This window comes from Coregonus lavaretus, assembly GCF_964263955.1.
Source record: "Coregonus lavaretus genome assembly, chromosome: 24".
NCBI classification, from domain to species: domain Eukaryota; kingdom Metazoa; phylum Chordata; class Actinopteri; order Salmoniformes; family Salmonidae; genus Coregonus; species Coregonus lavaretus.
Window position 1 is genome coordinate 4,208,065 of NC_140011.1, and position 144,179 is coordinate 4,352,243.

Here is a 144,179-nt window from a genome sequence, read left to right on the forward strand (position 1 = left end):
AAGATGAGAGAGGCCTGTAATATTCATCATAGGTACACGTCAACTATGACAGACAAATTGAGGAAAAAAAATCCAGAAAATCACATTGTAGGATTTTTAATGAATTTATTTGCAAATTATGGTGGAAAATAAGTATTTGGTCACCTATAAACAAGCAAGATTTCTGGCTCTCACAGACCTGTAACTTCTTCTTTAAGAGGCTCCTCTGTCCTCCACTCGTTACCTGTATTAATGGCACCTGTTTGAACTCGTTATCAATATAAAAGACACCTGTCCACAACCTCAAACAGTCACACTCCAAACTCCACTATGGCCAAGACCAAAGAGCTGTCAAAGGACACCAGAAACAAAATTGTAGACCTGCACCAGGCTGGGAAGACTGAATCTGCAATAGGTAAGCAGCTTGGTTTGAAGAAATCAACTGTGGGAGCAATTATTAGGAAATGGAAGACATACAAGACCACTGATAATCTCCCTCGATCTGGGGCTCCACGCAAGATCTCACCCCGTGGGATCAAAATGATCACAAGAATGGTGAGCAAAAATCCCAGAACCACACGGGGGGACCTAGTGAATGACCTGCAGAGAGCTGGGACCAAATTAACAAAGCCTACCATCAGTAACACACTACGCCGCCAGGGACTCAAATCCTGTAGTGCCAGACGTGTCCCCCTGCTTAAGCCAGTACATGTCCAGGCCCGTCTGAAGTTTGCTAGAGTGCATTTGGATGATCCAGAAGAGGATTGGGAGAATGTCATATGGTCAGATGAAACCAAAATATAACTTTTTGGTAAAAACTCAACTCGTCGTGTTTGGAGGACAAAGAATGCTGAGTTGCATCCAAAGAACACCATACCTACTGTGAAGCATGGGGGTGGAAACATCATGCTTTGGGGCTGTTTTTCTGCAAAGGGACCAGGACGACTGATCCGTGTAAAGGAAAGAATGAATGGGGCCATGTATCGTGAGATTTTGAGTGAAAACCTCCTTCCATCAGCAAGGGCATTGAAGATGAAACGTGGCTGGGTCTTTCAGCATGACAATGATCCCAAACACACCGCCCGGGCAACGAAGGAGTGGCTTCGTAAGAAGCATTTCAAGGTCCTGGAGTGGCCTAGCCAGTCTCCAGATCTCAACCCCATAGAAAATCTTTGGAGGGAGTTGAAAGTCTGTGTTGCCCAGCGACAGCCCCAAAACATCACTGCTCTAGAGGAGATCTGCATGGAGGAATGGGTCAAAATACCAGCAACAGTGTGTGAAAACCTTGTGAAGACTTACAGAAAACGTTTGACCTGTGTCATTGCCAACAAAGGGTATATAACAAAGTATTGAGAAACTTTTGTTATTGACCAAATACTTATTTTCCACCATAATTTGCAAATAAATTCATTAAAAATCCTACAATGTGATTTTCTGGAATTTCTTTCCTCATTTTGTCTGTCATAGTTGACGTGTACCTATGATGAAAATTACAGGCCTCTCTCATCTTTTTAAGTGGGAGAACTTGCACAATTGGTGGCTGACTAAATACTTTTTTTCCCCACTGTATACACTACCAGTCAAACGTTTGGACAACTACTCATTCAAGGTTTTTATTTTATTTTTACATTGTAGAATAATAGTGAAGACATCAAAACTATGAAATAACACATATAGAATCATGTAGTAACCAAAAATGTGTTAAACAAATCAAAATATATTTTATATTTGGGTTTCTTCAAATAGCTACCCTTTGCCTTGATGAAAGCTTTGCACACTCTTGGAATTCTCTCAACCAGCTTCATGAGGTAGTCACCTGGAATGAATTTCAGTTAACAGGTGTGCCTTCTTAAAAGTTAATTTGTGGAATTTCTTTCCTTCTTAATGTGTTTGAGCCAATCAGCTGTGTTGTGACAAGGTATGGGGGAGTATACAGAAGATAGCCCTATTTGGTAAAAGACCAAGTCCATATTATGGCAAGAACAGCTCAAATAAGCAAAGAGAAACGACAGTCCATCATTACTTTAAGACATGAAGGTCAGTCAATATGGAACATTTCAAGAACTTTGAAAGTTTCTTCAAGTGCAGTCGCAATTATGAAACTGGCACTCATGAGGACCGCCACAGGAAAGGAAGACCCAGAGTTACCTCTGCTGCAGAGGATAAGTTCATAAGAGTTGCCAGCCTCAGAAATAGTAGCCCAAATAAATGCTTCACAGAGTTCAAGTAACAGACACATCTCAACATCAACTGTTCAGAGGGGACTGTATGATTCAGGCCTTCATGGTCAAATTGCTGCAAAGAAACCACTACTAAAGGACACAAATAATAAGAAGAGACCTGCTTGGGCCAAGAAACACGAGCAATGGACATTAGTCCAAATTTGAGATTTTTGGTTCCAACCGCCGTGTCTTTGAGAGACGCTGTGTGGGTGAACGGATGATCTCTCCATGTGTAGTTCCCACCGTAAAGCATGGAGAAGGAGGTGTTATGGTGTGGGGGTGCTTTGCTGGTGACACTGTCTGTGATTTTATTTAGAATTCACCAGCATGGCTACCACAGCATTCTGCAGCAATACACCATCCCATCTAGTTTGGGCTTAGTGGGACTATCATTTGTTTTTCAACAGGACAATGACCCAACACACCTCCAGGCTGTGTAAGGGCTCTTTGACCAAGAAGGAGAGTGATGAAGTGCTGAATCAGATGACCTGGCCTCCACAATCCCCCGACCTCAACCCAATTGGGATGGGTTGGGATGAGTCGGACCGCAGAGTGAAAGAAAAGCAGCCAACAAGTGCTCAGCATATGTGGGAAGCATTCCAGGTGAAGCTGGTTGAGAGACTGCCAAGAGTGTGCAAAGCAGTCATCAAGGCAAAGGGTAGCTATTTGAAGAATCTCAAATATAAAATAAATGTTTATTTGTTTAACAGTTTTTGGTTACTACATCATTCCATATGTGTTATTTCATAGTTTTGATGTCTTCTCTATTATTCTACAATGCAGAAAATAGTAAAAATAAAGAACAACCCTTAAATGAGTAGGTGTGTCCAAACTTTTGACTGGTACTGTAGGTATGGGTAAAGTGACTATGCATAGATAATAAACAGCTAGTAGCAGCAGTGCAAAAAATGGGGGGGTGGGTGGGGTCAATGCAAATAGTCCCGGTAGCCATTTGATTAATTGTTCAGCAGTCTTATGGCTTGGGGGTAGAAGCTGTATTGTGGAGTTGAGAAACCCAGGACAGGGTTAGGGTAGACTAGGCCTACAACAAACTAGGCTACTTGCATGCAAGCAAGACTAGAAGCATACCTGATTTAAACTTCCACCTCCAGAAAAACACCCCTTTTCAGGCTACTTCTGTAAATAAGACTAGAAGCATACCTGATTTAAACTTCCACCTCCAGAAAAACACCCCTTTTCAAGCTACTTCTGTAAATGAATTTTTACTGAGATTTAGATAACCTTCTATTATACGTGCAAAAAGGAATAAATCACCACTTTAACACAACACTTAAAGCACCCATTTTCATTTTTACACTGTTTAATTTTCTGCATATCTGAACAACTTATTTGTGTCCAGACTCCAAATAAAATACTAAACAGTGAAAATTATCGAATGCAGTAGGCTACACTAAAAGCACAGTCCCTAAAATAAAAACAATAACCTACCTTCCAAAAGCAAAACAGTTTTTAAATCAAAAGGAATGTTGTTTTTCTTGGCAAAGATATACACCGAGCGACAGGGCTGTGAGAAAAGGTCTAAATACATTTCTAAAGCCATCTTTAATGCAAAGCAAAGGAGAAAACAGTCCTCACGGTCGCGTTTTCCAAACCCCGACTGACTTCTAGAATTTATTAACTATATACCACGCCCCTTGGAGCGTGAGGAGAATGCCCCACACCTCTCACTGGAACTCGCGTGCAAGCCCACTTTCCAGAACGCATAGAAACGTATAGTGATAAAAATTGCGTAATTCAAATCTGGTATTGGAATAAGAATCAAGAGATCTTCAATCCAAGCTAAATTTATTATATGCAAAATGTATGTATGATAAGTATGAAGGTTCGTATACGGGCTCACTGAAATACCTCGCAAGGCACTCAGATAACTAATCCATTGTTACAGGTTCTTCTTCAAATACTCTGACAGTTTTGAGTTCCCGCTCTCTACTGGCCAATCAGAGTAGAGACTGAGCGTGGTTTAGACTTACTCAACCTATCCGTTGGCGCATCCCTGTTGCCAGGCATACATTTTTATCATAACAACCTGTGGAGTCAGCACCCAAAAGACACCACTGTACTGTGAGTTCATAAGTTCAAGGACGGTTCACAGACAACAGTTCACAGACAACAAAGAGGCAGTGTTCGTATCTGTAAGAAATACAAGTCTTTCCTGTCTTTCCCCCTAACGTTCCTTACATGAATCACAGCCTGTTATGTGAAACAATTTATATCAGTATAGTACAAACCTATGCTTATCATTAATGCATTCCTTCTAAGCCATTCATCACACACAGATCCAATCATGAGAAAACAGAACCCCACAATAGTGTGTGACTAGAATTGGGTAACAATGCAAATAGTCCCGGTAGCCATTTGATTAATTGTTCAGCAGTCTTATGGCTTGGGGGTAGAAGCTGTATTGTGGAGTTGAGAAACCCAGGACAGGGTTAGGGTAGACTAGGCCTACAACAAACTAGGCTACTTGCATGCAAGCAAGACTAGAAGCATACCTGATTTAAACTTCCACCTCCAGAAAAACACCCCTTTTCAAGCTACTTCTGTAAATGAATTTTTACTGAGATTTAGATAACCTTCTATTATACGTGCAAAAAGGAATAAATCACCACTTTAACACAACACTTAAAGCACCCATTTTCATTTTTACACTGTTTAATTTTCTGCATATCTGAACAACTTATTTGTGTCCAGACTCCAAATAAAATACTAAACAGTGAAAATTATCGAATGCAGTAGGCTACACTAAAAGCACAGTCCCTAAAATAAAAACAATAACCTACCTTCCAAAAGCAAAACAGTTTTTAAATCAAAAGGAATGTTGTTTTTCTTGGCAAAGATATACACCGAGCGACAGGGCTGTGAGAAAAGGTCTAAATACATTTCTAAAGCCATCTTTAATGCAAAGCAAAGGAGAAAACAGTCCTCACGGTCGCGTTTTCCAAACCCCGACTGACTTCTAGAATTTATTAACTATATACCACGCCCCTTGGAGCGTGAGGAGAATGCCCCACACCTCTCACTGGAACTCGCGTGCAAGCCCACTTTCCAGAACGCATAGAAACGTATAGTGATAAAAATTGCGTAATTCAAATCTGGTATTGGAATAAGAATCAAGAGATCTTCAATCCAAGCTAAATTTATTATATGCAAAATGTATGTATGATAAGTATGAAGGTTCGTATACGGGCTCACTGAAATACCTCGCAAGGCACTCAGATAACTAATCCATTGTTACAGGTTCTTCTTCAAATACTCTGACAGTTTTGAGTTCCCGCTCTCTACTGGCCAATCAGAGTAGAGACTGAGCGTGGTTTAGACTTACTCAACCTATCCGTTGGCGCATCCCTGTTGCCAGGCATACATTTTTATCATAACAACCTGTGGAGTCAGCACCCAAAAGACACCACTGTACTGTGAGTTCATAAGTTCAAGGACGGTTCACAGACAACAGTTCACAGACAACAAAGAGGCAGTGTTCGTATCTGTAAGAAATACAAGTCTTTCCTGTCTTTCCCCCTAACGTTCCTTACATGAATCACAGCCTGTTATGTGAAACAATTTATATCAGTATAGTACAAACCTATGCTTATCATTAATGCATTCCTTCTAAGCCATTCATCACACACAGATCCAATCATGAGAAAACAGAACCCCACAATAGTGTGTGACTAGAATTGGGTAACAATGCAAATAGTCCCGGTAGCCATTTGATTAATTGTTCAGCAGTCTTATGGCTTGGGGGTAGAAGCTGTATTGTGGAGTTGAGAAACCCAGGACAGGGTTAGGGTAGACTAGGCCTACAACAAACTAGGCTACTTGCATGCAAGCAAGACTAGAAGCATACCTGATTTAAACTTCCACCTCCAGAAAAACACCCCTTTTCAGGCTACTTCTGTAAATAAGACTAGAAGCATACCTGATTTAAACTTCCACCTCCAGAAAAACTCCCCTTTTCAAGCTACTTCTGTAAATGAATTTTTACTGAGATTTAGATAACCTTCTATTATACGTGCAAAAAGGAATAAATCACCACTTTAACACAACACTTAAAGCACCCATTTTCATTTTTACACTGTTTAATTTTCTGCATATCTGAACAACTTATTTGTGTCCAGACTCCAAATAAAATACTAAACAGTGAAAATTATCGAATGCAGTAGGCTACACTAAAAGCACAGTCCCTAAAATAAAAACAATAACCTACCTTCCAAAAGCGAAACCGTTTTTAAATCAAAAGGAATGTTGTTTTTCTTGGCAAATATATACACCGAGCGACAGGGCTGTGAGAAAAGGTCTAAATACATTTCTAAAGCCATCTTTAATGCAAAGCAAAGGAGAAAACAGTCCTCACGGTCGCGTTTCCCAAACCCCGACTGACTTCTAGAATTTATTAACTATATACCACGCCCCTTGGAGCGTGAGGAGAATGCCCCACACCTCTCACTGGAACTCGCGTGCAAGCCCACTTTCCAGAACGCATAGAAACGTATAGTGTGTGACTAGAATTGGGTAACAATGCACACAGGAAAGGGGTTGAGTGTGTTAGAGTATGTGCGTGTATGTTTATCCCACATCTGTTGCAAGGGGTAAGGATGTTAGGGAGAATATAGGATGAACCACAATAATTGTTTTCTAAAATAATAATTGCTTGTCAAAAATGTAATGTAATACAATGGCAATCCGGGTTATAGGTTAAAATCCTACGCATGAACTGCCGACTTTATTACGCATATTAATGGATAATCATGGAAAATAAGATATGCAAGATATTTGAATGGATATATATTTTTAAATAGCTATATGTATGTATGTATGTATGTATGTATGTATGTATGTATGTATGTATGTATATATATATATATATATATATATATATATATATACATACATACATACATACATATAGCTATTTAAAAATATATATCCATTCAAATATCTTGCATATCTTATTTTCCATGATTATCCATTAATATGCGTAATAAAGTCGGCAGTTCATGCGTAGGATTTTAACCGTAACAAAAGCATTGACCGGTTTTGTGTGCAGTAAGTGCTTTTTGTTGGAGTAGCTGTTAATGGCCACTCGACTACAAGCATTTTGTGTTGCTTTTCTGAACAAGTGTTTTCTCCTAGCTTCACATTACAGTTACCTTAAATGGAAGCATACCATTTTTGCTGGAAGAATAAGTGCTTCTCTTTGGGGTAGCCTTAACTGTGTTTTGCCACTAGGCTCTGCTCTTGAGTGCCAAGAACGACCACATAAGCTGCTTTTATGTGTTGTGTGCTTTGTTTGTACCTAATCACACACTTATTTTTCATATCAACAATTAGCTGACCATGTGGAATACGACTCATCAACCTTGAGCACCTCAGTCGTAAGCTGCATATATATATTTATATATTGAGGTGAGAGCATTGGAAATGCTTTTGGCGGTTGACCTGCCAACTCAAGCAGGCCAACGCAAGCAATTCATCAAGACTCTATTATTATGGTGGGAGATTATAATACCATTTTAAATAGCTCAATGGACTGTAAAGGAAGGCACTTAACCCTAATTGCTCATGTAAGTCGCTCTGGATAAGAGAGTCTGCTAAATGACAAAAAAAAATGTGTTTTGGGTCATTGTCATGCTGGAATACCAATCCACGACCGATTTTCAATGCCCTGGCTGAGGGAAGGAGGTTCTCACCCAAGATTTGACGGTACATGGCCCCGTCCATCGTCCCTTTGATGCGGTGAAGTTGTCCTGTCCCCTTAGCAGAAAAACACCCCCAAAGCATAATGTTTCCACCTCCATGTTTGATGGTGGGGATGGTGTTCTTGGGATTATAGGCAGCATTCCTCCTCCTCCAAACACGGCGAGTTGAGTTGATGCCACAGAGCTCAATTTTGGTCTCATCTGACCACAACACTTTCACCCAGTTCTCCTCTGAATCATTCAGATGTTCATTGGCAAACTTCAGACGGGCATGTATATGTGCTTTCTTGAGCAGGGGGACCTTGCGGGCGCTGCAGGATTTCAGTCCTTCATGGCATAGTGTGTTACCAATGGTCCCAGCTGCCTTGAGATCATTGACAAAATCCTCCCATGTAGTTCTGGGCTGATTCCTCACCGTTCTCATGATCATTGCAACTCCACGAGGTGAGATCTTGCATGGAGCCCCAGGCCGAAGGAGATTGACAGTTCTTTTTTGTTTCTTCCATTTGCGAATAATCGCACCAACTGTTGTCACCTTCTCACCAAGCTGCTTGGCGATGGTCTTGTAGCCCATTCCAGCCTTGTGTAGGTCTACAATCTTGTCCCTGACATCCATGGAGAGCTCTTTGGTCTTGGCCATGGTGGAGAGTTTGGAATCTGATTGATTGATTGCTTCTGTGGACAGGTGTCTTTTATACAGGTAACATTTTACATTACATTACATTTTAGTCATTTAGCAGACGCTCTTATCCAGAGCGACTTACAGTTAGTGAGTGCATACATTATTTTTTTCATACTGGCCACCCGTGGGAATCAAACCCACAACCCTGGCATTGCAAACGCCATGCTCTACCAACTGAGCTACATCCCTGCCGGCCATTCCCTCCCCTACCCTGGATGACGCTGGGCCAATTGTGTGCCGCCCCATGGGTAGCTCAGGTAATAAACTGAGATTAGGAGCACTCCCTTTAAGAGTGTACTCCTAATCTCAGCTTGTTACCTGTATAAAAGACAGCTGGGAGCCAGAAATCTTTCTGATTGAGAGGGGGTCAAATACTTATTTCCCTCATTAAAATGCAAATCAATTTATAAAATCTTTCTGGATTTATTTGTTGTTATTCTGTCTCTCACTGTTCAAATAAACCTACCATTATAATTATAGACTGATCATTTCTTTGTCAGTGGGCAAACGCAAAAAATCAGTGGGGGATCAAATACTTTTTTCCCTCACTGTACATTACTCTTACTGAATTTCCACATGGGCGAGGATATTGGAAATTTAATCAAAGCCTATTGGAAGATAACTTGTTTTTAACTAGGACAGAGGAATTTATAACTGATTTTCTTCCGACATAACATAGGTACAGCAAATGTCCTTATTGTATGGGACACCTTTAAATGTGCCTTTAGAGGCCATGCAATTCAGTACTCATCTCGAAATCAAAAGCAATTTAGGTCAAAAGAGTCCACACTAACAAAGGAAATAGAAGGTCTAACAGAACAGATAAATAGCAATAAAAACTGTAACATAGAGGCTCAGAATAAATTAGAGGAAAAACAAAAAGAAATGGAGAAACTTATTCAAGAAAGATCAAGTGTAATATATTATACAAATAAAGCAAACTGGATGGAATATGGGGAAAAATGCACCAAATTATTTTTAAATCTTCAACATAGGAATGCTACCAAAAAGAATTTACTGAAACTGGTTACAAATGACGGAGTCACCCATGATTCACCAAATGATATTTTGAAGGAGGAAACAAAGTACTTTAAGCTTATGTTTTCGTTTCAGTCGCCTCCATCTCCTCTAACTGAAGCAAATTGTAGAGATTTTTTTTCTATTGATAATGTAAAATTAACAGCCATACAGAAAGACTCATGTGAAGGTGAAATTACAGAGGAGGAACTTCTGGATGCAATTAAAGACTTTAAGTCCGGGAAAACTCCAGGGTTGGATGGCATACCAGTCGAGGTACAGTGGGGAAAAAAGGTATTTAGTCAGCCACCAATTGTGCAAGTTCTCCCACTTAAAAAGATGAGAGAGGCCTGTAATTTTCATCATAGGTACACGTCAACTATGACAGACAAAATGAGAAAAGAAAATCCAGAAAATCACATTGTAGGATTTTTAATGAATTTATTTGCAAATTATGGTGGAAAATAAGTATTTGGTCAATAACAAAAGTTTCTCAATACTTTGTTATATACCCTTTGTTGGCAATGACACAGGTCAAACGTTTTCTGTAAGTCTTCACAAGGTTTTCACACACTGTTGCTGGTATTTTGGCCCATTCCTCCATGCAGATCTCCTCTAGAGCAGTGATGTTTTGGGGCTGTCGCTGGGCAACACGGACTTTCAACTCCCTCCAAAGATTTTCTATGGGGTTGAGATCTGGAGACTGGCTAGGCCACTCCAGGACCTTGAAATGCTTCTTACGAAGCCACTCCTTCGTTGCCCGGGCGGTGTGTTTGGGATCATTGTCATGCTGAAAGACCCAGCCACGTTTCATCTTCAATGCCCTTGCTGATGGAAGGAGGTTTTCACTCAAAATCTCACGATACATGGCCCCATTCATTCTTTCCTTTACACGGATCAGTCGTCCTGGTCCCTTTGCAGAAAAACAGCCCCAAAGCATGATGTTTCCACCCCCATGCTTCACAGTAGGTATGGTGTTCTTTGGATGCAACTCAGCATTCTTTGTCCTCCAAACACGACGAGTTGAGTTTTTACCAAAAAGTTATATTTTGGTTTCATCTGACCATATGACATTCTCCCAATCCTCTTCTGGATCATCCAAATGCACTCTAGCAAACTTCAGACGGGCCTGGACATGTACTGGCTTAAGCAGGGGGACACGTCTGGCACTGCAGGATCTGAGTCCCTGGCGGCGTAGTGTGTTACTGATGGTAGGCTTTGTTACTTTGGTCCCAGCTCTCTGCAGGTCATTCACTAGGTCCCCCCGTGTGATTCTGGGATTTTTGCTCACCGTTCTTGTGATCATTTTGACCCCACGGGGTGAGATCTTGCGTGAAATGTTGTATCTAAATAAATCAAATCACAATACTTTAAATGAACTTACTTCTCAAAGAATAAACTAAACATAGTAAATGTAGTAAATTTACTAAACATGTATTCAATGTCTTAACAGATAAAAATAAATCCAATACAACCTGAAATCATCAGCATGGTAATGATGAAACGAGCAAAGACTGAATATTTCCCCAAAAATATGCATTTAATCTTTTTATGAAGCTACAACATTTACATGAGATAAATGTGAACACTATGGGGATGTTGACCTTCGGATGTTTAAAGGGACAACTACAGAATTATTTACATGAGCCAAGTGATAACTGAGCAATAGATTTCAACCAATCAAAGTTTAAAAGATAAATTAACAAAATTATAATAATAATAAAAATTAAAAAATCAAACACTGTTCAGAACTATTGCCTTTTTGAGTGAACTTTGGAGATGGCGGTCCTGTGAAAGTCCTTCGTCCAAAGCTTGTTGAATGCATGTACTGAAACAATCAGAAAACACAATTAGGATACCCAAAAACAAAATTAGGATACTGAAAACACTTTATTTTGGCATCTTAAAAAGTAGAAATTGAGATATGCCTAATATGGCAATTCATATTATTTTCGCCAAATTGGGTCATTTCGACAACCCAGCGCTGGGTCAATATTGGACAAACTCAGCATTTGATTAATTTGTGCTTCTAACCCAGCGCCTTGGGTTGAGCACTTGACCCAGGTGCTGGGTAAATTAGACTACAGTGAGGGAAAAAAGTATTTGATCCCCTGCTGATTTTGTAAGTTTGCCAACTGACAAAGAAATGATCAGTCTATAATTTTAATGGTAGGTTTATTTGAACAAAAATGTTATAAATTGATTTGCATTTTAATGAGGTAAATAAGTATTTGACCCTCTCTCAATCAAGAAAGTTTTCTGGCTCCCAGGTGTCTTTTATACAGGTAACGAGCTGTGATTAGGAGCACACTCTTAAAGGGAGTGCTCCTAATCTCAGCTTGTTACCTGTATAAAAGACACCTGTCCACAGAAGCAATCAATCAATCAGATTCCAAACTCTCCACCATGGCCAAGACCAAAGAGTTCTCCAAGGATGTCAGGGACAAGATTGTAGACCTACACAAGAATGGAATGGGCTACAAGACCATCGTTGGTGCGATTATTCGCAAATGGAAGAAACACAAAATAACTGTCAATCTCCCTCGGCCTGGGGCTCCATGCAAGATCTCACCACGTGGAGTTGCAATGATCATGAGAACGGTGAGGAATCAGCCCAGAACTACACGGGAGGATATTGTCAATGATCTCACGGCAGCTGAGACCATAGTAACCAAGAAAACAATTGGTAACACACTACGCCGTGAAGGACTGAAATCCTGCAGCGCCCGCAAGGTCCCCCTGCTCAAGAAAGCACATATACAGGGCCGTCTGAAGTTTGCCAGTGAACATCTGAATGATTCAGAGGAGAACTGGGTGAAAGTGTTGTGGTCAGATGAGACCAAAATCGAGCTCTTTGGCATCAACTCAACTCGCCGTGTTTGGAGGAGGAGGAATGCTGCCTATGACCCCAAGAACACCAGCCCACCGTCAAACATGGAGGTGGAAACATTATGCTGTGGGGGTGTTTTTCTGCTAAGGGGACAGGACAACTTCACCGCATCAAAGGGACGATGGACGGGGCCATGTACCGTCAAATCTTGGGTGAGAACCTGCTTCCCTCAGCCAGGGCATTGAAAATGGGTCGTGGATGGGTATTCCAGCATGACAATGACCCAAAACACACAGCCATGGCAACAAAGGAGTTGCTCAAGAAGAAGCACATTAAGGTCCTGGAGGGGCCTAGCCAGTCTCCAGACCTTAATCCCATAGAAAATCTGTGGAGGGAGCTGAAGGTTCGTGTTGCCAAACTTCAGCCTCAAAACCTTAATGACTTGGAGAAGATCTGCAAAGAGGAGTGGGAGAAAATCCCTCCTGAGATGTGTGCAAACCTGGTGGCCAACTACAAGAAACGTCTGACCTCTGTGATTGCCAAAAAGGGTTTTGCCACCAAGTATTAAGTCATGTTTTGCAGAGGGGTCAAATACTTATTTCCCTCATTAAAGTGCAAATCAATGTATAACATTTTTGACATGCGTTTTTCTGGATTTTGTTGTTGTTATTGTCTCTCACTGTTCAAATAAACCTACCATTAAAATTATAGACTGATCATGTCTTTGTCAGTGGGCAAACGTACAAAATCAGCAGGGGATCAAATACTTTTTTTCCTTACTGTATAGGAAGTAGCGGTCTATAGGCATTTCTGAATTGTCTATGTGAGGCTAGAACCGTTGAAGATACATATGGTGCATAGATGCACATGGAGGGGTGTGGGTGTGAATACCTAAGTATAGTTATATAGGGAAAATAATGAATACCCCAACCAGTTCTGAGAGAGAGAGAGAGAGAGAGAGAGAGAGAGAGAGAGAGAGAGAGAGAGAGAGAGAGAGAGAGAGAGAGAGAGAGAGAGAGAGAGAGAGAGAGAGAGAGAGAGAGAGAGAGAGAGAGAGAGAGAGAGAGAGAGAGAGAGAGAGAGAGAGAGAGAGAGAGAGAGAGAGAGAGAGAGAGAGAGAGAGAGAGAGAGAGAGAGAGAGAGAGAGAGAGAGAGAGAGAGAGAGAAGAGAGAGAGAGAGAGAGAGAGAGAGAGAGAGAGAGAGAGAGAGAGAGAGAGAGAGAGAGAGAGAGAGAGAGAGAGAGAGAGAGAGAGAGAGATGGGTAAAGGCCTGTAACAATGTTAATTGATGCCCCCGGACACTGAGATATCCTTGAGAACATGATATGTATGTGTACCTCTCGGCCTGCTGCGATGTGGACATGAATAACTAAGAATTTATAACGTTATATAGGGATTCTGTATGGAGACATGAAATAAGAGAGTATTATTCCCGAATGTGCTGTTAAATTGAACAACTAGTGTACAGTGGGGGAAAAAAGTATTTAGTCAGCCACCAATTGTGCAAGTTCTCCCACTTAGAAAGATGAGAGAGGACGGTAATTTTCATCATAGGTACACGTCAACTATGACAGACAAATTGAGAAAAAATAATCCAGAAAATCACATTGTAGGATTTTTAATGAATTTATTTGCAAATTATGGTGGAAAATAAGTATTTGGTCACCTACAAACAAGCAAGATTTCTGGCTCTCACAGACCTGTAACTTCTTCTTTAAGAGGCTCCTCTGTCCTCCACTCGTTACCTGTATTAATGGCACCTGTTTGAACTTGTTATCAGTATAAAAGACACCTGTCCACAACCTCAAACAGTCACACTCCAAACTCCACTATGGCCAAGACCAAAGAGCTGTCAAAGGACACCAGAAACAAAATTGTAGACCTGCACCAGGCTGGGAAGACTGAATCTGCAATAGGTAAGCAGCTTGGTTTGAAGAAATCAACTGTGGGAGCAATTATTAGGAAATGGAAGACATACAAGACCACTGATAATCTCCCTCGATCTGGGGCTCCACGCAAGATCTCACCCCGTGGGGTCAAAATGATCACAAGAACGGTGAGCAAAAATCCCAGAACCACACGGGGGGACCTAGTGAATGACCTGCAGAGAGCTGGGACCAAAGTAACAAAGCCTACCATCAGTAACACACTACGCCGCCAGGGACTCAAATCCTGCAGTGCCAGACGTGTTCCCCTACTTAAACCAGTACATGTCCAGGCCCATCTGAAGTTTGCTAGAGTGCATTTGGATGATCCAGAAGAGGATTGGGAGAATGTCATATGGTCAGATTAAACCAAAATAGAACTTTTTGGTAAAAACTCAACTCGTCGTGTTTGGAGGACAAAGAATGCTGAGTTGCATCCAAAGAACACCATACCTACTGTGAAGCATGGGGGTGGAAACATCATGCTTTGGGGCTGTTTTTCTGCAAAGGGACCAGGATGATCCGTGTAAAGGAAAGAATTAATGGGGCCATGTATAGTGAGATTTTGAGTGAAAACCTCCTTCCATCAGCAAGGGCATTGAAGATTAAACGTGGCTGGGTCTTTCAGTATGACAATGATCCCAAACACACCGCCCGGGCAACAAAGGAGTGGCTTCGTAAGAAGCATTTCAAGGTCCTGGAGTGGCCTAGCCAGTCTCCAGATCTCAACCCCATAGAAAATCTTTGGAGGGAGTTGAAAGTCCGTGTTGCCCAGCGACAGCCCCAAAACATCACTGCTCTAGAGGAGATCTGCATGGAGGAATGGGCCAAAATTCCAGCAACAGTGTGTGAAAACCTTGTGAAGACTTACAGAAAACGTTTGACCTGTGTCATTGCCAACAAAGGGTATATAACAAAGTATTGAGAAACTTTTGTTATTGACCAAATACTTATTTTCCACCATAATCTGCAAATAAATTCATAAAAAATCCTACAATGTGATTTTCTGGAATTTCTTTTCTCATTTTGTCTGTCATAGTTGACGTGTACCTATGATGAAAATTACAGGCATCTCTCATCTTTTTAAGTGGGAGAACTTGCACAATTGGTGGCTGACTAAATACTTTTTTCCCCCACTGTAAATATCTAAACCCCTGTATGAATAGAACACTAGTCTAAAGGAGGAATTTGTGATGTAACACAAATGTATAATGGGTTACTAGAGATAAAGTAACATAATATTGAGTATAATTAGTTATTATGATGATCTGATGAAGTAACAATAGAAACATTATTATAATATACAACTTGCACACCCACACGTTGACGTATGTAAGTGGTGTACAAAGTATTCTGAGATAACTTCAGTGGTCCCTTTATGGATCATTTGAGGTATGATAAGGTTAAAGCATTGTATGGGACTTGACTTACCCCTAACCAATAAAACTATAAATAGAACCAATGAATGTTGAACATGATTTTCTGTTAACTAAACTTAAGGCTACAATTTATTGTACTCCTGATGGAGTTTTCGTTGATATCCCAAACGATGGGATATTAAACCAATGAGTAAGCAGGCAAATTGACACTGCCTCCCAGTCTATTTTGTCTCAGGTGCCAGAAACCTTATGTATAGAACATTCCAATGACGGTGGCCGTGACCGGGAGACCCATGGGGCGGCGCACAATTGGTCCAGTGTCATCCAGGGTAGGGGAGGGAATGGCCGGCAGGGATGTAGCTCAGTTGGTAGAGCATGGCGTTTGCAACGCCAGGGTTGGGGGTTCGATTCCCACGGGGGGCCAGTATGAAAAATAAATAAAATAATGTATGCACTCACTAACTGTAAGTCACTCTGGATAAGAGCGTCTGCTAAATGACTAAAATATAAATGTAAATGAATTGACCGATGTATTTGATAAATTTGGCACATTACATATGAATCTTAAAATAATATACATTTAATAAGTGTGAAGCAGAAAGTGAATATCCAACAGAAATATGAAATAAATATATAGAGTAACATTGTTAGGGTAGACTAAAATGAAAACAATGCCTTCCAATATGGAGAAAGTTATCATGTTTGTGTTGTTTAGTTTTAAACCTTGCAATAGGGAGAAAAGTAGAATGTTGTTTGAGAGTGATCCGTGTGTATTAGAAGACTAGTGAAAGTAACAAAGTGAATGGTAATTGGCTTTCAGATAACATTCTGATAATGCAATATCTTAGTAACTTGAAGAAGATTGAGCATTGGGACTGATATTAAATTAGAGGTCGCTCACCCTTCAAGGCCTGGTCCACTTCAAAGCCTGGTCCACTGCTCTCGTGTTTAAGTCATCTAATGTTTGTGATTTAAGATAAGCTTCCTGTGGAACAATAGATAGCCGCCAGTACACACTTGTTGTTTGGCTGTTTGAGGATTTGGTTATTGGTTGTTTTGATGTATCTTTGTTTGTGTTCCAGCCTGTCCTCCTACCTAGGTCCAGGAGAAGGGAAAAGCAGTTCTGCCCATGGGTGTACATTCACACGTAGATAACCCACTGTTTTACACACTAGGTTAGCCGGGCGGGTGTCACCCCTGTATTTGTGGTAACAGGTAGGAAAGCGGGTTAGGGCTTAGAGTGTGTTAGGAAGGATTAGGTGTGTAGAAGAGGAGGGACCTTTTGTTTATTTTCATTACTTGGACCCCGTTCCCAAACATTCCCTTCTCTTACCTTCCCTGGTTTGTTTGATTGGTCTTTGTTTTATTACTTTATGGGTGTTGTATATGTTGTTCAGTACCTTACTAAACATCCCCAGAGGGCTAACATTGAGTTCTGGTTGTTGTGTCTGGTTATTTTAGTTAGTTACACCTCACATTTCTTCCCCATCCATCTAGTTTACATTGTGTGCGTAGGCACGGGCATTTACGTCTCCTCCTCAGACAAACTACACCCGAAGGGAGAACGTAACAATTGGCCTCAAAATCAACATTTTGCAATAGCCATCTCAGTCTCTGGACTTGAAACCCATTGAAAACCTGTGGTTTGAATTGACGCAGACGAAGGATATCAAGGATCTGGAAGGATTCTGTATAGAGGATAGGCCAAGATCCCTCCCAATGTGTTCTCCAACTCATACAACTTTTTAGAAAAAGTCTCTGTGCCGTTATCCTCGCAAGGTGAGGTATTGGAAGGTATTGAAAACAGGGGTGTCAATTTTGACCCCTACCTTTGAGAGAAAAGTATTACTTGTTAAACAAAATCTATTTCTCTGAGCAATTGTTTTGGTATAAAATAGAATTTCCCTTTTTTTTTGTTGCATAAAATATAGCTCAGTATTTGTATTATTTATTTTACAGTCATTTTTGCACATCTTTATCAAGGGTGTCAAAAATGTCAGACCCCACTGTATTCCAAGGGAGGGTTGTCAATAGTTGGATGGTGTGAGGTCAGATACTTGGTGCATGCTGTATGTTACAATATGATGGTATTGAATTCTTGAATTAATGTTTCGTAAAAATCTGAGGTCAGCATTTTATCAACCAATCTTCACATTTGATGTTAGCTTTTGGAGACCAAGTGTACCACGGCATCACTCGACTACCTTGTCCTCAGATCCTCAAAAGGTTCTACAGCTGCACCATCGAGAGCATCCTGACTGGTTGCATCACTGCCTGGTATGGCAACTGCTCGGCCTCCGAACGCAAGGCACTACAGAGGGTAGTGCGTACGGCCCAGTACGTCACTGGGTCCAAGCTTCCTGCCATCCAGGACCTCTATACAGTGAGGGAAAAAAGTATTTGATCCCCTGCTGATTTTGTACGTTTGCCAACTGACAAAGAAATGATCAGTCTATAATTTTAATGGTAGGTTTATTTGAACCGTGAGATACAGAATAACAACAAAAATATCCAGAAAAACGCATGTTTAAATGTTATAAATTAATTTGCATTTTAATGAGGGAAATAAGTATTTGACCCCCTCTCAATCAGAAAGATTTCTGGCTCCCAGGTGTCTTTTATATAGGTAACGAGCTGAGATTAGGAGCACACTCTTAAAGGGAGTGCTCCTAATCTCAGCTTGTTACCTGTATAAAAGACACCTGTCCACAGAAGCAATCAATCAATCAGATTCCAAACTCTCCACCATGGCCAAGACCAAAGAGCTCTCCAAGAATGTCAGGGACAAGATTGTAGACCTACACAAGGCTGGAATGGGCTACAAGACCATCGCCAAGCAGCTTGGTGAGAAGGTGACAACAGTTGGTGTGATTATTCGCAAATGGAAGAAACACAAAATAACTGTCAATCTCCCTCGGCCTGGGGCTCCATGCAAGATCTCACCTCGTGGAGTTGCAATGATCATGAAAACGGTGAGGAATCAGCCCAGAACTACACGGGAGGATCTTGTCAATGATCTCAAGGCAGCTGGGACCATAGTCACCAAGAAAACAATTGGTAACACACTACGCCGTGAAGGACTGAAATCCTGCAGCGCCCGCAAGGTCCCCCTGCTCAAGAAAGCAAATATACATGCCCATCTGAAGTTTGCCAATGAACATCTGAATGATTCAGAGGGGAACTGGGTGAAAGTGTTGTGGTCAGATGAGACCAAAATGGAGCTCTTTGGCATCAACTCAACTCGCCATGTTTGGAGGAGGAGGAATGCTGCCTATGACCACAAGAACACCATCGCCACCGTCAAACATGGAGGTGAAAACATAATGCTTTGGGGGTGTTTTTCTGCTAAGGGGACAGGACAACTTCACCACATCAAAGGGACGATGGACGGGGCCATGTACCGTCAAATCTTGGGTGAGAACCTCCTTCCCTCAGCCAGGGCATTGAAAATGGGTCGTGGATGGGTATTCCAGCATGACAATGACCCAAAACACACGGCCAAGGCAACAAAGGAGTGGCTCAAGAAGAAGCACATTAAGGTCCTGGAGTGGCCTAGCCAGTCTCCAGACCTTAATCCCGTAGAAAATCTGTGGAGGGAGCTGAAGGTTAGAGTTGCCAAACGTCAGCCTCGAAACCTTAATGACTTGGAGAAGATCTGCAAAGAGGAGTGGGAGAAAATCCCTCCTGAAATGTGTGCAAACCTGGTGGCCAACTACAAGAAACATCTGACCTCTGTGATTGCCAACAAGGGTTTTGCCACCAAGTACTAAGTCATGTTTTGCAGAGGGGTCAAATACTTATTTCCCTCATTAAAATGCAAATCAATTTATAACATTTTTGACATGCGTTTTTCAGGATTTTGTTGTTGTTATTCTGTCTCTCACTGTTCAAATAAACCTACCATTAAAATTATAGACTGATAATTTATTTGTCAGTGGGCAAACGTACAAAATCAGCAGGGGATCAAATACTTTTTTCCCTCACTGTACCAGGCAGTGTCAGAGGAAGGCCCTAAAAATGGTCAAAGACTCCAGCCACCCTAGTCATAGACTGTTCTCTCTGCTACCACACGGCAAGCGGTACCGGAGTGCCAAGTCTAGGTCCAAGAGGTTTCTAAACAGCTTCTACCCCCAAGCCATATAACTCCTGAACATCTAATCAAATGGCTACCCAGACTATTTGCATTGCGCCCCTCTTTTACGCTGCTGCTACTCTCTCATCTATGCATAGTCACTTTAATAACGCTACCTACATGTACATATTACCTTAATTACCTCGACTAACCGGTGCCCCCGCAATTTGGCCTCGCTATTGCTATTTCTACTGCTGCTCTTTAATTATTTGTTACCTTTATTTCGTATTATTTTATATTGTATTTTTTTGTGTGATTTTGTTTTTGGTATTCTTTCTTAAAACTGCATTGTTGGTTAAGGGCTTGTAAGTAAGCATTTCACTGTAAGGTCTACATCTGTTGTATTCGGCGCATGTGACAAATAACATTTGATTTGATTTGAAATCATGTGCAAATGCTAGGCTAAAGATTTCTTTCATGGCAACTAAATGTTCAGAAATTAGATACAAGCTTTCCTAAATGTGTCAAATCTAAATATATGACACTAAGACTTTATGGTTGAGGACATTGTATCCATATACCGTACATGACAGACACAAAGTTCAAATCATGTTTACATTTTTCAAATCCACCTTCAGATTTTCCTTGAGATTCCAAAAACCCTAACAGTATAGTCCTTCCTGGTTCGTTTCTCATCATTCGGGTTCTTTGTGGGTTATATATGTAAAGAATGGGGTACCAAGCCTAGATTTACAGACTAAATCATAGGAGTGTTTATAATCATATATCATAAAAACAGCCAGACATAAACAAAGATGGGACAGATGGCAACAAAAAACAAAAAGTCCTTCCCCATGTCACAGGATCTAGGAAGACTTCTACTGGGGTCATTGTCATGGCTACACTCCTCCACGGTTACGCTCTCGATCAGTGTGGGATAGAGAGGCCTCCACAGACATGGCAACTTCACTGCTTAATAACTGGCCACAGATCAGTGCTGTTGGGATAAAACTATCGACCGTCCACACCTCATGGCATCATCCATTTTACATTTCTGCATCAGAAATCGCTGAGAGAACTGAGGATTCTGAGAACGAACATGATGGGCGTAATGGAGCTTTTTGACGAAGTTGGAAACTAAGCTTATACAACGGAGGGCCTCTCACTAGACCCAATATAACAGACTAAGGTGGGAAAAATACAATAAGAACCAGTTTTGTTTCCTATTTTTCAGAGGCAAACATCTCCCTGGTGTTTTGATCCTTATTATAACACACACACACGCACATACGTCCTTCCCCACACACATGCACACTCTCATTACACACACAAACCCAAACGAGGACGCACACCAAAAAGCAAAACAAACCAATAAGAGAAAACAAATACATTATACAAATTATGCTTATCATTGGCAACACAAATAACATACGCGCACGCACACACACACCAACGCCGTGCACCACATCTCACTTCCTAATAGTGTCGCATAACAAGGTTCTGTCCAGAAAGCCTGGCTGAGAGGCAAAGAACAGTTGCTCTGCTCTACAGTAAATCGATGCACACAATTAACCCTTGTGATGAGAAGAGTGAAGAAGGTTTCCTATGAAGTTTAGCCTTTTTGTTCGTCTAGCGGTGCTGCTCCCCTGACATCATCCTCTGTTGGCCATTGTCTACCTCGTCGTTTCCATGGGGTCTTCTTTGAAGTTCTCACACTGCTCCATCACCTTCCTGAAACAGAGAGAGGGAGGCTTCAGCATTTTCATTTCATTCACCAGGGTTGGACTCAATTCCATTAGAATTCAAGTCAATACATAAATTAGGGGCGATTATGGCAGTCCTCAAATTATGAACAAAATTTCAACTCATTGCTTGAAATGAAAGTAAATGCAATGTAAGAGACCCTAAATTGATCAACAACATCTCAGTAAAGAGGAGTTGAAAAGGTTGGATGGGTTAATAGGTGAGCTCATACCGCGCCATGTCCTTGGTCTCTTCACGTGATGTCTGGAGCTCCAGCACCTTCTCCAGGAGAACAATCCCTCCTTCTTTTATCAGCAGAGGGCAGTACTTACTCGCTGAGGAGAGGAAGAAAATAAGTGAGAAATACATTTTACTCGAAAGCAGACATATTTCCCTGATGAGTGACAAAGTGTGGGCACTGGGCTGTATTCTCTTAAAATGAATACTCCAAAAGTGAATCCACTTATTAATAATATAACAATATTAAGAAATAACTGACCCCAGGCCAGAGGTCTCTCAAATTGATACAGTGAGGCAAAGACTGATCCCACCGCTGACACCAATAAGCAAGTTTACCTGGCAACTTGCTTACTTGGTGTCAGAAGTGGGATCCGTCTTTCTATCAATACTCACGGTAGACCGACACAAGGTTGAAGAGCGCCCACGTGGCCCAGTGCTGACTGACTGTGGCGATACTCTGGGGCAGCAGGCGCAAGATGGGTTCAAAGGATCTGAACAGAAAAAACGGAGGGAGAAAGCCAGGTAAGTGTTAATTCAGAAAAATAATTCAGAAAAGTGAAATGCACTCACACATCTTGTAGTTGGAATCAGGGTGACATTTGTAACCTTAACAGCAGCGGCTTGCCTATACGGCCATTTTTTGAGCTTGTGATCAAAAAAGTTATTGTATTAAAAATACATACAGTACCTTCAGAAGGTATTCATACCCCTTGACTTATTCCAAATTTTCTTGTGTTACAGCCTAAAATCAAAATTGATTAAATATAATTTGTTCCTCACCCATCTACACACAATACCCCATAATGACAAAGTGAAAACATGTTTTTATACATTTTGAAAAATTATAGAAAATGAAATACAGAAATATTTGACATAAGTATTCACACCCCTGAGTCAACACTTTGTAGAAGCACCTTTGGCAGCGATTACAGCTGTGAGTCTTTCTGGCTAAGTCTAATGGCATCAGCATGCTTCAGTTTGGCTGGCGCCTAGCCGAACGAGTGTGCTCGTGTACTTCCTTAAAAGATATTCGCTTGAAAAACAAGAAAATGCGGCAATAGTACCGTTTGTCCATTTTGAAATGCTGTAGCCAGTATACACTTCCTCAAAATAGTCAGAATTAATCTAAGATAACTCAAGAAATCTGTCAAATGTTAACGTTTTGCCGAGCTCTTTGTCACACAATTTGATATCTAACTAAGATGTTTGGTGCAGTATTTCTCAATGAAAACATTTGCATGAAAACGAGTCGTCTCTCGTTGAATGACAGACTACTGAAAAATCCCTACTGTGGACCAATCACCGAAGCTGGGAAGCATGCGGACGCCTTTAGAGCTTTCCACACCTGGATTGTGCAACATTTGGCCATTATTATTTTCAAAATGATCAAGCTCTGTCAAATTGATTGTTGATCATTGCTAGAGAACCATTTTAAAGTCTTGCCATAGATTTTCAAGCAGATTTAAGTCAAAACTGTAACTCGGCCAGTCAAGAACATTCACGGTCTCTTGGTAAGCAACTCCAGTTTAGATTTGGCCTTTTAGATTATTGTCCTGCTGAAAGGTGAATTGATCTCCCAATGTCTGGTGGAAAGCACACTGAACCAGGTTTTCCTCTAGGATTTTGCCTGTGCTTAGCTCCATTCTGTATCTTGAAAAACTCCCCAGTCCTTAACGATAACATGCATACCCATAACATGATGCAGCCACCACTATGCTTAAAAACATGGAGAGTGGTACTCAGTAATGTGTTGTATTGGATTTGCCACGTTGTACTCAGGACAAAAAGTTAATTCCCTGAGAGGTTTCCTTCCTTTCCGGCAAGTGAGTTAGGAAGGACACCTGTATCTTTGTAGTGACTGGGTGTATTGATACACCATCCAAAGTGTAATTAATAAATTCACCATACTCAAAGGGATATTGAATGTCTGCTTCTACCAATACTGTAGGTGCCCTACTTTGCAAGGTATTGGAAAACCTCCCTGGTCTTTGTGGTTTCATCTGTGTTTGAAATTCACTGCTTGACTGAGGGACCTTACAGATAATTGTACAGTGCATTCGGAAAATATTCAAACCCCTTGACTTTTTCCACATTTTGTTACGTTACAGCCTTATTCTAAAATTGATAAAATACATATTTTTTCTCATCAATCTACACAAAATATCCCATAATGACAAAGTGAAAACAGGTTTTTAGTTTTCTTTGTGGAAAGTATAAAAAATATAAAAAACCTTATTTACATAAGTATTCAGACCCTTTGCTATGAGACTCGAAATTGAGCTCAGGTGCATCCTGTTTCCATTGATCATCCTTGAGAAGTTTCTACAACTTGATCGGAGTCCACCTGTGGTAAATTCAATTGATTGGACATGATTTGGTAAGGCACACAACTGTCTATATAAGGTCCCACAGTTGACAGTGCATGTCAGAGCAAAAACCAAGCCATGAGGTCAAAGGAATTGTCCGTAGAGCTCCGAGACAGGATTGTGTCAAGGCACAGATCTGGGGAAGGGTACCAAAAAATTTCTGCAGCATTGAAGGTCCCCAAGAACACAGTGGCCTCCATCATTCTTAAATGGAAGAAGTTTGGAACCACCAAGACTCTTCCTAGAGATGGCCGCCCGGCCAAACTGAGCAATCGGGGGAGAAAGGCCTTAGTCAGGGAGGTGACCAAGAACCCAATGGTCACTCCAGAGTTCCTCTGTGGAGATGGGAGAATCTTCCAGAAGGACAACCATCTCTGCAGTACTCCACCAATCAGGCCTTTATGGTAAAGTAGCCAAACGGAAGCCCCTCCTCAGTAAAAGGCACATGACAGCCCGCTTGGAGTTTGCCAAAAGGCACCTAAAGACTCTCAGACCATGAGAAACAAGATTCTCTGGTCTGATGAAGCCAAGATTGAACTCTTTGGCCTGAATGCCAAGCGTCACGTCAGAAGGAAACCTGGCACCATCCCTACGGTGAAGCATGGTGGTGGCAGAATCATGCTGTGGGGATGTTTTTCAGTTTTACATTTTTAATAAATGTGCTAAAATTTATAACAACCTGTTTTGCTTTGTCATTATGTAGTATTGTGTGTAGATTGATGAGGAAAATATTTTATTTAATCCATTTTAGAATAAGGCTGTAACGTAACAAAATGTGGAAAAAGTCAAGGTGTCTGAATACTTTACGAATGCACTGTATGTGTGGGGTACAGAGATGATGCAGTCATTCAAAAATAATGTTAATTATTATTGCACACAGAGTGAGTCCATGCAGCTAATTATGTGACTTCTTAAGCAAATTGTTACTCCTGAACTTATTTAGCCTTGCCATATCAAAGGGGTTGAATACTTAGTGACTCAAGACATTTCAGCTTTTAATTTGTAATTCATTTGTAACATTCTCTAAAAACATAATTCCACTTTGGCATTATGTGGTATTGTGTGTAGGCCAGTGACAACAAATCTATATTTAATCCATTAAAAATTCAGGCTGTAACACAACAAAATGTGGAAAAGGTCAATGGGTGTGAATACTTTCGGAAGGCACTGTACATATTCTATAATTAATGGATTATGTTTTAAATGTTCATAAAAGTGTGGTAAATGTGTACATTTTTCTTTTTCAAAAATATTCAAGATTCTCTGGTCTGATGAAACCAAGATTTAACTCTTTGGCCTGACTGCCAAGCATCACGTCTGGAGGAAACCTGGCACCATCCCTACGGTGAAGCATGGTGGTGGCAGCATCATGCTGTGGGGATGTTTTTCAGCGGCAGGGACTGGCAGACTAGTCAGGATTGAGGGAAAGATGATCGGAGCAAAGTACAGAGAGATCCTTAATGAAAAGCTGCTCCGGAGAGCTCAGGGCCTCAGACTGGGGCTAAGGTTCAACTTCCAACAGGACAACTACCCTAAGTACACAGCCAAGACAATGCAGGAGTGGATTCGGGACAAGTCTCTGAATGTCCTGGAGTGGCCCAGCCAGAGCCCGGACTTGAACCCGGTCAAACATCTCTGGAGAGACCTGAAAATAGCTGTGCAGTGACGCTCCCCATCCAACCTGACAGAGCTTGAAAGGATCTGCAGAGAAGAATGGGAGAAACAAGGGGTCTGAATACTTTTTGAATGCACTGTATAGATAGGTGTGTGCCTTTCCAAATCATGTCCAATCAAATGCATTTACCACAGGTGGACTTCAATCAAGTTGTAGAAACATCTCAAGGATGATCAATGGAAACAGGATGCACCTGAACTAAATTTCGAGTCTCATAGCAAAGGGTGGAAAAAGTGAAGTGGTCTGAATACTTTCCGAATGCACTGTACTACTCTGCCCCTCAGTGACTGCCAGCTCCGCCTCCGTGGGGCGCATAGGTCATGCAAACATTGCTTCCATTGTTTTGCCAGCTATTTGCTATGAGGGGAAACTGCCCCAATGAAATCGCAGGATATCATAGCAGAAATTATTACAGGACAAAGTAAATGGACTGTCCGGGGGCGCTCAAATGTGTGTCCGTTCAGTCAGAACTTCTGGGTCTGCGCTAGTCTCTTCCTCCCAATGAGTCTCTTGCGCTAGACGACTTACTTCCGCACGTGAGACTAGATCTGCTTTATCAGGTACAGATCACGCTAAAGCAAAAAGCAAATTGTAAGTAACTTGTAAATAAATAAACCGATCAACTACATCCAACAAGAGTCCAAGGACAGAGGGATACACTAGCTAGAACCTGGTATGACAAAAAGCATAGCCAATTTTATTGTGTCCCCCTGATGTTGTTTATAAGGTTCTACTGTAGGTGACAGGGCGACATGTTGTGTGGACTAAAACAGCATAAAACCGGGTTATCACAAAGCATGATCAAATGAATTAGCCAGCTAAAGAAACATTGAGAAATAGTTTGGTTGATTTATTGGTCAAATTAAACAGTTAGCGATCTACCTTTGATAAGCAGCTAGCTAGACTTTCTAAACTAATATCTGACTAACTCGGAAATGTGAAGTTATTTCAGAATGAAAGTTAACTGGCTAGCGCATCATGCTTTGTGACATTATGTTAGCTAGCGATCCTGGTGCATTCGTTCTTTCGTGAGCTGGCTGCTCGTTGTAAATAGTATAATCTAATCTGTTCAAAACTGTGGCAGCATGTGCAGCAGTGGTCATTCGGTTTTTGACATGCAAAAGTGAAATAGGTGTATTTATGCTGTTGTTCAAATGCAAAGATCGCTTTATATATCTTCCCAAATAAACTACCGGTAGCTCGAAAACTTGGCATCACATTTCTGTCATGCTTTGTTGACAACTCCAACCACCTTGGTTATTCAGCCATTCAGCGGCCGCCGCTGCGTCTCAAGAGACCCATCTCTATTGAGCTCTCTGTTTACCTGTAGTTGATATTCCGGCGGGAGGTGACGTCCCAGCTCTGGATAGCGTCCATCATCTTGTCCATGACCGTGTCCCTCAGTGGCTCTTCCATGGCCCACGCCTCTGGCCCATCAAACATGATGTGGGACAGCACCCCGCACGCGTTATAGGACACCTCGATCCCATCCGCCTTGCTGTCCAGCAGGTTACTGTCACCAGAGAAGAGTCACAGTAGCAAAGCAGAATCCAGCTTTATATCTCCAGGTTAGTGTCCATAGTATTGCAATCTCTATTGCAAGTGGAACCTGGGGCTGTATGCATCAAGCGTCTCAGATTAGAAGTGCTGATCTAGGATCAGGTGCCCCCTGTCCATGTAATCTTATTCACTGTGATCCAAAAGGCAAAACTGATCCTAAATCAGCACTCCTACTCTGAGATGCTTGATAAATAAGGCCCCTGGTCCAAGATAGCAGCAAGGTCAGACCGCATTTAACCATTTAATATAGACAAAGGACCTTCTCTTACCTGAAGACAGAGATGAACTGTGGGGTGAGGAGTTGTGGTCGCAGAGCCCTCACTTCTGCCACATTACCCAGCAGCCCCAGCATGTTACGGTGGAGCTCCTGCTTGTCTGGAAACTCCTGAGAGCCAGTGGAGGACAAAGAGGATAGACAAAAGCAACACACAGGATGATGAGACCGAGAATCTTCAGTGGAAAATACTGTTTGAGGGGCAAAACCTAGTATTCCCTGACAGAACAGAACCCTTCAGGTGTAGAAAGAGAGAGATGAGAGATTGAGTTTATGCTGTGGATTTAAACAAATCCCTGAGGTGTGCTAACCTTCAGGCAGTCCAGGAAGAGGCTCATGCCCTTGCAGTTAAGGAACATCTGACAGTTGTCTGGCGTCTCGTCAGTGATGTTCCACAGGGCACTCCAGGAGAACTCCATCACCTGGTCACACTGTAGAAAGAGCAAAAAAATGTGGTTGCATTTGTTTTGATCCAAAGTGACCTCTAGGTAGTCTGCCAGGCAATGCCATTCCAAACAATATACTTGAATTGGCTTAACACGCAATGTTTCCTTAACGGTTGCTATGACTCATCACAATCCAAATGTGATGTGGTCCAATCCAGTTTTACAGGTTCTGCGAGGTCATTTCAGACTTGTAGAATGGTAGGGATGTACAAAAACTAGATTTTTGATTCACAAGAAATAATCCAAATGAGACTCACCATCCTGTCCTGTAGCTTTTTCTGGATCAGATTCAACATTGTCTGAAAAAAAAAATGTGAGCATGAAAATCATATGTGACAACTTCACGAAGCATCAATGACCTACTGTGGACTGTCTGTGAGAGAGAGAATCTATGAATCTGTGTATAAGTATATGGATATATCAGTCTTCCCTACCTTGACGAAGCCCATCTTGCCAACAGCTTCCTTGTGGTGGTTGTCCACCTGGCAGACCAGGGCGTTGCAGAGGTGCACGGCGATGCGTTGGATGGACTCGTCCTGCCGGGCCGGCTCCAGGATCTTCAGCAGCAGCAGGTTGACCCGGCCGTATTGGAACTCCAGCTCCTCAGGGATGCTGAAGTTACACAGCGTCAGGCAGCAGTTCCTCTGGACCTGGGGAGGAGGGTGGGAAAGGGGGAGCTGAGTTGAGGGATATGGTGGACACTCCTTCAGCCCTAGTTTATACTAATCCATTCCTTTAAAATTTGTGAAGGGAATTAACTTCGCTTTAACTTGAGAAGGGACGAGACTACTAGGGTGACATGTTGGTTGGCGTGATGGGTCAGTTGACCCCTCCAGACCGGGTTCAGATACTATTTCAAATATCTCAATTTCACATACATTCGAAGTAATTATTCAGATATATTTTATTTGAAAAGACAAGCAGTTGAATGTTTGATCCCGCTTTAAATGACGTTCAGCTTATAAAGGCTTCATAAAGCCTTTATAATGCCTTCGTAAGCACTACATAAATGTGTAACAAAGCATCTAAAACCGTATGTCATGCTTCATAACTGTGACATAATCACCAATGTCAAATGTGACATAACCCACTATGCCGAATATGATAAACATGTTCTTCTAAATGATGGCAAATGCTCAAAATGTTAGTCACATTACACATAATCTTGTTCCCAGACACTTCCGCCCAAATGCGCGGAAGGTCTGGTGAACCTAAGCATCAAACTTGGCCTTCATTAGTTAGGGTTAGGTTTAAAATCAAATTTTAAGAAAATAAATTGTGGAAATGGGCAGGGTTTAGCAAATACTTTCCTCAGTAAGGTCACTCCTATAGAATTCTATGGTCACTCCCACTAAGGCCAACTTGGAATGGTTGATATCCCAGGCTTATATGTGCTGTCTTTAACACAAATCACCCACTCCCCCACTGAAAGATCAGCCACATAATGTTGGCACCATTGTAACAGGTTGTAATCAAGCCCTTGTCGCCAGCATGGGAACAGAAGAGGATTGAATACCTGGTGCGGTAATCTCAGGTTGGACTACTCCAAATCATCTTGGCTTTGGCGTGCACACACACACACACACACACACACACGCACACACACACACATGCGCACACACACATGCGCACACACATGCGCTTTGCAGGTCCATCAACTCTTTGAAATACCTCACACCCTACAGTAACCTGTGGATCATGAGAGAACCTTCATAAAATCAGCAGAACGTTAACAACCTATTTATTGGCACTTTTATGCAGTATCCTGTAATACTTAGTTTGAAGTGAGACACATTCAGTCATTCATTACACATCCATAAAGACTTTATATTGCATGACGCTGTACTTAATTTAAAGTCAGACCCCTTTGGTCATTTATAACACATACACTACCGTTCAAAAGTTTGGGGTCACTTAGAAATGTCCTTGTTTTCCATGAAAACATACATGAAATGAGTTTGAATAGGAAATATAGCAAAATGAATAGGAAATGTAGTCATTGACAAGGTTAGAAATAATGATTTTTAATTGAAATAATAATTGAATCCTCCATTTGCAGCATTTACAGCCTTGCAGACCTTTGGCATTCTAGTTGTCAATTTATTGAGGTAATCTAAAGAGATTTCACCCCATGCTTCCTGAAGCACCTCCCACAAGTTGGATTGGCTTGATGGGCACTTCTTACGTACCATACGGTCAAGCTGCTCCCACAACAGCTCAATAGGGTTGAGATCCGGTGACTGTGCTGGCCACTCCATTATAGACAGAATACCAGCTGACTGCTTCTTCCCTAAATAGTTATTGCATAGTTTGGAGCTGTGCTTTGGGTCAGGAGGAAATTGGCTCCAATCAAGCGCCGTCCACAGGGTATGGCATGGCGTTGCAAAATGGAGTGATAGCCTTCCTTCTTCAAGATCCCTTTTACCCTGTACAAATCTCCCACTTTACCACCACCAAAGCACCCCCAGACCATCACATTGCCTCCACCATGCTTGACAGATGGCATCAAGCAATCCTCCAGCATCTTTTCATTTGGTCTGCGTCTCACAAATGTTCTTCTTTGTGATCCGAACACCTCAAACTTCGATTTGTCTGTCCATAATACTTTTTTCCAATCTTCCTCTGTCCTGTGTCTGTGTTCTTTTGCCCATCTTAATATTTTATTTTTATTGGCCAGTCTGAGATATGGATTTTTCTTTGCAACTCTGCCTAGAAGGTCAGCATCCTGGAGTCACCTCTTCACTGTTGACGTTGAGACTGGTGTTTTGCGGGTACTATTTAATGAAGCTGCCAGTTGAGGACCTGTGAGGCGTCTGTTTCTCAAACTAGAATCGAATGTATTTGTCCTCTTGCTCAGTTGTGCACCGGGGCCTCCCACTCCTCTTTCTATTCTGGTTAGAGCCAGTTTGCGCTGTTCTGTGAAGGGAGTACTACACAGCGTTGTCAAAGACTTCTGTTTCTTGGCAATTTCTCGCATAGAATAGCCTTCATTTCTCAGAACAAGAATAGACTGACGAGTTTCAGAAGAAAGTTATTTGTTTCTGGCCATTTTGAGCCTGTAATCGAACCCACAATTGCTGATGCTCCAGATACTCAACTAGTCTCAAGAAGGCCAATTTTATTGATTCTTTAATCAGCACAACAGTTTTCAGCTGTGCTAACATAATTGCAAAATGATTTTCTAATGATCAATTAACCTTTTAAAATGATAAACTTCGATTAGCAAACACAACGTGCCATTGGAACACAGGACTGTACACCTATGTAGATATTCCATTACAAATCAGCCTTTCCAGCTACAATAGCCATTTCCAACATTAACAATGTCTACACTGTATGTCTGATCAATTTGGTGTTATTTTAATGGACAAAAAAAACAAGGACATTTTGGTCATTCATAGCACCTACATAAAGGCTTAATGATGTAAACACAAATGTATTCACATTTAGGGAACTATCACTAACAGCTAAAACAAATAAACATTAAAGACATGTTTAAACCATACATTTCCTTTTATTTGTAAAATGGTTTAACAATACAAATACATTAAGTTTCAAAAAGTCCAGCAATGCAATTACATTGAACATTACACAGGACTGTAAATAGCGTAGCTTGTCTCTGAGCTGGCGGATGAATGGTTCTTGCCTCTCTTCCGGCTGGAGGTACTGCATGTTGGTTCAAACCTTAAAGTAACAACAAAGAAAGTTAGCAGGTCTGTTAGGAAATGCCTTTGTAACAACATCTGGATAAGGGCATTTCTGTGCTGAGCCAGAAACTCTAAATGGGAAAATGGGAAACAGCATTCAAGGTATTATTACATTCCTCTTTCATTTACAAATCTCATGACGTGACTATGAGACATAGCTGTATCTAGGGGGATTTGTATTTAGCTGAGCCTACTAGCTAGCTAGCAATTGCTGTAAAGTCACCGAAATTATTTGAAATAACGATTGGGGTAGCTACAGTATGTAATCTAACTCAACACTTAACTACTACAAACTAATTGAAATTACAATAAATAAAGGTTCACTTACTTGTTTTTCGCTGATTTGCGAACTCGTCACATGATCAGAGTCTCGTCAGCAACACTAAAAAATAACTTCTGGGTCATGGAATTATGGAAATGTTTCAAATAAAAGTCACCCACGTAATAGTAGAAAGTGTCAACCATATTTGTTCATATTTAAGTGAAATTTTCATTAAATGTGGGTTTTAAAACACGTTCCAAGGTCAAATAAATGTCCCCAAAGCGAATCACTGTATATGGAATACATATTGGCTTAGAGCAAGAACTATTCTGGGTGCAGAAGTAAAAGTATTGTAGGGAAAACTCAGTAGGGTCTGTAGAATGTATACAGTGCCTTCGGAAACTATTCAGACCTCTTGACTTTTTCCACATTTTGTTATGTTACAGCCTTATTCTAAAATGGATTAAATAAAAAAATGTCCTCAGCAATCTACACACAATACCTCATAACGACAAAGCGAAAACAGGTTTTTAGACATTTTTGCAAATGCATTAAACACCTTATTTACATAAGTATTCAGCCCCTTTGCTATGAGACTCGAAATTGAGCTCAGGTGCATCCTGTTTCCATTGATCATCCTTGAGATGTTTCTACAACTTGATTGGAGTCCACCTGTGGTAAATTCAATTGATTGTACATGATTTGGAAAGGCGCACACCTGTCTATATAAGGTCCCACAATTGACAGTGCAAGGAATTGCGCGTAGAGCTCAGAGACAGGATTGTGTCGAGGCACAGATCTGGGGAAGAGTAACAAAAAATGTCTGACGCATTTAAGGTCCCCAAGAACACAGTGGCCTCCATCATTCTTAAATGGAAGAAGTTTGGAACCACCAAGATTCTTCCTAGAGATGGCCGCCCGGCCGAACTGAGCAGTCGGGGGAGAAGGGCCTTGGTCAGGGAGGTGACCAAGAACCTGATGGTCACTCTGACAGAGCTCCAGAGTTCCTCTGTGGAGATGGGAAAACCATCCAGAAGGACAACCATCTCTGCAGCATTCCACCAATCAGGACTTTACGGTAGAGTGGCCAGACGGTAGCCACTCCTCAGTAAAAGGCACATGACAGCTCGCTGGGAGTTTGCCAAAAGGCACCTAAAGGACTCTCAGACCATGAGAAACAAGATTCTCTGGTCTGATGAAACCAAGATTGAACTCTTTGGCCTGAATGCCAAGCGTCACATCTGGAGGAAACCTGGCACCATCCCTACGGTGAAGCATGGTGGTGGCAATATCATGCTGTGGGGATGTTTTTCAGTGGCAGGGACTGGCAGACTAGTCAGGATCGAGGCAAAGATGAATGGAGCAAAGTACAGAGCGATCCTTGAAGAAAAGCTGCTCCAGAGCGCTCAGGACCTCAGACTGGGTTAAAGGTTCACCTTCCAACAGGACAACGACCCGAAGCACACAGCCAAGACAAGGGACAAGTCTCTGAATGTCCTTGAGTGGCCCAGCCAGAGCCCAGACTTGAACCCGATCTAACATCTCTGGAGAGACCTGAAAATAGCTGTGCAGCATCGATCCCCATCCAACCTGACAGAGCATGAGAGGATCTGCAGAGAAGAATGGGAGAAACTCCCCAAATACAGGTGTGCCAAGCTTGTAGCGGCATACCCAAGTAGACTCATTGCTGTAATCGCTGCCAAAGGTGCTTCAACAAAGAACTCAGTTTTCTTTTTTAAATTCTAAAAACCTGTTTTTGCTTTGTCATTATGGGGTATTGTTAGTAGATTGATGAGGAAAATAAACAATTTAATACATTTTAGAATAAGGCTGTAACATAACACAATCTGGAAAAAGTCAAGGGGTCTGAATACACTGTACATTCCAAATGTGGTGTCTTTTGGCCCTATGGTTCATAAGTTAAGAGATATACCAGGGGTACATTTAATTTGTTCAGTATGATGAAAGACACCTACATACGAAGTTTCAAGTGTCTAGGTCAAACAGGTGATGGATATGAGGGTTTAAGTGAGACTGCTTATAACCGCGCCACCTATAGGCCTAAGTGCCATTATTTTTGACGAAGTTACTCATGGCCTCTAGTTTCTTTTCCAATTACTATTATTTATTTTAAATCTCTGCTTGAGTTATTTGACCATGTAAAAAAAAAAGAGAATAACAGGTTTTGTCAGATACAATTTGGCAGATTATTTGGTTTTTACAAATAACCATTCAAATACTCAAATAAAAGTACTTGTTTGGGCTGTGTATAAAAAAAAAAATACTCAAATACACAGAAAAAGCATTTAAAATAACAGATACTCAAATACACATGTATTTGAACCCAGGTCCGGACCCCTCCCTGTGACCTTACCGTGACCTCCTGGTACTGCTCCATGCCGTTGAGCACCACCTGGATGACCTGCCGGCGCAGCCGCACACTCTGGTCGCTGCGGTACTCTGTGTTGGTCAGGTAGAAGAGGGCCGCGCTGCCCGTCACCTGAATGCTCTTGTCGTACTTGTGGCACTTCAGTGCAGCGATCACCAGCTGGTTGATCATGACAAGACAGAAGGGTTATAGCACGGGGGGGGTTTTGGAATAAAGAACGCAATCCCTTAAGGTGCTGAATAGAAATACAGGTAACTGAGAACGATAAAAGAAAGCCACACACTCCATTCTTCTTTGTAGTTCACTGCAAAATAATAAAAGAGTGCGCAACTTTCATTTATAAAGCAGAAGACCACAGAGGTGTGATAAGTAAACAAATGTCCAGGCTCTTACGCTTTCTAAAGCATTAAAGAAGCATTTCTTTGATGAGAAATGCTGAGACACCCTACTTTAATTTAAACCAAAAAGGTCCCTAACCTGCAGTGCCCGAAGTAGCTCGCTGCAGTGCTGTATCCTGGCGATATCAAACAGCTGGTTAATGGCTCGGTGGGCCAGCTCCGGGCGGAACTCTGTGTAGGCCTCTATGGCATTCAGGACCTGGTCTTCATTCTTAGAGCCTGTGACCTGAACACAGACATGATAGACAGATGATGTATTAAAAGGGGCAATCAGCAAATGCTACATCCATTTTTTGGACTGAAAATTAGATATACACCGATTGGTTCTTGAAGAATATAACTTATGCATGCCTCATGAGCTTAGTTCAACTGTCCTACCCCATCAGAACCCAAAATATAAACATGGTTAAAACTATAAGTATTTTTCCTGAAGAAAATGTGGTGTGCATGCTAGCTTGTGAGGGATCGATTGATTGATAGGATAGCCTGAACATGTGAAAGTTTGTTTGGTGCCATAGCTTAAACGGTTCCAGACTTACTGTTGGTGGGTTATTTTATGCAAATGTATATAGTTATAGTTGATACAAGTTTAAGAATTTGAAGTTATGATAGCCTGAACATGAGAAAGTTGGTTTGGTGTCTCTAGCTTGAACAGTTCAAGAGTTACTGTTGATTTTGCTACACCCGCAATAACATCTGCTAAATACACTACATGACCAAATGTATGTGGACATCTGCTCATCGAACATCTCATTCCAAAATCATGGGCATTAATATGGAGTTGGTCCCCCCTTTGCTGCTATAACAGCCTCCACTCTTCTGGGAAAGCTGTCCACTAGATGTTCAAACATTGCTGCGGGGACTTGTATCCATTCATCCACAAGAGCATTAGTGAGGTCGGGCACTGATGTTGGGCGATTAGGCCTGGCTCGCAGTGGGCGTTCCAATTCATCCCAAAGGTGTTCGATGGGGTTGAGGTCAGGGCTCTGTGCAGGCCAGTCAAGTTCTCCACACCGATCTCGACAAACCATTTCTGTATGAACCTCGCTTTGTGCATTGGCATTGTGCAAAGTGATCATAGGCTTGTGTGCGGTTGCTTGGCCATGGAAACCCATTTCATGACGCTCCTAACTAACAGTTCTTGTGCTGACTTTGCTTCCAGAGGCAGTTTGGAACTCGGTAGTGAGTGTTGCAACCGAGGACAGACGATTTTTATGCGCTATGCGTTTCAGCACTCGCCGATTCCGTTCTGTGAGCTTGTGTGGCCTACCACTTCGTGGCTGAGCTGTTGTTGCTCCTAGACGTTCCACTTCACAATAACAGCACTTACAGTTGACCGGGGCAGCTCTAGTAGGGCAGAAATTTGACGAACTAACTTGTTGGTAAGGTGGCATCTTATGACGGTGCCACGTTGAAAGTCACTGAGCTCTTCAGTAAGGCCCTTCTACTGCCAATGTTTGTCTATGGAGATTGCATGGCGGTGTGCTCGATTTTATACACCTGTCAGCAACGTGTGTAGCTAAATTAGCCAAATCCTCTAATATGAAGGGGTGTCCACATACTTTTGTATATAGTGTATATGAAAACACCCTCAAATAAAAGGTGATATTCTGTACATTACACAATCATTGTGTTTTGAGACTTTCTAGTTTGACAGTGTAGCTGCCTGCTCCATAGACATATATACTATACCTATTTCAGAAACACTTCAAATTGAGTCTGTGTTTGGTGTAGGCTTACCTTGGTGTGGCATTGTGATAACTGTGTAAATCTCTCTCGGACAAGGTGACTTTTATCAATATATTCGGCTCTATTTACTCTTTGATTCGAAAATGCTAATTAGCATCAAAGTAGACATCATGCAAAACTACAAATCCCTGCAAGCTCCTGCACATCATCTCTAGCTGACACCTTTGCTAACAGGTATTGTGTCAATTTAAAACTTGCACAAGACAGTTCACAGAATTGTCCATTTAAAGAAATGTAGCCAATTTATTCATTACTACATTTAGCTAACATTAGATAGTTAATCCAGAGATTCTTACCTTTGCCTCGATTCGGCAGTCTCATCCATATCATTATGGCATTTGTAGTTCTTTATGATAGCCACATTAGCAGCTAATTAGCATTTCAATTTTGGGGGGTAAATACAGGTGAATATATTGCTAAAAGTCACCTTGTCCTAGAGCGATTTACACAGTTATCAAAACGTCACACCTACACGAAACACAGCCCTTATTTTAAGTGTTTCTACAATCCCTTATTGGAAAAATGAATGGTGAAAAACAATTGGAACCATTTTCCTGTTTGACTGCTAGGTTTTATGGGTATTATGACTCATTCTGTGGTACTCTATAGGGCCAAATTTGAAAGTTTAGCTTCACTATCCAAATACATACGGAGGCGAGTGTACATACATACATACATACATGGTTTCCATATTTTACCATTCCATTCCAGCCATTATTATGAGCCGTCCTCCCCTCAACAGCCTCCTGTGATCATACAAACATACATATACACCAGGGTGATATTCATTAGCGCACACCGTAGCAAAGCGTTTTGCAATGGAAAGCGAAAACAAATGTTTCTTATTGGGCAATCTTAGGTAGTCGCTTCCTGTTTCAGTCAGTTGTCTTCCGTTTGATGCCGATTGAATACCACCCTGGTGTAGCCAGGTTTTTGGTCCAACCCTCTAACATTTGTTCCAGCCCTGTAGTAACACGGCTAATTTGGCTAATCATGGCCCTGAACGAAGACCTTGATTAGAAAAATATTTGAATTAGGGGTGTTAGTGATGGGCTGGAGCAAAAACCTGCGCACCCAGAAGTACTCCAGGACCTGAGTTGGAGAACCCTGGTCTAACTTTACCTTGTACGCAGGAATATGCGTCACATTACAAAGGGTGGTGTTGTAGAGCCCCAGAAACTGCAGAGGCCTCTTTAGCTCCTGGAAAGGGTAGATGCTGCTCTTGCAGGGCTCGATACTAAAAGAGAGAAAGAAGACATGAGTCCGGCATACTTCCATAACATGGAAAACGTACACTTATTTTTAGAAAGAGAGAGATTACATCAACCAGTCCTACTATTTACATGACAAAGGATGATGCTGAAATCCACATGAACATGGAGCATACATAGTCTTCATAAGCACTATATAGATGCTTTGCGAGTCATCTATAAGCTTATGTCATAGAAGCAGCTCACCTTGGACGTCCCATGGCCTCCTCGAAGTGTGGGACTGTGCAGTTGTCCAGCATGATGTGACCCGAGATGTCCAGCGACACCAGGTTGACTAGGCCCTGCACAATGGCGGTCAGGATCTTACGGGTCATCTTGAACTTAGAGCTGCGCTCTCGGGAGATATCCAGGTGCCTGGTGAACATAGAAAGAAGAAAGTCTACTGCACAAAGCGTGATGTTTGCTTGATTTTGAGAATTCAATTTGAGAAGCTGAGAGTTCAAGATAATAAATTCATCATCAAGATGAACAGTTCTTGACGATTCATTATTGCTCAAAACCGTACATCTATAATTTTCACCAAGCCATGATCTAGGATTTAAAACAAACAACGACACACACAGTATCCTGCAGCATATCTTGAACTCTCAACTTCTCAACTTGAACTCTCTAAATCAAGCAAATTCTGATGGTTATTCCAGAACCAAGGTGCCCGAAAAATAAACAGTTTTGAGGCAGGTATCAAGATTAAACCCTTGCCCTCACCCCTGCCAGCTCACCTGAGGTGTCCCAGCTCCACCATCGTGTTGATGAGCTCCTCTGAGAGGTCCACGTTGTAGAGCACTAGCGAGGCCAGCCTCCCCTTCCACTGGGCCAGGAAGGCAGCCTTGGGCAGCGGCACCCCGGACAGGTCTAGGGAGGTGAGGGCCGGCAGGGGCTTGAGCAGAGCCTCGGCGTCCACCTCCTCGGGCAGACCCCCGAGGTTGAGCAGCCGCAGCCGGTTGAAGCCCTGGAAGCTGAAGTCTGTGTCCGGTGCCTGTCTGGAGGCCGGCCGCTCTTCCTCGTCGCATGCCAGTGGGGCGCCACCCTTGCGATAGAAGATGCGGCTGCAGCCGAACAGGCTGAGGGAGACCAGGGTCTGGCGGAATCTGGTTAAAGTCCTGAGGGTGTGCGCTGATAGGTTGTTGCAGTAGGTGAGGTGGAGCTCTATCAAGTCCTGGTTGGGGCGAAGAGTGGCAGTGATAGTTCAAAACAAACGTTGAATGTCACGGTTTCATTGTTTAGACTATGTTTCCTGAATTGGTCATGTAGAAAGGCAACATGAATCTGTTTGGTAACACTTTACCTAAAGCCTGCAGGTATAATGCTTTATACGGTGCATTCGGAAAGTATTCAGACCACTTGACTTTTTCCACATTTTGTTACATTACAGCCTTATTCTAAAATATACACACAATACCCCATCCATAATGACAAAGCAAAAACAGACCCTTTACTATGAGACACGAAATTTAGCTCAGGTGCATCCAATTTCCATTGATCATCCTTGAGATGTTTCTACAACTTGATTGGAGTCCACCTGTGGTAAATTCAATTGACTGGACATGATTTGGAAAGGCACACACCTGTCTATATAAAGGTCCCACAGTTGACAGTGCATCTCAGAGCAAAAACCACACCATGAGGTCGAAGGAATTATGCGTAGAGCTCAAAGACAGGATTGTGTCGAGGCACAGATCTGGGGAAGGGTACCAAAAAATGTCTGTAGCACTGAAGGTCCCCAAGAACACAGTGGCCTCCATCATTCTTAAATGGAAGAAGTTTGGAACCACCAAGACTCTTCCTAGAGCTGGCTGCCCGGCCAAACTGAGAAATCAGGGGAGAAGGGCCTTGGTCAGGGAGGTGACCAAGAACCCAATGGTCACTCTGACAGTGCTCCAGAGTTCCTCTGTGGAGATGGGAAAACCTTCCAGAAGGACAACCATCTCTGCAGCATTCCACCAATCAGGCCTTTACGGTAGAGTGGCCAGACGGAAGCCACTAGAGTGGCCAGACGGAAGCCACTCCTCAGTAAAAGGCACATGACAGCTCACTGGGAGTTTGCCAAAAGGCACCTAAAGGACTCTCAGAACACGAGAAACAAGATTCTCTGGTCTGATGAAACCAAGATTGAACTCTTTGGCCTGAATGCCAAGCGTCACGTCTGGAAGAAACCTGGCACCATCCATTTTTAAAAGGGGTAGGGACTGGGAGACTAGTCAGGATCGAATATTTATGTAAATATGATATTTCCGTTTTTATTTTTGCAAACATTTCTAAAAACCTGTTTTGGCTTTGTCATTATGGAGTATTGTGTGTAGATTGATGAGGGAGAAAAAAAACAATTTAATCAATTTTAGAATAAGGCTGTAACGTAACAAAATGTGGAAAAAGTAAAGGGGTCTGAACACTTTCCGAATGCACTGTAACTTATAAGTATTTACGTGCCTTCATAATGCTTTATTATAAGGTGTATAATATATTATGCTTATGTATCAAAATGTCAACTGATTCAAAATGACTGTGTAGTCAGGATCATTAATATGAGATAATAAAAAGATAAGGGAGGTCATGCATGCTCATGACAAGTCTTATAATACATTATAACTGCATCATACCTTCACACAGCTTCAACACTGGTGAAGGGCCAATTGACCTTTTATGAGTACCTGTGAGTGTTAGCGTGTGCGAGTGAGAGAGTGACACACAGCTTTTAACCTAGGCAGTGTGTGTGTGTGTGTGTGTGTGTGTACCTTTTTAAAATGGTTGTGAGTGAATAGCCTATATATGGCTCTTACATATGGCCTAACCTCACTTGATCCCTCTCGAAGATCAGAAAGGCCCAGATTGGTTTAATTATACAGGGGCAATTTGATTGGTTTAATTATATGGGGGCAATTTTATTGGTTTAAATATATGGGGGCAATTTGAAAATGGGCTTACATATGACCCTTTTGAGTTGCGTTATGTTATGCATTTCCCTTCCGCTGGTGGGGTGTACTGTACAAGACTAAATCCTTTGGTATCAATGATCAAGTCTAGCCTTACAGTACCAGGTGAACTAACAAAGGGGTTTGTGAACCGAGACCTTCCAGCCTTGCCCCTGCTCATCCCCTCATAGTTGTGTTAATGTCAACAGCAGTGGAAACACTACTACATTAGCCTGTTAACACCTGTAGCTGAACTTCCCAATAAAGACAAGAGTGGGAAAAAGAGACAGGATTCACCCTAACTGAAGGGGTTCCAGGATGAATTCCAGCAACATTGTTTTAGAGACTGATGGTCCGGGTCTGTTAGTGCTCCAGTCCTCCATGTCATAATTAGCAACAGAGGACTTGGAAAGCATGTTATGTCCCATAGAAGTGCAGCAAAGTACCCTACTTTATGTTTCTGTAACTCCCCTGAATGTCTGTCAATCCAGGAATACCTCTGTCGACCCAGCAGCTAGTGGTTCTCAACAAGTGCTATTAGCTCTATTGTGAATTCCACAAATATGGAGACTCCCTCGGTTTTCAAATCACGTAGAGGGCTTGGGCTGTTGCATGTAAACGTGCGAAGCCTGATGTCAAAGATGGACCTTCTTGTTGTCTGGGTGCATGATATGAGCCCTGATATTCTGGTTCTCACAGAGACCTGGCTCAAGGGTTCGATCATGGATAAGGACATTGAAATAGCTGATTTCAACATATTTTGGTGTGATAGATTGAAAAGGAGGCAGGGGTGGCTGTATGTGTGAAACTGACTCGTGGCATCATGATCTATAAGTGTCACTATCCCTCAAATGTTTGAGTGTTTGGTTATAGGTTATACGCATTTGTTTGTAGCGGGGATTTCCCAACCCCTGCTGCAATGTTTCAGGCAATTGAGAAATGGATGTACTTGCTCAATTAAGAAAGTGATCCGTCTAAATTTGGGAAAACAGTTAATGCACTGAAGCGTGGAAATTCCTCTCCTTTCCTGACTAAGCAAGTTGGGTCAGACTCTGGCATCTTTATCGAGAAAAATGAGATGGGTGATGCTTTAAGTCAGCATTTTATCTCTGCAGGCTTTTTATTTGAAAGAAATGGTGGTTTAATTGACCCTGGTCAGTCAGTCGACTGCTCTTCCCTCTCCCAGCTTCCAGTTGGCTTGTTGGAAGATCAGTCAACTTCTAGCGAAACTTTGTTTTCATTTCAACAACTTTCTACTTGTGATGTGCTAGATGCCTTGCTTAAGATTGAGGTAAAAAAAAAAAATCCACTGGGCTGATTTGCTTGATCCTTTCTTGCTGCAGCTTTCTACTCCCCTGATTGCAGAGTCATTGGCATATTTTTTTATCTGACGATTACCTCGGGTACTATCCCCAGGGTTTGAAAGGCGTCCCATGTCCTCCCTCTCCACAAAGGTGGTGACCCCTCCGACCTAAATAATTATCGCCCTACCTGCCTAGCAACATATTTTGAATCATTAATCAATTGTCAGCTTAGATCCTTCCTAGCTACGAGACGTGTTGTAAGTGTTCACCAGTCTGGTTTCAGGCCGGGTCATAGCACCATCTTTGTTCCAACCTCGGTGTTAAATTATGTGGTAAAGAGTAAGGATAGGCGTTAGCCCTGTGCTGCCCTGTTCATTGACTTATCAAAAGCTTTTGATACTGTTGACCACTCTATTGATTCAAAGATTGTCTGCAATCAGTATGGATCAGAAATTCTTGACAGACAGGACACAATGCGTTTTTGTGGTGGTGTTAAGTCAGGTGTCCGAAAGGGACCGATTTTCGGTCCTGTACATTTGTATGTTTATATAAACAATATTGGTCTATCTGCACACCTTTTCTGTTTTTACATACACCTGTACGCAGATGAAACTGTTGTGTATGCTATTGCCGCCGTTGTTGACCAGGCTCTTTTGGAGCTTCAAATCTGCCTACATTGCTTTGCAGAAAGCCTTTGTTGAATGAAATTGGTACTTAATGCCGGTAAATCCAAGTATATGTTATTCTCCAAATCACATAAAAATGTATCTGATTTATGCCTTCACTGATTGTGTCCCCCGCTAATAAATATCTGGGCATCTGGATTAACAAAAAGCTATCCTTTCAAAAATAATGTTGATGAGTTAGTCAAGAAATTAATTGAAATTGAATTGAAATGGGCTTATTTTATAGGAATAGGTCATGCCTTTCATTAAATAGCAGAATACTAAATCATGCAGTCAACATTCATACCGGTTATAGACTATGGGGATACTGTCTATAGGAATGCAGCTGCCACTGTATTGAAGCCATTGAACGCAGTCTATAATAGCACTCTACGCTTTATTATGGGCGATAGGTACAGTACACATTTTTTTGCATTTTACATTTTACGTCATTTAGCAGACGCTCTTATCCAGAGCGACTTACAGTTAGTGAGTGCATACATATTTGTATTTATTTTTCATACTGGCCCCCCGCAGGAATCAAACCCACAACCCTGGCGTTGCAAACGCCATGCTCTACCAACATCCCTGCCGGCCATTCCCTCCCCTACCCTGGACGACGCTGGGCCAATTGTGCGCCGCCCCATGGGTCTCCCGGCCACAGCCGGCTACGACAGAGCCTGGATTCGAACCAGGATCTCTAGTGGCGCAGCTAGCACTGCGATGCAGTGCCTTAGACCACTGCGCCACTCGGGAGACAACACATCACTGCATTCAGAAAGTAGGCTGGCCCTATTGTTGTTTATAAAGCAATCCTGCATAAACTTCAGCCATACCTTACTTAATTGTTAACATATAGATATACGAAAAGTCATAGTCAATCGATCAATAATATAATAATACTTTTTGCAAAAAAATGTATTTTCAATTTACAATCTGTAGAAACAATGAGAATAGAAAGGTTCAGAACTTTTGTGAAACATCACAGTACAGTTGAAAAATATATGGCAAATAGAAATCCAATATGGATGGTGTTAAGAGATAGATGGGAGGGGTTGAATGGAGCTGTAGGTTGGGACTAATAACAACAAGACAACTCATGTAAAACGAACTGCGTCCATAATACGTTTATAGGTTATAGATAAATAACTTTTGTGAAAGTGCACAGTTTGAAAGATATGGCATATAGAAGCAAACCGGATGGACATCATGGAAATTTTTGGAGAGGTTGAGGGTAGAGGAAGTTCAGGAGTAAAAACAAACAAAATATAACTATTGTAAAATTGACTGTGTCCATAATGTATATAGTATGTATAAGCTGGAAGTAGAGGCCTAAGCGCTGTTGTTCACTAGTTTACTCCAATTAGGGGAGGGGAGGTAGGATTAGAAAGTAATAAAGGAAAATATATTTTTTTAAAGGATATGTGTATGTGTGTGTGTGTGTGTGTGTGTGTGTGTGTGTGTGTGTGTGTGTGTGTGTGTATATATATATATATATATATATATATATATATATATATATATATATATATACATACATACATACATACATACATACATACATACATACATACATACATACATACATACATACATACATACATACATACATATACATACATACATATATATATATTTTTGCAATTATGTTAGCACAGCTGAAAACTGTTGTGCTGATTAAAGAAGCAATAAAACGGGCCTTCTTGAGACTAGTTGAGTATCTGGAGCATCAGCAATTGTGGGTTCGATTACAAGCTCAAAATGGCCAGAAACAAATAACTTTCTTCTGAATCTTGTCAGTCTATTCTTGTTCTGAGAAATGAAGGCTATTCCATGCGAGACATTGCCAAGAAACTGAAGATCTCATACAACGCTGTGTACTACTCCCTTCAAAGAACAGCGCAAACTGGCTCTAACCAGAATAGAAAGAGGAGTGGGAGGCCCCGGTGTACAACTGAGAACTGAGAAAGAAAAAGCCATATCTCAGACAGCCCATCTTAATCTTTTATTTTTATTGGCCAGTCTGAGATAAGGCTTTTTCTTTGCAACTCTGTCTAGAAGGTCAGCATCCCGGAGTCGCCTCTTACATTTTACATTTTAGTCATTTAGCAGACGCTCTTATCCAGAGCGACTTACAGTTAGTGAATAAAAAAAAAAAATTATACTGGCCCCCCGTGGGAATCGAACCCACAACCCTGCCGTTGCAAACGCCATGCTCTATCAACTGAGCTACATCCCTGCCGGCCATTCCCTCCCCTACCCTGGACGACGCTGGGCCAATTGTGCGCCGCCCCATGGGTCTCCCGGTCGCGGCCGGCTGCGACAGAGCCTGGATTCGAACCAGGATCTCTAGTGGCACAGTTAGCACTGCGATGCAGTGCCTTAGACCACTGTGCCACTCTTCACTGTTGACGTTGAGACTGGTGTTTTGCGGGTACTATTTAATGAAGCTGCCAGTTGAGGACCTGTGAGGCCTCTGTTTCTCAAACTAGACACTCTAATGTATTTGTCCTCTTGCAACACAACTGATTGGCTCAAACGCATTAAGAAGGAAAGAAATTCCACAAATTGACTTTTAAGAAGGCACACCTGTTAATTGAAATGCATTCCAGGTGACTACCTCATGAAGCTGGTTGAGAGAATGTTTAACGCTTTTTCGGTTACTACATGATTCCATATGTGTTATTTCATAGTTTTGATGTCTTCACTATTATTCTACAATGTAAAAAATAGTAAAAAATAAAGAAAAACCCTTGAATGAGTACGTGTCCAAACTTTTGACTGGTAGTGTATATATTTGCCAAAAAAAAAAAATATATATATATATATATATATATATATATACACACACATATAGGGGATTGGAAGTGATGCAGACAATTTTTGACTACAGTTACAATAATATCTGCAATATTAAAGTTGATCTACCCCTTTTTAAAAATATTATAGACGTACGAGATACCAGACCCGGTCTCAGGGATGGCTAACTGGAGATCCCTTCGATCTCCACTGAGAATGTGGTCGAGCGAGCAAAGGATGGGTCTCGTGAGTACACAGGCAGCGGGGGCGGGCAAATTCAACTTGAGTGGCAAGTGTAACTTTAAGCTAGCAGAATATCATTGCTGCACGCAAAATATAAATTTGAGAGCAGAGATTTTTGTTTTGCAGAGATACATGTCAAGACTCAGAAGTTACTGCGCTCTCAAATTGTTGCTCTCACAACTGCAATATTTTACTATCATTTCATTACAGGTTAACATTCTAGCCAATGAACATGGTTGTCACTAGTTAACACAACACAAAGTCATAATTCTTTGTATTTATTATGGATCCCCATTAGCTGCTGCCAAGGGAGCAGCTACACTTCCTGGGGTCCGGCAGAATTCAGGCAGTTATACAATTTTTTTTAAACATTACAATACATTCATTACAGAATTCACAACACACTAACTGTGTGCCCTCAGGCCCATACTCCACTACCACATATCTACAACACAAGATCCATGTGTACGTGTGGATAGTGCGTATGTTATCGTGTGTGTATGCATGCGTCTGTGCCTATGTTTGTGTTGCTTCACAGTCCCAGCTGTTCCATAAGGTGTATTTTTATCTGTTTTTTTAAATCTGATTCTACTGCTTGCATCAGTTACCTGATGTGGAATAGAGTTCCATGTAGTCAAGGCTCTATGTAGTGCTGTGCACCTCCCATAGTCTGTTCTGGACTTCGGGACTGTGAAGAGACCTCTGTGGGGTATGCATGGGTGTCTGAGCTGTGTGCTAGTCATTTAAAACAGACAGCTCGGTGCTTTCAACATGTCAATACCTCTCACAAATACAAGTAGTGATGAAGTCAATCTCTCTTCTACTTTGAGCCAGGAGAGATTGATATGCATATTATTAATGTTTGCTCTCTTGTGTACATCCAAGGGCCAGCCGTGCTGCCCTGTTCTGAGCCAATTGCAATTTTCCTAAGTCCCTCTTTGTGGCACCTGACCACACGACTGAACAATAGTCCAGATGCGACAAAACTAGAGCCTGTAGGACCTGCCTTGTTGATAGTGCTGTTAAGAAGGTAGAGAAGCGCCTCATTATAGACAGACTTCTCCCCATCCTAGCTACTGTTGTATCAATATGTTTTGACCATGACAGTTTACAATCCAGGGTTACTCCAAGCAGTTTAGTCACCTCAACTTGCTCAATTTTCACATTATTTATTACAAGATTTAGTTGAGGTTTTGGGTATAGTGAATGATTTCCCCCAAATACAATGCTTTTAGTTTTAGAAATATTTAGGACTAACTTATTCCTTGCCACCCATTCTGAAACTAATTGCAGCTCTTTGTTAAGTGTTGCAATAATTTCAGTTGCTGTAGTAGCTGACGTGTATAGTGCTGAGTCATCCGCACACATAGACACACTGGCTTTACTCAAAGTCAGTGGCATGTCGTTAGTAAAGATTGAAAAAACTAAGGGGCCTAGACAGCTGCCCAGGGGAATTCCTGATTCTACCTGGATAATGTTGGAGAGGCTTCCATTAAAGAACACCCTCTGTGTTCTGTTAGAAAGGTAACTCCGTATCCACAATATAGCAGGGGGTGTAAAGCCATAACACATACGTATTTCCAGCAGCCGACTATGATCGATAATGTCAAAAGCTGCACTGAAGTCTAACAAAACAGACCCCCAATCTTTTTATCATCAATTTCTCAGCCAATCATCAGTCATTTGTGTAAGTGCTGTGCTTGTTGAATGTCCTTCCCAATAAGCGTGCTGAAAGTCTGTTGTCAGTTTCTTTGCTGTAAAATAGCATTGTATCTGGTCAAACACCATTTTTTTCTAAACTTTATTAAGGGTTGGTAACAGGCTGATTGATCAGCTATTTGAGCCAGTAAAGGGGGCTTTACTATTCTTAGGTAGCGGAATGAATTTGCTTCCCTCCAGGCCTGAGGGCACACACGTTCTAGTAGGATTAAATTGGAGATATGGCAAATAGCAGTGGCAATATCGTCCGCTATTATCCTCAGTAATTTTCCATCCAAGTTGTCAGACCCCGGTGGCTTGTCACTGTTGATAGACAATAATAATAATATAATAATAATAATAATAATAATAATAATAATACTTTTTTCACCTCTTCCACACTCACTTTACAGAATTCGTCTTTAATAATTTGGTCAGATATACAGTACCAGTCAACAGTTTGGACACACCTACTCATTCAAGGGTTTTTCTTTATTTTTACTATTTTCTACTATGTAGAATAATATTATAGACATCAAAACTATGAAATAACACATATGGAATCATATAGTAACCAAAAAGTGTTAAACAAATCAAAATATATTTAAGATTCTTCAAAGTAGCAACCCTTTGCCTTGACAGCTTTGCACACTCTTGGCATTCTCTCAACCAGCTTCATGAGGAATGCTTTTCCAAAAGTCTTGAATGAGTTCCCACATATGCTGAGCACTTGGCTGATTTTCCTTCACTCTGCGGTCCCACTCATCCCAAACCATCTCAATTGGGTTCAGGTCGGGTGATTGTGGAGGCCAGGTCATCTGATGCAGCACTCCATCACTCTCCTTCTTGGTCAAATAGCCCTTACACAGCCTGTGTGTTTTGGGTCATTGTCCTGTTGAAAAACAAATTATAGTCCTACTAAGCGCAAACCAGATGGGATGGCATATCGCTGCAGAATGCATTGGTAGCCATGCTGGTTAAGTGTGCCTTGAATTCTAAATAAATCACTGACAGTCTCACCAGCAAAGCACACCCACACCTCCTCCTCCATGCTTCATGGTGGGAACCACACATGCGGAGATAATCCGTTCACCTACTCTGCGTCTCACAAAGACACAGCGGTTGGAACCAAAAACCTCACATTTGAACTCATCAGACCAAAAGGACAGATTTCCACTGGTCTAATCTCCATTGCTCGTGTTTCTTGGCCCAAGCAAGTCTCATCTTATTATTGGTGTCCTTTAGTAGTGGTTTCTTTGCAGCAATTTGCCCATGAAGGCCTAATTCACGCAGTCTCCTCTGAACAGTTGACATTGAGATGTGTCTGTTACTTGAACTCTGTGAAACATTTATTTGGGCTGCAATTTCTGAGGCTGGTAACTCTAATGAACTTATCCTCTGCAGCAGAGGTAACTCTGGGTCTTCCTTTCCTGTGGCGGTCCTCATGAGAGCCAGTTTCATCACAGCACTTGATGGTTTTTGCGACTGCACTTGAAGAAACTTTCAAAGTTCTTGAAATGCTCCGTATTGACTGACATTCATGTCTTAAAGTAATGATGGACTGTCATTTCTCTTTGTTTATTTGAGCTGTTCTTGCCATAATATGGACTTGTACTTTTACCAAATAGGGCTATCCTCTGTATCCCACCCCTACCTTGTCACAACACAACTCATTGGCTCAAACGTATTAAGGAAAGAAATTCCACAAATTTACTTTTAACAAGGCAACCTGTTAATTGAAATGCATTCCAGGTGACTACCTCATGAAGCTGGTTGAGAGAATGCCAAGAGTGTGCAAAGCTGTCATCAAGGCACTATAACATATATTTTGATTTGTTTAACAATTTTTTGGTTACTACATGATTCCATATGTGTTATTTAATCATTTTGATGTCTTCACTATTATTCTACAATGTAGAAATAGTAAAAAATTTACAAAAACCCTGGAATGAGTAGGTGTGTCCAAACTTTGGATTGGTACTGTACTTGGATGTGTAGTGTCAGGGTTTGTTGCTGGCATGTCATGCCTAAATTTGCTAATCTTGCCAATGAAAAAAATCATGAAAGTATTTGACAATATCAGTCGGTTTTGTAGTGAATGAGCCATCTGATTCAATGAATGATGGTGCCGAGTTTGCCTTTTTTACCCAAAACGTCATTGAAGGTTCTCCAAAGCTTTTTACTATAATTCTTTGTCATTTATCTTTGTTTCATAGTGTAGTTTCTTCTTATTTTTATTCAGTTTAGTCACATTATTTCTCAATTTGCAGTATGTTTGCCAATCGGTTGTGCAGCCAGACTTAGTTGCCATTCATTTTGCCTCATCCCGCTCAACCATTTTTCAATTCCTCATCAATCCACAGGGATTTAAGTTTTTGCAGTCATTTTCTTAATGGGTGCATGCTTATTAGTAAATGGGATAAGCAATTTCATAAATGTGTCAAGTGCAGCGTCTGGTTGCTCCTCATTACACACCACGGACCAACAAATATTCTTTACATTAGCAACATAAAAGTCACTTCAAAGCGTATTGTATGACCTCTTATACATTATATTAGGCCCCAGCCTTTGGAACATTGATTTTCCTAGATATGGCTACTATATTGTGACCACTACATCCGATGGATCTGGATACTGCTTTCAAGCACATTTCTGCAGCATTAGTAAAGATGTGATCAATACATGTTGATGATTTCATTCCTGTATTGTTTGTAACTACCCTGGTAGGTTGACTGATGACCTGAACCAGGTTGCACGCACTGGTTACAGTTTGAAGCTTTTTTTTGAGTGGGCAGCTTGATGAAAGCCAGTCAATATTTAAAATCACCCAGAAAATATACCTCTGTTGATATCACATACATTCTCAAGCATTTCACACGTTATCCAGATACTAGCACTTGGTCTATAGCGGCTTCCCAGAAGAATTGGCTTTAGCTGAGGCAGATGAACCTGTAGCCATATTACTTAATAGTATTTAACATGAGATCCTCTCTAATCTTTACAGGAATGTTGTTCAGAATATAAACAGCAACACCTCCACCACTGGCATTTCTGTATTTTCTGTAAATGTTATAACCTTGTATCGCTACCATTGTATCATCAAATGTATTGTCTAAGTGAGTTTCAGAGAGGCAGAATATGAATGTCATCTGTTACTAGCTAGATACTGATTTCATGAACATTGTTTCTTAAGCTACATATGTTAACGTGGGCTATTTTGAGCACTTTTCTGGGATGCTTGTTTGTTTTCATTGCTTTACTGGGAACCTTAACAGAAGTAGATATTCTCATGTTATTTATGTTAGTGCAGGGTGAGCTGCACACAGCGGACTTCCTACTAGGGCACATCGTCTCAGTGCTAACAACATAAATCTTTTTTTCATAGACACATGATTGTTGCATACAATAGCTGTAGGATCCACAGAGGCATTCAGGGCAGTTAGAGGGACATAAATTAGGTTGCTTACATTGAGTCTACCAATGCCCCTGGTATAATGTACATTAGCTAAAGCATTATGATGACTCAGCGACACAATGGTAGGGATTAACTGAGCTAGGCTTGGTTCATTGATAAATTGTTGTTTCAACGCAGCCTTATAATGCTGTGAAAGGATCCAGGAACTCAAATGATTTGGGTGGATCCCATCCTACTTATAAAATGTGTTTTGTTCCCAAAAGGTATCGAAATTGTCAACAAAAGTTACACCCATCGAGCTGCAATAATCACGTAGCCAGTTGTGAAGAGAAAGAATCCTGCTAAAGCGTGCAATGCCACGCTTCAGAGCAGGCACAGGGCCAGATATGATGGGTCTTTATTAGTGTCTAGCAGAGAGTCAATCAGCTCTTTGAAATCCTGTTTCAACTGTTCAGAGCTGCCCTTCATAATGTCATTAAAACCCACACGGACTACGATAGAATCGATGTCCATGTCCTGGCGTAGTACATTCGGGAGCAGCTTAGTAATGTCATTTACTCGAGCTCTGGGATAGGACATTGTTTTTGCACAAGGAACAGTCACATCTTACCATGGAGCTGCCCAAAATCACAGCTGGCGAGAAGGACGAGTACAAATATGGCTAAACCCTGCCCATTTCTACAATTGATCTTCCTAAAATATAATTTGAAACTTAACCAAACTGCTATATGCCTAAACCGAACCTTAAATTAAGACTAAAAAGCAACAACAAAAAATCGCGTATTTTTACGATACAGCACATTTGGACTTTGTGGCTGTGTTATCTAGTTATCAGATTTATACGGTGAAAGGCAAGGTGATGAAGTGGGGACGATGGCCGATGATAAAAAGGTAAGCTTTATAGTTTTTCAGTAGAGAACCTAACCAACCAACGAATCAACTATGATTTCAATATTGAAATTGAAGTACGTAGTTATTTGGTCTTCTGTTATTAAAGCAGATTCTATTGATTAGGCAAGCTAGGTTAGTGTCAGCTAGCTCGGAAGCTAAGTACATAACTTTAACCACATAAAAGTTACCATTATCTTTGGTTTAACCAAGAGCATTGTAGCTAGCTAGCTAAGTCAACCAAGGGTTAGTAGAGAAGGAGGACTTGGAAGACCAGAATGACTGGGAGGGAGTGGCAGAGGAGGGAGAGGCAGGGTGCGAACTTGCCAGAAGATACCAACACTACCGCTACGCAGTGTGATCTCAACAGCCTCTGTGCCAACACCATACATGATGACGACAACCAGATGTTATTCCTCCACCCTGGATTATGGTAAACACACACCTAGTCTCTCTCTCTGTGTATGTCTGTTGCACATGAGAGAGTGAGTAATGAGTCTGTATGTGCAAGTGTGTTAAGTGTAGAATATATGTCTCTACTCAGTCTGTATACACCCTGTATTAGGATATACATATTAGATGCCTGTGTTTTATTTCCACACACTTTTCTTGTGTGATTTAGTGCAGTGTTTTGTGACATCCCACCCTCTCTCCCGTCTACGCAGATATTTGGCGCTCCCCAGGCCATTGTTTCGAGGCAGGGATGGACTACACCGTTCGTCTGTGCTTGCCCCTCTACTCTGCACTCAGTGATGTCCAGTCCCCATACACACTCATCAACTCGGTAAACGCAACATGTAAAGTGTTGATCCCATGTTTCATGAGCTGAAATAAAAGATCCCTGCGGGGGTGGCACACAAGTAGTACATTTACCATTAATTCCCATAATTTCTAAGTTTGGTTAGGTTAATTTCTGTTAATGCATTCAATATAATTTATTATTATTACAGTCTTACCATTCTCATTGTCAGAGTGGGGGTTCAGGAACAGGTATTTTTCTTCTGGTTAGGCTATATTGATCTCTGGCTCCCTCTTTAGTAATTTGTGTGTCTTAATTGTTAATCGCAGTGCTTAAAGAATCAGACCAGCTCAGTAGCCTACATATAGTTGATTTTATTCAAATATAGGGTGCGTCTATATATGGAAAAATATATGTTGTAAAATTTAGACAAATCTAAAAAAATATATATATGTCGGGGACAGACCTAATCTCCACACCAGCAGACAATCATGTCACCCGACACTCACTTAGAGACATTCAGTGTTGTTGTTTGTATGTAGCTAGTTGGCTAAGCTGTAGCATTAGCAAGGTCTTTCAAAAGGAGACAACTCTAAAATGCAGAAATTCGGGAGATTATGACAGTGACAGTGAGGAGCTGCCCCCCAAGCTTGTGGCCATTGAGAACCCTTAATCTGAGGACCCCTTGCCCACCGATGAAGTCCCAGGTCCCTCTGAAGATGCTGGTGGTGATGTAGGCAGATCAACAGTCGGTGAAGTACAGTAGGTCTGCGGTAGCTGGAAGGCTTCCAGCCATTTCATCCCTCCTGGCCCTGCTGTTGGCTTTGATGAGTCCGAGTCTGGAGTGCAAAGCCCCCTTTTTTGTAATTGGACAGACAGTTCACATAAATTAAATACAGTTCCATTACGCAATTATATTGACAATATCTCATCCACTTCCCCACTCCCTCATCATCCTCTCTAATCCCTCATCCTCCCTACTCCAAACAGTATGTTGCTAGCATACAAAAGCTGTCCTCAATCTTCAGCACAAAATATGTCCAATGCAAGTTATGTTCAATACTGTGTGTGTGTGGTTTCTGAAAGTACAGAATGAAGAGGAATTATTAGCAATTAGAATACATTATCAGGATATAGCAATAAAACAATATTACAAGTAACATAATCATTGAAGAGCTCCACAAGGGAGCCACAAGGGGGCAGGGCAGAACTATACAGGCCAATGCAATGGTCATGATAAGGCCAGCCTGGGCAGCTTCAGGATACAACACAAGCTACTTATTTGACGCCATTAGCGTTAACATTGTTTTACAGAAATAATAGAAAAATGTAACTACATAAGCACAATTGAGTATAACACCATAGAGGTTATGAAAGCTGTACCTCACGTGTCCGCGGTTATAAAGGAATACACACAGAATACATTACGCTCCATACATAAATACGGTGTGCTACAGTAGAAATGACATAACACGATATATAGAAATTCTATTACGGTAATAATGCACTTACTTTGATACGAACGCACACAGAAATTACTAGTAAGGAAAACAACAATGAAGGCAATGCGGGCGCCAGGGGGAAAAAGTTTGGGCAGGTTCTGTTCTGACTGGAGATGCGCAAATGTCTGCATACTTGACCTGAGGAAACACTGGTGGAGTGCTTGGGCCATTGGGCTCTCATCAAAGAGAGAAGTTTGTCCGGCTCATCTAGCTAATCTTCGCCTTACATTAGCATGCCTCAAACATAAGTTGTCTGCCATAATGAAATGGGCTACTTCTATATGAATTAATGAGGCAGAACGCACCTCATTTCAAACTGTTGTTAGAATATCATGTAAAATGTACAAGTTAAAACATAGCCTATAGATAATTAGCAGGCAGCGTGCCTTGGTTTGAGGGAAGCGCGGGTTAACTGTCCTGTTACGTAACAATCACATTTTGGAACAGTGAGCGAATTCTATCACGCGCATAAGAATCCTCACTCTGTGGGGACCGTTAGCGATATTTGGAATAGAGAACGACCGATTATTGGCCTTTTCTAGTCGATCGGCTTTGACGATAGTCCCTCTACATAGCAAAGAAGCTGCTATGCCAGCCGCCACTCACCCCCTGAGCCACGAGTACTGCACAAAATCTTCATCAGCAGCAGCAAGCTAGCTCATTCTCCAACAGAAAGGGGCAGTATTGAGAAATGGATGAATTGACACAGTGACCTAAATCGAACTCCTGTTGCAAATATTTGTTTAGTTAATTTACTAATAATAAGGCTTGTGTCGACGTGCCTGGACATGCATGCAATAAGCAAGCTAGCTAAGCAGATAGCTATGTGACCTGTTCAATCAATCAAAGAGTGCTCTACAGAAACCCAGCCTAAAACCCCAAACAGCAAGCAACGCGATGTAGAAGCACGGTGGCTAGGAAAAGCTCCCTAGAAAGGCAGAGACCCAGGAAGAAACCTAGAGAGGAACCAGTCTCTGAGGGGTGGCCAGTCCCCTTCCGGCTGTGCCAGGTGGAGATTATAACAGTATATGGCCATTATGGCCAGGTTTTCTTCCAAGATGTTCAAACGTTCATAGATGACCAGCAGGGTCAAATAATAGTCACAGTAGTTGTAGAGGTTGCAACAGGTCAGTACATCAGGAGTAAATGTCACTTGGCTTTTAATAGCCGGGCATTTAGAGGTCGAAATAGCAGGTGCGGTAGAGAGACAGAGTTGAAAAAAGCAGGTCTGTGACAAGCAAAGATTACGATTACTAAACATTTTATCTTATATCTGATCTCATCTATATTAGCTACTATGCTAGCTAGCTGGTTAGATAAACATGGTGCTAAGATATCAGATAGGAGCTAATTGCCAACGTAGCTAGCTAACGTTAGCTGGTTATCATTTTGAACATGCACCATTTTCGGCAATGGACCATCTGACTAGTGGTGTAACATTACCCGCAATAATCATCCAGCGATCATACACTGTTTACCAGGGGGCAGGGTTACCAACGTAAAAGCTAATCTGAAGATGGTGCTGGCTAAGGATAACACTGGCGAGTGTAGAGAGTATAAGGATATTGTTATCCACGTCGGCACCAACTATGTTAGGATGAAACAGTCTGAGGTCACCAAGAGCAACATAGCTTCAGCGTGTAAATCAGCTAGAAAGATGTGTCGGCATCAAGTAATTGTCACTGGACCCCTCCCAGTTATATAGAATTTGTAGATAATTGGCCCTCTTTCTGGGACTCACCCACAAACAGGACCAAGCCTGGCCTGCTGAGGAGTGACGGACTCCATCCTAGCTGGAGGGGTGCTCTCATCTTATAGACAGGGCTCTAACTACTCTAGCTCCACAATGAGATAGGGTGCAGGCCAGGCAGCAGGCTGTTAGCCTGCCTGTCAGCTTAGTGGAGTCTGCCACTAGCACAGTCAGTGTAGTCAGCTCAGCTATCCCCATTGAGACCGCGTCTGTGCCTCGATCTAGGTTGAGCAAAACAAAACATGGCGGTGTTCGCCTTCGCAATCTCACTGGAATAAAGACCTCCTCCATTCCTGTCATTATTGAAAGATATTGTGATCTCACATCTCAAAATGTGGTTACTTAATGTTAGATCCCTCACTTCCAAGGCAGTCATAGTCAATGAACTAATCACAGATCATAATCTGGATGTGATTGGCTTGATGAATTTACTGTGTTAAATGATGCCTCTCCTCCTGGTTAAACTAGTGACCATATCCCCCGCGCATCCCGCAAAGGTGGAGGTGTTGTGAACATTCTTGACAGCAAATTTCAATTTACCAAAAAATAGACTCAGTTTTCGTCTTTTGAGCTTCTAGTCATGAAATCTATGCAGCCTACTCAATAACGTTATATAGCTACTGTTTACAGGCCTCCTGGGCCGTATACAGCGTTCCTCACTGAGTTCTCTGAATTCCTATCGGACCTTGTAGTCATGGCAGATAATATTCACATTCATGGTGACTTTAATATTCACGTGAAAATGTCCACAGACCCACTCAAAAAGGCTTTCGGAGCCATCATCGACTCAGTGGGTTTTGTCCAACATGTCTCCGTACCTACTCATTGCCACAGTCATACCCTGGATCTAGTTTTGTCCCATGGAATAAATATAGTGGATCTAAATGTTTTTCCTCATAATCCTAGACTATAGGACCACCATCTTATTACGTTTGCAATCGCAACAAATAATCTGCTCAGACCAACCAAGGATCATCAAAAGCCGTGCTATAAATTCTCTGACAACCCAAAGATTCCAAGATGCCCTTCCGGACTCCTTCCACCTACCCAAGGACGTCGGAGTACAAAAATTGGTTACCCACCTAACTGAGAATTTTAATGTAACCTTGCGTAATACCCTAGATGCAGTCGCACCCCTAAAAACAAAAAACATTTGTCACAAGAAATGTACTCCCTGGTATACAGAAAATACCCGAGCCCTGAAGCAAGCTTCCAGAAAATTGGAACGGAATGGCGCTCCACCACACTGGAAATCTTCCGACTAGCTTGGAAAGACAGTACTGTGCAATATCGAAGAGCCCTCACTGCTGCTCGATCATCCTATTTTTCCAACCTAATTGAGGAGAATAAGAACAATCCAACATTTCTTTTTGATGCTGTCGCAAAGCTAACTAAAACGCAGCATTCAACAAGAGAGGATAGCTTTCACTTCAGCAGTGATAAATTCATTAACTTCTTTGATGAAAAGATCATGATCAATAGAAAGCAAATTACAGACTCCTCTTTGAATCTGCATATTTCTCCAAAGCTCAGTTGTCCTGAGCAGTGGCGGCTCCTGAAAAAATTCTCAGGGGGGGCAATTTTTCAGATGATTTAGGTGACCTACACACATTTTAAAAAAGATATGTCCAGCAACAACATGAAGACAGGGGCAGCATATAAGTCAATACCAGAAGCATTTATTGACTGATCTCAAAAGTGTTGGCTTACCAGGGTTGGTGGAGCCCTCAGTTTCATCTTTGCCTCGCAAAGCTAACTCAAACACTCCGCAAAACTTGTCCACCAGTATCTGTCTTTTTATCTCACGTTGTACATCTCTTAAAGCCTGTCTATCACCCCCAGCATAAACTGCCTTCTTCCTATCAAGTAGTGATTTTAGATGTTTTGATACCCAAGGCTTGTTGTTAGGGAAGATTTTACAGGTCTTAGTAGGCACAACTGACTCAACACAGAAGTTTACATAGTCTGAAATAACCTCTGTGAGTTCATCCAGATCAGAGCTGCTGTCCTCAAATACCTCCCACATTGTACAGTCAAAACACCCCAAGTGATACTGTTGTCATTCCAGATCTGGACAGTTTTAACTGTGGGTTTCTCCCTCTCCAGGAGGCGACAGTAAATTGGCCTGAGGTAGACCACATTGTGGTCTGATGTCCCCAGAGGAGGTCTGGTGGTGGCAGAGAACGCCTTTGGTATTGTCCCATAGCACAAATCAAGAGTCCTATTTTTCCTAGTGTGACATTTCACATACTGATGGTATGTGCGCAAGACTTTGTGCAAGGTACAGTTGTTAAAATCCCCTAAAATAAATTTGGGTGCGTCGGGGGAGATGGATTCCAGTTTCTGTGACAGATTATAAATAATCTCTGATGCCTTTGTTATATTAGCTTTTGGTTGAATGTACACAACGGTAACAAACAATTGGGGGAACTCACGGGGCAGATAGTAAGGTCGCAGTGACACAGAAAGCAGTTCAATGTCAGGGGTACAGAGTCGCTCTCTTACCAGGATCGATTTACACCACTGGTCGCTGACAAGCAGGCAGACGCCCCCGCCGTGAAGTTTCCCTGTGACTGTCAGATCGCGGTCCGCTCTGACCAGGGTGAAGCCGGCCGGCTCCACTTCTCTGTCCGGGACTCTGTCATCCAGCCAAGTCTCAGTAAATGCCAGCAAACAGGCCTCCCGATATTCGTGTTGGAAGCGCAGATTCGCTGACAACTCATCCGCTTTCCCCCTCAGTGACTGGGCATTAATCAGCAAGGTGGTGGGTAAGGGAAGTTTGTTCTTAATTTTTTTTAAGTCGTTGTCTGATTCCCCCGCGTTTTCCACGTTTGCATTTGGGTTTGTAATCCACTCGCAGACAATCAGGTATTAGATGGGCCATTGGGATATCCATCGCGTTCGTATTCGAGTTGCATTGTAGTAAAAACTCCCTGCTGTATTGGATTCCGCTGCCAGCAGCGTTTTCATTATTTAGTCCGTTCGTAGCGGGTATGTACACGATCAACAAGATCAGTCCAACACCGTGACCCCACCACTGGAAATCCATGGTTGGCAGAATGTTTGTAAACTAAGTGTACAAATTAAAAACATAAGATTAAAAACATAAGATAACGCCACACCAAACGTCACACACACTGCAGGTCGCAACAGAGACGCTGCTACCCGCTCTTTTCTTAGTTACGTTCATGGTTATGTTACGTATGACGAAAGCGCGTAAGTGCAAGCCCTCAGAAACCCATAGAGATTGTATTGAAAGCTCTGAAATTTGAAAAAAATAGATTTTACATGGGAGTCTATGACAGACTTCTGGGCGATTTTCAACCTGACTGAAATCGCCCCAAAAGGGGGGGGGGGGCATTTGAAGCACGACTTTAGCCTGATTGGACATTTAGTGGCAGTGTGGCACTGTGGCAGATCAGACGTCTAGATTACAACACTGATAACTACTGTTGCCGTGATATAATTGATTAGAAAAAAAATCCCTTCCTTTTCCCGTTTGGCAGTGCGTCGCCCATATCGCCCTATTGAACACACCGCCCCTGGTCCTGAGTCTGCACAGAACTGCCTGGACCTAGGATCAATGGAGACACTCAAGTTTTTTAATCCTATATCTCTTGACACATTCATGAAAATAGCCATGGCCCCTAAACCCTCAAGCTGCATACTGGACCCTTTTCCAACTAAACTACTGAAAGAGCTACTTCCTGTGCTTGTACCTCCTATGTTGAGCATAATAAATGGCTCCCTGTCCACCGGATGTGTACCAAACTCACTAAAAGTGGCAATAATAAACCCTCTCTTGAAAAATCCAAACCAAAACGAATCAGCCTATAATCGAATCTCCAATTCCTCTCAAAAAGTTTAGAAAAAGCTGTTGCGCAGCAACTCACTGCCTTCCTGAAGACAAATCATGTATACAAAACGCTTCAGTCTGGTTTTAGACCCCATCATAGCACTGAGACTGCACTCGTGAAGGTGGTAAATGACCTTTTAATGGCGTCAGACCAAGGCTCTGCATCTGTCCTCGTGCTCCTAGACCTTAGTGCTGCTATTGACACCATCGATCACCACATTCTTTTGGAGAGATTAGAAACCCTAATTGGTCTACACGGACAAGTTCTTGCCTGGTTTAGATCTTATTTGTCGGAAAGATATCAGTTTGTCTCTGTGGATGGTTTGTCCTCTGACAAATCAATTGTACATTTTGGTGTTCCTCAAGGTTCTGTTTAGGACCACTATTGTTTTCACTATATATTCTACCTCTTGGTGATGTCATTCGGAAACACAATGTTAACTTTCACTGCTATGCGGACGACACACAGCTGTACATTTCAATGAAACATGGTGAAGCCCTACCCTGGAAGCCTGTGTTTCAGACATATGGAAGTGGATGGCGGAATTTTGTAAACTTTTAAACTCTGACAAAACAGCGATGCTAGTTCTAGGTCCCAAGAAACAAAGAGATCTGCTGTTGGATCTGACAATTAATCTTGATGGTTGTACAGTCGTCTCAAAAAAAACTGAAGGATCTCGGCGTTACTCTGGATCCTGATCTCTCTTTTGACGAACATATCAAGAATATTTAAAGGACAGCTTTTTTCCACCTTCCTAACATTGCAAAAATCAGAAACTTTTTGTCCAAAAATGATGGATAGAGAACTAAATAAAACTTCAGTTAGTGCTAAACACGGCTGCTAGAATCCTGACTAGAACCAAAAAAAATTATCATATTACTCCAGTGCTAGCCTCTCTATATTGGCTTCCTTTTAAGGCTAGGGCTAATTTCAAGGTTTTACTGCTAACCTAAAAAGCATTACACGGGCTTGCTCCTACCTATCTCTCCGATTTGGTCCTGCCGTACATACCTACACGTGCGCTACGTTCACGAGACAAAGGCCTCCTTATTGTCCCTAGAATGTCTAAGCAAACAGCTGAAGGCAGGGCTTTCTCCTATAGAGCTCAATTTTTATGGAATGGTCTGCCTATCCATATGAGAGACACCGACTCGGTCTCGATCTTTAAGTCATTACTGAAGACTCATCTCTTCAGTAGGTCCTATGATTGAGTGTAGTCTGGCCAAGAGGTGCAAACGTGAACGAAATGCACCGGAGCGACAAACCGCCCTTGCGGTCTCTGCCTGGCCGGCTCCCCTCTCTCCACTGGGATTCTCTGCCTCTAACCCTATTACAGGGGCTGAGTCACTGGCTTATTAGGGTTCTTACATGCCGTCCCTAGGAGGGGTGCGTCACTTGAGTGGGTTGAGTCACTAACGTGATCTTCCTGTCCGGTTTTGCGCCCCCTCGAGCTCGTGCGGTGGAGGAGATCTTTGTGGGCTATACTCAGCCTTGTCTCAGGGTAGTAAGTTGGTGGTCTGTTGATATCCTTCTAGTGGTGTGGGGGCTATGCTTTGGCAAAGTGGGTGGGGTTATATCCTGCCTGGTTGGCCTTGTCAGGGGGTATCGTCGGACGGGACCACAGTGTCCCCCGACACACCCGTCTCAAGTCTCCAGTATCTATGCTGCAATAGCCTATGTGCCAGGGGGCTAGGGTCAGTCTGTTATATCTGGTGTAATTCTCCTGTCTTATCTGGTGTCCTGTGTGAATTTAAGTATGCTCCCTTTAATTATCTCTCTCTCTCCCCTCCCGGAGGACCTGAGCCCTAGGATCATGCCTCAGGACTACCTGGCCTGACGACTCCTGGCTGTCCCCAGTCCACCTGGCCGTGCTACTGCTCCAGTTTCAACTGTTCTGCCTGCGGCTAGGGAACCCTGACTTGTTCACCGGACGTGCTACCTTGTCCCGGACCTGCTATTTTCGACTCTCTCTCTACCGCACCTGCTGTCTCGACCTCTGAATGCTCGGCTATGAAAAGCCAACTGACATTTACTCCTGAGGTACTGACCTGTTGCACCCTCTACAACCACTGATTATTATTTGACCCTGCTGGTCATCTATGAACTTTTGAACATCTTGAAGAACAATCTGGCCTTAATGGCCATGTACTCTTATAATCTCCAGCCGGCACAGCCAGAAGAGGACTGGCCACCCCTCAGAGCCTGGTTCCTCTTTCTTGGGAGTTTTTCCTAGCCACCGTGCTTCTACATCTGCATTAATTGCTGTTTGGGGTTTTAGGCTGGGTTTCTGTATAGCACTTTGTGACATCTGCTGACGTAAAACGGCTCTATAAATACATTTGATTGATTGAATGCCCCGAGCTGTCTGTTTAAACTACTAGCACAGAGCTTGGACACCCATGCATACCCCACAAGACATGCCACCAGAGGTCTCTTCACAGTCCCCAAGTCCAGGACAAACTATGGGAGGCGGACAGTACTACATAGAGCCATGACTACATGGAACTCTATTCCACATCAAGTAACTCATGCAAGCAGTAAAATCAGATTTAAAAAACAGATAGAACACACCTTATGGGACAGCGGGGAATGTGAAGAGACAAACATAATCACAGACACATGCATACACACACACACACGATAACATACACACTATACACACGTACACATGGATTTTTTGTTGTTGATATGTGGTAGTAGAGTAATGGCCTGAAGGCACACACTTAATGTGTTATGAAATCTGTTGTGAATTTTTATGTTTAAAAATTTTTTATGGACCCCAGGAAGAGTAGCTGCTGCCTTGGATCCATAATAAATACAAATAAATACATGCTGGAGTAATGTCTTTATGCAAATGTTGTTGATCAGTAGGCTAATAAGTCCCAAATACTAGGCAAACAGGTTGTTTGTCATCTGTAGCACCATAGACTCCACTGATCAGCCAAAACAAGCTCAATAGTTCAGTGTATGCACACACTCCTACTGAATATGCATTCACCTGTATTGTGAGTAGGCCTATGCCATCTTAATTTACCTAGAGATTTACCATTCAAATAAAATGATTGCCATTATGTTATGTAGTTAAGATTGATTTAGCCAAAACCACATTTATTTTGATTTTGATTTTTGATATTAAAATGTATGCATTAATGCCTCTGGGAAATGTTGTCATCCAAATTGAATGATAATGAATATCGTCCTCCTTAACCCCCCCCCCCCAATTAATTTTTTATCATAATCATAATAATTCGGGTACGGCCTATACCATCCCTACGGTGAAGCATGGTGGTGGCAGCATCATGCTGTGGGGATGTTTTTCAGCAGCAGGGACTAGGAGGCTAGTCAGGATCGAGGGAAAGATGAACAGAGCAAAGTACAGAGAGATCCTTGATGAAAACCTGCTTCAGAGCACTCAGGACCTCAGACTGGGGTGAAGGTTCACCTTCCAACAGGACAATGACCCTAAGCACACAGCCAAGACAATGCAGGAGTGGCTTCGGGACAAGTCTCAATGTCCTTGAGTGGTCCAGCCACTCACTTAGTGTGTTGTGAATTCTGTAATGAATGTATTGTTATGTTTTTAAAATTGTATAACTGCCTTAATTCTACCTTGGCAGCAGCTAATGGGGATCCATAATAAATACAAATACAGAGCCCGGACTTGAACCCAATCGAACATCTCTGGAGAGACCTAAAAATAACTGTGCAGCGACGCTCCTTATCCAACCTGACAGAGCTTGAGAGGATCTGCAGAGAAGAATGGGATAAACTCCCCAAATACAGCTGTGCCAAGCTTGTACCGTCATACCCAAGATGACTCGAGGCTGTAATCGCTGCCAAAGGTGCTTCAACAAAGTAAAGTGTCTGAATACTTATGTAAATGTCATATCAGTTTTTTCTAAAAACCTGTTTTTGCTTTGTCATTATGGGGTATTGTGTGTAGATTGATGAGGGGTAAAAGAACAATTTAATCAATTTTAGAATAAGGCTGTAACGTAACAAAATGTGGAAAAAGTCAACAGGTCTGAATAATTTCTGAACCAACCTCCACATCCGCTGACCACCAGTGGGGTCTACGAACAAGCCCCACCTTAACCGGCGTTGTCAAAGGATGTTGCTGAACCCACCTCAGCCAGACCTGCAAAGTCATTCCCAAATTTCACCTCAACTTTCACTGTTTACCAGTGGGGCCCAGACCCAATACCCACTCCAGCCTTCACAGTCTGGTTAGGTTACCAACCCATCTCAGTCTGTCCCTGTCTCTGAGCCGCCAGCATGCCCAACCTGGCCGTCAACTCCAATGCTGGAAGAGGCAACATAGGAGCTGAAGAAGGTAACCTACTGCCTCTATGTCACAGTCTCTCCCAGCACCAAACTTTCTGATCCCACCCAATTCCAGACCTGGCAGAACCGCCTACGGACAATTCCTTCGACCTCATGGCTTGGTTTTTGCTCAGACATGCACTGTCAACTGTGGGACCTTATATAGACAGGTGTGTGCCTTTCCAAATCATGTCCAATCAAGTTGTAGAAACAGCTCAAGGATGATCAAGAGACACAGGATGCACCTGAGCTCAATTTCGAGTCTCATAGCAAAGGGTCTGAATACTTGTGTAAATAAGGTATTTCAGTTTTTTATTTTTAATACATTTGCAAACATTTCTAAAAACCTGTTTTTGCTTGGTCATTATGGGGTATTGTGTGTAGATTGATGACATTTTTTTATTTAATCAATTTTAGAATTAAACGGAGCAAAATGTGGAAAAGGGGAAGATGTATGAATACTTTCCGAATGCGCCATAGCCAAGTCCTGGCTGACCGCATTTGGGACAACTTCATACCCACCTCAGACCAGTGACCCGTCTGATTCCCTTGCCTGAGGTCAAGGACAACCCGGATTAAACCAGGCCGCTTAGAGCCTTTGAGGTGTAAGAGCAAAACCAGCAGAGACCGTTTATGGAGGCGGCTGTAGAAAAGGCTCTCATTTTTCTTATACTTTTTAGGGAACTGTCACTTTAATTTGACTTTTTGGTTAACTTTTCCTTTAACTGTAGGCACCTCTGAGCCACATATATGTATAGAGATCGCAAAGTATCAGCACTGCCCATGTTAAGATAGGCTTTCGGGCACTAGAGACCACTATACATCTCTTTGCTCTAAACGCACCTGCAACCAAGTCACTTAATAAATACCAGAGTTTCCTTTGTCTTTTAGCTCAGTGTCAAACAAACCATGCCTTGGAAGAACTCTCCAGCATTTATCCCTTTGATTTCCTTTATCTGTGTGTCCAATATCCAACCACAAACATATGGAAATGAAATGGATCATTGTTTGGGACAAATAAATGAGAGCTAAATCTCTCTAAACTGGAACCTAAAGTCTCTTTCCCTATCCTTGTCCTCTTATTACCGGGACACCAGCAACCTGTATCAGCTCCTATATCACCCAGTGCATTCTTCAATAGGCAACCTGCCTTAACACACAGTGAGGTCTGCCATTCCATATTGAGGCAAACATGCAACAGCTCGGTGCCATTTTATCTTTCCTCGATTCCTTGCCTTTTTTCGTGCTTCCTCCTAAAACCCCATCGGAAGAGAGGACCCAAGGTTCCTCCCCTCAGACCTCCAATGGGTTTTGAGAAGGATGCGAGTAGGAAGTGAGGAGTTGAGCTGAGATTAATTGGGACAGAGTTCATGTCATTTTAGGTGGAATCTTACGTTGAATGATACATTTGTTATTTTTTTGCACATTTAAACAGTACAAAAGTATGTGGACACCCCTTCAAATTAGTGGATTCGGCTATTTCAGCCACACCCGTTGCTGACAGGTGTATAAAATCGAGCACACAGCCATGCAATCTACATAAATCTGCCCCGGTCAACTGTAAGTGCTGTTATTGTGAAATTGAAATGTCTAGGAACAACAACGGCTCAGCCACGAAGGGGTAGGCCACACAAGCTCACAGAATGGGACCACCAAGTGTTGAAGCGCGTAGCGCGTACAAATAATCTGTCCTCGGTTGTAACACTACCAAGTTCCAAACTGCCTCTGGATTCTGGGTTTGGCAGATGCCAGGAGAACGCTACCTGCCCGAATACATAGTGACAACTGTAAAGTTTGGTGGAGGAGGAATAATGGTCTGGGGCCCTTTTTCATGGCCCCTTAGAAATCTTAACGCTAGAGTATACAATGACATTCTAGACAATATTGTGCTTCCGACTTCGTGGCAACAGTTTGGGGAATGCCCTTTCCTGTTTCAGCATGACAATGCCCCCGTGCACAAAGCGAGGTCCATACATACATGGTTTGTCGAGATCGGTGTGGAAGAACTTGACTGGCCTGCACAGAGCCCTGACCTCAACCCCATCGAACAGCTTTGGGATGAATTGGAACGCCGACTGTGAGCCAGGCCTAATCGCCCAGCATCAGTGCCCGACCTCACTAATGCTCTTGTGGCTGAATAGAAGCAAGACCCAGCAGCAATGTTCCATCAACTAGTGGAAAGCCTTCCCAGAAGTGCGGAGGATGTTATAGCAGCAAAGGGGAGACCAACTCCATATTAATGCCAATGATTTTGGAATGAGATGTTCGACAAGTAGGTGTCCACATACTTGTAGTGTAACTTAAATCAGCCCAAAAACATCTGCCATTTTCTAAAATGTACATTTCTGTGAAACTTATTTGTGGATTAAGAAAATAAAAAAATTAACTAAAGATATGTACATTTGTTTGTCTACATGCTGCCATTTTAAAAACAATGCAGATATTGGAATAAACCTATTTTGATTTAAGACAAGTAACTATGATTAAGGGCAAACATGATACGCTTGCAAGCTGAGTTTGAATAAGACATCTGATTAACACTTTGCATTTATAAACGGTTGGTTTTACTATATCTAATAAATAACTGAATCATTGATGGAGCAATAGATACAATAAATGCATGTCTTTCGTCTGCCCCTGCAAGTCGGTCGGCATATGCGTCATGACACTCCCTCATCTGATTGGTCGGTTCCTACGAACCGTAAACCGGCATACGCGTCATCACATTCCCTCATCTGATTGGTCGAGTAGGAGGGCCTTCTGACTTTGTGGCTGTGGTAACTATTGACGACCCACTGGACAGGTCAAGGGCAAGCATTTGTTAGTTCGCCCATCACTCCAGTGTAAGTGACCATTCTAGACACGCACCACCACTAAGCCCGCCCCCCACCAACCTGAAATCCAAATCGAGAAAAAATACCCAAATATACAAAGACTTGAGAGAGAGCAACTTGAGAAATTGAGAGTGAAAACTTGACAAAGACGTGACTATTGCTCGACAATTTGATGCTTTCAAATAAAAACATTTACACGTTTCTTTGCTAGCGGTTTTATATTTTTTGGATTCAGGCATTTTTCTTTTTGAATCTCGACAATGATGTTCGGCTCCCCCAAAGTCACACTTGCAAGCTCTCAAGTTTGGCATGTCCGCACGCAGGGCACATCCTCTGCTCTCTGGACCAAATTCCTGCGCTCTCGACTGGTCTGTGCGCTCGCAGCACTCATCCTCTGCTCGCAGGAACTGTCCTCTGCGATCTCGACTTCGTGTTTGCTTGCTCAATGTTGTTCATCTTGCTCGACAGCGCCATCTCGCGTGCAATGAACTTTAGAGGCTGATTTGATGCCATGGTATTTTGATATGTATTGTTGTGATATACAGGGCTCACCTGGAAAAGAGACCTTGGTCTCAACATTTCCTCCCTGTCAAAAGGTTAAATACATTTTACAAAATGGTGCATGCATGTCAAGGAATTAACCTACAGAATTAGCCTACAGAGTGACACCGTAAAGGCAGCATTGCATAATCGCTACAGTAAATTCTGTAAATATTAGTAATATTGTGTTGTTTTTTATTGCATTTTTTAATTTGTATTATTAACAGTGTATTTAATTATAAAACTGTCAAGTAAGATCAGATGGAGGGTTGGTTTGGCAAGCTAGCTAACTGGCTAGCGTGTTATGTTTTTTGAGCGGAGAAGCCCTAAGCAAGAGTACAGCAGAGATGTGCACAAATGCTCGGGAAGACTACGGGGCTGCTTTAGACTACCGCTGAGGTGCGGAGAGCCTTTCGGCACACCATTGGCTGCTGGGGCATGACCCAGGTGGGTGCTGCGAGATCAGTGGTGGTCGAGGAGTAGCTTTCTAGCTACCGGCTACAGAGACCAGACTGCGCTGTTTAACGGCTCTGGACCACAGTCATCATCGCTCCAAGACCAGACCAGAATGACCCTGATCGAGGCTCCCAAGGCTTACCCCTGGCTATGACGGTGATGCTCCCTACCTCACAAGAACATTTAGCACTTGATTTGTTTATTTAATTATTTGTTTATTTATTTAGGTATGGACTGTACACTGCAATTCAGTTCTTAGCTGCCAATGTTGTACACCATGACAATAAACTAAACTTTGAATACAGGGTGATTAGTGAAAACAGGACACCACTTGGTCACCGTCCTCCAATTGGGAGGGTTGGATGATACAATGGCAGTGGATATCCTACACAGGGTGACAGGTGTCCATTACCAAGGTCTCCCCCAACCATTACATACAATGGACAGGCCTTCATGTCAAGGTCTATTACTATATAAAATGTGTTAACACTGGACAGTTGGTTTGAATCTTTGCGTACAACAATTATTATACAGTGAGTCGTTTTGCACCACATTTTGTTATGAAATAATGCATTTTTGCTAATTAATTATTCTTATTATTAAATGACAGTTGAATTACTAGCATTAGTATTTTGCTTACTATACACAATGTACAAAGCATTAGGAATGCCTTCCTAATATTGACTTGCACCCCTTTAGTCCTCTGAACAGCATGGACTCTACAAGCGTTCCACAGGGATGCTGGCCCATGTTGACTCCAATGCTTCCCACAGTTGTGTTAAGTTGTCTGGTTGTCCTTTTGAACAGCATTGCAGTTCTTGACACACTCAAACCAGTGTGCCTGGTACCTACTACCATACCCCATTCAAAGGCACTTAAATATTTTGTCTTGCCCATTCACCCTCTGAATGGATGAATACACAAACCATGTCTCAATTGTCACAAGGCTGAAAAATCCTTCTTTAACCTGTCTCCTCCCCTTCACTTACACTGATGGAAGTGGATTTAACAGGCAACATCAATAAGGGATCATTGCATTCACCTGGTCAGTCTGTCATGGAAAGAGCAGTTGTTCCTAATGCTTTGTTCACTCATTGTATGTGCTTTTTTTAATGAGTAAAATTTTGCCATTGGACACAATTATACTTTTTTTGCATCAGTGTGTCTGGCTGTTGTTTTGGTCCTGATTATAAAGAAGGTTTTGTCATGGCTTATTTGTATAGAGGTTAGCTTAGGCCTAAGGTACTTGGAGAAACCATTCCAACGCCCTCCACACTGCCACCCCACCCGTTTCATGCAGGAAAAACACAAGCAAAAAAGGCAGCAGGGGCACTCGTGGGATTTCGATGTATTTTTTTAATTCACCATCACTCAAAATCCCATGAGTACCCCTGCTGCCTTTTCTGCTTTTGTATTTCCTGTATGGCATTTTAGCGCACTGTATAGCCAACTCCTATGGTCCATAGGGGCTATACAGCACAAACAGAACTGGGACCAGACTAATCTACCTCCACAATGTCCCACCTGTTTCCCAATGGCCTCCAGGTCCCTGTCACGCACAAAGTCCTCCCTCAGCTGCACCCGGGTGAGCCTGGTGCTGTGCGGGTCCGAGAACAACTGGAAGAAGCCGTCCTGCGGCTCAAAGTTACTGTCCGTATGGACCAGCTCCATGTATCTGTGAAGATGGATACATAAAACAGCAGAAAAATAATTATTCAAGATATAAGATCAAATTGATATATAGTATCAAACTATGGTTGGCATTTATGACACAATTCATTTACATACATTATACATTGTGATTTTTTGCAAGTCATAAATCAATGCTCATGAGCCACTGCTAATAAAGTGATTGATCATGAAAGCATCTTTTACACCTCATAAAACCATAGCAACATAATGTGAAAAATTAGGCAAACCAACAAGCAAAACCAGTCTGACAGTGCTTAATTGAACATCAGGATTAGCACCCATTACAAATCCCAATTATACGTACGTGTTGACCAGCTTGTCACAGATTTCGCTGGGCAGGAAGACGTCTGAGCGCAGGCAAAGGTTGTTCCTCTCTCCCAGGTAGCACATGGTCCTCCTCAGGTTCCTCAGGCAGAAGGCTGTGGTCAGTGCCATGAGGCTGTCAGGGTTGTCCCCTGCTTTGGCCGCCATGTCGGCTGCTGCTTCTCCCTTCCCCTCTATGTTTGACAACAGGGCAAAGCAGGTGGCCTCAGGGGGTGGGTTCCCGGGAAGCTATCAAAGGGTAGGCATCGGGATAGACGAGGTGGTCACAGATGAGGCAGTGTGCTCAAGACCTCCCTAACTCCAGGGTTAGGTCTACAAGAAGCTGCTGGAGACAAATAAAGACAAGTTGTTGTCATTAGGCTCCTTAACATTGCTTTGATAGAAATATCTAAAAGTATATACTTCATGTTTAGGGAGACGGCAATTACAGTCTAATGATGCAAGTTATCTTAAACTCATTGTTAACACTGTACATTGTCATAAAAAATTATGATTATGACTGTAAACAAAGTATTTAGCTAGCTAGTTCGCTAAATAAAGCAAGCATTCCCATTTGAGCAACACCTAAACAAGTGGGACTTGGCAGGTGTAATTTATACCAGTTCTTCTGCTACGTGTCCAAAGTAAATGGATTTAGTAAAATCCAAATGGCAGCACATATAATGACTGGCTTCGCTTCCATAACATTAATGTGGTTCTTCCATTAAGAATGTTTGCGGACACAAGATAACATATTTAGCTAGCTGCTTAGCTGCTTCAGAAGCATTAACGTTACAGCTATATTTGATTTGATGGCACTAGTTAACTACCTAACTACAAACACCTCGACAAATTGATCAAGAACCAATTATTATGTCAACTAGCTAGTGGCTAGCCAACTGCTGTTGTTGAGATAATTAGCTAGCCACGTCATGGACGGGGGAAGTCAAAAAATGTTAGCTACGGCAGCTAGTTTATGTTAAAGATGAGCTAGCTGAGGAATGCTCAACTCCGTTCTCGTATATCGAGGCGGAGTTGAGTATTGATAACTGGTCGCGCGATTTGCTAGCAACTTTGAGTCGCCATCAGTTGATACTTGTAAAAACGTCAATTCTGAAAACGCTTACCTGTACAACTACAGCCCTTGCGCGGGGTGCTGAAATTCATATTTTTAATAAAAAGGTATGGAATAGAACTACCTCTGACTTTTTCCTCGTTTGTGTTGCTCAACTCCAATTGAATCTCAGCTTACATAGTACTTTAAAGCCATTATGTCTCCATTTGAGCAAAACAAATTTGGAAAAAGTCGGTGATTGTATTCGATAAAATATTTTATTATAAGTATGAATTTCAGCACCCCGCGGAAGGACCGCAGTTAATGTTGTTGCTAGCAAATCGCGCAACTATTTACCAATGCTCAACTGGCCTCGATATGAGAACCGGGTTGAGCGTTCGGTCCTCAGCTACAGATGAGCGTACAGTGCGCTATGGCTGACTAACTAACTACTGTAGCTGTATCAAAAGTGTCAAGTACGATTGTATATTTACAGGGGAAACTGTCTTCATCATAAATGTAGAGTGTAACCTGCAACCATGACAAATACCTAGCTACATCAAATCCATTGCTGGCTTGCTAGCTCAGCTATTGTAACTAACGTTAATTAGATACATTAGATAGCTAGCTAGTGAATACATGTTTGGTGATCTAGCTAGCTTTATACAGGATTTGTCAACATTGCTCATTTGCACAGTTTATCGGACACTGTCATACCTTAGCTTTGCACACGGGTAGTTCTTTGGTTGATTCAATTAATTTTAAATTGTTTTATAATTGATGTTCTCCTCTGTTTTTCGTGTTCGCCCGATGTCAACAAAACAACCTCCCCTTCCGGTTCACCTGTGTTGCTATGAATTGCGTCCTTCTTCTTCAGTGGGGTATATCGGCGGTTGGCATCCAACGTTATGGTGCATTACCGCCACCTATTGTACTGGAGTGTGGGCCAGAGACAGGGAGAAAATAAATCCTACCTGCCAGCCCCGTTGCTCTTAAAAAAGATATCAAAATATTTGAGACTATATGTAATGAAGTTCTACTCAATATATTCTTTATACTAATTTCCTGTATCCCCTTCTCCCTCATACTAGATCTCATCCTCACACTTTCCCTGTGATACTGCCCACACTGTTACAATACATGCTCCACGGTCTCTGTTTCCTGGCAATAATCACACTTTCCTGTTGGATGCTTTCATATCACATTTAATGTCTTATTCAACTGGCTGTGTCCCACCCTTAATCTTGTAAAAATAGCCTCCTCTCTTCTGTCCATTCCTGCCGTCCTCCCCTTCCCAACTTCTCTGTCCTTGAAATAAATGCCTGCCCTTATTATCTCTATTCCACTGCTCCTGCCATCTCTGCACCATCACTGTATATATCAGGCTTTTTGCCTCTGCCTTGCTCATTGAAACTACAACATCAACATCCCCACTACTAAGTGCTTGTTTAGCCAGTACATCAACTGCCTCCTTCACCTCCACCCCACATGGGCTGGGACCCAAGTAAATATTATCTCTATACCCATCTGTCTAATCCTGCCATGGGTTTGTAGCACCTCATAAAGCAGGTCTTGTCTGCTGCATGAGCTAAAGGACTGGATACTCATTAACACTGCACATAACTACTCTGTCTGGTTTGACTTCCTCCACCCACTGCAACGCCAACAGTATGGCCATCAGCTCCGCCGTATATACAGCCAAATGATCTGTAATACGTTTCCTGACTTCCACCCCACATTCCTGCACTACAAATGCTGACCCAGTACGCCCTGTCCTTGGATCTTTTGAACCATCTGTGTAAATGGCCACACAATCCTGATACATAGTATCCAGACGTCTCTTAAACAAATCAGATGGATCAACACTCTCCCTATCTTTCTGCAGCCTCTCCAACATTTCTAGATTAACTACTGGATGGGGGAGTAGCCATGGTGGATTTACAGGAATAGCTACCATTGGACAAAACTCCCTTCCATACAGTCCCATCTCCTTCGCCTGGGTATTACCCACCCACCCAAAGCTTGTGTTCTGTCTTCGCTCATGTTCCCAGCATGCCTGTAAAATCCCTTTCGCAGGATGAGACACCCAATGTCATTGTAGGTTGACCCAATAATTAATTGCCAGCTGCTGTCTCCTAATCTGCAATGGCATATCCCCAATCTCCACCTGTAATGCAGCCACTAGGGACGCCCGAAATGCCCCACTACATATTCTGAGTCCTTGCCCCTGTATGACATCTAGCCTTTCCAATGAGGTCCGGGCTGCCGAACCATATGCTATACTCCCATAGTCTATTACAGATCGGCAGTAGTAAACCGGTGACGACGAACGCCGAAGCCTGCCCGAACAAGGAGGGGAGGCAGCCTCGGAGGAAATCGTGACAGTACCCCCCCTTGACGCGCAGCTCCAGCAGCGCGCCGACCGCGGCCTCGGGGACAGCGAGGAGACGGTGGAAATCCCGCAACAGGGAGAGATCGAGGATATCCCTCACCGGGACCCAGCACCGTTCCTCCGGACCGTACCCCTCCCACTCCACAAGGTACTGAAGGCCCACAAGGTACTGAAGGCACATCGAATCCAGGATGGAACGGACCGAGTACGCCGGGGCCCCCTCGATGTCCAGAGGAGGTGGAGGAACCTCCCACACCTCAGACTCTGGAGCGGACCAACCACCACCGGCCTGAAGAGAGACACATGAAACGAGGGGTTAATACGGTAATCGGGGGAAGTAATAACCTATTAGTGACCTCGTTTATTCTACTCAGGACTTTGAACGGCCCCACAAACCGCGGGCTCAGCTTCCGGCAGGGCAGGCGGAGGGGCAGATTCCGGGTCGAGAGCCAGACCCGATCCCCCGGTACGAAGACCGGGGCCTCCCTGTGGTGGCGGTCAGCGTTGGCCTTCTGACGACGCACGGTGCGCTGAAGGTGAACGTGGGCAGCGTCCCACATCTCCTCCGCGCGCCGAAACCAGTCATCCACCGCAGGAGCCTCGGTCTGGCTCTGGTGCCACGGTGCCAGAACCAGTTGGTAACCTAGAACACATTGGAAATGCGTTAGGTTGGTATAGGAGTGGCGGAGAGAGGTATGGGCATATTCTGCCCATGGCAAAAACACCGACCACTCCCCCGGCCGGTCCTGGCAATAGGACCGCAGGAACGTACCCACATCCTGATTTACCCGTTCCATATGCCCATTTCTCTCGGGGTGGAACCCAGAGGTCAGGCTGACCAAGACCCCCCAGACGTTCCATGAACGCCTTCCAGACCTTGGACAGGAACTGGGGACCTCGGTCGGACACTATATCCTCTGGTACCCCGTAGTGCCGGAAGACGTGAGTAAACAGGGCCTCCGCAGTTTTCAGGGCCGTGGGGCGACCGGGCAGAGGAAGGAGGCGGCAGGACTTGGAGAAGCAGTCCACAATGACCAGGATGGTGGTGTTACCTTGAGAGAGGGGAAGATCAGTCAAAAATCAATACTAAGGTGAGACCATGGTCGTTGTGGAACTGGTAAAGGTTGTAACTTACCCGCTGGGAGGTGCCTAGGTGCCTTACTCTGGGCACACACCGAGCAGGAGGAGACGTACACCCTCACGTCCTTAGCCAAGGTAGGCCACCAGTACTTTCCGGTCAGGCAGCGCACTGTACGACCGATACCTGGGTGACCAGAGGAGGGTGACGTGTGTGCCCAGTAGATCAGACGATCACGGATAAGACCAGGCACGTACTGCAGCCCAGCTGGACACTGAGGTGGAGATGGATCTGTGCGTAATGCCTGCTCTATATCCGTGTCCATCGCCCATACTACTGGCACCACAATGCAGGAGGCCTGGAGTATGGGGGTGTTGTCTCTGGGCCTCTCCTCTGTGTCATACAGCCGGGACAGTGCATCTGCCTTCACGTTCTTCGTACCCGGAATGTATGATAGAGTGAAATCAAACCGGGTGAAGAATAGGGCCCACCTGGCCTGGCGAGGATTCAGCCTCCTCGCTGCCCGGATGTACTCCAGGTTACGGTGGTCCGTCCAGACGAGGAAAGGGTGTTTCGCCCCTTCGAGCCGATGCCTCCACACGGTCAAAGCTCGGACAACAGCCAACAGCTCCCGATCACCAACACCGTAGTTCTGCTCTGCCGGGCTGAGCTTCTTAGAGAAGAACGCACAGGGGCGGAGTTTGGGTGGCGTGCCCGAGCGTTGAGACAGGACAGCGCTCATCCCTACCTCGGACGCATCCACCTGCACTACGAACGGTAGTGATGGATCGGGGTGGGCCAGTACCGGGGCTGAGGTGAACAGACCCCGCAGTTTTCTGAAGGCCAGGTCAGCCTCAGCAGACCAGCGGAGCCGGGACAGCCCACCCTTCAACATGGAGGTAATGGGAGCTGCGACCTTGCCAAAGCCCCGGATAAACCTCCGATAGTAGTTGGCGAAGCCAAGGAAGCACTGCACCTCCTTAACCGTGGTTGGAGTCGGCCAATTACGCACGGCTGAAATGCAATCTCCCTCCATCTCCACACCTGAGGTGGTAATGCGGTATCAGAGGAAGGAGAGGGACTGCTGGAAAAACATATATTTTTCTGCCTTGGCATAAAGGTAATTTTCCAACAGTCGGACCAGTACTTTGCGAACCAGGGACACATGCTCGGCGCGCCTAGCGGAATACACCAGGATGTCATCGATGTAGACCACCACACCGCGACCAAGCATGTCCCGAAACACCTTGTTCACAAAGAACTGGAAGACGGATGGAGCATTCATCAAACCGTAGGGCATCACCAGGTATTCATAATGCCCCGAGGTTGTGCTGAATACTGTCTTCCACTCATCCCCCTCCCAAATACGCACCAGGTTGTAGGCACTCCTGAGATCTAATTTGGTGAAGAAGTGGGCCCCATGCATTGACTCAATCACTGAAGGAATGAGGGGGAGAGGATAAATAAATATTATCGTCGCCTTGTTCAGTGATCGATAATCAATGCACGGGCGTAGACCGCCATGTTTCTTCTTCACAAAGAAGAAACTTGAGGAAGCAGGTAAAATGGAGGGACGTATATAGCCTCCGTTTCAGTCTGCGACAGGGGATACACATGACTCCTGGGAAGTACAGCGTCTACCCGAAGGTTTATCGCAAAATCCCCCGCCCGATGTGGTGGTAATTTAGTCGCCTGAGTCTTTGAAAATGCGAGCGCCAGATCATGGTATTCGGGGGGAATGCGCACGGTGGAGGTACCGTCTGGACTTTCCACCGTGGTTGCACCTTCGGAAACACCTAGACACCTACCCTCACACTCTTGCGTGAGAGACTGATCAACAACCACAGGAAGCATTTGGTGGCACAACCAGTTATTGAGTGTAAGGGGGAAATTACTTTTTCACACAGGGGAATTGGGTGTTGCATAACTTTGTTTATGAAATAAATGAAATAAATATGTAATTATTGTATTATTTGTTCACTTATGTTCCCTTTATCTAATATTAGGTTTTGGTTGAAGATCTGTTAACATTCAGTATCACAAACATGCAAAAGTAGAGAAAATTAGAAAGGTGGCAAATACTTTTTCATAGCACTGTATGTTTCAGTAAGATTGTTTTTTTTTAGCGTTTATAGCAATGGTTATTAATTGTTCTGCAGGGATGGAACGCAAATCGAAGAAAATTGAGGTTGTGGTGGCAGCTGCAGAGAGATATTTGGGTGTGGGAGACCTGACAGCAGAAGAGTTACAGGGAGTGTTAAGTAGTGATGTCCCATCATTTCAGGTTGAGGGCGTGAGGTAGGAGTGAGTATATTTAAATAGTGTAGAAGGGTGGGGTTAATTATTATTAGTAGGTTTGTAGTTGTGAGTGTAGTGTTAGATGGTAGGATATTTCTTTGCTTTGTTTTATTTTATTTTTCAAGAATAGATAAGGGAGTTGTACTCCAGTATAGTAGGTGGCGGTAATGCAACAAATTGGATGCCAACCGCCGTTAAACCTCATTGAAGAAAAAGATCTGAACACAAACAGCAAAGTAATCTTTCCCAAGTGTCGTCGTGGATGTTTCACCATCGGAGTATTTTTCTTGTGGCACGCAGCAGGTCTTGCTTTTGGATTCTTCCAACATGTCGAGCTCGTACCGAAGCAGGTGAGATGTAGATTTTATTTATAAATGGACAGTAGGCCATAATATCACATTCGATTAAGTGTCATATAGCTATGTTTGTCTATCGTAAATCTCATGTGGTGCGTTCACTGTAATTGATCGTGGATTATGTGGTGGGACTCTGAAAGCCCTGTAGGCTAACGTTATTAACTAGCTAGCTCTGCCGGGTTGCGTTGTCTCGAGGAAAGGGGAAAACATCTGCTAGCAACATCGATGACAATGCCCGCTTCTTTGTACTGTACTACACTGCAGACAATGTTTTTAAATTCCAGTCTGCTTGAATGGAAAACATTTTTCCTAACTGTCTATCTGCTGTAGCTAGCTAGCTCATAGGCTCTCAAGCTGTCCACCGACACAACTATCTTATATGTCTTTCCAGGTACTGTAACGTTTAAATGTAAACATTTAAACTGAATGACTCCCTAAAGGACCATTTTATTCGAGGTTTTAATGAACTAGGTAGTGGCAAACATTAGGAAGGACTGGGTTAGGAAGGACTGGGCTAGCTACCTAATTCCTCAAATACAATTATGCAACTAAGCAAGGTTGCTAACATCATGCACACATTCTCCACTGATCAAATTATCAAAACAAAATTGAGACCCTTTTAAACGAGACAGTCAAACCTGTGCGTTGTATTTGACTTCATGTTAGTTATAAGCCCCAAAGACAGGGAGAAGTACAAGCTAATCTACTCAAGATGCAATGTTGGTATATAGCCTATTGCATAACATTTGGCCTATGCAATGCACATACTAACAGGACATCCTTTTAAATTCTTGTGAGACAAGGGCAGTTCAAAGCAGGATACAATAATTCACTTGATTTAAATCTATTTACACTCCCGCTATTTGGCAGTATCAAAGAGTAGCCAAGAAAATACAGACTCTTTGTAAATAAAACGGTTCAAATGCCTACTACAGTAACCTATTTTCTTTGATGGCTGAAATTTTGCTGCAAGGCTTAGTTGCAAGAAAAGTTGAAGGTTTCTCATTATTAAGCTTCCCTAGCGTTTAGGCTACTATTCACTCTTGCTTCTAGACTTAATTGTTCCAGGAAAATAATGGATCCAATGTTATGAAGGGCAATCAAAGTTAGGGTTTAACTGTGACAGCAAAGCACTTTTGCCTGGTGTTCGTTAATGATCTGAGGTCAGGGCTGGTGTCTCGTGAGCACTGGTGCTTGATAAAAAACAGATGAACTGTTTTCCCTTTGAATAGCCCCAAGCCGAGTAACTTTGCTGATCATCTGCAGTTTGAGAGATCCATGACAAACAGGATGTAGCCGCTGGTGAAGTCAAGGAAAGAGAAGAGGAAAGAGAGAAATTGCTATTACAGGAGAAAGGCATACTAGATTGAAATCAAATAACTTTTTATTTGGTTCTGTTCAGTATGTTAGAAAAAAATCAGAATATCACAGATATGGTTTATGAAAAATGGATGTTGAATAGCTGAATAGGCCCTCCTGTAGCTCAGTTGGTAGAGCATGGCGCTTGCAACGCCAGGGTTGTGGGTTCGATTCCCACGGGGGGCCATTATGAAAGATGTAAGCATTCACTAACTGTAAGTCGCTCTGGATAAGAGCGTCTGCTAAATGACTAAAATGTAAATGTAAAATGTAATAGCCAATCATGTTAGTTCTACACACACTTCTTTCTATAAGACTGAGCATCCAGTCTCTCTGCTGCATGTGTATAATCTGAATGAGGCGTTATAGGAATGTAACATTTACATTTTAGTCATTTAGCAGACGCTCTTATCCAGAGCGACTTACAGTTAGTGAGTGCATACATTTTTTCATACTACCTTCCTCTTTCTTGATGCGAGGCATTAAGACGTGCTTATTTTATGATCTACATGAATGTAACAAACAATATGCCTCTAACAACACAACCTACTTTGAGATGTTATTTCTTCCTTTCTTGTGCAAATTAAGGATCCAGGATTTCAAGGTGGCCTTGAGTGAAGAGAAGCTAGACTTAAAGGCGCTTCGGGAACTTTGCTTCAGCGGTAAGACTTTTACTTTCACCACCAAAAATGTATTTTCCCCCCATATTTTATTAACACATTTTCATGTTTCCTATCTCTCTCTCAGGTATCCCATTTGAAGGAGGCATCCGTGCACTTTGCTGGAAAGTGAGTTGCTCCAGCCCTTTAATAGACATACAGTGCATTTGGAAAGTATTCAGACCCCTTGACTTTATCCACATTTTGTTACGTTACAGTCTTATTCTAAAATGGATTAAATAGTTTTCATCCCCTCATCAATCTACAAACAATACCCCATAATGACAAAGCAAAAACAGGTTTTTAGAAATACCATTTTTTTATTTTTGTTTATTTAACCTTTATTTAACTAGACAAGTCAGTTAAGAACAAATTCTTATTTACAATGATGGCCTACCCCGGCCAAACCCGGACGACGCTGGGCCAATTCTGTGCCGCCCTATGGGACTCCCAATCACGGCCGGATTGTGATACAGCCTGGTATCGAACCAGGGTCTATAGTGACGCCTCTAAAACTGAGATGCAGTCCATTAGACCGTTGCACCACTCGGGAGCACATTTACAGTGCCTTGCAAAAGTATTCATCCCCCTTGGCGTTTTTCCTATTTTGTTGCATTATAACCTGTAATTTAAATTTATTTTTATTTGGATTTCATGTAATAGACATACACAAAATAGTCCAAATTGTTGAAGTGAAATGAAAAAAATAACTTGTTTCAAAGTATTCAAAAAAATTAATAATGGAAAAGTGGTGCGTGCATATGTATTCTCCCCCTTTGCTATGAAGCCCCTAAATAAGATCTGGTGCAACCAATTACCTTCAGAAATCACATAATTAGTTAAATAAAGTCCATCTGTGTGCAATCTAAGTGTCACATGATCTGTCACATGATCCTGTAGCTCAGTCGGTAGAGCATGGCGCTTGCAACGCCAGGGTTGTGGGTTCGATTCCCATGGGGGGCCAGTATGAAAAATGTATGCACTCACTAACTGTAAGTCGCTCTGGATAAGAGCGTCTGCTAAATGACTAAAATCTAAAATGTAAAATGTATATATACACCTGTTCTGAAAGGCCTCAGAGTCTGCAACACCACTAAGCAAGGGGCACCACCAACCAAGCGGCACCATGAAGACCAAGGAGCTCTCCAAACAGGTCAAGGACAAAGTTGTGGAGAAGTACAGATCAGGGTTGGGTTATAAAAAAATATCAGAAACTTTGAACATTCCACGGAGCACCATTAAATCCATTATTAAAAAATTGAAAGAATATGTACATAAGTATTCAGACCCTTTACACAGTACTTTATTGAAGCACCTTTGGAAGTGATTACAGCCTTGAGTCTACTTGGGTAATATGCTACAAGCTTGGCACACCTGTATTTGGGGAGTTTCTCCGGGCTCTGGCTGGGCCACTCAAGGACAGTCAGAGACTTGTCCCGAAGCCACTCCTTTGTTGTCTTGGCTGTGTGCTTAGGGTCGTTGTCCTGTTGGAAGGTGAACCTTCGCCCAAGTCCGAGGTCCTGAGCACTCTGGAGCAGGTTTTCATCAAGGATCTCTCTGTACTTTGCTCCGTTCATCTTTCCCTCGATCCTGACTAGTCTCCCAGTCCCTGCCGCTGAAAAACATCCCCACAGCAGGATGCTGCCACCACCATGCATTACCGTAGGGATGGTGCCAGGTTTCCTCCAGACGTGACGCTTGGCATTCAGCCCAAATAGTTCAATCTTGGTTTCATCAGACCAAAGAATCTTGTTTCTCATGGTCTGAGAGTCCTTTAGTTGCCTTTTGTCAAACTCCAAGCAGGCTGTCATGTGCCTTTTACTGAGGAGTGGCTTCCGTCTGGCCACTCTACCATAAAGGCCTGATTGGTGGAGTGCTGCAGAGATGGTTGGCCTTCTGGAAGGTTCTCCCATTTCCACAGATGAACTCTGGAGCTCTGTTAGAGTGACCATTGGGTTTTTGGTCACCTCCCTGACCAAGGCCCTTCTCCCCCGATTGCTCAGTTTGGCCGGGCGGCCAGCTCTAGGAAGAGTCTTGGTGGTTCCAAACTTCTTCCATTTAAGAATGATGTAGGCCACAGTGTTCTTGGGGACCATCAATGCTGCAGAAATGTTTTGGTACCCTTCCCCAGATCTGTGCCTCGACACATTCCTGTCTTGGAGCTCTACGGACAGTTCCTTCGACCTCATTGCTTGGGTTTTGCTCTGACATGCACTGTCAACTGTGGGGCCTTATATAGACAGGTGTGTGCCTTTCCAAATCATGTCCAATCAATAGAATTTACCACATGTGGACTCCAATCAAGTTGTAGAAACATCTCAAGGATGATCAATGGAAACAGGATGCACCTGAGCTCAATTTCGAGTCTCATAGCAAAGGGTCTGAATAATTATGTAAATAAGGTATTTCAGTTTTTTTATTTTTAATACATTTGCAAGAATGTCTATAAACCTGTTGTTTCGCTTCGTCATTATGGAGTATTGTGTGTAGATTGATGAGGGGAAAAAATACTTTAATCTGTTTTAGAATAAGGCTGTAACGTAAGGAAATGTGGAAAAAGGAAAGGGGTCTGAATACTTCCCGAATACACTGTACATCTACTCAATCAGCGCATGGTCCATTTTGATAAAACACAACGAATTCGCAGGCCAGACATAGACTATGTTTGTTTATACAAAAAAATGTGGACCCAAACAGCCCATTGTTTTATTTGAATAAATTTGACCCTTTATAATGTCCACCTATGTAGCCTACAGGATGCTGTATATAGCATTTTACCATATTAAAACAAATGAAGAGATAAATCATATTTGTCCAGCCTTTGCTGCTATGCTTGCAGATGTGCATAATATGCTGCCACCCTAATCGACAAGTATTTAATAACTCCATATAACAAAAACGTAGTTAGGCTGTTGTAACATTTAAACTTAAAACATGTTTTAAAATCTTGAGACACATCCTCCGAGAGCAACTTCTCCCAACCATCCAAGAACAGTTTGGTGACGACCAGTGCAAGAACAGTTTGGTGACGACCAATGCCTTTTCCAGCATGATGGAGCACCTTGCCACAAGGCAAAAGTGATAACTAAGTGGCTCGGGGAACAAAACATCGACATTTTGGGTCTATGGCCAGGAAACTCCCCAGACCTTAATCCCATTGAGAACCACGATCCTCAAGAGGTGGGTGGACAAACAAAAACCCACAAATTCTGACAAACTCCAAGCATTGATTATGCAAGAATGGACTGCCATCAGTCAGGATGTGGCCCTGAAGTTAATTGACAGCATGCCAGGGCGGATTGCAGAGGTCTTGAAAAAGAAGGGTCAACACTGCAAATATTGACTCTTTGCATAAACTTAATGTAATTGTCAATAAACGCCTTTGACACTTATGGAATGGTTGTAATTACACTTCAGTATACCATAGTAACATCTGACCAAAAATATCTCATAACACTGAAGCAGCGAACTTTGTGAAGACCAATACTTGTGTCATTCTCAAAACCTTTGACCACGACTGTACATGTTTCTCCTTTGCATTGTGTTTTGTTGCAGGTTTAGTTTTTTGGTTATTCATTGTCAAGCTTTAAAAACCAAAGCCAGACTGCAACATTTTAGTAGCCTAGGACTGTGGCATGTGTCTGTACGGTGTATGTACACTTTCCCTCCACTGCGCACTGTAAACGGGACACACGAAAGCAGCGCAATTGACATTGAATTCACTGATGCGAGCTCATCAGGCTGTGATTTCATAAAGTAGATGACTCAACTGTTGACTCATTTATACTCGCTTGTGTGGCCTATTGTCCTTTAGTAGTAAGTTATACCTGCGTGTGAATTCTTTATTTTATAACTTTTTTAGGTCAGTGCCATTAGTGGTGATATGATACAGTGCACTGGCTTGTGTGTGGATCTGGGATGAGGAGTGTCTGTGGCAATGCGCTGCCTTTTGGCGTGCAGCACGTTGGCAGTGCAGCGCATCGGGGTTGGTATGGAGGCGGGCCAAAATGAATTGACAACCCAAATCATTGCGCGGGCCGGATAGAAATGTGTCACGGGCCGGATTCGGCCCGCGGGCCTTGTGTTTGACACGTGATCTACAGTATGTATAATTAGCCTTAGTTTTAGTATTACATTAAGCCTGTTGTTCTAATCTTATCTGTGAATGATTGGGATTCTTATTTCTGATAACTTCCTTCCATGTTTCCAGGTCCTGCTCAATTACCTGCCTCTGGACCAGATGATATGGGACTCCTTCCTCAAAAAGCAGAGGTAAAAACGTCTCCAACAGTGCTGGTGGACATCAATTCTTTATCAACAGGAGGAGATTTAATGGACATTTTCAGAATAAGAAATGTGTGCACTTGCAAGGAGGGTTTGATTGTTTAAAATGAAATTAAAGCCATCTCTAAATGTATTCATTTTTAACTCAGCCCTATTTTGGACACTCAGTATATAGTGCATGAAAACATCTACTGCTCAAGACTTAGCCACTACGTGTATCCTTCCATCTCTGCCTGAGTTATACCTTGGTAACTAACCAGTTCTTAGTCAAGTATATCCCTCCTGTCCCACTGGAGTTTACTTTGGAATCCTTCAGATTTTACCAAGCGTTTCTAGACAAACAGCTGAGTCATAATGGAACCTGACCTATTAAAATCTCACACTAAAACACAACACACCCAGCACAGGACAGCTATATCGGGTCTGCTCGGCCCGGGAGACAGTGATGGTGATGATGATGATGAGTCATGCTTGTCTGCTGCTTCTATTGGCTCTCTCCTCACATTATTGAAATCCTTCAAATCCTTCAAGTGTTTGATTGATCCTGCCTGAAGTGCCTTGAATTGCCCTGTCAATAAACAATGCCTCGCCCCTAGTCAATTCATGTAAACCAGAGAGAATTGGGTCAGTATAAGAAATATGTTGGTATCTCCATGATGTCATGGCTGTATCTTTGAGGGCATTTCCCCCTTAGTGAAAATCAAGTCAAATGTAACTCCTTAAAGTAAACTACTAGGCGTAGCTGACCTAAGATGGTCCCTGTCTCTTGCGGTTACCCACAGGCATAGAGATACAATAATGTTGTATTTGTTTGTGGCCCACAGGGAGGTGTATTCCCAGTTCCTAAAGGAGATGATCATCCAGCCAGGCATCATTAAGGCCAATCTGGGACTTTCCAGAGAGGATGTGACGATGGAGGACCACGTGAGTTCCCCCTCTCTTCTCCCTATTTTTTTACCCACAAAATAGAAACATTTCCTACTCTGATACACACTGCTGGACTGTCTCAGCTAATGCATACAGTGGGGAGAACAAGTATTTGATACACTGCCGATTTTGCAGGTTTTCCTACTTACACAGCATGTAGAGGTCTGTCATCTTTATCATAGGTACACTTCAGCTGTGAGAGGCGGAATCTAAAACAAAAATCCAGAAAATCACATTGTATGATTTTTAAGTAATTAATTTGCATTTTATTGCATGACATAAGTATTTGATCACCTACCAACCAGTAAGAACTCCGGCTCTCACAGACCTGTTAGTTTTTCTTTAAGAAGCCCTCCTGTTCTCCACTCATTACCTGTATTAACTGCACCTGTTTGAACTCGTTACCTGTATAAAAGACACCTGTCCACACACTCAATCAAACAGACTCCAACCTCTCCACAATGGCCAAGACCAGAGAGCTGCGTAAGGACATCAGGGATAAAATTGTAGACCTGCACAAGGCTGGGATGGGCTACAGGACAATAGGCAAGCAGCTTGGTGAGAAGGCAACAACTGTTGGCGCAAATATTAGAAAATGGAAGAAGTTCAAGATGACGGTCAATCACCCTCGGTCTGGGGCTCCATGCAATATCTCACCTCGTGGGTCATCAATGATCATGAGGAAGGTGATCATTGATGACGGCAGGACCTGGTCAATGACCTGAAGAGAGCTGGGACCACAGTCTCAAAGAAAACCATTAGTAACACACTACGCCGTCATGGATTAAAATCCTGCAGCGCACGCAAGGTCCCCCTGCTCAAGCCAGCGCATGTCCAGGCCCGTCTGAAGTTTGCCAATGACCATCTGGATGATCCAGAGGAGGAATGGGAGAAGGTCATGTGGTCTGATGAGACAAAAATAGAGCTTTTTGGTCTAAACTCCACTCGCCGTGTTTGGAGGAAGAAGAAGGATGAGTACAACCCCAAGAACACCATCCCAACCATGAAGCATGGAGGTGGAAACATCATTCTTTGGTGATGCTTTTCTGCAAAGGGGACAGGACGACTGCACCGTATTGAGGGGAGGATGGATAGGGCCATGAATCGCAAGATCTTGGCCAACAACCTCCTTCCCTCAGTAAGAGCATTGAAGATGGGTCGTGGCTGGGTCTTCCAGCATGATAACGACTCGAAACACACAGCCAGGGCAACTAAGGAGTGGCTCCGTAAGAAGCATCTCAAGGTCCTGGAGTGGCCTAGCCAGTCTCCAGACCTGAACACAATAGAAAATCTTTGGAGGGAGCTGAAAGTCCATATTGCCCAGCGACAGCCCCGAATCCTGAAGGATCTGGAGACGGTCTGTATGGGGGAGTGGGCCAAAATCCCTGCTGCAGTGTGTGCAAACCTGGTCAAGACCTACAGGAAACGTATGATCTCTGTAATTGCAAACAAAGGTTTCTGTACCAAATATTAAGTTCTGCTTTTCTGATGTATCAAATACTTATGTCATGCAATAAAATGCAAATTAATTACTTTAAAATCATACAATGTGATTTTCTTGATTTTTGTTTTAGATTCCGTCTCTCACAGTTGAAGTGTACCTATGATAAAAAAATTCAGACCTCTACATGCTTGTAAGTAGGAAAACCTGCAGAATCGGCAGTGTATCAAACAGTGGCGGCTGGCCGATAGAGGGCGCTAGGGCGCCGCCCCCTTAAATAAAATAAAAAATAATAATAAAAAAAATAAAATAATAATAATAATAAAAACATCAGTATGTCAATATTTGTGTGTTTGAAATATGGAATGCACACAGTAATATGTGTAAGATATGATAGAAAATCATATTCGCAACCTTTCCTCTGCCTGTCAAACGCCTCGTCAGCTCTGGGCGATACAGAAAGTGCCCCGAGGAGGCGGGTCTACGTAGCAGTTAAGCCAATTGCTAATTTAAGATATGAATGTATGACATAAAATGTAGCTAATCAGCGATTTTAATTCGAATCCAAGGAGGGCGATTATTTTATCGCCCCAAGCTCGCCCCTGATAAAATAAGGACCGGGCTCCAGTGGCGCCATTTTTACTAGACGACAATGGCGAGCGCAAACGTTACTCCTCCAAGACCCAACCCTAACTCGGTGAAATCTCTCCTCCAAGATCCGTTTGAGAGGAGAACTTTGTCAGAGAAAGTTCGGGTGAAAGAGCTGGGCCCAGATCAACCTGACCTCTCAATCAGACAGCAGGCTAGCGAGAAAGGGAAGCAGTATATGCGCGGCTTCTCCCGTAGCTGGTACACCAGGAAGGCTTGGCTAGCTGGGTGCACTGATGCTAATGCTTTATTTTGCTTTCCGTGCTTGCTTTTTAAAACGACGGGGTCAGATTCAGCATGGACAGGTACCGGAGTGAGGGATATGAAGCACCTGTCAGAGAAGGTAAAGAAACATGAGAACACCAGGGCACACATGGACAACTCTGTAAAGCTAGCTGTATTAGGAAGGGTGAACATTGCTACGCAGCTGGATGACGGCCACAGGATTGCGGTGAGGAAACACAATGAGGAGGTGGATAAAAACAGGCACATTCTATCCAAAATTATCGATTGTGTGAAGTTCTGTGGGGCTTTTGAGTTGGCCTTGCGTGGGCACGAGGAGACTGACTCCTCGGACAACCCCGGCATTTTCCGGGGCTTAGTGGATTTTGTTGCCTCCCTCGACAGTGTGCTGGAGGAGCACCTGAAGACAGCTACCGTTTTTAAGGGCACGTCAAAGACTATACAGAACGAGCTGTTGGACTGTATGCTGTCAGTGCTTAAGGATTACATCCTGGAGGAAGTAAAGAGTGCTGATTTTATCGCCATTCAAGCTGACGAGACGACTGACGTTTCCACCCACTGCCAGTTGGTGCTTGTGATACGCTACATCGATGCTAAAAGTAACGTCCAAGAGCGTTTTTTCGAGTTCATTTTGATCGAGAACGCAACCGCCGACACCATCGCTACAGCGCTGCTGGAGAGGCTCAGCACCATACTCTCACATGGACAAAAGGCCAAACTTATTGCCCAGGCTTACGACGGAGCAAGTGTGATGAGGGGAGCCACCGGCGGAGTGCAGCGTAAAATAGTGGATGTGTACGAAAATGCGCACTACGTCCACTGCTATGCACATCAGCTGAACCTCATCATGCAGCAGGCTACTTCACGCATCCCCAGGATCGGCACTTTCTTTTCCGACCTTGCAGGATTTTCTGCTTTCTTCTCCAGGTCTCCCAAGCGAACCACCGTGCTTGACGAAGTGGTTGCGCATAGACTCCCCAGAGCCTCTACAACACGGTGGAACTTCCACAGTCGCGCTGTAAACACTGTGTACGAGTACAGGGATGACCTCCTAACGTGTTTCCAGACCATCAGAGACTCTGGGAACTTTGATGCCCCGACTGTCAGAGAGGCGGGGGGCTTTGTGAGGATGCTCGAAGACGAGGCTTTCTGTTTTTTCCTGGCACTGTTCCACAAGATCATGCCAAATGTGGACATGCTTTTCAGCCAGCTGCAGAAGAGGAACATCGACCCTGTCTTCATTAAAGCACTTGTCCAGAGGTTCACAGACAGCATGCTAACAATCAGGTAAATAACTATATTTACTATTGGCTGATAAAGATGTTGTTAGAAAGATGAATAGTTCACTTACAACAGTTTAAAAGCCTAAATGTGTCTGGTCATCAAAGTGAGTGATTATCATAGAGCCGTCACAATTATATTTGTTTTAGTATTTTAAAAGGAAAGAGAAGACACAATCAGACGTTGATAATAATGCAGGAAAGTACTACACAGTTTGTAATAATTATTCAGGTGTCCACCAGGTCAATTTCTAGAAGAGGCCTAGTTGTTATTGAAGATTAACTTTATTGCTAAGTGCACAGCAGAACAAAATGATGTTGCATCCCTCTCACAAATGTAATAGAAAAAGGCTTTAAAACGTAATAACATCAGTTAATTATGTACATCACAGGTTAAAAGCAGTTACTAGACATAGTTTGTGTGTATATACACACTATCTGTCTGTCTGTCTGTCTGTCTATATATATATATATATATATATATATATATATATATATATATATATATAAAAGTCACTGGTTGTGTGTTGAGGGGGAATTACAGTGAGTTAAGAAGTCTGATTGCAAGTTATCAAATTAAACTTTATTTTTTGGACCCAGGGCCTCAATTCCCTCTTTGTGTGGGGACAGCGCATCTGACGAGCAGCAACAGCCCATCAAGCGACGGAGGATGCTGGGACCAGGAGAACAACAGAGGTTGGCTATAGAGGTAAGTTGTGATGTAATTGTCAGTGTTTCCCCCTAGAACTATTTTCAGGCCTGGTAGTATGTAGCCAAAACCCTGAACAATCAGCACCTTGGTAATCATATACTTGAGTTGGACATAGGCATGTGTCAGTCAGGATCACTTGCATCAAAATAGCTTAATTGCAAATTAAAGCTGATGATGTATCTTTTACAGGTATGTGATACCATCCTGAGTCATGCCAAAGAGAGGTTCTCCTTCACCCAGCACCTCATCAGCGCAACACTATTGCACGGAGAGTTGTTCCCACAACACAGTGTGAAGTTCCCCGATACAGCGCTTGAAACAACCGTGGAGGCGTACCCCATGTTGAACAAGGCCAAGCTCAAAACCGAACTGTCCCTCATCTATGAGAACAGTGAGTTCAAGGCTTGTAGTGGTGCAGTGCCCCTGTACCAGTTCTTCATGGAGAACAACCTTCAGAGCACTTTCACAGAGACTGCCAGCCTCCTCAAGATCCTCATCACCACACCCATGACAACTGCTGAGTCAGAAAGGTGCTTCTCTACACTGAAAAGGATCAAGACCTTCCTGAGAAACAGCATGACACAGGATCGCCTGAACGCTCTGGCCATGCTCTCCATGGAGAAGAAACTTGTCAGGGACATTCCTGACTTTAATCAAAGGGTCATTGAGAGGTTTGCCACTCAGAAGGACAGACGGGCAAAATTCCTGTACAAATAAGATGACAGACACACACACACAGAGCAGCTCTGGCCGCATGTTTCTTTGTATATAGTTGACCTTAGCATAAAAAATCCAGTTATATATGGTACTCTAGAAAGTCTTAATAGTGTCTTTGCTAATATTACTGTATATATGTTGTTTGTATCAATTAATTGTTGCAGTTCTGGAGCACATTAACAATTAGTCACATTTAGTATGATCATAAAATACTGTATGCTATTCTTCCAGTCAAAGGTTTGAGTTCATCCACTTGATATCCATTTCTATATTATACATCCTTTTATACAGTGTAAGATTTCCTATAAACTTTATAATAATTTCATGTTATTGTCCACTTTCCACTCTGTTCTGACAGCATGCCTGTTGCGTTGCCTGTTTACTACCAATGGTGAAAAGTTCACTTTAAATGCAAATGAAAGGCTTGGGTTTGTGTAATATGTTTTTGTGTAAGAATGCCTCAACTTTTTAATATTGGCATTAAATAATTACTGAATGTTTCACTGAGCACTGCTGTCCTGCAGTTTGTGTTAAAATATATCGCGATGGTTACAGGAAAAAAAAAGTATGGCACAGCCCCACCGAGAATATTTTTCACCAGCCGCCACTGGTATCAAATACTTGTTCTCCCCACTGTATATGATTTTTCTTTCTTTCTCCCATATATTCATTTTCACGGCCTCTTTCTTTCTCTCTCTCAGCCTCTCAACCCCAACCCAGACAGCAAGTGGAACAACTACTTCAGAGACAACGAGGTGCTGCTGCAGATTGATAAAGATGTCCGGTAGGTCTGACTGCCTGGGCAACAAGCTAGGTACTTCTTTGGCTGTCTGTGAAGTGCATCTCCATGCATTTTAAGTCACTCATCCTTTAGAGGGGCAAGCAACTTGACTGATGAATAAAGACTATTGATGTATTCCAGTAGCCGGTCATGTAATACCGTCTCCAAAAAGGCTGAAAATTGACAACAGTGGCTCTCTCGTGGAAGCCTTATGTTCCACATAGGAATACACTAACTAGTGTATTTTATGATGGCAGGCGCTTGTACCCCGACATGGCGTTCTTCCAGTGGCCCACAGACTACCCCTGCCAGCTGATCCTGGATCCCCAGAACGACTACGAGACACTCAGGCGCCGCGTGGAACAGACCACCCTCAAGGCCCAGACTGTGGACCGCAACCGCAGCGGGGTCACCAATGTGAGAGAGAGCGAGAGAGAGAGAGAGAGAGAGAGAGGGGGAGAAGAGGGGGAGAAGAGGGGGGGTCGTGTGTGTTTGTTGTTTATGTGTAAAAACAGACATTGGTCTGTCAATGTGAATGCCTCCACTTCCGGGGGCAGCAGGGCGACCTTGTTTCGGTAATGCTAGGGGAAACACTATTCAGATCTGCTGACTCTACCACCCTGTGTTATGTTCAATCCCCCTCCCCCTTTCCTGCTTTAAGCAATGCAGTCATTATGTGCACACAGTGGTGAGTATGTACTGTAAGGTCCAGGCGAGTGTATTGGCTTAATGGTGATGGGTCGATAACCTTATTTGACTTATGGGTGTTTTCAGTTTGTGTCCATTTCCATCCCATAACGATTGACTTGATGCCCCTCTCCAATGGTCTTCTATGGCCGAGAGCTGTAATGCTTCAACTACTTTAAGAACTCTCGAGTGGCTTAAATCTGTTTCGTCACCCTAAGCAATATGGTAATAGATCCACGTTGCCCTCTGATTAGCCTCTGCTGAGTCCCCAACAACCGGATATTCAGTTTTTCATGCGAAATGGAAAGAGAGCCTGTGACACGACATCCGCTTTTGGACGTTAACAAAGCGACACTCCATTTTAACTCCTCCTCTACGTTTACTGGGTTGGTTGAACAGTGCAGAAGAGAACCTCCCCCGACCAGTATGTAGGGGATCTAGTTTCAGGCGTTTATTTTAGAAATTGGTAGAAATTTGGCCATATTGTGTACAGTGAGGGAAAAAAGTATTTGATCCCCTGCTGATTTTGTACGTTTGCCCACTGACAAAGAAATGATTAGTCTATCATTTTAATGGTAGGTTTATTTGAACAGTGAGAGACAGAATAACAACAAAAGAATCCAGAAAAACGCATGTCAAAAATGTTATAAATTGATTTGCATTTTAATGAGGGAAATAAGTATTTGACCCCCTCTCAATCAGAAAGATTTCTGGCTCCCAGGTGTCTTTTTATACAGGTAACGAGCTGAGATTAGGAGCACACTCTTAAAGGGAGTGCTCCTAATCTCAGTTTGTTACCTGTATAAAAGACACCTGTCCACAGAAGCAATCAATCAATCAGATTCCAAACTCTCCACCATGGCCAAGACCAAAGAGCTCTCCAAGGATGTCAGGGACAAGATTGTAGACCTACACAAGGCTGGAATGGGCTACAAGACCATCGCCAAGCAGCTTGGTGAGAAGGTGACAACAGTTGGTGCGATTATTCGCAAATGGAAGAAACACAAAAGAACTGTCAATCTCCCTCGGCCTGGGGCTCCATGCAAGATCTCACCTCGTGGAGTTGCAATGATCATGAGAACGGTGAGGAATCAGCCCAGAACTACACGGGAGGATCTTGTCAATGATCTCAAGGCAGCTGGGACCATAGTCACCAAGAAAACAATTGGTAACACACTACGCCGTGAAGGACTGAAATCCTGCAGCGCCCGCAAGGTCCCCCTGCTCAAGAAAGCACATATACATGTCCGTCTGAAGTTTGCCAATGAACATCTGAATGATTCAGAGGAGAACTGGGTGAGTGTTGTGGTCAGATGAGAACAAAATCGAGCTCTTTGGCATCAACTCAACTCGCCGTGTTTGGAGGAGAAGAACACCATCCCCACCGTCAAACATGGAGGTGGAAACATTACGCTTTGGGGGTGTTTTTCTGCTAAGGGTACAGGACAACTTCACCGCATCAAAGGGACGATGCACGGGGCCATGTACCGTCAAATCTTGGGTGAGAACCTCCTTCCCTCAGCCAGAGCATTGAAAATGGGTCGTAGATGGGTATTCCAGCATGACAATGGCCCAAAACACACGGCCAAGGCAACAAAGGAGTGTCTCAAGAAGAAGCACATTAAGGTCCTGGAGTGGCCTAGCCAGTCTCCAGACCTTAATCCCATAGAAAATCTGTGGAGGGAGCTGAAGGTTCGAGTTGCCAAACGTCAGCCTCGAAACCTTAATGACTTGGAGAAGATCTCCAAAGAGGAGTGGAACAAAATCCCTCCTGAGATGTGTGCAAACCTGGTGGCCACCTACAAGAAGCGTCTGACCTCTGTGATTGCCAACAAGGGTTTTTGCCACCAAGTACTAAGTCATGTTTTGCAGAGGGGTCAAATACTTATTTCCCTCATTAAAATGCAAATCAATTTATAACATTTTTGACATGTTTTTCTGGATTTATTTGTTGTTATTCTGTCTCTCACTGTTCAAATAAACCTACCGTTAAAATTATAGACTGATCATTTCTTTGTCAGTGGGCAAACGTACAAAATCAGCAGGGGATCAAATACATTTTTCCCTCACTGTATACCTATCCAATCCTTTCAGATCTACACAAGCACATAACTAGGGGTTGTTTTTCATCCGGTCCTAATTCTTTGCTCTCTCCTCCGCTCCCCATCTCCAGGTGAGCTCCCCGGGCAAGGCCCTTAACCTGTACCCGTCCAACGAGTACGAGGTGCTGCCCAGCGGCTGCGAGGCCCACTGGGAGGTGGTGGAGCGCATCCTGTTCATCTACGCCAAGCTCAACCCAGGCATTGCCTACGTGCAGGGCATGAACGAGGTGGTGGGCCCCATTTACTACACCTTTGCCATCGACCCCAACAACGAGTGGAAAGGTGGGTGCAGGAGGGGACGTACACTACCGTTCAAAAGTTTGGGGTCACTTAGAAATGTCCTTGTTTTCAAAAGAAAAGCAATTTTTTTGTCCATTGAAATAACTTCAAATTGATCAGAAATACAGTGTAGACATTGTTAATGTTGTAAATGGCTATTGTAGCTGGAAACGGCTGATATTTAATGGAATATCTACATAGGTGTACAGAGGCCCATTATCAGCAACCATCAGTCCTGTGTTCCAATGGCACGTTGTGTTTGCTAATCCAAGTTTATCATTTTAAAAGGCTAATTGATCATTAGAAAACCCTTTTGCAATTATGTTAGCACAGCTGAAAACTGTTGTGCTGATTAAATAAGCAATAAAACTGGCCTTCTTGAGACTAGCTGAGTATCTGGAGCATCAGCAATTATGGGTTCAATTACAGGCTCAAATGGCCAGAAACAAATAACTTTCTTCTGAAACTCGTCAGTCTATTCTTGTTCTGAGAAATTAAGGCTATTCCATGTGAGAAATCGCCAAGAACCTGAAGATCTCGTACAACGCTGTGTACTACTCCCTTCACAGAACAGCGCAAACTGGCTCTAACCAGAATAGAAAGAGGAGTGGGAGGCCCCGGTGCACAACTGAGCAAGAGGACAAATACATTAGTGTCTAGTTTGAGAAACCGACGCCTCACAGGTCCTCAACTGGCAGCTTCATTAAATAGTACCCGCAAAACACCAGTCTCAACGTCAATTGTGAAGAGGCGACTCCGGGATGCTGACCTTCTAGGCAGAGTTGCAAAGGAAAAGCCATATCTCAGACTGGCCAATAAAAATAAAAGATTAAGATGGGCAGTCTGAGATATGGCTTTTTCTTTGCAACTCTGAACGGTAGTGTATGTATGTGCATGCATGTTTTGGGAGCATAGCAGAAGACACATTTTCGTCTCTAGTGTAGATGGACAAATAAAGTACTATTCTATTGTATTAATCGCAAACATCAGCTCATTCTGCTGCTGCCTGCTGCTACTTTCCACTGGTCTCTGCATCAGAGTGCTAATGTTCTGTGATGGAATGGATCAAGCTGAGTCAGCACTGCCACCTAGAGGAGAAATTAGGGATGGCCAACATTTCATATTCTTCCATCTCATCTTCAGATTGTTATTGTGCCACCTCTAAATAAGTATTTTACTAGCTAGGTTTCCATCCAATTTGCGACATATTTTCATGCAAATATTATAAAAAAGGCTGTGCGTGATGATGACATATAGCACATAAAAACTAATTTTGCGCTAAAGTTCTCATGCCACGAATAAAAAAACATCCGTTCAATGTGTTTCCATTGCATTTTCCACTCTTATCTATGGTTTTGTCACACAAACTGTTGTGATAAATGGCAAACTTGCCCAATCTTCTCTCTAGACAACAGTTTGCTGATAAAGTGGACAGATTAGGTTGTATGATGAGATGGATAAGATCATTCTTATTTGTTAATTGGCAGCTAAGCACTGATCACCATGTCACTAACATACAAATTAAGACCCTCGATATTTATTGGAAAGGAGCATCAATCTCATCACTGTGCACTTTCACCGCCCTATGAAGTTCATTATAACTTATTTAATCTGTAGCCTAATAAACGGTGCATTATTTTTCAAGTCGTAGTCGGACCACCACACAACATAGCATCGCGTGACTGCAAATCTACCTCGACATGATAGTTATTCTATCAACAATTGTGCAAGAAATCGTTTCCACCCCAATAATTCATTTTACCGACACAAAAAGATCCCACCATGTCTTACGAACAAATTGTCTGTCAACATTTCTGAAATTGTACTGACACTTTCTATTTCCATCACAGCTGTCTTGATTTGTTTTTATATGGTAACATGGTTACTGTTTATAATATATTGATTGACTGGCAGTCGTTGAACAGACAGACAGACACAATTGACACTAGGTAGGGCACGATTGATCGACTGATTGATTGATTTGCCTGTCCAACCAATCAGAGCACGCCGAGGCGGACACCTTCTTCTGTTTCACCAACCTGATGTCAGAGAACCGGGACATGTTCATCAAGAGCCTGGACGACTCACAGTGCGGCATCACCTACAAGATGGAGAGCGTCTACTCCATGCTCAAAGAGAAGGACATGGACCTCTATATGAAATTGGTGAGCAAAGGCCTCCTGGGCCCAGTCCCAAAGCCATCCCTAGGCCCTTGTTGACTCCCCTTCACGGCTCTGAAAGGATAGAAGTTTGTAGGGGTAGTGGAGGGGGGTGGGTTTGGTAGGAGTACACATCATGCAATTACAAAAATTGTGTTAGATTTAGTGGGCTAATGTTATGTTTGTAGTAATGATGGAGGCTAGTTCAATCTTCTCAACTTCCCTCCCTTCTCTCTAACAGCAGGAGCAGAACATCAAGCCGCAGTACTTCACCTTCCGCTGGCTGACCCTGCTGCTGTCCCAGGAGTTCCTCCTGCCCGACGTCATCCGCATCTGGGACACACTCTTCTCCGACCAGGACCGCTTCGACTTCCTCATCCTGGTCTGCTGCGCCATGCTCGTGTGAGTTCCCCCTTCTGTCCTGCCCAGAAATGAAGCACAACCCCCTGGACGAACCAGCGTCCATAACCCCAGATTGACCCCATAGCCAATTCCCCAAGTCTGTAGATTATTTTAGGAATGCAATGCAATTCCTGAATTGACTTGAATTTGGATGGAATTGGATATGATTTGGATCTTACCATATAATGTTTTATGTTTGTTATTTCTATTTGTGTGGTTTCAGACTGATTCGAGATCAGTTGCTTGCAGGAGACTTCACGGTCAACATGAGACTGCTGCAGGTAAGACCATCTAAAAGGGTCTATCCAATTAGTGGGGCCAATGTAGGTCATGCTTGGGCAACTAAGGTGGTTTTATTTGACATTTGACTGATTGTCCATGTTCTTCTTCAGGACTACCCCATCTCAGATGTCCACACCATCCTGGCCAAAGCCAAGGAGCTTCAGGATGGCTCATAGCCACCCCTCCCCCTTCTATCTCCCTCTCCTGGTTGGGGGGGAGGCACCAATGAAACTGGTAACCCTAGGTGACAATGAGTCCCCATTGCACCCTGGAAGGAAGAGGAAGCCACCTGGTGCCAGGGTGGTACACAAGGGTGGTGCACAGTTTGTCGAAGAAACCAAACTCAATACTTAGACTTCTCGTCTCACTCTCACGGCCTGACAGTATTTCCACTCTCTCAGAGAGGGGTGTGTGGGCTCAAGCTATTTATTTTTGCACTGAACACTTGAGAAAACGACAATCTACATGTATGAAGCAGAGAAACCACTTACCCATACAGCAGCGTCATTATAAAGTTTGTCAGTGCTATTATAACACTCCTAGGTTTTTTAAATACTACAGGTTTTTTTTTCAATTTTTTTAGTGTGGTGGGGATTACCTTTTTTTACTTTATAAGTGAACATGGTTATTTTTTATTGTGGAGCTCATACGAAAGACGACATATAATACTGCTGTGGAAAGTCTATCCACAACAAAAAATGTCCAGAGCCAAAAATGCTGCCACACAGAGCGCATAGGATTTAGTTTAAGAGTATAGATTGTTACTAGGATCATATGCCTTTGGTAATGGGCCCTTTGAAATGTGAAGGTCCTCTCTCTGTTTGTATAAACTGGCCAGTTTATAGCCAGCCAGTTGTAACCTCTCTCTTGAATCTCCAATATTAATGTATGTTTGCAAATGTTGCTATGAAACCAATGGGGTGTGAAACCTGTACCTTACTCACTAACATATAGTGCATTCTTATACGTTAGCCCAAATGCTAGTGACGCAACAGGCAGGCAGGAAGGAAACGGTAAATTAACCCTTGATTGTCTTAAATTCAGCCTTAGGGGGAAATTGATACAGTGATGATTATAAGGTCTATTTTGATGTAAGGGCATTACTTTTCAAACAAAACCATCAAATTGAATTGGGCATTCAGGTTTTTAATAATATATTTTGAGTCATATCTTAATATATTTTGAGTTATTTCTGGTCGCATTAAAAAAAGTGGTTCACATGTAAAGCATACGTTTTAAGTGAAGCATAACACAATTTTTGCTCTGCATACTGTTAGACTATTACAGAGAACAAATTATTGACAATCATAACTAAATATGCATCATGGATAATTTAATGACATTGAAATGCTATGATGATAACATTTCTGTACTCAGATAATGGAATTGACAGATAACAGAGTTGATGACTGAAAATCACTATGATTGAATGTGTTATAGATTTTTTATCTCAAAGCGCTAACAGTTACCACAAAGTTAATACACCATTGAAATGTACCTTTTCAAACTGTAGGATCTATATAATAATGTGATACTTCATTAAGTACACAGAGAATGGCTTGCTTTGTATTGATAATTTAATCATTATTGTGAGAATGATACAGCTCACAAAACAGTTACCTTTTTGCGTTTCAGTTTTATTGGGACTCCCTAGAACTTCCAGGTATCGCCGTCCATGTCTGTCTACATTCTAACACTATTTCAGTGGCAAGATGGTATCCTCCAACTGACAAATTGGAGGATACCTTGGCAGGAATTTGTACAAATTGACAGTCTGTGACTAGCTATGGTTCAATGTAGCATTATTGTACTAAAGTGAGGTACTAACGGATACTACATTACCAAAAGTATGTGGACACCTGGTCGTCGACCATCTCATTCCAAAATCATGGGCATTAATATGGAGTTGGTCCCCCCTTTGCTGCTATAACAGCCTCCACTCTTCTGGGAAGGCTTTCCACTAGATGTTGGAACATTGCTACGGGGACTTGCTTCCATTCAGCCACGAGCATTCGTGAGGTCGGGCACTGATGCTGGGCAATTAGGCCTGGCTCGCAGTCGGCGTTCCAATTAATCCCAAAGGTGTTCGATGGGGTTGGACCTCGCTTTGTGCACGGGGGCATTGTCATGCTGAAACAGGAAATGACCTGCCACAAAGTTGGAAACACAGAATCGTCTAGAATGTCATTGTATGCTGTAGCGTTAAGATTTCCCTTCACTTAAACTATGGGGCCTAGCCCGAACCATGATAAACAGCCCCAGACCATTATTCCTCCTCCACCAAACTTTACAGTTGGCACTATGCATTGGGGAAGGTAGCATTCTACTGGCATCCGTCAAACCCAGATTCGTCCGTCGGATGCGTTTCCACTGCTCCAGAGTACAATGGCGGCGAACTTTACACCACTCCAGCCAACGCTTGGCATTGCGTATGGTAATCTTAAGCTTGTGTGTGGCTGCTCGGCCATGGAAACCCATTTCATGAAGCTCCTTAGTTTGCTGACGTTGCTTCCGGAGGCAGTTTGGATCTCGGTAGTGAGTGTTGCAACCGAGGACAGACAATTTGTACGTGCTTCAGCACTCTGCGGTCCCATTCTGTGAGCTTGTGTTGCATACGACTTCACGGCTGAGCCGTTGTTGCTCCTAGACATTTCCACTTCACAATAACAGCACTTATAGTTGACCAGGGCAGAAATTTGACGAGTTGACTTGTTGTAATGGTGGTATCCCATGATGGTGCCACGTTGAAAGTCACAGCTCTTCAGTAAGGCCACTCTACTGCCAATGTTTGTCTATGGAGATTGCATGGCTGTGTGCTCAATTTTATACACCTGTCAGCAACGGGTGTGGCTGAAATAGCCGAATCCACTAATTTGAAAGGGTGTCCACATACTTTTGTATATATCGTGTATGTTGAGTATTTGAACACACTGAATGAAATGGGAGCACTCCTAGTTAAAACAACTTGGATTGGTCGATCAGTGTGACTATTATCATGTCTTGATCATAATGTGTGCCTTCGGAAAGTATTCACACCCCATGACTCTTTCCACATTTTGTTGTGTTACGAAGTGGAATTAAAATGGATTTAATTGTAATTTTTGGTCAACGATCTAAACAAAATACTCAGTCAAAGTAGAAGAAAAATGCTAACATTTATAAAAAAATTAATGAAGGCAATACATGTTAGAAACTCCTTTGGCAGGGATTACATATGTGAGTCTTTTTCAGTAAGTCTCTCAGAACTTTGCACACCTGGATTGTACAATATTTGCCCTTTTTTCTTTTTTAAGCTCTGTCAAATTGGTTGTTGATCATTGCTAAAAAGCCATTTTCAAGTCTTGCCACAGATTTCCAAGCCGATTTTAAGTCAACTGTAACTAGGCCACTCAGGAACATTCAATGTCGTGTTGGTACGCAACTCCAGTGTAGATTTGGCCTTGTGTTTTAGGTTATTGTCCTGCTGAAAGGTGAATTAATCTCCCAGTGGAAAGCAGACTGAACCATGTTTTCCTCTAGGATTTGGCCTGTGCTTAGCTCTATTCTGTATCTTTTTATCCTAAAAAACTCCCTAGTCCTTGCCGATGACAAGCATATCCATAACATGATGCAGCCACCACCATGCTTGAAAATAGGAAGAGTGGTATTCATTGATGTTGGATTTGTCCCAAACATAACTCTTTGTATTCAGAACAAAAAGTTAATTTCTTTGCCATATTTATTGCAGTATTATTCAAGTGCCTTGTTGCAAACAGGATGCATGTTTTGGAATATTTTTATTCTGTACAGGCTTCGTTCTTTTCACTCTGTCTATTAGGTTAGTATTGTGGAGTAACTAAAATGTTGTTGATCCATCCTCAGTTTTCTCCTATCACAACCATTAAACTCTGTAACTGTTTTAAAATCACCATTGGCCTCATGGTGAAGTCCCTGAGCCGTTTCCTTCCTCTCCGGCAACTGAGTTAGGAAGGACGCCTGTATCTTTGTAGTGACTGGGTGTATTGATACACCATCCAAAGCTTAATTAATAACTTCACCATGCTCAAAGGGAAATTCAGCATCTGTTTATTTATTTTTTCTAACAATCGGAGCCCTTCTTTGCGAGGCATTGAAAAACCTCCCCGGTCTCTGTGCTTGAATCTGTGCTTGTAATTCACTACTCGATTGAGGGACCTTACAGGCAATTGTGTGTGTGTGTGTGTGGGGTACAGAGATGGGGTAGTCATTCAAAAATCACGTTAACCACTATTATTGAACACAGAATGAGTCCATGCTACTTATTATGTGATTTGTTAAGCACATTATTACTCCTGAACTTAATTAGGCTTGACTCAAGACATTTCAGCTTTTCATTTTCTATTAATTTCTAAAATGTTCTATTAACAAATTCCAGTTTGAAATTATGTGGTATTGTGTGTAGATCAGTAACAAAATCTAAATTTAATCCATTTTAGATTCAGGCTGTAACACAACAAAATGTGGAAAAAGTAAAGGGGTGTGAATACTTTCTGAAGGCATTGTATATAAACAGTGACACATTCCCTCTTGGAGGTTCACCAATGACAACAAAGGATAGTCTCGTCTTCCTGTGATTCACAAATGGCTGTTGTCAACGATGATTTATCGTTCTCCATCTTTTTCTCATTGTTATCTTGCGCCATTGTGATTTTTTCCTTTCCTTTTTTCCCCCTTCTTTCTTCATTCCCTTGGCTCTCACCTTTCTCCCACCTCTTCCCCCCTTCCTTGACCTGTGATATTGAGGTCTTGTCCAGGATAGGGCTAGCAGTAAGCCCCATGCCATAGTCATCCTGCCAACTGCAATGCACTACCACCCAGCAGACATTCCATTTTAGGACTACAAACAATCAGTTTTATAGCAATATGAAGACTGTTTCAGAAAGCAGCTCGCGGCCTCTGGTCTCATCTCTGCCAACCATTTGATGGGAGCCAGTATAGCCTATATGTTTAAAAAAGTTACTATAATTGTGGAATTAGAGGAGAGTACGCATAGTCGATACAAAGTATAATAATATATTTTGTAACCCTGTATGTCGACAGCCTTTTCTGTAATGCTTTTCCTCCTTTGAGTTTAACATGGCAGAACAGTCTTTTGTCTTCATCTGGTAGTTTTTTGTTACTTGCATCACAATGACCTTGGTGTCAGGCGAATGTTTGCCATGACACTGCTACACAGGGCAACAATGTAAATTGTACTGTCTTGTTGTGCTCTGATTTGACCAACCCAATCCTCCATTGTCTTAAAAATTCATAACGTCTGTGACTATAGGGAAGGACAATAGCATTGTTACTGTTGGCGATTATACACTGCTCAAAAAAATAAGGGGAACACTTAAACAACACAATGTAACTCCCAAGTCAATCACACTTCTGTGAAATCAAACTGTCCACTTAGGAAGCAACACTGATTGACAATACATTTCACATGCTGTTGTGCAAATGGAATAGACAACAGGTGGAAATTATAGGCAATTAGCAAGACACCCCCAATAAAGGACTGGTTTTGCAGGTGGTGACCACAGACCACTTCTCAGTTCCTATGCTTCCTGGCTGATGTTTTGGTCACTTTTGAATGCTGGCGGTGCTTTCACTCTAGTGGTAGCATGAGACGGAGTTTACAACCCACACAAGTGGCTCAGGTAGTGCAGCTCATCCAGGATGGCACATCAATGCGAGCTGTGGCAAGAAGGTTTGCTGTGTCTGTCAGCGTAGTGTCCAGAGCGTGGAGGTGCTACCAGGAGACAGGCCAGTACATCAGGAGATGTGGAGGAGCCCGTAGGAGGGCAACAACCCAGCAGCAAGACTGCTACCTCCACCTTTGTGCAAGGAGGAGCAGGAGGAGCACTGCCAGAGCCCTGCAAAATGACCTCCAGCAGGCCACAAATCTGCATGTGTCTGCTCAAACGGTCAGAAACAGACTCCATGAGGGTGGTATGAGGGCCCGACGTCCACAGGTGGGGGTTGTGCTTACAGCCCAACACCGTGCAGGACGTTTGGCATTTGCCAGAGAACACCAAGATTGGCAAATTCGCCACTGGCGCCCTGTGATCTTCACGGATGAAAGCAGGTTCACACTGAGCACATGTGACAGACATGACAGAGTCTGGAGACGCCGTGGAGAACGTTCTGCTGCCTGCAACATCCTCCAGCATGACCGGTTTGGCGGTGGGTCAGTCATGGTGTGGGGTGGCATTTCTTTGGGGGGCCGCACAGCCCTCCATGTGCTCGCCAGAGGTAGCCTGACTGCCATTAGGTACCGAGATGAGATCCTCAGACCCCTTGTGAGACCATATGCTGGTGCGGTTGGCCCTGGGTTCCTCCTAATGCAAGACAATCCTAGACCTCATGTGGCTGGAGTGTGTCAGCAGTTCCTGCAAGAGGAAGGCATTGATGCTATGGACTGGCCCGTTCCCCAGACCTGAATCCAATTGAGCACATCTGGGACATCATGTCTCGCTCCATCCACCAACGCCACGTTGCACCACAGACTGTCCAGGAGTTGGCGGATGCTTTAGTCCAGGTCAGGTAGGAGATCCCTCAGGAGACCATCCGCCACCTCATCAGGAGCATGCCCAGGCGTTGTAGGGAGGTCATACAGGCACGTGGAGGCCACACACACTACTGAGCCTCATTTTGACTTGTTTTAAGGACATTACATCAAAGTTGGATCAGCCTGTAGTGTGGATTTCCACTTTAATTTTGAGGGTGACTCCAAATCCAGACCTCCATGGGTTGATAAATTTGATTTCCATTGATAATTTTTGTGTGATTGTGTTGTCAGCACATTCAACTATGTAAAGAAAAAAGTATTTAATAAGATTATTTCATTCATTCAGATCTAGGATGTGTTATTTTAGTGTTCCCTTTATTTTTTTGATCAGTGTATAAGTCTGTATACTGATTACAATAGGAGTGTGACAATGCTACGTGTAGCTGTATTCTCTTTAAGGGTTCGTCTTTGTGTATTTTCAGGCAATTCAAATAGACGCCAAGGGCACAACAAATACAGTTCTCTTTTCACCCTGTCCCCATTGCTTTCTTCATTTTACAATTGTCTTCCTACTCTCTTTCACCCTCTTTCACCTTCTGTCCAGCTCTCTCTCCCTCCCTCCTTCCCTCTCATCTCCACTCTCTGTTGCGTAATGTAAGGCCACAGAGCCCCAGCAGTGTGTGGTTAGTAACACATGGGGGTGTACACGGTGTACCATGTGTTTCCTACATCCGTATTGGTTTAGTGAGGTGGCCTTGCATCTGATGAAAAGGGAGCGCAAGCGCACTGGCAGTAGAAACGTGTGGGGGCGTGGAGCAGCATAGGATGGGAGAGAATGGGACATGGGCTCTTCGCTTCAGAGCTCTAAAGTCTGTAGGCTAGGCCAGGAAGAAAAACAATGTTTTGAAAAGCATTAAAAGATGTATGAGGTTTACAGTATATCGGCTACGCCCACCACAAAGATGGTGTTGTTGTTTAGCAGACAAGTGGGTTAGGTAAAGGAGAACAATAGTGGTTAAACCATTTTCGAAGTTGGTTTTGCTTTTGGAAGTAATTTGCTGTGACAATGAATGAATAAATAAACAAATAAAAAAAGCCATGTGAACTTGGTAATGGGCATCATAACTTCATGACATTATGGCCCATTTGCAGACAACTGACAGCAACTGACAGGTCAGAGAAAGTCCATCTGCTCTCCTGCTAACTTTTAAATCCTTTACATGAGAGAAGTGCTACCAGACAAAAGGGTGTCCAGTGAAAAACTGTAGAAACCTTATTTTTGTTTACAGTCATGATAATTCTGATTGGTTGACTGACTGGGTGATGCAGACAAAATGGCCACTCCTCTCGCCCAACAACCAGATTTACCAGAGTGCATTGTGGGTAGTTGGTGACCATGGTGGAAAGCAGCATGGCGTTGTGTCATGTGTCCACTTGCCTGGCACAACAATGTTTCTGTACCAATGTTTCTGATACGAACGGCATCCTCCCACTCCTTCCGTTTAATAGCTTGTGAAATAGGAGAGACGGGAGAAGAGAGAGACGTCATGTTTAGATTGATCATTTGTGCTTGAAGTGCTCTTAGCTAAGGGAGACTTAATCCCAGCTGCGTCTTCCCTGGCGAACTGGAGGGAATGGCTGGGTTCCAATGCGTTTAAATCCCTTCCTTGCCATGTGATGTCTCCTTTCCTTATAATGATTGGTGAACAGACCGGATAGGTTTCCACACTATTGCTTCCTTCTAAGAAGTCCTCTCATCAGTGTGTATGAAGGAAATGAGATAAAGAAAGGAAGCAACTGAATAAAGGAAGCGGTTTAAGACCCTCAAATTGTCGTAGAGGAATTTATTGAAGGTCAAAGCAAGTCAAGTCATTACGTTTGGTTCAGCATTGTTTTTTTTCTGTCCTTAGCTCCTACCTCGTCTGTGTTCACAGAGCTGAAGAACAAAACCATTAATTTCAATTCACTCAATTCAAAAACATATGAAGGATCTTGTAAACTTGTAGCGGTACTTTTTTGTTGCTTCTTTTTTGGGGGCGCTCATCTCACATGTGCCTGAACAAAAAGTGCGAGAGAATCAGAGAGTGGGCATATTATTGTGGCCCTGGTGGCACAAAATAATCAAAGGTCTGACTGCACAGAGATGCTTGGGAAAAATGGTTACAACGGGGGACCAGAGTGTTTGTGTCTCAGGGGAAGAGGGTGGATCTGATCTAATCTCAAATTCTTGTCAATTTCTGCTCAATCTTGCATGCTTTCTCAAACAGCTGTAACTGTATATGCATTCGTAAATCAGATCCTTGAGTTGGGCTCTGGGATGTAACATCCGTTGAGCATCTGAGCTTATGGTTGATTGTGGAGGAAAGGAGTTGAGTGTGTTAGAGTATGTGTGCGTGTGTTTACAGATGTGTATCCCACATCTCTTGCAAGGGGGTAAGGATGTTAGGGAGAATATAGGATGAACCACAATAATTGTTTGCTAAAGTAATAATTGCTTGACAAAAATGTAATGTAATACAATGGCAATCCGGGTTATAGGTAACAATCCTTTGCATGAACTGCTGACATTATTACGCATATTAATTGATAATGATGGAAATTAAGATATGCAAGATATTTGAATAGATATTTTTAATAGCTGTATATATATTGAGGTGAAAGCATTGGAAATGCTTTTGGCGGTTGACCTGCTTCTGTTTTGTGGGTGGCACTGTGTGCTGTTTTCAAAGGATGGGTCCTGGCCTCTCGAGTGGCCTAGGAAGGTATGCTGAACACTGGGATGACAACCCAACTTGGGATGGGGAGGGGCTTTAGCGGGGGGAATAGTGGAGAACAATTGGAGGGTTACTTAGTAGCAATGCAAATATCATGGTACAGCTGTATGGACACTCAATCACTATGGTATTTTGTATTGGTAAATTTGCAAACACATATTATGATAAATAGATTTGAAACTTGTATCTCATTATGGTAAGTGGTGAAATAAGTATAGCCAGTTATTATTGTAATGGCTTAGCAGATAATAACAAAAGAAGAACAATATTTACATGGCTCAAAGAGAAGGAATATAATATCTATTGTTTACAGGAAACTTATTCAACAATTGTAGATGAAGTTGTGTGGAAAAAGGACTGGGGGGCCAAATATACTTCTTCCATGGGCAAAGAAACTCAAAAAGGGTGATGATATTAATTAACAGTAATTTCGATCTGAATGTGCAAATTGTCCAAACAGATCCGCAAGGTACAGTGAGGGAAAAAAGTATTTGATCCCCTGCTGATTTTGTACGTTTGCCCACTGACAAAGACATGATCAGTCTATAATTTTAATGGTAGGTTTATTTGAACAGTGAGAGACAGAATAACAACAAAAAAATCCAGAAAAACGCATGTCAAAAATGTTATAAATTGAATTGCATTTTAATGAAGGAAATAAGTATTTGACCCCTCTGCAAAACATGACTTAGTACTTGGTGGCAAAACCCTTGTTGGCAATCACAGAGGTCAGACGTTTCTTGTAGTTGGCCACCAGGTTTGAACACATCTCAGGAGGGATTTTGTCCCACTCCTCTTGGCAGATCTTCTCCAAGTCATTAAGGTTTCGAGCCTGACATTTGGCAACTCGAACCTTCAGCTCCCTCCACAGATTTTCTATGGGATTAAGGTCTGGAGACTGGCTATGCCACTCCAGGACCTTAATGTGCTTCTTCTTGAGCCATTCCTTTGTTGCCTTGGCCGTGTGTTTTGGGTCATTGTCATGCTGGAATACCCATCCACGACCAATTTCCAATGCCCTGGTTGAGGGAAGGAGGTTCTCACCCAAGATTTGACGGTACATGGCCCCGTCCATCGTCCCTTTGATGCTGTGAAGTTGACCTGTCCCCTTAGCAGAAAAACACCCCCAAAGCATAATGTTTCCACCTCCATGTTTGACAGTGGGGATGGTGTTCTTGGGGTCATAGGCAGCATTCCTCCTCCTCCAAACACGGCGAGTTGAGTTGATGCCAAAGAGCTCGATTTTGGTCTCATCTGACCACAACACTTTCACCCAGTTCTCCTCTGAATCATTCAGATGTTCATTGGCAAACTTCAGACGGGCCTGTATATGTGCTTTCTTGAGCAGGGGGACCTTGCGGGCGCTGCAGGATTTCAGTCCTTCACAGCGTAGTGTGTTACCAATTGTTTTCTTGGTGACTATGGTCCCAGCTGCCTTGAGATCATTGACAAGATCCTCCCGTGTAGTTCTGGGCTGATTACTCACCGTTCTCATGATCATTGCAACTCCACGAGGTGAGATCTTGCATGGAGCCCCAGGCCGAGGGAGATTGACAGTTCTTTTGTGTTTCTTCCATTTGCGAATAATCGCACCAACTGTTGTCACCTTCTCACCAAGGTGCTTGGCGATGGTCTTGTAGCCCATTCCAGCCTTGTGTAGGTCTACAATCTTGTCCCTGACATCCTTGGAGAGCTCTTTGATCTTGGCCATGGTGGAGAGTTTGGAATCTGATTGATTGATTGCTTCTGTGGACAGGTGTCTTTTATACAGGTAACAAACTGAGATTAGGAGCACTCCCTTTAAGAGTGTGCTCCTAATCTCAGCTCGTTACCTGTATAAAAGACACCTTGGAGCCAGAAATCTTTCTGATTGAGAGGGGGTCAAATACTTATTTCCCTCATTAAAATGCAAATCGATTTATAACATTTTTGACATGCGTATTTCTGGATTTTTTTGTTGTTATTCTGTCTCTCACTGTTCAAATAAACCTACCATTAAAATGATAAACTGATCATTTCTTTGTCAGTGGGCAAACTTACAAAATCAGCAGGGGATCAAATACTTTTTTCCCTCACTGTAGATGGATGATTTTAAATATGTTATTGGACCATAAACAGATATGGCTCATTAACCTTTACGGACCAAATAATGATGATCCACACTTCTTTGACAATATATATAATAAATTATCAACCCTGCAAGCTATACAAGACTCTATTATTATGGTAGGAGATTATAATACTGTTAGAAATAGCTCAATGGACCGTAAAGGAAATCACACTACAAACTATCTCCCTCATGCTCTTAAGGAAATCATGAATGTCATGGATACATTAGAACTAGTAGATATATGGAGGCTTAAATATCCTGACCTAGTGAGATATACAGTGGGGGAAAAAAGTATTTAGTCAGCCACCAATTGTGCAAGGTCTCCCACTTAAAAAGATGAGAGAGGCCTGTAATTTTCATCATAGGTACACGTCAACTATGACAGACAAAATGAAGAAAAAAAATCCAGAAAATCACATTGTAGGATTTTTTTATGAATTTATTTGCAATTTCAATTTAATCCTCCAGAAACGATAAAATAAATAATGCAACAAATATTGTGGTTAAACTAAAATATAGTAATTGATAAAAATAAAAATAAAAATTGATTTTTTTTTAATAAAAGGTATAATATTCGTAAATTATATCATAGGTAGGACTGGTGGAGTTATGTCGCACATGCAGCCAAAAAAAACATATGGAAATGTCTGCTCTACTCAAAATTACAACCAAATAATTGCAGCATTACCACAAAAATGGAAGAGGAAATTGTAAGGGGGAAAAAGTAAGGAACTTGTCTGTCGGCCCTGCATTAAAGAACATAATTGGTTAAAGAAAATTGTGATAAGTAAAAAAGTATACCAGTTTCATTTAAGGACCAAAGGATTGACAGCCGTCCCATATAGATTGCAAAATAGTTGGGAAGAGATTTTTGACGTACCGATTCCATGGCATAGTGTTTATGAACTGATACGCAAAACGACGCCGGATTCAAAATGTTGGATTTTTCCATTCACATTATTATACAAAATTCTTGCTACCAATAGAATGTTATTTATATGGGGGATACAATCTTCCCTGCTCTGCAGATTTTGCTGCAAAGAGACAGAATCATTAGATCACTTGTTTTGGTACTGTCCATTTGTAGCTTGTTTTTGGTCACAGGTCCAGGAATGGCTGAAGGATTGCAATATTTACCTGGAGCTAACCCTGCAGATAGCACTACTGGGTGATCTGAAAGGTCATAGTCAATCGATCAATAATATAATAATACTTTTAGCAAAAATGTTTATTTTCAATTTACAATCTGTAGAAACAATGAGAATAGAAGGGTTCAGAACTTTTGTGAAACATCACAGTACAGTTGAGAAATATATGGCAAATAGAAATCCAATATGGATGGTGTTAAGAGATAGATGGGAGGTGTTGAATGGAGCTGAAGGATGGGACTAATAACAACTAACAACAACAAGATAACTAATGTAAAGCATACTGTGTCCATAATAAGTATATAGGTTATAGGTTGAGAGCTTTTGTGAAAGAGCACAGTTAGAAAGATATGGCATATAGAAGGAGTAAAAACAAACAAAATATAATTATTGTAAAATTGACTGTGTCCATAAAATGTACAGTTGAAGTCGGAAGTTTACACTTAGGTTGGAGTCATTAAAACTTGTTTTTCAACCACTCCACAAGTTTCTTGTTAACAAACTATAGTTTTGGCAAGTCGTTTAGGACATCTACTTTGTGCATGACACAAGTAATTTTTCCAACAATTGTTGACAGAAAGATTATTTCACTTATAATTCACTGGATCACAATTCCAGTGGGTCAGAAGTTTACATACACTAAGTTGACTGTGCCTTTAAACAGCTTGGAAAATTCCAGAAAATCATGGCTTTAGAAGCTTCTGATAGGCTAAATGACATCATTTGAGTCAATTGGAGGTGTACCTGTGGATGTATTTAAAGGCCTACCTTCGAACTCAGTGCCTCTTTACTTGACATCATGGGAAAATCAAAAGAAATCAGCCAAGACCTATATTGACATAACCTGAAAGGCCTCTCAGCAAGGAAGAAGCCACTGCTCCAAAACCGCCATAAAAAAGCCAGACTACGGTTTGCAACTGCACATGGGGACGAAGATCGTACTTTTTGGAGAAATGTCCTCTGGTCTGATGAAACAATAATAGAACTGTTTGGTCATAATGACCATCGTTATGTTTGGAGGAGAAAGGGGGTTCTTGCAAGCCAAAGAACACCATCCCAACCGTGAAGCACGGGGGTGGCAGCATCATGCTGTTGGGGTGCTTTGCTGCAGGAGGGACTTGTGCACTTCACAAAATAGATGGCATCATGAGGAAGGAAAATGATGTGGATATATTGAAGCAACATCTCAAGACATCAGTCAGGAAGTTAAAGCTTGGTCGCCAATGGGTCTTCCAAATGGACAATGACCCCAAGCATACTTCCAAAGTTGTGGCAAAATGGCTTAAGGACAACAAAGTCAAGGAATTGGAGTGGCCATCACAAAGCCCTGACCTCAATCCTGTAGAACATTTGTGGGCAGAACTGAAAAGGCATGTACGAGCAAGGAGGCCTACAAACTTGCTCAGTTACACCAGCTCTGTCAGGAGGAATGGGCCAAAATTCACCCAACGTATTGTGGGAAGCTTGTGGAAGGCTACCCGAAACGTTTGACCCAAGTTAAACAATTTAAAGGCAATGCTACCAAATACTAATTGAGTGTATGTAAACTTCTGACCCACTGGGAAGGTGATGAAAGAAATAAAAGCTGAAATAAATCATTCTCTCTACTATTATTCTGACATTTCACATTCTTAAAATAAAGTGGTGATCCTAACTGACCTAAAACAGGGAATTTTTACTAGGATTAAATGTCAGGAATTGTGAAAAACTGAGTTTAAATGTATTTGGCTAAGCTGTATGTAAACTTCCACCTTCAACTGTGTATAGTATGTATAAGATGGAGGTAGAGGCCTAAGCATTGTTGTTCACTAGTTTATTCAAATTGGGGAAGGGGTTGTGGGGTTGAAAAGTAATAAAGGGAAATATATATTTTTAAAGGATATGTATGTGTATGTGTGTGTATATGTGTATATATACACTGCTCAAATAAATAAAGGGAACACTAAAATAACACATCCTAGATCTGAATGAATGAAATAATCTTATTAAATATTTTTTTCTTTACATAGTTGAATGTGCTGACAACAAAATCACACAAAAATTATCAATGGAAATCAAATTTATCAACCCATGGAGGTCTGGATTTGGAGTCACCCTCAAAGTTAAAGTGGAAAACCACACTACAGGCTGATCCAACTTTGATGTAATGTCCTTAAAACAAGTCAAAATGAGGCTCAGTAGTGTGTGTGGCCTCCACGTGCCTGTATGACCTCCCTACAACGCCTGGGCATGCTCCTGATGAGGTGGCGGATGGTCTCCTGAGGGATCTCCTCCCAGACCTGGACTAAAGCATCCGCCAACTCCTGGACAGTCTGTGGTGCAACGTGGCGTTGGTGGATGGAGCGAGACATGATGTCCCAGATGTGCTCAATTGGATTCAGATCTGGGGAATGGGCGGGCCAGTCCATAGCATCAATGCCTTCCTCTTGCAGGAACTGCTGACACACTCCAGCCACATGAGGTCTAGCATTGTCTTGCATTAGGAGGAACCCAGGGCCAACCGCACCAGCATATGGTCTCACAAGAGGTCTGAGGATCTCATCTCGGTACCTAATGGCAGTCAGGCTACCTCTGGCGAGCACATGGAGGGCTGTGCGGCCCCCCAAAGAAATGCCACCCCACACCATGACTGACCCACCGCCAAACCGGTCATGCTGGAGGATGTTGCAGGCAGCAGAACGTTCCAGGCATCTCCAGACTCTGTCACGTCTGTCACATGTGCTCAGTGTGAACCTGCTTTCATCTGTGAAGAGCACAGGGCGCCAGTGCCGAATTTGCCAATCTTGGTGTTCTCTGGCAAATGCCAAACGTCCTGCACGGTGTTGGGCTGTAAGCACAACCCCCACCTGTGGACGTCGGGCCCTCATACCACCCTCATGGAGTCTGTTTCTGACCGTTTGAGCAGACACATGCACATTTGTGGCCTGCTGGAGGTCATTTTGCAGGGCTCTGGCAGTGCTCCTCCTGCTCCTTCTTGCACAAAGGCGGAGGTAGCGGTCCTGCTGCTGGGTTGTTGCCCTCCTACGGCCTCCTCCATGTCTCCTGATGTACTGGCCTGTCTCCTGGTAGCGCCTCCATGCTCTGGACACTACACTGACAGACACAGCAAACCTTCTTGCCACAGCTCACATTGATGTGCCATCCTGGATGAGCTGCACTACCTGAGCCACTTGTGTGGGTTGTAGACTCCGTCTCATGCTACCACTAGAGTGAAAGCACCGCCAGCATTCAAAAGTGACCAAAACATCAGCCAGGAAGCATAGGAACTGAGAAGTGGTCTGTGGTCACCACCTGCAAAACCATTTGGAAGACACATTTGCGACCAAGCTTTAAGTTCCTGTCTGATGTCTTGAGATGTTGCTTCAATATATCCACATAATTTTCCTTCCTCATGATGCCATCTATTTTGTGAAGTGCACCAGTCCCTCCAGCAGCAAAGCACCCCCACAGCATGATGCTGCCACCCCCGTGCTTCACGGTTGGGATGTTCTTTGACTTGCAAGCACCCCCTTTTTCCTCCAAACATAATGATGGTCATTATGGCCAAACAGTTCTATTTTTGTTTCATCAGACCAGAGGACATTTCTCCAAAAAGTACAATCTTCGGCCCCATGTGCAGTTGCAAACCGTAGTCTGGCTTTTTTATGGAAGTTTTAGAGCAGGTCTTTTGCTGTTGTTCTGGGATTGATTTGCACTTTTCGCACCAAAGTACGTTCATCTCTAGGAGACAGAACACGTCTCCTTCCTGAGAAAAGCACATGCCTGGAGTCGTGGCGAGGGTCCGGGAGCATTCTACGATGCTAGCCAGCTTGGGAGAAGCGTTGGATCGGGTTCTCCAGGTCGTCCAACGCCTGGAGAGGAGAGGACCCGACCCTTCGGGACCAGCTGAGCGACCGGACCCAGCCACCCACTCCCCAGCACCCAGAGAGATTCATCTATCCCGACCTAGGGATTCCTTCTGCAACTGGACCTATACTTCTCTACCATCAGCCCGGCTCCATCGGAGTGGGAGAATGTGTCCGCCCTCGTCTCCTGCCTCTCGGGGAAAGCCCTGGAATGGGCCAACGCGGTCTGGAGTGAAGGAGGAGCCGCGTTGGACAACTACGGGAAGTTTGTCCGCCTCTTCCGGGCCGTCTTCGATCACCCGCCCAAAGGTAGAGAGGCGGGCGAGCGGCTGGTCCACCTGAGGCAGGGGACAAGGACCACGCAGGACTTTGCCCTGGAGTTTCATACTCTAGCGGCTGGGTACGGGTGGAACGAGCGGGCCCTCATCGACAACTTCCGGTCCACCTGCGAGAGGACGTCCGAAGGGAGCTAGCCTTCCGGGATATCATGTTGACTTTCGACCAGCTGGTGGACATGGCCATCTGGTTGGACAACCTGCTAGCTGCAAGAGGACGTCCTGGAAGGGGCCTACACGTTTCGGCTCCCCTCAACCCAGATTCAGTTCTGATGGAGCTGGGTGGTGCAGCGATCCGGAGGAACGGAGGATGACAGCTCCAGTGTCACTCTTGTGGCAGGAGAGGACATTCTGCTGCATGCTGTCGTCAGGGTTCTTCCGGGTCTGGAGGCGGCAGGCAGGGCACTCTCGCATCACCCCAGGTAGCACAAACCCACACTCGTTCAGAGCCCTCTGCTGCGCACTGCACCATATATGTCACCTTCCCTGATTACACAGTAGTTTCCCAGTGTAAGGCGCTGGTCCATTCAGGCGAAGCTGGGAACTTTATGGACAGGTCATTAGCTGATAGTCTAGGTATTACTTTGGTTCCCCTATCCATTCCACTACCCATCAAAGCACTTGACAGTCGACCATTAGGGTCCGGGTTCGTTAGGGAAGTTATAGCACCAGTCACAATGGTTACACACGAGACCCATAGAGAGCAAGTCACCTTCTTTATTATTGAGTCTCCTGATTTCCTTGTGTTGGGTCTTCCCTGGTTAGCACTACACAACCCCACCTTTTCATGGCCGCAGAGGGTTCTCACGGGGTGGTTGTGAGAGTGTCAGGGTAGGTGTCTGGCTGTTTCCGTTGGTGCAACCACAGTGGAAAGTCCAGACACTACCTCCACCGTGCGCATTCCCCCCGTATACCTCGATTTGGCGCACACGTTTTCCAAAACTTAGGGGACCAAATTACCACCTCATCGGGCGGGGGATTGTGCGATAAACCTCCGGGTAGACGCTGTGCCTCCCAGGAGTCATGTATATACCCTGTCGCAGGCTGAAACGGAGGCGATGGAGACATGTCCGAGACCTTGTGCCAGGGGTTCATACGTCCCTCCACTTCACCCACCTCCTCGAGTTTCTTTTTTGTGAAGAAGAAAGACGGAGGTCTGCGCTCTTGCATTGATTACTGTGCACTGAACAAGGGGACAATAAGTTATAGTTATTCTCTACCCCTCATTCCATCTGTAATCGAGTCAATATATGGGGCACGCTTCTTCACAAAATTAGATCTCTGGAGTACATACAACCTGGTGCGTGTCCGAGAAGGGGACGAATGGAAGACCGCATTCAGCACAACCACGGGGCATTACGTATACCTGGTGATGCCATACAGTTTGATGAATGCTCCATCCGTCTTCCAGTCCTTTGTGAACGAGGTGTTTCGGGACATGCTTGGTCGCGGCGTAGTGGTCTACATCAATGACATTCTGGGGTATTCCGCTACGCGCGCCGATCATGTGTCCCTGGTTCGCAGAGTGCTGGGCCGACTGTTGGAACATGACCTTTATGCCAAGGCAGAAAAGTGTCTGTTTTCCCTACAGTCCGTCTCCTTCCTCGGATACCGCATTACCACCTCAGGTGTGGAGATGGAGGGAGATCGCATTTCAGCCAATGCGTAATTGGCCGACTCCAACCACGGTAAAGGAGGTGCAGCGCTTTATTGGCTTTGCCAACTACTATCGGAGGTTTATCCGGGGCTTTGGCAAGGTCGCAGCTCCCATCACCTCTCTGTTGAAGGGTGGGCTGTCCCGGCTCCGCTGGTCTGCTGAGGCTGACAGGGCCTTCAGTAACCTGAGGGTTCTGTTCACCTCAGCCCCGGTACTGGCCCATCCCGATCCATCAATACCATTTGTAGTGGAGGTGGATGCGTCCGAGGTAGGGATAGACGCTGTCCTATCTCAACGCTCGGGCACGCCACCCACGCTCTGCCCCTGTGCCTTCTTCTCCAAGAAGCTCAGCCCGGCGGACCAGAACTACGACGTTGGTGATCAGGAGCTGTTGGCTGTTGTCAGAGCCCTGACCGTGTGGAGGCACTGGTTCGAGGGGGTGAAACATCCTTTCCTAATCTGGACGGACCACCGTAACCTGGAGTACATCCGGGCAGCGAGGAGGCTGAACCCTCGCCAGGCCAGGTGGGCCCTATTCTTCACCCAGTTTGATTTTACACTGTCTTATATCCCGAGTACGAAGAATGTGAAGGCAGATTTACTGTCACGGCTGTACGACACAGAGGAGAGGCCAATAGACAACACCCCCATACTCCCGGCCTCCTGCATTGTGGCGCCGGTGGTGTGGGCGATGGACGCGGACATAGAGCGGGCGTTACGCACAGAGCCCTCTCCACCTCAGTGCCCAGCTGGGCTGCAGTACGTGCCGTCTCTTGTCCGTGACCGTCTGATCTATTGGGCACACATGTCCCCCTCCTCTGGTCACCCAGGTATCGGCTGTACAGTGCGCTGCCTGACCGGGAAGTACTGGTGGTCTACCTTGGCTAAGGATGTGAGGGTGTGTGTCTCCTCCTGCTCAGTGTGCGCCCAGAATAAGGCACCTAGGCACCACCCAGCGGGTTAGTTACATCCCTTACCAGTTCCACAACGGCCATGGTCCCACTTGTGTATTGGCTTTCTTACTGATCTTCCCCTCTCCAAGGGTAACACCAACATCCTGGTCGTTGTGGAACGGGGGGGGGGGGGGGGGGGGGGGGGGGGGGGGGGGGGGGGGGGGGTACTTTCACGACTTCCTCTGAAGCTGCCTCCTCTCCTTGTTCGGGTAGGCTTCGGCGTTCGTCCTCCCCCGGCCTTCTCCTTGTTCGGGTAGGCTTCGGCGTTCGTCCTCCCCCGGCCTTCTAGCCATTGTCTCTCATCATCTCATCATTCCATTTGTTTTGTCTTGTTTATTACACACACCTTGTTCATATCCCCTCATCAGTACCTGTATAAGTGTTCCCTCTGCCCCCTTGTGATTGTGTGTGATTGTTTATTGTGGAGGTTAGTTTAGCTCAGTGGAGCTCCTTGTATTTTGTATCGTGGGGATATTTCCCTGTGTGCCTGTTTTACACACTGGAGTATTTGATGCATTGCTGCGTACCGCTGTGTCTTCGGAATAAACCCTTTTATTCTGTGATTTACCCTCCTGCGCCTGACTCCTTCAAAATCACTCACCACAGATTCAATGTTGCAAGTTTGCTAGCGACAGCTTCAGGCTGGACCAAGTGATGATTTGATAGAATGTTGCACTTCAGTAGCAATAGCTCAAGTCAAGACAGATAGAAAGGGAGGCTGACAGGCAGAGTAGAGGGATTAATGTGATTGAAAGAACCCTTATTTTCATCACGATATGTTTTTAATTGTCGGCTTTAGGCCTATGTATTTTACTTAGTTGACAATGGAAGTTATAGGCCTACTGCTGCATCTCTGAGTTCTATGCTCTTATTTATTTCGCTGCCAATGGATCAAAGTGGATTAATTTGTCCATATGGCAGAGGCTAGTGCTCTTGCCATAGTTGAATTTTAACTTTTAGATTTCTATCATTTTACTTCAGATTTTTATGATTAACCACGTGACAATGATTTTGAGAAACAAAAACGTTATTATTGAAATTAAACTGTTCCACGACAATGCGCATATAAAAACAATAATAACTGGCACGTAGAAATGGTCGGATAAATTGTAAGCTTCCTTAAACTTGAAACTCACGAGCTGCCTATGATCTTTAGGCTACTATTACAGCCATTAAAACTATTGTGAACTGGGCTAGCACATGCACACATAGGAGGTCCCGTGAAAAAAAGTGCCCCCCTTTGGAAATCAAAGGCCTGTCCAACTGATTCGTTTTGGCGCCGTGTCTGAACCCCTCCCTCACTTGCACCATAGCAGAGAGGAAGAGAAGAAGCGAGAGGATAACGGCCCCAAAATCTGTCTTCTCCAGCAGGTGGTTTTTTTCACTTACCAAGCGAGGAGTTTTTGTATAGAGGTCAATCAGTGTCGAATTTGGTTATCATGTAATGCCTTATTTGCTACGTGTGGCTTATTTGATCAAATAGAAGTTTCGCAATGATTAGGTTGTTACGAGTGTACTAATATAAGTATGACACGTGACATCCCGGCAACTTTGAGAAAAACACTAAATCGGAGTTGTGCCTGGTCTTCACTAGCTAGCCACAAAGTCATAAACCCTGCCTATTTTTACAGTTTATCTTCTTAAAATTTGATTTGAAACCGGGTGTATGTGGTGAGTTAACCCTAACCTTAAATTAAAACCAAAAATAACATTTTTGTTTTCATTCATTGTTTTACTATATAGCCAATGTTGACTTTGTGGCTGTGATAACTAGCCCGCTCATTGGCTAGAATGGTCCCACCTGATCTTGCCTCCTCCCGACTGCCAGCGCCTTTTATTTTTGAAGCCACTAGAGTATCTGGTCAATATAATGGTTAATATGTTACCTTATGCTGTGTTTAAAACAACTGGGCACTCTGAAAAAATATGAGGTCAAATCATGACGTCAGTGATCTTCAGGTCGGAAAGTCTGAGCTCTAGGAAGATGCCCGAGTTCCGGAGTTGGAATTCCGAGTTGGATGACCGTTCAAATCGAGTTTTCCTAGTCTGAGTTTTTTTTTTTTTTTCGGTCATCCAACTCGGAATTCCAAGTTTGAAACTCTGGCATCTTTCTAGAGCTCCTCCGACTTTCCTAAGATCACTGACATCATGATTTGACTAGTTTTTTCCCGAGTTCCCAATTATCTTGAAAATACCATAAGTGCTGCTCCAGGTCAAATCCAGTACATTTTTACGTTCTGGAACGTTAATTTGAACGGAAACTATGTTGTACTGAATGACCAGTTGAAAAACGGGAAGGGGGTGGGTTGTGGAACGATGTCAGTATGGCCACTGCCCATTAAAAACGTCACTCATTGCTCAAATAACACCTCGCCACACGGGAACAAACGTACCTAAAAGTGTGTTCAAGGACGTACAAGTATGTTTTGGGGAAACGTGTCGTTCAGTAGGCTACAAACCGTTCCGCAATGTAGCAAACGTTCAAGCGAACTGAGTGCACCTCAGGAGTAGGCCCATGTTGAATTTGATCTTTTTGTAAAATTGGTAATCTTATGTTTTGACTTGGGCAAGCAGAAGTCTTAGTGTGTTACGAGAAATCGTGTCGCATCTACGAGAGGAGGCGTCACTGGAACTGCGCGCGCAATGGGCGCATCTGTCACCTTTCCCAAAGCGCGGGGACTCCTGATTTCCACCCAGGTGTATAGGTATAAAGCGCACCAATTATCCTGCCGTTGCTGCGCCTCCAGACCTGCAAACCTACATCTAGCCTAACGATGCACCTCTGAGGCCGTGTGTCAATGATAGTAAAGCCCTGTGTGAGCTGAATGTGAAATTAGGCTAGTCTTTCCACCTTTGCTACACTGCCCAGCGTGCCCATTCCAGAGCCTATTATACACGTCTCACGCACGACCGAACAGCTCTAAGGAGAGGAATACCAAAATGTCTAATTTCCCTAAAATGAAATCGTTATTTTGACTATGGTTCAATGTGTGGCTCAGTGTGTTATTTTACTAAATAGGCTACGTTTGATCTACAATACAATTACCAGTCCAGCCGATCAAGGCCTTATAATTACTAGGCTATGTGATCACATTTGTTTTTAATACCGGCTTTGAGCTTTTGGTGACAGCTACAGTAGACTAAACCAGGCACCCAATATAGATTATATTCATGTCTGTAATGTAGCAATTTCACATTGAGGTTAACTCTGCACTGGCTCGCTGCGCACGCAGAATCCAGCCCGAGCGCGTCGTGTGGTCTGGCAGTATTCCCTCTCTTCTTCACCTCCTCGGTAACCGGCTGGTGAGAGCGACTGATTATGGTTTATGCCCCGACCGGGAATACACCAAGGAACAACACGGGGACATCTTTGAGAATGAATGGATTATATGCCTGTTTCCGGGTAAGAAATGACCATCTGCTCGCGGAGGTGCGCGCTGTAGGTTCAGGTTCAGGTTCAGGTTGATGTAGACTAAAGCTTAAAGCACTGGCATCCCAGCCTCGTCAATATCAGCTCGTCCGTATGGAAGCATTCCAATTTCATTTTCTAACATCGTGCATTGAGGATATCAGTTATTTTTGTCGTTTATTTGGACATTTCCCCCCTTCTTGTTCTGCATTTAAATGCGTCGGCTGGGACAGGACTCGCTTCATGCTATTTATGGGATTTGTATTTTATTCTCCACGTAACGACCAACAGCTCAGAGGCATATGAAAGAGACGTGACACGGATTCCACACATCCCGAAGGAGAAGCTGCTCAGAGAAGAATATGAAAAAGCAAGAAATTGGAGAGACCATCCATTTTGTGGCTAGAGAAGATGTTGAGGAAGGGGACACTGGGATAGGCATAATTATAGAAACAGGAGCCTCTGAATATACATTCATCGACATGGGAGAACCCAGCTGTGAAAAAACATGTTGGGCCTATTAATTCTATGATTACAATGACTAGGCCTATAGGATAATGGTTGGATCATATCCAATAAAACATCATTACATTTGATGCCATCTTGTCGGGAAAAATACAATAGGAAAAGATGACCCAGAAATCGTGAAGGCACTGTCATCCATCAGTGCCTTCAGCATCATGTTATGATGTGGAGTGGCTACGAGAGAATATAAACGGAATTGTACATGAATATCGCTGATTTGTAGGCCTATGCGATTTTTTTCATAGCGTAGGCCTATTTCATAATGTAACAACTTCCTTTTACATATTTCTTTCAAGGCAAACGTTTAATTTTTGTCTATTGGGAGCGAATCCACACCACTTGGTCTCCAAGTTTCAAATGAAATGAATATTGACATTGGAATTTAACATTTAAAGGGAGCAACCTCGATATAATCGAGACTCATGTTTCGAACCAAGGAAACATCCCATGGCACACAGAAAATACGTAGACCTATATCTGTCATATGAATATATGGCCTCTCCATGCTAAAGTGAAGTGATGGTCTGTTGTTTTTTATTCTAGTATTTGGGCCACTGTGATCAATTTGTCTTTATTCTCAATGTTATTTGTCCACCCTCCTCCACTAATTTCTGGATTCAAAATGTATTACCCTGAATGGAAACCATATGTGGCACACTTGATTTGAAACAAGTGTTTGTTTTTTCATTGCTGAGCGGACAATAGTCTTACTGTCAAGTGCGAGAAGCTTTTTTGATGCTTACAGTCTGATTTTTTTGTGAGCGACATAAACAGAGGTGGAATTGATGACACAGAACTGGACACCGCTGTTGTACTCCGAGGATATTGCACTGTACAAGCCAGGACCACTACTAGAGTCACTGGAAATTCGACACGCTTCAAGTGCAAGTTCATGTTTTTGGCAGTTTCGCTCAAAATGTGAAGAGTTTTATTGTAGGAGTGCCTCACGACGGAAAAAGAACAGGAAAGGGATATGAATCCGAGAAGGTGATGATGATGCTGGATACACAGGTAACAAAATTATTATAGTTTGCATTACGTTATTGATGACAAAGGTGATTGTGTTTTCATCTGCAGATCTAGGCTACCTGGCCAGACATTAAACAAAAAATAGCATTTGTCACCAAAACACATCAATGTATGGTCCGATTTGCTATTAAATCATTATTTAGTTTATCATGGTAAATGCAAAAATTGCATTCAGAGTACAAACGAAGATAAACAACCTGGATGTAGTTGCTAGAATGTTTTGGAATGGATTACCATAACAATTCACTATTCAAATAACTGCCCCAGGCAGGGGGATCATCTTTGTATATAAATGGTCATTTATGGATATTAACTGAAAAAATGATCATATGTAGTTTCTTGCAATAACCCTCTCTGTGACTTTAAATAATATTTATCCCAAAACTGTGATTCCTAAAAGATGTGTCTGGAGATTTGGCCAACTCCATCATGGTCAGCTATACCATATGGACTCCTTGTTCATTTACATTACATTTTAGTCATTTAGCAGACGCTCTTATCCAGAGCGACTTACAGGAGCAAATAGGGTTAAGTGCCTTGCTTAAGGGCACATCGACAGATTTTTCACCTAGTCGGCTTGGGGATTAGAACCAGCGACCTTTCGGTTACTGGCACAACGCTCTTACCCACTAAGCTGCTTGTTCATGTCCTCACGACATGTAGTGCAACAAGACCAGGGGTTGGAAGCAAAATAATTTCCCAATCAGTATGGAAGCACTATTTTTTTCCGTTCTGACCAGGGCAGCAACTTTCACCCCCCAAGTGGCTTCTAAACAGCTTCTACCCCCAAGCCATAAGACTCCTGAACATGTAATGAAATGGCTACCCGGACTATTTGCATTGCCCCCCCCCCCCCCCTCTTTTACGCTGCTGCTACTCTCTGTTTATTATCTATGCATAGTCACTTTAACTCTGCCTACATGTACATATTACCTCAATTACCTCGACTAACCGGTGCAGCCGCACATTGACTCAGTACCGGTACCCCCTGTATATCGCCTCTCTATTGTTATTTTTACTGCTGCTCTTTAATTATTTGTTACTTTTATTTCGTATTATTTTATATTGTATTTTTTTGTGTGATATTTTTTTTTTTTGGGGGGGGGTTATTCTTTCTTAAAACTGCATTGCTAGTTAAGGGCTTGTAAGTAAGCATTTCACTGTAAGGTCTACACCTGTTGTATACGGCGCATGTGACAAATACATTTGATTTGATTTGATGCCAGTGAAACTGAATTACATGTACTCAGAAATGTCATTCCTCTGCTGGAGGTGTAAAACACAGAACGGGAACATTTGCATATGTTATGGTCTTGTGAAGGCTGGCTGAATTCTGGCAAAGAGCATGTTCTTTTATCTCAGCCGCTAAGAAATTATTTATAGCGGCTAAGAAATTCATTGCCATTAATTGAAGGAAAACGCCGCACACTTCTGCTCATGCTCCCAGGTGATATCCAACCTTGGATATCACCTGGGAGCATGGTGATATCATGCTCTCAGGTGATATCCAACCTTGGAAAACAGAAAGGAAAACCCTGCACACTGCTGCTCATGCTCCCAGGTGATATCCATTTATAACAACGTTTCGACCCTTAGGTCTTCATCAGGCTGGATGTCAAGTTATGTATCACTAGATTTGATTTATTACAAGATTAAGGGTATACTGGGCAACATTCATAAGGTCTGGATGCCTTATATGGAATACAGTACGACTAAAGGAGTCTCTATTGAAAACATGCTCACGTCAGAGAGATCCCTATTTAGGCAATCCCTAGCTGCTGGGCTGCTCAGTCCTGGCCCTGGGGGTCTGTTGTCCTGTGGGTTGTCACTCAGGCCTTGGCCTAACACACACAACACCAATAAATGAATGTTTCACTAAGATACTAAAGCTGAGTGGGGTGTGTTGGGTTGGGGACCTGCAGGGTGGTGGACCCCTAGGGACAGGATGGGGCGACCCAGCTACAGTGAGGGAAAAAAGTATTTGATCCCCTCCTGATTTTGTACGTTTGCCCACTGACAAAGAAATGATCAGTCTATAATTTTAATGGTAGGTTTATTTGAACAGTGAGAGACAGAATAACAACAAAAAAAATCCAGAAAAACGCATGTCAAAAATGTTATGAATTGATTTGCATTTTAATGAGGGAAATAAGTATTTGACCCCTCTGCAAAACATGACTTAGTACTTGGTGGCAAAACCCTTGTTGCCAATCACAGAGGTCAGACGCTTCTTGTAGTTGGCCACCAGGTTTGCACACATCTCAGGAGGGATTTTGTCCCACTCCTCTTTGAAAATCTTCTCCAAGTCATTAAGGTTTCGAGCCTGACGTTTGGCAACTCGAACCTTCAGCTCCCTCCACAGATTTTCTATGGGATTAAGGTCTGGAGACTGGCTAGGCCACTCCAGGACCTTAATGTGCTTCTTCTTGAGCCACTCCTTTGTTGCCTTGGCCGTGTGTTTTGGGTCATTGTCATGCTGGAATACCCATCCACGACCCATTTTCAATGCCCTGGCTGAGGGAAGGAGGTTCTCACCCAAGATTTGATGGTACATGGCGACGTCCATCGTCCCTTTGATGCGGTGAAGTAGTCCTGTCCCCTTAGCAGAAAAACACCCCAAAAGCATAATGTTTCCACCTCCATGTTTGACGGTGGGGATGGTGTTCTTGGGGTCATAGGCAGCATTCCTCCTCCTCCAAACACGGCGAGTTGAGTTGATGCCAAAGAGCTCGATTTTGGTCTCATCTGACCACAACACTTTCACCCAGTTCTCCTCTGAATCATTCAGATGTTCATTGGCAAACTTCAGACGGGCCTAATATATGTGCTTTCTTGAGCAGGGGGACCTTGCGGGCGCTGCAGGATTTCAGTCCTTCACGGCGTAGTGTGTTACCAATTGTTTTCTTGATGACTATGGACCCAGCTGCCTTGAGATCATTGACAAGATCCTCCCATGTAGTTCTGAGCTGATTCCTCACCGATCTCATGATCATTGCAACTCCACGAGGTGAGATCTTGCATGGAGCCCCAGGCCAAGGGAGATTGACAGTTCTTTTGTGTTTCTTCCATTTGCGAATAATCGCACCAACTGTTGTCACCTTCTCACCAAGCTGCTTGGCGATGGTCTTGTAGCCCATTCCAGCCTTGTGTAGGTCTACAATCTTGTCCCTGACATCCTTGGAGAGCCCTTTGGTTTTGGCCATGGTGGAGAGTTCCTTGCTCGGACCTTGCAGGGTGTCCCCGCGAAACTGTGGTACGCCACTGGCCAGAAAGGCTTGTTATACAATAGCCTACAGTACTGTGTGTGTGTGTGTGTGTGTGTGTGTGTGTGTGTGTGTGTGTGTCTGAGAGTGAGAGAGAGAGCGAGCGAGAGAGAGAGAGTGTGTGTGATTCCCTCACATACTACGTCCTAAAAAAACATTTAAAACTGAGATGCTCTAAAACGTTGATGTAGTCTTTTCCTGTGCTTCACCAGAATTCATCCTGTTGCAGGCAGTCGGCGTCTTAACAAAAGCCAATGAGTGAGGTATTGAGGGTATTAAGGATATCCACCACTTTCCCTCTACACTGACAAAGAACCAATAGAAAGGGCCACCAAGCCAAGACCCTCTGCTATTGAAATTACACCCTGTCATGATGGCATCCCACAAAACATTTACAAGAATGACTCAATCCAATGGCAACTCATGTAGGAGATGAGGAGAGGAAGTCACATAAGAGCATTGGGACCATTCTCATCCCCATCCTCTCTTACTCCATCCATGTCATGTGACCTGTTGGTCACAAAGCCGTCCTGTTCCATTTCTCCTAAATCCTTTGAGATTCCGCCTCCGGAAGCTCCGTTTGTTGCACGTGTTTGAGGGCCGAAGGGGTGAGCACTGGGGGGCCATGGGGGACAGTTGTTGTTTGTTGGTTTGTTTGTCCAACTCTGGAGGTCGCAGAAGGAGTGGGTGGTTGTGCTGTTCCCCTGGGTCTTGCCTCTACTGCAGAGTTCTCTAACTCCAGTCCTGGAGAGCTACTGCCAGTCCTGGAGAGCTACTACCGCACCAGTTTGACCGGTTTGGTGATATGTAACTGTAACAACATGTACCTACAATGTATTTTTTTTAGTTGCACTACCAACCTATGTAATTACTGTATTATCAAGTAAATACAAGGTTTTGGTCCATAATATAAAGTTATATCCATATATCCATCTCTTCATAAGAGATTGTGTTCCTGTGAGATTGTCAGCATATTCTTTTTTTTTTTTTTTTTTTACTGCCGGTAGTAGACTTTGGACTCATTGAACTCTCCCAGGTCTCACTCTCACTTACTCACTCCCTCTCTCTCTGTTTCGCCTAGTTACAGTGTATCCCTCTATTAGTTATTTACTATTCTTAATGCATTAAACATTGGTCTGATTACTTTGGAGATCCTCAAATGCATTTTGCTCCGAGCTTCCTTTCACTTTTCTCTGGAAGACTTGTAGTTTATGGCCACAAGACATTAGCGGGTGCAGCACTGTGACATTGGATATACCCACATCTTGAGGCCTCAGTCAGTATGGTCAAGTGCATGTGTCTCCATAGCAAGACCCTTAATCTTAGCTTATGGTGCTAATGCTAGGCTAACATAGTGTGGGAACTGGGAAGCAATTTCAGTTTAGGTCTCTTTCTCTGGCAGTCTGAAATAGAGTGGATGGTCTGGAGAGAGATGGAGATGAGAGATTGTGAAGTTTTACTGGGCTTGAGCCAGGTCAATAAATAATAGATAAGAGAGTAGAGAGACAGATGCCAGGTTGGAATGTATCCTGGAGAGATCGATAGACATACACGTTATACATTTTTTGAAACTTCATGTCCTCGATTAGCTACACTTCCAATCTCTGTTTCTCACTGTTCTTTTGGTCTTTAAAGTCACACTCTACAAGTCTCCTATGACAACAAAAACATAAATGCAGTAATAGTGTAGGTCCTTCGTTTTTTGAATATGATACAATAAGACAGCTATACTAATCAGATTATTAAGGTATTTAGAAGTCATATTCTTCCAAATCAAGGGGTGTATTTAATTAGTTTAAATGAGTGGAAAACGTACAGACTGTGGCTCTTCCTGTTTCTCTTCCCTTTAATATGATTTGTCTGATTGGAGATCAGTCTTATTGGGCGACCAAGCATGCCCATCTGCCGAAGCCAGATCAGTCTCCCTCTGTGCAGCAAAAGTATTGTTGTGTGAGTGTGTGCGTGTGTTTGTGTGTGCGTATGTGTATTTGTGTGTGTTACAGGAAGCACTGAAGGACCACCACTTATAATGTGCTTGTAATTTGACACAGGAAATGGAGATGACCCTGATGTTTGTGACCCTTTGTAAACTTTTGGTCATGAGAATAAGTGTTCTCACAAATAGATACAGTATGTATGTTTTGTATTTGTTAGTGTTTCTCTGATGTACAGTACCAGTCAAATGTTTGGACACACCTACTCATTCAAGGGTTTTTCTTTATTTTGACTATTTTCTACATTGTAGAATAATAGTGAAGACATCAAAACTATGAAATAACACATATGGAATCATGTAGTAACCAAGAAAGTGTTAAACAAATCAAAATATATTTTAGATTTTAGATTCTTCAAAGTAGCCACCCTTTGCCTTGATGACAGCTTTGCACACTCTTGGCATTCTCTCAACCAGCTTCATGAGGAATGCTTTTCCAACAGTCTTGAAAGAGTTCCCACAAATGCTGAGCACTTGTTGGCTGCTTTTCCTTCACTCTGCGGTCCAACTCATCCCAAGCCATCTCAATTGGGTTGAGGTCGGGTGATTGTGGAGGCCAGGTCATCTGATGCAGCACTCCATCACTCTCCTTCTTGGTCAAATAGCCCTTACACAGCCTGGAGTAGTGTTGGGTCATTGTCCTGTTGTAAAACAAATGATAGTCCAACTAAGTGCAAACCAGATGGGATGGTGTATCACTGCAGAATGCCATGCTGGTTAAGTGTGCCTTGAATTCTAAATAAATCACTGACAGTGTCACCAGCAAAGCACCCCCACACCATCACACCTCCTCCTCCATGCTTCACGGTGGGAACCACACATGCAGAGATCTATTTCAGAGGCTGGTGACGCTAATGAACTTATCCTCTGCAGCAGAGGTAACTCTGGGTCTTCCTTTCCTTTGGTGGTCCTCATGAGAGCCAGTTTCATCATAGCGCTTGATGGTTTTTGCGACTGCACTTGAAGAAACTTTCAAAGTTCTTGAAATGTTCTGGTTTGACTGACCTTCATGTCTTAAAGTAATGATGGACTGTTGTTTCTCTTTGCTTATTTGAGCTGTTCTTGCCATAATATGGACTTGGTCTTTTACCAAATAGGGCTATCTTCTGCATACCACCCCTACCTTGTCAAAACACTGATTGGCTCAAACGCATTAAGAAGGAAATAAATTCCACAAATTAACCTTTAACAAGGCACACCTGTTAATTGAAATGCATTCCAGGTGACTACCTCATGAAGCTGGTTGAGAGAATGCCAAGAGTGTGCAAAGCTGTCGTCAAGGCAAAGGGTGGCTACTTTGAAGAATCTCAAATATAAAATGTATTTTGATTTGTTTAACACTTTTTGGTTATTACATGATTCCATATGTGTGATTTCATAAACTCAGCAAAAAAAGAAACGTCCACTGTCAACTGCATTTATTTTCAGCAAACTTAACATGTGTAAATATTTGTATGAACATAATAAGATTCAACAACTGAGACATAAACTGAACAAGTTCCACAGACATGTGACTAACAGAAATTGAATAATGTGTCCCTGAACAAAGGGGGGGTCAAAATCAAAAGTAACAGTCAGTATCTGGTGTGGCCACCAGCTGCATTAAGTACTGCAGTGCATCTCCTCCTCATGGACTGCACCAGATTTGCCAGTTCTTGCTGTGAGATGTTACCCCACTCTTCCACCAAGGCACCTGCAAGTTCCTGGACATTTCTGGGGGGGAATGGCCCTAGCCCTCACCCTCCGATCCAACAGGTCCCAGACGTGCTCAATGGGATTGAGATCCGGGCTCTTCGCTGGCCATGGCAGAACACTGTCTTGCAGGAAATCACGTACAGACGAGCAGTATGGCTGGTGGCATTGCCTAGCGTCTGTAAGCTGTTAGTGTCTTAACGACCGTTCCACAGGTGCATGTTCATTAATTGTTTATGGTTCATTGAACAAGCAATGTTTAAACCCTTAACTTCACAGATCTTCATTGTCATTTGGATTTTTACAAATTATATTTGAAAGACAGGGTCCTGAAAAAGGGACCTTTCTTTTTTTTGCTGAGTTTAATTTGATGTCTTCACTATTATTCTACAATGTAGAAAATAGTAAAAATAAAGAAAAACCCTTGAATGAGGAGGTGTGTCCAAACTTTTGACTGGTACTGTATATATGGGTCTATCCCTAAAAGAGCGTTCAGCTGACTTTCGGAATGGCAGCCTATATACCGTATAGTGTGACCATAAACTTTAGAGTAGCCACTATAAAACAGATCACACTCATCTCTGTGTCCTCTTTGGCCCCCTTGCGAGAGCGTTGCTATGCTAACAGGTTAGACAGCCAAGCCTGTGGACCTAAGCCTCCATTGGCAAACAGCCCAGCTCGGACCCCTGTGGGAAAATGGGGAGTCCTCCAATTCACTTAGCTAGAACTCTACTCCCTGCCACTGCACTGCTCATACTAGTTCTTTATAGGAGAAGACCTGAATTGAGAGCAAAAACCGTCACCAACAGCTATAGGGTGGCAGGTAGCCTAGTGGTTAGAACATTGGGCCAGCAACCAAAAGGTTGCTGTTTCAAATACCCGAGCTGTCGACCTGCCATTGCTTCAGAGTTGCCATACTACTATGGCTGACCCTGTAAAACAACCCATTTCACTGCACCTATCCGGTGTACGTGACAATAAAACACATATATAATATATACTGAACAAAAATATATAATTACAACAATTTCAAAGATTTTTCTGAGCTATGGTTCATATAAGGAAATCAGTCAATTGAAATAAATTCATTAGGCCCTAATCTATGGATTTCACATGACTGGGAATACAGATATGCATTTGACTGGGAATACAGATATGCATTTGTTGGTCAAAAATAAAAATAAGTAGGGGCGTGGATCAGAAAAACAGTCAGTACCTGGTGTGACCACCATTTGCCTCATGCAGCGCGACACATCTCGTTCGCACAGAATTGATCAGATTGTTGATTGTGGCCTGTGGAATGTTGTCCCACTCCTCTTCAAAGGCTGTGCAAAGTTGCTGGATATTGGCAGGAACTGGAACACGCTGTCGTACACAACGATCCAGTGGATCCCAAACATGCTCAATGGGTGACATGTCTGGTCAGTATGCAGGCCATGGAAGAACTGGGACATTTTCAACTTCCAGGAATTGTGTACAGATCCTTGCGACATGAGGCTGTGCATTATCATGCTGAAACATGAGGTGATGGCCGTGGATGAATGGCACGACAATGGGCCTCAGGATCTCGTCACATTATCTCTGTGCATTCAAACTGCCATCGATAAAATACAATTGTGTTCGTTGTCCGTAGCTTAAGCCTGCCCATACCATAAAGCCACCGTCACCATGGGGCACTCTGTTCACAACGTTGACATCAGCAAACCGCTCGCCCACATGACACCATACACGTGGTCTGCAGTTGTGAGGCCGGTTGGACGTACTGCCAAATTCTCTAAAACAATGTTGGAGGCGGCTTATGGTAGAGAAATTAACATTAAATTATATGGGAACAGCTCTGGTGGACATTCCTGTAGTCAGCATGCCAATTGCATCTGTGGCATTGTGTTGTGTGAGAAAACTGCACATTTTAGAGTGGCCTTTTATTGTCATCAGCACAAGGTGCACCTATGTAATGATCATGCCGTTTAATCAGCTTCTTTATATGCCACACCTGTCAGGTGGATGGATTATCTTGGCAAAGCAGAAATTCTCACTAACAGGGATGTAAACAAATTGAGAGAAATAAGCTTTTTGTGCTTGTGGAACATTTCTGGGATCTTTTATTTCAGCTTATGAAACATGGGACCAACATGAGTTTATATTTTTGTTCAGTATATGTTTTTATATAGCATTCTTAGGGTTTCACAAATGTCGTTTTTAGTTTGTAGGTTATGTGAACATCACAACTTAGATAGGTCCTAAGCATAATTTCTAGAAGTTAACCATATCCATATTTTCTATTGTGTTGGTATACATGAGGAAGAAGATGCTTCAGGTGAAAATGTATGCACTAACTGTAAGTCGCTCTGGATAAGAGCGTCTGGTAAATGACTAAAATTGAAATGTAAATGTTTTGTGAGTTGGACAATGCATTGGAACCAGCTGAGATAGAGATCTGTGTTACCCAACGTGTCCAGTAGGTGTCTCTGTCACTCCTGTGAATTGTTGGCCGGCCCAGCTGTTTACAGTGCGAGCAGGTCATTTCCAGATGTTTTTGCTCTCTGCGCTGGGCCTTGTATTCAGGGTTCTGTTGAAAGCTCTGGAAAGGAACGTTACAGATGTAGGATCTTAATTTGATCACCCTGTTGCAGGAGAACTTTCCTGCAATGCAGGAAATTTAAAACTTCTAGTGTATTTGAGGTTTAAAAAGGCTTCTGAAGTTAGTAATTTCCACCTTTAAATTTCAGACTTGATTTTCATTTACCAAAAATGTATCAACCCCTACAAAAATGTCCATTAATTATAATCCACGTAATATTTCACATTTCCTTTTGCTGCAGGATAATTTTCCTGCTGTAGCTTACTCAAATGAAGGTCCTACCTCTGTACATAAAGGCTGAAAAAAAGTTGAATTCCTTTTTTTGTGCAATGCCATGTGTTCACAGGACATGAAACCTCTACATTTCTGCATTCCCTTGCAATGGTCACAGAGAACACACCACATTTTCAATTCTAACGCATAGAAAACAGCTTATTTGATCAATGTGCACCCAATTGTTATACGCATCAATTAACCAAACATTCCAAAGGGAACAGCCAATATGGCCACCAAACCACCAGGTAAATGCCACTTCCTTTTGCAAGGGGACAATATGAGGGGTTGAATGGAGTCTCTCTCTCTCAGTTTGGCTCTGGCCTCTGGTCACCAGACTAAGGTCACTCTGTCATAATGTGAGGGGACACTAGTCTTTGTTTGTGCCTGGGTGTTGTGCCTGGTGTGTGAGGGACAGAAGGTGTTGTGTCATCACCGTATAGGCTAGTAGCGAGAGCAGCCTAAAGCTGAAATGGTTGTTGTTTTGTAGCCCTCCATAGAGGTAAGGCTAGTTTTGGCCTAGTCAATATCAATGTCATAATGGGCTAATGAACAAATGCAAACATTAGTAGAGAGAGAATTTCCCTGTTGAGATCCCCACTTCAGATCTGTGAGCTGTGAAGCTTCACATCTCTTACTATTACTTCCTGCCATTAACCCAAACCTTTATCCCACTAAGTGTTTCATTTTACTTCCTGTTCTCAAGCCCCTAACCTTGGTTCACCTGGTCTTGTCGTTCTTCAGTTTACCTGACCTAACATAAGACTATTTAGTTAGTAGTTAGTACTTCATTTGAGGTGACTATACCTGCAGTGCTAGAGCCCACTTCTCACACCAACTGTTACGTTATTAGATATATGGAAGAGGCAAAGAGACGGGAGTCAAGATAACATGTTTACTGAGAAGATAATGTGCCAACTACAGCTTACTATTACTATCCAAGATAGTAAGCCCCTCATCCCATTCTCTAAGAACATGTACATTGAGTTCATTGAAACGCCTCTAGCCATAAAGACAGATTCGTCCTGATAGATCTATCATCAAAGATGCACCGGAGATTGGTGAGACTGTGCCAAACCTGGCAATAAGGCTCAAGTCTTTGAGCACGAACCAGAGTCAAGTATCAAGCATTTGAGGATGAGTCAGAGTCAAGCCTCAAGTCATCGAGCACGACTCTGAGTTGAGTCTCAAGTCATTGAGCATGAATCAAGTCAAGTCTCAAGTCTTTGAAGATGAGTCAAGTCTCAAGTCTTTGAGGACAAGTCCGAGTCGGCTCTCAAGTCTCATCATCTTTGTTGCTACAAGATGTCCGTTCGGCCTCTGTTATGACCCCAGACCTTTGGCCTCCACAGTGCTGGGACAGCTTGTTAGAATGTTCTGGAGTCAGTGGGGATCAGGTAGCTGAGGAGATATTTAGCTGCTGACAGTTGTTTTTCACTCTGCCAATCAGACGTGCCGCTCGTTATTACTGAAAGCCTCTCAACGGGGATGAGATTTTGTGCTTAGGCGGCTGGGAGAACAGCCGAGTTGGCTTCCCTGAGACAAAACACATGAATGCGTGTCATATAGGCCCAGAAATATTCCTACCGTGTCTTAAGAGGTCTTCAAAAGTGTAAAGAGTTCAGTGTAGCATCACATCTAGTTTTTTTGACCAAGTGAAAGGGCACTTCCTGTTTTTACGGAGGGGGGGGGGGGGGCAGAAAATGGTCACTGTGTTGCCATGGCAGCTGGCCAGTCAGGGACAGTATGTAAACAAAGGAGGTGGTGTGTGTAGCCTGTCGCTTGATCTGTGTCATCGTAGGACCCTGGTTTAGCTGCTCTTTGACACAGTAACCCGTTCCTCCTTCCCGTTGAGTAGACTGGGTCAAACCTCTCTGTCGTCTGTCAGAGAGAGGAAGGAGGCTGCTCCCTCCCTCCATCATCTGGGCTTCCCTGGAGGAAGCTGCTGTCTCACTGTGATGATGTACATTTGGATTGAGTTGTGAAGCATATAGCATGTCCTCGTGATTAAATATGATCACCTCCTGGCCACTGGCCAGCACACCTAGGAAGTGAAATTAAGATACATATGATGATGGATATGTGACTGACCACCATCATCATCACACCTCCATATGTGTAGGTGGAGCCAAAGAGCTTCAGATAATTATGGAACCAAGCATCTCCGCCTTGGCATATGACCCAAAGGAAGTGGAGTTGACTTATCATCCAGTGAACAGACCCCAGATCCTCCACACTTCCTGTTGCATGACATGGGAGCCCAAACACTTTGGTTTTCCTGGCCCTTGGTACTGGTTTTACTGTAGACTTACGTTATATGCCAGAATGTTAGTTGTGCTACAGGTTATAGAGGTAAAAAAACTGTTCTCAGCGTTTGTTTTTGGTTCCCTTGACTCTCCAGGAGCATTTTCTTTTGGTCCAGTGAGCATTTCCTCCTAGTCAGGTTCAAAATGTTCAAGACAAGAGGGGTGGCTACCTGCCTGAAAGGTTTTGGACATGTTTTAAAGCAGGATTAGACATTTACCGTTTTGAACGTGTCCGTCTTGAAGGAGTGCCTTGGTGTCTTGGCTGGCTGTCAGAACTCACACGGGCAGGAGCGGTAGTGCGCAGGAGTGCTCGGCTGTCTCCATAGCAACGGAAGCTCCACAGCGTCAGCTGAGTTTGGCTTCTGCATCTTTAATATGGGTTCTTCTGCTGCTTCCTCAAATACCAGGTGCTCAGATTCAGTCTTACCCCCAAGCTCTTTGTTTCTACCCTTGGTTTGTAATTAGTTTATCTGCGTTCCCGTCCATCCTTTGTGTGCACTTTATTTACTGTCAGTTTAGGCATATCACCTCCAGTGTCTGATCACTTCCACATATATCCCCCCTTCCCTATCTCTCTATTGTCCACCCATGACTATTTCTGTCCATATTCACTTAATTCTTTAACCTTTTCATCTCAACTATCCATTTACTTCACTCACACCATCATAATTGCAGTTTTTCTCTTGACCCCATGCTCCTTGGCACGGACTCTCTGATGTAAAACCTTGTTTTGCTTCGTACTGCCACCTTACGCTCTGATGAAAGGTGATAAACTCAAACCCTGACAATCAGCTTTTCATCGGATTTGATAGTTATCATACAGCGAGTAAATCTGACATTTGTTGTGTGACAAGAAAGCGCGTGTGGTCTCTGTGTGATACCGCATCCACCTTAATGCTGTAATTACCCCCCAAAGCAGGATATCAGACTGATAATCATTAGAAGCGTCTGGCAGAGGCACATTTTCAAAAGAGCAAAGCGTTTAGATGGAGCTTCCTTTATTATCAGGTTCCATGGTAAATCTGTGAGACATAGCTTGAATAGCACAATGTGGAGTTAGCTGCTAGTTCCCACCCCTGTACATTTTCTGTAATACATGTCCTGGATCGACATCCCGGATGAACTCCCATATTTCGTTCTACCCTGGACGAGCCCCCATATTTTACAAGATTTCTCATTGTTGTGGCTCTGTTATGCTTTTGTACCATTCAAAATCAAAGCATATACAAATGTTTTAAGAGCAGGTGAAACGTGTATCCATGTACTTATTTGGGAATTTCCGCGGCATTTTGTCTTGTATTATTATCACATCCTATATGATAGCACCATTTTGATCGCAAACAGTGACTTCCGAATTCAGTGGCTGTGTGGTTTTATGGTTCAGGCATGTCATCATGCAACTACATTTTAACCTTAAATGTGAGATAGACTGGCATGAGATGGGAAAAACAGCTAAAGAATGGTTTTCAGCCGTGTTAGAGTGCTCTTTTTGTGCTATGGGCATGTGCAGTGGAAAGAGCCTGCCGACCTATATTCCATGCTCATGCATACATTGAGCAATGCAGTGCTCTTAAACGGGTCAGCCATGGCCCTCAGCACTGTAAATAGACACGAACACACGATTGCTGCCCTATGTACATAGTCATGAAACACTGGTCACTTTAATAATGGAACGCTGGTCACTTTAAATAATGTTTACATACTGTTTTACCCACTTCATATGTATGTACTGTATTCTAGTCAAGGACTAACCTAGTTAACTATTGCTGTACATATACAGCTGAAGTCGGAAGTTTACATACACTTAGGTTGGAGTCATTAAAACTTGTTTTTCAACCACTCCACAAATGTCTTGTTAACAAACTATAGTTTTGGCAAGTCGGTTAGGACATCTACTTTGTGCATGACACAAGTAATTTTTCCAACAATTGTTTACAAACAGATTATTTCACTTGTAATTCACTGTATCACAATTCCAGTGGGTCAGAAGTTTACATACACTAAGTTGACTGTGCCTTTACACAGCTTGGAAAATTGCAGAAAATGATGTCATGGCTTTAGAAGCTTCTGATAGAGCTTCTAATTGACATAATTTGAGTCAATTGGAGGTGTAGCTGTGAATGTATTTGAAGGCCTACCTTCAAACTCAGTGACTCTTTGCTTGACATCATGGGAAAATCAAAAGAAATCAGCCAAGACCTCAGAAAAAGAATTGTAGACCTCCACAAGTCTGGTTCATCCTTGGGAGAAATTTCCAAATGCCTGAAGGTACCACGTTCATCTGTACAAACAATAGTACGCAAGTATAAACACCATGGGACCATGCAGCCATCATACCGCTCAGGAAGGAGACGCGTTCTATCTCCTAGAGATTAACGTACTTTCGTGCGAAAAGTGCAAATCAATCCCAGAACAACAGCAAAGGACTTTGTGAAGATGCTGGAGGAAACAGGTACAAAAGTATCTATATCCGCAGTAAAACGAGTCCTATATCGACATAACCTGAAAGGCCGCTCAGCAAGGAAGAAGCCACTGCTCCAAAACCGCCATAAAAAAGCCAGACTACGGTTTGCAACTGCACATGGGGACAAAGATCATTACTTTTTGGAGAAATGTCCTCTGGTCTGATGAAACAAAAATAGAACTGTTTGGCCATAATGACCATCGTTATATTTGGAGGAAAAAGGGGGTTCTTGCAAGCCGAAGAACACCATCCCAACCGTGAAGCACGGGGGTGGCAGCATCGTGCTGTGGGGGTGCTTTGCTGCAGGAGGGACTTGTGCACTTCACAAAATAGATGGCATCATGAGGAAAGAAAATTATGTGCATATATTGATATACATCTCAAGACATCAGTCAGGAAGTTAAAGCTTGGTCGCAAATGGGTCTTCCAAATGTACAATTACCCCAAGCATACTTCCAAAGTTGTGGCAAAATGGCTTAAGGACAACAAAGTCAAGGAATTGGAGTGGCCATCACAAAGCCCTGACCTCAATCCTATAAGAAATGTGTGGGCAGAACTGAAAGAGCGTGTGCGAGCAAGGAGGCCTACAAACCTGACTCAGTTACACCAGCTCTGTCAGGAGGAATGGGCCAAAATTCACCCAACTTATTGTGGGAAGCTTGTGGAAGGCTACCCAAAACGTTTGACCCAAGTTAAACAATTTAAAGGCAATGCTACCAAATACTAATTGAGTGTATGTAAACTTCTGACCCACTGGGAATGTGATGAAAGAAATAAAAGCTGAAATAAATCATTCTCTCTACTATTATTCTGACATTTCACATTCTTAAAATAAAGTGGTGATCCTAACTGACCTAAGACAGGGAATTTTTACTAGGATTAAATGTCAGGAATTGTGAAAAACAGAGTTTAAATGTATTTGGCTAAGGTGTATGTAAACTTCCGACTTCAACTGTACTATTCTTCAGAAATACTACATATTCTATCCATATACTGTCCATATTGTCTATACATCCCGTCACATACAGTGCCTTCGGAAAGTATGTAGACCCCTTGACTTAATTTTTGTTACGTTACAGCCTTATTCTAAAATGGATTAAATTGTTTTTTTCCCCCTCACCAATCTAAACACAATACCCCATAATGACAACGTTTTTAGGACATTTTTGCAAATGTATTACAAATAAAAAACTGAAATGGTACATTTACATAAGTATTCAGACCCTTTACTCAGTACTTTGTTGAAGCACCTTTGTCAGCGATTACAGCCTCGAGTCTTCTTGGGTATGACATACAAGCTTGGCACACCTGTATTTGGGGAGTTTCTCCCATTCTTCTCTGTAGATCCCCTCAAGCTTTGTCGGGTTGGATGGGGAGCGTCGCTGCACAGCTATTTTCAGGTCTCTCCAGAGATGTTCGATCGGGTTCAAGTCCGGGCTCTGGCTGGAAGGTTCTCCCATCTCCACAGAAGAACTCTGGAGCTCTATCAGAGTGACCATCGGGTTCTTGGTCACCTCCCTGACCAAGGCCCTTCTCCCCCGATTGCTCAGTTTGGCCGGGCGGCCAGCTCTAGGAAGAGGCTTGGTGTTTGCAAACTTCTTCCATTTAAGAACGATGGAGGTCACTGTGTTCTTGGGGACCTTCAATGCTGCAGAAATTTTTTGGTACCCTGATCCTCGACACAATCCTGTCTCGGTGCTCTACAGAAAATCCTTCGACCTCATGACTTGGTTTTTGCTCTGACATGCACTGTCAACTGTGTGACCTTATGTAGACAGGTGTGTGCCTTTCCCAATCATTCCCAATCAATTGAATTTACCACAGGTGGACTCCAATCAAGTTGTAGAAACATCTCAAGGATGATCAATGGAACCAAGATGCACCTGAGCTCAATTTCGAATCTCATAGCAAAGGGTCTGAATACTTATGTAAATAAGGTATTTCTGTTTTAGTTTTTTTAAATAAATTTGCCAAAATGTATAAATATCTGTTTTCGCTTTCTCATTATAGGGTATTGTGTGTAGACTGATGAGGGGAAAAAATAGTTTAATCCATTTTAGAATAAGGCTGAAACGTAACAGAATGTGGAAAAAGAGAAGGGGTCTGAATACTTTCCGAATGCACTGTATCTGTTTTCTAAATGTATATAGTATTTACATTTGTTTTCCTAGGCATTACTAATCAAGCTCCACACAAACAGATATCAATGGAGCACACAGATGATCATATCACATTCACGTGAATTATTAGAATTTGACTTTTCTGTATTAATATCAGTGATGTAATGGTAAAAAAGGGTGGGTAGTGTTTAGTACTAGTATTTATTGGGATCCCCAATTAGCTGCTGCCAATGGGTAATGGGTAAACTATAAACTCCGGCTTTAGAAGTACTCCCTGAACTTACTGTATGTTTCTTTGGAATGGCAATTTTATCATGGCCACCTCTCCCATCATCTGATGATCACCAGTGCTCTTAGCTACAGATTGTTACACCAGATATTGTGATTTAACCAAAGATTTTTGGTATCCATTACTGGGAGTTACAGGATAGGTACTGTTTGGTGTAACACAGAGAATTTTCGACCAACCTTAGCAATGCCGTCTTCGTCCTCGATTCGGGGAAACAGGAGTTTCATAAAATGTCAGTGTCCAGTTGCAGGGGGTCAGTTTACATTTAGAAAATGCTCCGTTATTAAAATAAATATTTTTTTTTGCTCCATAAAGTAATCCAACAATATGTGCGCCGCCATCGTGACTATTTCAAGTCTTCTCACTTATTGATGTCATCATGGCATGCAGCACTTTGGGGTGGACACCCACCTGTCTCTATCAATGAGAGAAGACTTTAAATATACAAGATGTCAGCAAAAATCTTTGGGTAAATCACATTATCTGGTGTAAATCTGTAGCTACAGACACATTTCGAAGATTGATTGAAAATATCCATATTTATTTTAGGGTGGTTCTACATCAGGGCTCTCCAACCCTGTTCCTGGAGAGCTACCGTCCTGTAGGTTTTCACTCCAACCCTAATCTAGCGCACCAGATTCTAAAAATTAGCTGGTTGATAATCTGCACCAGGTTAGTTACAACTGGGGTTGGAGCGAAAACCTACAGGAGGGTAGCTCTCCAGGAACAGGGTTGGAGACCACTGTTCTACATGGTCTTATGCTGGGCCACAGTGGCTGCGTTTACATAGGCAGCCCAATTCTGTAATTTCTTCCACTAATTGGTCTTAATCACATCAGATCCTTTTCAGAACTGATCTGATTGGTCAAAATTATTGAAAAAATAATCTGAATTGGGCTGCCTGTGTAAACGCAGCCTTAGTCCTTTATCCAGTTTCGGTACACTGGCAATGTTGTTCGGCATGGTGGGCTGGGGAAGCTGAGACTCTTTGTGCTTATGGCAATGGGCTTGTCCTGTCTGCGGTGCACGGCCAGCTGGATAAGACTGCCGAAAGTGGTGTAGGGCTTCTTAACCACCAAGTGTTTGGTCCTCTTGCAGAAGATCTGCTGGTACTGCATGTGTCCTGGAAAGACATGGTTGTGGTGTTAGCATTTTACACTTTTTGTGGAAGGGACGAAGGGCAACACGCCTTTGTTGGTAAAAGTGTCAACTGAATGGGACCGGCTAGCATATTGTTTAGGGATCAATGAGGGGACATTGGGAGCTGCTTTTGAGAGGAAAGATCAGTCAACAATGTGAATGGGCTGGGGGGCTAAAGTAGGTGTGAAAGGTCTTAGGAAGGCAGTTCTTACACAGTGTGAATTGTTGTGAATGGGAGATTGAGGAGAAATGTCACCTAAATCACTCTCATACACAACAATACATTTACTGTCTAAGCACAACCCTACACAACCAAACCCCCTTCCTCATCTCAAAGTACAGTCTGTAAACCTCCCCCAGCCCATTGACTTTGACAGATCATTCTTGTAAAGTAGCCCTTTGCAGGGGAATTTTGTAGACATGTCTTTGTTGTGTTTTGAGAATATGCAGAGAGAAGAATGAGGTGGTTGTGTCTTGATTTTATACCTTTCAGTGTCTGTTACTGGTTTCTGTCCCACAATCTTGTCGTGCTCCATAAACGCAAGGTGTGTCACTCCCTCATGCTTGTGTACCCATAATTGCCTCGCTTTGGGGTATTTTTCAGGGTATTTTTCAGCAGGGCACTGTGGAATGACTCCAGATAACCTGAGTTTTACAAAGAGAAAAGGTAAAAAGAGAAGAGGGGAGGACTAAATTGATGACATGGTCTGGAAGGTTCTCTGTGGTCCTCAGGCTACATCTAACCACATGTAACCCCATTACACAAACAATACAAACACTACCCAATTCATGTTTCTACCATACTTACTGTAAATTGAGCTATCTTAGCCGTCAGCATGTACATATTTTGGCCAACTTACCTTCGCCTTGTGCAGAGCTAGGGGTTGGAATCAGATTCTGTACCACCTACAACAAAATACACAGATATACACAATTTAACCACCTCACTAATTGTATTGATCTCCATTAGACTGGCTAACTAAGCATACCTAACATGAACATTTCAATATTGTCAAATTGCTGTTAGATAACTAGTGTCACTAAATTGGCAGCAAGATTACTAGCCAGCTGAGACTAGCAGAGAACCAGCTAACCAACCATAGATGATTTATACATATTCATCATTCCTACCAACACACACACAGAGTTAGTTTGCTATATCGACAATTCTCATTTTAGTAACTGAGTGTTTTCCATACAAGGGTGGAATAGATAGCTACCAAATGGAGATACTCTTATTTGGTAACATTAGTTAGCTTACGTTAGATAATGTCATTCAAAGATAGAACGAACAAACAAACATGTTTGCTCTGATAAAGGTACCTAGCTACCAGTCTAGCAGTGACTACCATGACATAAGTGAAATTGATTGACTCAGGTATGCAACAAGTCAAAAGTTTGGACACACCTACTCAGGACAACCCTCTCTGCAGCACTCCACCAATCAGGCCTTTATGGTAGAGTGGCCAGACGGAAGCCACTCCTCCGTAAAAGGCACTTGCCAAAAGGCACCTAAAGGACTCTCAGACCATGAGAAACAAGATTGTCTGGTCTGATAAAACCAAGATTTAACTATTTGGTCTGAATGCCAAGCGTCACATCTGTAGGAAACCTGGCACCATCCCTACGGTGAAGCATGGTGGTGGCAGCATCATGATGTGGGGATGTTTCTCAGTGGCACGGACTGGGAGACTAGTCAGGATTGAGGCAAAGATGAACGGACAGATCCTTGATGAAAACCTGCTCCAGAGCGCTCAGGACCTCAGACTGGGGTGAAGGTTCACCTTCCAACGGGACAACGACCCTAAACATGAAGCCAAGACAACACAGGAGTGGCTTAGGGACAAGTCTCAATGTCCTTGATAGGGCCAGCCAGAGCCCAGACTTGAACCTGATCGAACATCTCTGGAGAGACCTGAAAATAGCTGTGCAGCGACGCTCCCCATCCAACCTGACAGAGCTTGAGAGGATCTGCAGAGAAGAATGGGAGAAACTCCCCAAATACAAATCAAATCAAATCAAATTTTATTGGTCACATGCGCCGAATACAACAGGTGCAGACATTACAGTGAAATGCTTACTTACAGCCCTTAACCAACAGTGCATTTATTTTAAACAAAAAAGTAAGAATAAAACAACAACAAAAAAGTGTTGAGAAAAAAAAGAGCAGAAGTAAAAAATAAAGTGACAGTAGGGAGGCTATATATACAATAGAATAAAGTGACAGTAGGGAGGCTATATATACAGGGGGGTACCGTTGCATAGTCAATGTGCGGGGGCACCGGCTAGTTGAGGTAATATGTACATGTGGGTAGAGTTAAAGTGACTATGCATAAATACTTAACAGAGTAGCAGCAGCGTAAAAAGGATGGGGTGGGGGGGCAGTGCAAATAGTCCGGGTAGCCATGATTAGCTGTTCAGGAGTCTTATGGCTTGGGGGTAGAAGCTGTTGAGAAGTCTTTTGGACCTAGACTTGGCACTCCGGTACCGCTTGCCGTGCGGTAGCAGAGAGAACAGTCTATGACTAGGGTGACTGGAGTCTTTGACAATTTTGAGGGCCTTCCTCTGACACCGCCTGGTATAGAGGTCCTGGATGGCAGGGAGCTTTGCCCCAGTGATGTACTGGGCCGTACGCACTACCCTCTGTAGTGCCTTGCGGTCAGAGGCCAAGCAGTTGCCATACCAGGCGGTGATGCAACCAGTCAGGATGCTCTCGATGGTGCAGCTGTAGAATTTTTTGAGGATCTGAGGACCCATGCCAAATCTTTTTAGTCTCCTGAGGGGGAATAGGCTTTGTCGTGCCCTCTTCACGACTGTCTTGGTGTGTTTGGACCATGATAGTTCGTTGGTGATGTGGACACCAAGGAACTTGAAGCTCTCAACCTGTTCCACTACAGCCCCGTCGATGAGAAATACAGGTGTGCCAAGCTTGTAGCGTCATACTGAAGAAGACTTGAGGCTGTAATCGCTGCCAAAGGTGCTTCAACAAAGTACTGAGTAAAGGGTCTGAATACTTATGTAAATGTGATATTTCCGGGGGGGGGGGGGGGGGGGGGGTTAAATATAAATTTGTAAAAATCTTTACAAAAACTGTTTTTGATTCTTGATTATTGGGTATTGTGTGTAGATTGATGAGGAAAAAAACAGATTAAGGCTGTAACGTAACAAATGTGGAAAATGACATGTGGTCTGAATACTTTCCGAATGCACTGTATGTGGTGCCTTCAGAAAGTATTCATAGACTTGACTTATTCCACATTTTGTTGTGTTACAGACTGAATTCAAAATAATTAAATATACTTTTTTTTCACCTATAATGAAAAAGTGAAAACTAGTCTTTAGACATTTTTGCCAATTTATTGAAAATGAAATGCATAAATATCTTATTTACATAAGAATTCACACCCCTGAGTCAATACTTTATAGAAGCACCTTTTCCAGCGATTACGGCTTTGAGTCTTTTTGGGTAAGCTTTCCACACCTGGATTGTGCAACATTTGCCCATTATTCTTTTCAAAATCCTTCAAGCTCTGTCAAATTGGTTGTTGATCATTGCTTGACAACCATTTTCAGGTCTTGCCATAGATTTCCAAGTAGATTTATGTCAAAACTGTAACTCGGCCACTCAGAAACATTCACTGTCTTCTTGGTAAGCAACACCAGTGTAGATTTGGCCTTGTGTTTTAGGTTATTGTCCTGCTGAAAGGTAAATTCATCTCCAAGTGTCTGGTGGAAAGCAGACTGAACATTTACATTTACATTTTAGTCATTTAGCAGACGCTCTTATCCAGAGCGACTTACAGTTAGTGAGTACATACATTTTCATACCAGGTTTTCCTCTAGGATTTTGCCTGTGCTTAGCTCCATTACGTTTATTTTTTATCCTGTAAAACTCCCCAGTCCTTAACGGTTACAAGCATACCCATAACATGATGCAGCCATCACTATGCTTGAAAATATGGAGAGTCATACTCAGTAATGTGTTGTATTGGATTTGCCCCAAACATAGCACTTGGTATTCAGGACAAAAGGTGAATTGCTTTGCCACATTGTTTGCAGTATTACTTTAGTGCCTTGTTGCAAACTAGATGCATATTTTTGAATTTTTGTATATTCTGTACAAGCTTCCTTCTTTTCACTCTGTCAATTAGGTTAGTATTGTGGAGTAATAACAATGATGTTGATCCATCCTCAGTTTTCTCCTATCACAGCCATTAAACTATGTAACTGTTTTAAAGTCACCTTTGGCCTCATGATGTAATCCCTGAGCGGTTTCCTTCCTCTCCGGTAACAGAGTTAGTAAGGATACCTGTATCTTTGTAGTGACTGGGTGTATATCCAAAGTGTAGTCAATAACTACCCCTAAAAAATATATATTAAAAATGTTTTACTTCACCATGCTCAATGGAATATTCAATGTCTGCTTTTCTTTTTAGCCCATCTACCAATGCAAGGCATTGGAAAACCTCCCTGTTTTTTGTGGTTGAATCTGTGTTTGAAATTCACTGCTCAGCTAAGGGACCTTACAGATAATTGTATGTGTGGGGTACAGAGATGAGGTAGTCATTCAAAAATCATGTTAAACACTATTATTGCACACAGAGTGAGTCCATGCACCTTATTATGTGACTTTTTAAGCACAGTTTTACTCCTGAACTTATTTAGGCTTGCCATAACAAAAGGGTTGAATACTTATTGACTCACAACATTCCATCTTTTCATTTTTTAATAATTTGTATACATTTCGACAAACATAATTCTACTTTGACATTATGGGGTATTGTGTGTAGGCCAGTGACAAAAAAACGTAATTGAATCCATTTTAAATTCAGGCTGTAACACAACTAAATGTGGAAAAAGTCAAGGGGTGTGAATACTTTCTGAAGGCCCTACTATATATATATATATATATGTTACTTGAACTCTGTGAAGCATTTATTTGGCTTGTAACTCTAATGAACTTATCCTCTGCAGCAGAGGTAACTCTGGCTCTTCTATTCCTGTGGCGGTCCTCATGAGAGCCAGTTTCATCATAGCGCTTGATGGTTTTTGCAACTGCGCTTGAAGAAAATGTCAAAGTTCTTGAAATGTTCTGTATTGACTGACCTTTATGTCTTAAAGTAATGATGGACTGATTGGCTCAAACGTATTATGAAGGAAAGAAATTCCACAAATTAACTTTTAAGAAGGCACACCTGTTAATTGAAATGCATTCCAGGTGACTACCTCATGAAGCTAGTTGAGAGAATGCCAAGAGTGTGCAAAGCTGTCATCAAGGCAAAGGGTGGCTATTTGAAGAATCTCAAATATAAAATATTTTTTGATTTGTTTAACACTTTTTTGGTTACTACATGATTCCATATGTGATATTTCATAGTTTTGATGTCTTCACTATTATTCTACAATGTAGAAAATAGTAAAAATAAAGAAAAACCCTTGAATGAGTATGTGTTCTAAAACTTTCGACCGGTAGTGTATATATGATATATTTATAATTATTCAAATTTTTATTTTTGTATTTGTATTTTTTATTAGAAAACATTACGAGGTCCAGACCTCAGTGTCCTTATGTGTAGGTATTGGTAAGGAAAAAATTGCTATTTTGTATGTGTGTGTGTGTGTGACCCCTTACAGCTTTCTGTAATATAATGCACTGTATTAGGGTCAGCCACCCCCTTCACACACATACAGTTGAAGTTGGAAGTTTACATACACTTAGGTTGGAGTCATTAAAACTCGTTTTTCAACCACTCCACACATTTCTTGTTAACAAACTATAGTTTTGGCAAGTCGGTTAGGACATCT

General features: G+C 42.9%; 3 protein-coding genes across 5 annotated transcripts in view; 1 reads left to right on the plus strand and 2 right to left on the minus strand.

Annotated features, from left to right (window-relative positions):
* LOC311100266 (glutathione S-transferase theta-3-like) overlaps positions 1-6,616 on the minus strand; it is a 9,812-nt gene extending 3,196 nt beyond the window's left edge. The window contains exon 1 of one of the 2 annotated variants that reach the window (XM_084141110.1): positions 6,427-6,616. In XM_084141110.1, coding sequence (XP_083997236.1) covers positions 6,427-6,538 — 112 coding nt within the window. In that variant the 5' untranslated portion in view covers positions 6,539-6,616. Of the gene's footprint in view, positions 1-3,650; positions 3,823-6,426 lie in introns of those variants that run through there. The other variant, XM_084141109.1, reaches the window with a different exon arrangement.
* A 13,593-nt stretch (positions 6,617-20,209) lies between these two features.
* On the minus strand, positions 20,210-71,728 carry LOC311099948 (protein zer-1 homolog). Of its 2 annotated transcripts, XM_084140667.1 has the most exons (16): positions 71,592-71,704; positions 69,822-70,166; positions 69,350-69,500; positions 38,623-39,059; positions 38,090-38,257; positions 37,755-37,869; positions 34,963-35,109; positions 34,471-34,644; positions 28,562-28,777; positions 28,385-28,426; positions 27,993-28,112; positions 27,677-27,792; positions 27,172-27,360; positions 22,200-22,297; positions 21,799-21,901; positions 20,210-21,554 (listed from the first exon to the last, which is right to left on the minus strand). In XM_084140667.1, the coding sequence occupies exons 2-16, from the start codon at positions 69,986-69,988 to the stop codon at positions 21,497-21,499; spliced, it is 2,301 nt and encodes a 766-aa protein (XP_083996793.1). In that variant the 5' UTR covers positions 69,989-70,166; positions 71,592-71,704; the 3' UTR covers positions 20,210-21,496. The 2 variants fall into 2 exon arrangements, with proteins under 2 accessions (XP_083996793.1, XP_083996794.1); XM_084140668.1 differs by lacking the exons at positions 20,210-21,554; positions 21,799-21,901; positions 22,200-22,297 and adding an exon at positions 25,148-25,873 and having other exon boundaries at positions 71,592-71,728.
* A 4,965-nt stretch (positions 71,729-76,693) lies between these two features.
* LOC311100028 (TBC1 domain family member 13-like) lies at positions 76,694-97,190 on the plus strand. The gene is made up of 12 exons (XM_084140759.1): positions 76,694-76,992; positions 78,946-79,019; positions 79,105-79,145; positions 83,227-83,288; positions 84,125-84,224; positions 89,970-90,052; positions 90,307-90,466; positions 92,910-93,120; positions 95,119-95,282; positions 95,518-95,678; positions 95,902-95,959; positions 96,071-97,190. The coding sequence occupies exons 1-12, from the start codon at positions 76,970-76,972 to the stop codon at positions 96,134-96,136; spliced, it is 1,203 nt and encodes a 400-aa protein (XP_083996885.1). The 5' UTR covers positions 76,694-76,969; the 3' UTR covers positions 96,137-97,190.
* Positions 97,191-144,179: the final 46,989 nt, after the last annotated feature.

Bases quoted from the DNA above. Each gene is read 5' to 3' on its own strand.
- LOC311099948 (XM_084140667.1), bottom strand. From the start codon at position 69,988: ATGGCGGCCAAAGCAGGGGACAACCCTGACAGCCTCATGGCACTGACC. The intron at 69,501-69,821 runs GTACGTATAATT...CCATCTTCACAG, and splicing joins TGTGACAAGCTGGTCAACAC to ATACATGGAGCTGGTCCATA. The intron at 35,110-37,754 runs GTAAAGTTAGAC...GTCTGTGTTCAG, and splicing joins CGCATATTCCTGCGTACAAG to GTCACAGGCTCTAAGAATGA.
- LOC311100028 (XM_084140759.1), top strand. From the start codon at position 76,970: ATGTCGAGCTCGTACCGAAGCAG. The intron at 79,146-83,226 runs GTGAGTTGCTCC...CCATGTTTCCAG, and splicing joins TCCGTGCACTTTGCTGGAAA to GTCCTGCTCAATTACCTGCC. The intron at 95,679-95,901 runs GTGAGTTCCCCC...GTGTGGTTTCAG, and splicing joins GTCTGCTGCGCCATGCTCGT to ACTGATTCGAGATCAGTTGC.